The following is a 144,179-nucleotide window of genomic DNA, read 5'->3' on the forward strand; positions in this document are numbered from 1 at the left end:
GACATAAATTAGCAATCCATGTATGATATCTCGATCATCCGCAAATGCAGAGAAAAATGTGCATAAAACATCCTAATAGAAAAAGTATTGTGCTGTGAAGACAACCCCTGTCTATATATAACATCAAATTGCTGACACCACTAAAAAGACTTTACCTTGGCGTGCCTTACATAGCTTAAGGCCATGTTCAAACAATGTAAGTTCTGAATTAATCACGGCCGTTGTTGCCGACTCGCTACAACGGCCGAGATTAATTCAAAACTTACGTGCAATGCAGGCTGAGGGAATCCTGGCCAGAGTGTATACACTCTGGTCGGGTTCCCTTATGGCCGCATGAAAAACTGACATGTCAGTTTTGTGTAGCTGCTATTCATTGAACAGTGGACGCACAAGCCTGACAAGTCACACAATGGAGCGTGCGGCTCTGGCCACACGCTCCATTGTCTGCTATGGTGAATTGGCATGCAGGTGCTCACGGATGCACCTTAATTTACTTCTATTTAAAAATTTCAAGTCTTCCAGTACTTATCAGCTACTGTACGTCCTGCAGGAAGTGGTGTATTATTTCTTTCTGCTGCCACCTCCACCTCCACCACAGGAACTGTCCAGAGCAGTAAAAAAATCCGCATAGAAAACCTCTCCTGCTTGGGACAGTTCTTGACACAGAGAGAGTTGGCAGCAAAGAGCACTGTGTTAGACTGGAAAGAATACACCACTTCCTGCAGGGCATACAGAAGGTGGTAAGTACTGGAAGGCTTGAGATTTTTAAATACAAGTAATTTACAAATATATATAACTTTCTAACACTAGCTGTCTTGAAAGAAAACCCCTTTAATCTTAAAAAGTATAGCTAATAACATGAAATAGTATTTTGATTTAACATGTTAAGATGATATTTATAGTAAAAAAAAAAAAAAAATGACAAACATATTTACCACGCTGATGGTCTGGTGTTTCTGCTAATACAATTGTAGGTGATGCTGTTGTTTGATAAATAATGTTACTAAAAAAGATAACAATTGAACATTAGATAGATAGATAGATAGATAGATAGATAGATAGATAGATAGATAGATAGATAGATAGATAAATAGATAGATAGATAGATAGATAGATAGATAGATAGATAGATAGATAGATAGATAGATTAAAAGAGAAGTCCGGCCAAATGTTTTTAAAGCCAGAATGTGCAATGATCCCTGATAAAGATTTATGCAGCAACTGTAGAAATACTTGCACAGATATGGTCACATAATTCAAAGTATAGAGAAGTATACTAAGTACACCTGTAAAGGTTCGGTCGAACCAACTATCCCTAACTTTTTGTGAGTAGTAGACACGTACACATACACTCACATATATATCGGTAGTACCTTTCTATTCTTTACCTCAGGCAGCAAAGAGGCTTGCTTTACCCTTGCTTTTACAGATTGGTGGCTTATCACTGAACATCACTTTAACCCAGTCCTCCACATCATCATGACTCTGGTGTTTTCCTTGGTCTACCCAAATATGTTAATTATAGTTTTTTTTTAATACTACCACCAAATTTTGCACATAGGTGACTGGGAACAACCAACATCTTCTGCCACACTTCAAGATAGATTTCATATTTCCATCTTGAGCTTCATAATCCTCCTCCAATGTACAAAAAAGAGCTCACGTTCCAACCCACAGTTACAAAACAACCAACTTGGCAATGTAACACGTTGGTCTCTGGTTACATGATCAGAAATCGTTATGTAGCCCTATCCTTGATGTATAAGCTTCCAGACAGGGATAGGTGTGGTCATATTTGTTGATTCACATGGGAGACTGGACGGGAGATGGGAGAAAGGGTGGGAGTGAGGAGGTTTATTATGTGTTAAAAAGTGAAGTGTGGTGGTTGGTGGATAGGGAGTATGGGCCCTATTCCACCGGACGATTATCGTTCAGATTATCGTTAAATCGTTCGAATCTAAACGATAATCGTTTGGTTGAAATGCAGTTAACGATTAACGACCGAACAAGAAATTGTTGATCGCTTTATAAGACCTGGACCTATCTTTATCGTTGCTCGTTCGCAAAACGTTCGCAAATCATTCGCATAGAATAAGACGTTGTTTGGTCGTTCGCAGTAGAACGAACGCAATAGCAAAGAAATAGCAAAGAAGAAAAAAATCGCAAATACGATCATAAGTAACAATTATCGTTCCATGGAAATGAGTGAACGTTTTCAGGTCTTTCGCAATAGCGGTCGTTTGAGATCGTTAACCCTTAACGATTATTGCGAACGATAATCATTTGGTGGAATAGGGCCCTATAACTGGCTTGAGTGCTGTAAAATGAGGAGGTGTGGGTGTAGGTATTTGTGAGGCAATAGAAAAAAAAAAGAGAAACATAATGTGGTGGCGTAGAAAGAGGATGTATGCGCTTCAAAAGTGTTGGTTTAGGATGACAGTAGGGTATAAATAGGGTAACTTTCCAATATATACTTGTTATAGAGTGAAGAATTCATATTCCTTGCCATTGCTTCCAAAGTTCTAATCAAAATGGAGGATGTCACTAATGTTAGTTTTCATTCTGATTGGGAAGCAGCATATTCCTGTAATAGTATGCTAAACATATGGACTAATGTCTTTTGTTAAATTAAAGAGGGTAGGGGTGGCACTGCCGCAGTATTATTGTATGGCAGCATTTTACTTAAAGGCTATGTTCCCTCTCAGATTTTTATACAGGAAAGAATATGGAGATGCCTGCACGCTAGTAAACTAGTCTAATAGCCAGCAGGTACTGAAAGAACTAGAGGATGTTTTATAGGAAGTCCGGGACCCGGTCCAAAAGGTGATTGGACCAGCCCCCTGATCCAACCGATAGTCACCTGTGTTCCTATATGGACTGGCAGGGAACCAGGGAAGGTGCATGGAAAACCTGGGGGGACATTTATAAAAAACGGTGTACAGGGCATAAATTAGGCCCGCCCCTTTCCCACTGTCCAAATTTGCATGCCTCATAGTGAATCCGGCCGTCCATGTGCCCGGCGCAACAAATCTACACCTGCTTCCAGAAGGTGTAAATTTGAATCATAATTTGTGCCTGCCACACCTCCACTCTGCTTTGCCGCACCCGCCGAGCCCCCCCCCCTGCCTGTCCAGCGGGGTTACTGTGACCAGGGGATATGGCAGGCGTACACCAGGGAGAAGGGGTGAATATGTGCCTTCTCCCTAGCGTACGCCTCTGGCGCAACAATGATAAATCCCCACACCCTCTGCCTGTCAATCAAGCCTGTGAGCATGGTTACCAGAAGAGTGCCATGACTCACTCTATTTCTTGCCCTGATGCCTACATAATTGTACTATTTTACTATGAGAGTCCTAGATGTAAATAGGTAATAGACTGGAGGCTGTCACCTATGAAGTGGTGTGAGCAGTCTCATATACTCATTACTGTTTGTGCTGTTTGTAACCTATTAAAAATATAAATGCTTGTAAACATACTCTGTACAATTGTTTGCAATCATCAAACAGATCTTTGCAATATTTAAAGGACAACTCCGCCATTAGCAAAAAAAAAAAAAAAAACACTAAGACACAGACCCTATACTCACCATCCCTCCTAAGTCGACCGCCATTTGAAAATCCTGACGGCCCCGGTCCCCATCAACCCCGTCCGTGTCTTCATCTTTTTCCTCACTTCCGTGGTCCCACGGCATGAATGAGAGCGAAAAGGCTGCCGATTCATTGGCTGGATCGCATCACATGGTTTCCAGCTTGCTCAGCCAATCAGAGCTGAGCAAGCTGGAAGCCATGAGATGCATTTTACATGGCCAATGAAAAAGGCAGCAGGAGAAGAGGACGGGGTTGACATTAAATGCGTAAGTATGTGTTTTTTTTTTACTTCCGGGGGAGCGTTCGGGGGGGGGGGGGGGGGGGGGGGGGACGAGGCGGAACGGCTCTAGGCATTACACCCATTACAAAGTTATATAATTTTGTAATGTGTGTTACTTTAGAGAAAGAAAAAAAAATGTGGGAGTTGTCCTTTAAAGGGAACCTGTCACCCCGGTCCCGGGTGAAGGCCGTCTGACCTCCCCACTAGAGCCCCGGATACTTACCCCATCTCGCCAAGAGATATCCTTTTCGGAAGCCTGGCACGCACGCTGCATAGATGATTCCGATGCCCATAGAGAATGACGGCTCCAACAAGGATATCTCCATCCTGGAAACGGCTCCAGGAGCGGGACTTGGCGAGATGGGGTAAGTATCCGGAGCTCTAGTGGGGGGTCGGGCGGCCTTCACCCCGGCACGGGGGGTGACAGGTTCCATTTAAAGGACAACCAGCTTTGGGACCCGTGAAGAAGACTATCCTAAATCAGGAAAAATAACTCACTTTCTGGTAACTGCTACATTTTGGTTTGGTTTCTGTTTTTTCTCTTCTCTTGAAGTCCTTCGAGATTGCAATTTTTCACCTAAAAAAAAAAATTGTGTAAAACTGTAGATTCAAATCTTTGTGTAGTATTTTAAATGTTTTTTTTTATTACTTTATATAATTTAATAAAATGTAATATCATCATATATTATTTTTTTTTATTTTAAAGGCAGAAGGCATAGCTCTGGCAGAGTAGTCTAAAGGTATGCCAAATTTTCAGAATTTCTTTTATAAAGACCCAGATACACAACTGCATTCACTTTTGAGCAAACTCGTGTAATATCAGTTTGAAAGCAAATATTTAATCACAGAAATAGTTGAAAGGTCTATGGTTGTCCCCATCCCACCTCTTGGATCCAGACCCCGCCAGACTGTTTGTTGCAACTAGCTTGGAGGTTTAAACAATGATTACAAACCTGTGTTTAATTAGACAGCAGATATAGTCTGCTTGGTAAATTTAGACAGAAGTTAAATTAACACAGAAGATTTGAAGCCAAAGCCAGAAACAGACTATAAACAGAGATCAGGTCATAAAGGAAAGCCTGAGATTTCTCCTCTTTTCAAATCCATTCCTTGCTTTGGCTTCAAATCTTTGGCAGATAATCTGTCAGATAATCTATCTGTGTAAATGGACCCTAATGGTGTGTTTACACAGACAGATTTATCTGACAGATCTTTGAAGCCAAAGCCAGGAACAGACTATAATCCGGGATCAGGTCATAAAGGAAAGACTGGGATCTATCCTCTTTTCAAATCCATTCCTGGCTTTGGCTTGCAAAATCTGTCAGATAAATCTCTCTGTGTCAACTAACCATAGGGCTATGTTCACACTACGTAAGTTTCCGGACGTAGCGCGTTCCGTGAATAAGCGGCCGGAGATTTACGTAGTTTGCGTACAATGGAAAGTATACGTCTACAGCTGCACAGTTCACACTACATAAGAACTTACGCCCGGATCGTACGCGGCGCTGTAAAAAATGAACCAGACCATTGTTTGAGGACGAAAATGCTGTAACTTACGCCCGTAGCGTTACATGCGGTCCCGTACGTAGTGGCGATTTCTTCATTTTTGCACTTTTCTTTGCCGATCCAAAAGGTTCTGTGGGGTGTCCGGGGCTAGCCGAAGATTTCCAAGTAAAAGACCGCTGTCAGATCGCTGCGTACCCCGCTCGGGATGCGTAAGTAGACTACGGGCGTAAGTTCGCGGACCGTACATAGCCGGCCGCAATTTACGTAAATCCCCGGCCGGAGTTTAACGCGTATATGTCGGCCGCGAAAATATGCGGCCGGACATATACGTAGTGTGAACATAGCCTATTGGTGCGTTTACACAGGCAGATTTATCTGACAGATTTTTGAAGCCAAAACCAGGAACAGACTATAAACAGAGAACAGGTCATAAAGGAAAGACTGAGATTTCTCCTCTTTTCAAATCCATTCCTGGCTTTGGCTTCCAAAATCTGTCAGATAAATCTGCCTGTGTAAACGCACAATTAATCTAGTTGATGAATGTTCTGATTAGAGTTGAGTGAAGCTGGATTTGCAGTGAATGAAGCACACAGTAGAGGACACTAGAGGAGAGTGGGCAGCTTTGTAAAAATGTGTTAAAGGGGTTGTCCAGCGAAACATGTAACATCTTTTTCTTTCAAATCAACTGGTGTCAAAAAGTTATATAGATTTGTAATTTACTCCTATTAAAAAAATCTCAAGTCTTCCCATACTTATTAGCTGCTGTATGTCATGCAGGAAATGTTTTCTTTTCAGTCTTACACAGTGCTCTCTGCTGACATCTTCTTTGGAGAAGGAGAGGCTTTCTATGGGAATCCCCTTAGAAAACCTCTCCTTCGCTGGACAGTTCCTGTCTTGGTCAGAGATGTCAGCAGAGAGGACTGTGTCAGACTGAAAATAAACCAACATTTCCTGCAGGACATACAGCAGCTGATAAGTATGGGAAGACTTGAGAATTTTTAATAGAAGTAAATGACAAATCTATATAACTTTCTGACACCAGTTGGGTTGAAAGAAAAAGATTTTCGCTGGACAACCCCTTTAAGTTTGGTTCACAAAGTTTTTTGGTTCACAAATTTTTTGCGAATAAAATTTGTGAACATTGCGAACCGGATTTTTTATTTATTTGCTCATCTCTAGTTCTGTTACTTGGACTCTGCTTTAAGCCTTAGTCCTTATTCCCACATTCAATGCACATACGCAGCAAGACTGTGCCAGTACAATAACGCTCCTGGCTTTATAATCAGGGACGTAGCTACCACTGTAGCAGCCATAGTTATTCATTGGTTTCAGCTTTTCCCCATAGTATTAACTTACTTCTTGAGAGCAAAGTTTTACAGAAACAAACCATAACCAAAGTGACGATAGCTATGACAAGAGTAATGCCTCCAAAAACCAGGAGCCAGAAGTACTCCCTGTACCATGGCTGTTCCATTAGATTTCACACCTATTGGAGAAGGAAACCAGATAACTTAATGCAGACTATGCAACATACTATAGCATTTATTTCTAGCCTAGGCACATGATTTAGGGTCTGATTTAACAGTAGGATCTGTAAGTGATGTTTTTTTTTTTTAATCGGAGAAACTGCTTGAAACTTCTAAAGACGGGCAGGAACCCAGCAAAGAGTTGATGGCAGTCTTTCAGATGAATGGCCATCCTTGTTATATGATAACAACATAGGTCTAAGAGATCTGTGTTCTATGGTTTCTATATATCTTAGATCATAGACACATAGGCTGTATGACTGGCTAAGGATCAAATGTTCATGGCTAAATTAAGGTCTACTTTACACTTTTTTGGAGCCTGGAAGAAGAATCAGCTACTTATCCATTTTCCCTATTGGCCAGACAGCAGCTATCTAATTTATACGCCTGGGGTTAGAGATGAGCAAGTACTAAAATGTTTGAATGCTCAATACTCGAGTTGAGTATTTTCCGATGCTCGAGTGCTTGATTCGAGTAAAGAACCCTATTGAAGAGCATTTTTTCAGGGGCCTACTATATGGCAGATGGGAGGGTGTCTGGTGCACCTGAAAACATCAGAAAATGATGGAAACACCAGATGGTACAGCAGGGGGAGCATGCATGGATGCATTAATGACTCTCAGGTCTGTGTATTAAAAAGACTTTAGGATTAGACTTGATCGCCCAGCGGAAACAGCTAGGTTCGATCAAACTTAAACCTAGCCGGACCTTCCGCATTTGATTGCTGAAGCCTTCACGGTCCGTGCCGAAGGAGGAGACATCCCAGGGACCGCCTGGAATTTCGGGATACAGCCTATTACCTAGGCTGAATCCCGGAATTCAAGGCGGTCCCCAGGATGTCTCCTCCGGCTAGGTTCGAGTTTGATCGAACCTAGCTTTTTCCCCTGTGCGATCAAGCCTATTTAGGATGAGAGGGGCAACATGGTAGACCAGCTTGTGCTGCAGGACTACATAAGAGCTGTTCCCAGGACCAAACTGTTAGTGCCAGGTCAGGGGCCACAAAGCTACTCCTGCAACACCTTCTGGCCTTACTCCTGCAATACCTCCTGATATTCCTCCTGCAATACCTCCTGGCAATACTTCTGCAACACCTCCTGGTAATACTCATGCAACACTTCCTGGCAATACTCATGCAACACCTCCTGGCATTACTCTGGCAGCACCTCCTGGCATTACTCCTGCAACACCTCTTGATATTCCTACTGCAATACCTCCTGGCAATCCTCCTGCAACACCTCCTGATATTCCTACTGCAATACCTCCTGGCAATCCTCCTGCAACACCTCCTGATATTCCTACTGCAATACCTCCTGGCATTACTCCTGCAACACCTCCTGGAATTACTCCTACAACACCTCCTGGTATTACTCATGCAACACTTCCTGGCAATACTCATGCAACAACTCCTGGCATTACTCCTGCAACACATCCTGGCATTACCACTGCAACACCTCCTGGCATTACTCCTGCAACACATCCTGGCATTAACACTGCAACACCTCCTGGCATTACTCCTGCAACAGCTCCTGGCATTCCTCCAGCAATACCTCCTGGCATTACTCCAGCAACACCACCTGGCAAGGCTTTTGCTATACACTAAAGACATGGCACATATTTTATTTTGGAATATCTTTTTATGCTGATATATATCTGCTGTTGGTAAACCACTGTATTCCATAAATCGTAATAAAACTGGAGGGGCCCTGGTGGCCCTGATCTAGACCCTTAACTATTACCATGCAGTATTGGAGCCAAGTACAAGAGAGGCCTGAAATACTGACTATTACTAACTGTATACCAGTATCACTACTCCATATAATATTGGTATATTGTATGGAATATGTTTCTTTTTTCTCAGTCACATTGACAGACTACTAGTCCTGAAAAGCACTATTGGGTGTTTTTTTAAGCTAATTGCCAGTATCTAGGTTAATAATAATAATAATAATAATAATAATAGTGCAGCGTTAGCACACTAAGCCCTCCATTTGCTCTGTCCTTGCTCCAGCTACTCTCCCTGTCACCTAACAGACCACAAACAACAGCACCGCACAGTACTAGGTCGAGTATTGAGTACCCCGATATTTGAGCGAATAGTGAGCTCCTATGAGCATGTTCGCTTATCTCTGGCTGGCATTAAACATGGGTGACTAAGCAGCTGCAAAGTGAAAGCACTGTTTGAATAGATGAGTCAACACACAAGAGGAAATATTTACGGACAGCAGATTTATGGCAGAAACTTCTGAGAATTAATATAATTTCCATTCCAGTGAATGGAGATGTTTTGGTGTACATGGACTTCTGAATGCCCCGTTCATTGACATTTCTGCAACAAATAGGCCAAATAAAAATCTTCTGCTACAAAATTGCATGTTGGGTACTGACATGACTTCCTAAAGGAATATCAGACTGTCAAATATGTGGTGATGTATAAAGAAGCTGGGTCTTGGGTTCACATCCCAATATGGATAACATCGGCAAGGCGTTTGCATGTTCTCCCCGTGTTTGTGTGGGTTTCCTCTGGGTACTACGGTTTCCTCCAAAACATACAATTAGGTGAATTTGTCATTTAGGTTGTGAGCCCTAATATCGGAATAAGTTGACTCTATGTAAATAAAGGAATTATTATTATTATATAACATGAATCCTCATTCACAACAATATTTACACATATACACTACTTAATTCTCTATGACTGACATTGAAGCCATTTAGGGAGCAGATGGAAACTTGGGAGCAGAGAGTTGGAAAAGTACAGGGACTGTGAATGGCTATAACTTTGAGCAAATTATAAGTTTTCATTTCTACTGGATATTTCTATTTTCTTTCTTTAAAAGAGAGGTCCTACCAAATAAAAAAAAAGGCAGGCAGAGCGGTGCAGGAATAATAAAGAAGTAAGCTTCCCATCCCTGTGCCTCCATAGCGCCATTCCTGGGTCCCGTTGACAGCCGCCAGATCATAGAAACAGGGTATGTCACTTACTCGGCTCTTCCAGCTGCAACGTCCTGCAACGTCGGGGCCCCGCTGAGTGATTGCCAGATCAGCCAGTTAGCGACTAGGGCGGTGTCCCGCCCAAGTCATTGATTGGCTGAGCAGGGCAATCACTCAGCCAGGGACGTGACGTTACAGCTGGATAACCTGCTGCAGGACACCAGCTGCTGTCAACAGGAGCAGGAGCGACATTATGAGGCACAAGGACGGGTAAGTTTATTTTGTTTATTATTTGGGTGTTTTGCATCTGGCCCATGAATGTGTACTACCTTATACTGTACTGCACAGGAACAGGACTTCTGCCTTTCACTGGTACGTCTGTTCCTGTGTATCGGAACCCGGGACGTGAATGGAATACAGGGACACACAGATAGCGTTAGGCCCTCCAAAACTGTCCCTGTCTACTTGCCAGCCCAACCCTAGGCAGTTAGCAACAACTAGTAGGTCCCTAGATCCAAGTCCTGGTCCAGAGTGTGATTGGACCAGTCCTCTGACATCCAGGCTACAAACACTGATGGACCAATCATACCTGTCACTAGTTGTTGGTCACAGTTAACAGAACCAGGGCTTAAAGGCTTAAACAACCCTGCAGTTCCCAACACAAACATTTTATTATATATATAAATACACTGAAAATACACAGTCTGAGTTCTGAAAAGATCTATACTGAATAAGAGTAGGAAGCTGACCACAACTTCTTCCAATACATGAATTGCTATTACATTGTGGGGTAGTTCCTGTAAATAAAAATCCTCTTCTTGGAATGTGTAGCAAGAAACATTCAATAGAAAATCACGCATCAATATGACAGGAAAAAAAAACTTTTTGGCATGTAAGGATCCCTGAAAATAAGTTTTCGAGCAGAGAAAAATAAACTGCTAAGAAAATGGGCCAGACAGCCAGACTGCCTCTATCTATGGGCCCCATCCGCAGCTCATTGCCTCCCCCACGATTGTCCCCCTGCCGCTCTTACCCAATCGATGTTGGCAAGTGTAATAATGCCTACAGAGAGTGGGGAATGAGGAGCAAGTGAGCACTGACCTGACAGGTTGGTGCTTACTTGATCTTCAAGATCAGGCCGTGTAAAAGGGCTCTTACTGGTGTCTGTCTTAACCATATATCCAGGCCCGTATTAACAGCTGCTGCTGCCCTAGGCACTAAACCTGAAGACGCCCCATCTTGGGGAGTATGGGGGAGCGAGGTTTGGGCCACATGCATTTCTCTACATGTAGAAACATTGTCTAAATAACATTTTTCATGGTTTTTAACTGCTGAAAACATAAACTGTGACTGGTTAACACCGCCATACCCCCACCCCCTTGAAAAGACACCAGATTTACTGAACAGGAGGTGGGAGAGTAAAAAAAATTAAAAATAAAAAAGTTGTTTCCTTCCCTCTGCTCCCTGGTGCTGCCCCCCTGCAAGGTGCTGCCCTAGGCACTGGACCACGAGTGCCTAGTGCGAAATACGGCCCTGCCTATATCCTGTTGATAGTAAGTTATATGTTTAGAGCCTGCTCATCATTTTCAAAAGGCGTAAGCCAGCAGTATAATACCTAACTATATTCAACAGCAACCATCTATTTTCTATGTGGCTGTAGACATTCTAGACCTTATCTATACATTCCTACAAATGATGTCTAGCTTTGAGTATCACTGGATGATCTCCATATATTTTTAAACATTGATAAGTATACACTTAAAAAAATACATGCAGTAACTGAAAAACTGCTTTTGGTTCTATGAACCAATGGTGGAGGTGTACTTTATTAAAAAAAAAAATGTCTACTTGATTAGGCTATGTTCCCACTCTGTCAGAGAAGATCATCCCGGCCAGTACTGCAGTACCAGCCGGATTATCTTTATTGCTGCTGAATATGCACATGGATCCGCATGCAAATTCCCTGCTGCCCACAATGGAGCGTGTGGCCTGAGCCGCTCACACCATTGTGTGAACTGACAGGGTTTTCTGCGGCCGCTATTCAGTTAATAGCGGCCGCAGAAAACTGACACATCAGTTTCTTACAGCACCGCCAGAGATCCCGGCTGAAGTGTATACTATGTGTAGAAACTCCGGCCGGGATTTCCTCAGGTACAGCACTACGTAAGTACTGTAGTAATCATAGCCGTGATCACTACGGTACTTACATAGTGTGAACATAGCCTTATAGTATAAGGCTATACTCCCACAATGTCTTTTTTAGGTGAAAAAAACTGCAGTTTTTTGATAATGTCGGCTGTTAATAATGTTCATAATCATTAATGATGATTGTCATTATCAAAAAATTGCTGTTTTTTTACCGAAAAAAAGACATTGGGGGGACATAGCCTAGCACTGTATGAAAAAATGTATCTATCTATGTATCTACTCATCAGATGTAAACTAGCTCTCTCCATGTCCGCTATATTTTCTGATAAAATTACACTACTTAATTAGCTAAGTATGGTTAACGAATACAACACACGTACAGCAGTAATTCTTGAATACCAACCTTACTGTATGTCGTTGTAAGTCCACTCAGTTCTTTTGATGTTACTTCTTGTTTCATCCAGTAAAAAATACTCTATGTCTCAGAAAAGCAGACTCACTACAGCAGATTTTGACACACTCATTTCCACTTCCTTTTTATGCTATCCTTGTGATAAATGAAGTGAAGGTATCTAGAGATAGTGACAGCTTTGTGACTAACAGCTACTAACCAAAGTAAGGTGCAAAGACAAAAAACGTCCCAGTCCTCATCCTTGACTCTTTAGGTGGAGATCTGCACCATAATCCCCAGGTTGTGCCTGTTTTAGGTTGGACTGACTGCGACTTTGGAGTCACAGTTGTGGCTGCTTGGTGGTTGCAGCATGACCTCAATCACTTCCTGGTCATGTGACTAGCTTCAGCCTTCGGGTCCTTTAAGATGTACAGTTAAATTGCGAAAGTGCTCATCCCTTTTAAACGATAGTTGTTTAGACAAGAAGATAAATCTCTGCAAAAAGTTGTTAATACGATTATATGATCGTAATTGCGTCCGTATATATAGTGAATGATCGTAATTGGGTTTGTATCTATATACTGTGAATGATGAGTGCTTATACTGAAAGACTTACAAACAATTAACAATTGATTTTGAGGTCAGCTGAAAAGATGCGATCATCGACATACAAACAAATGTGATTGGTTGCCAAACGTAACAGGACAGGACAGGTTTTATTTTAGTCTGTTTTATATATCTACCCCTGTGTGTCTATACCGTGCTAAAAATAGCAGACTTCTGTTATACTGGTACAGTATGGTCGTACACTTTGGAAAATAGTCTCAATGGATAACTTAGTAGTCAGGAAATGGAAATGATAATGGAAAAAATTGATAATGGTTGGAGGTTGGACCAAAATTAACTAGAACACTCAGGTAAGGTTATGTTTACACTAAGGGATGTGTAAAACTTGATTAAATAATTTGAAGAAAAACCCTTACCATTTATTTGTAAAATCCTAAAAGTTCTCTTCAGTTTCTCACCAGAAACCTTATTCGTTTCTTGTCAATCCCTTGTCAAAACACATTTGGATCAGAATTTAAATTCAATTCTACGTAGAATCCTCATCAGAGTAGTTACATGTCAATTCTTAAAATGAAAATTAAAGGGGTTATCTGGCACTTTAAAACTTTTAATATAATGGTGCCCTTATTAAAAAAAAAAAAAACATAATAAGAAAACTATTCTTAGCTTTCCACCCTCCCCGTGTTCTGCTTCGGGGTCTCCGGCGTCCCCCACTGACTGCAACCGTCACTTCCGAGACAAACAATGGCCAGTGACAGCCCGCTCAGCCAATCACTGGCCATGTAGCTGTCCCATCTCAGTCAGTGGTTGGCTGAGTGGCCTGTCACTGCCAAGACAAGCTTTACTCCGAAGTAGCAGCAGTTGCGGTCAGCGAGGGACCCAGAGACACCACAGGAGGACTCTGGGAAGGCATGAAAAGGTGAGAATAATGTTTTTTTTATGTAAGGGCAGGATTATATTAAAAGTCTTAAAGTGCTGAATAACCCCTTTAAATCCTTGATTTTTTTATTTTTAACTTCGTGCTGTTCACCACACAGCCCAACATGTTTACTTTAATGTATTGGTTGATACAATGACAGTGACACCAAATATAGATAGATAGATAGATAGATATAAAACAGGAATCTCCACGGCACTCCAAATTCATCAAAATAAGTGTTTATTCCATGGTGGAAACAGCACAGCAAAGTGTCAAAAACAGCGACGTTTCGACGACCTCCGTCGTCTTTTTCAAGCGTGATAACACTACATACATCAGATCCTCTTATACAGGTGAGTGAAATTAGTCCACAACAGTGATTGGTGCACAAGTGCACGTGACATGTACTTGACAAAACAAAACATTTGTTACAGAAATTATGTTATTTGTGTTTAAGGTACAATATTTCTTGTACAAGTGCATAGTGAAGTGAAAAACAAAAAATAAATAAAAATGCTCGAGCCAGACGGCGAGTCATGTATCAAATCCAATGGTTATATTTAGAAAATACTGATTGTGGCGGTTGCGGCTCACACCCAAATGATCCAGGAACCTCGGCAGCAGGTAGTAAGAAAAGTTCATGTCCACACCCATCAGGTGTGGAAACAAAATTGCATGTTGAGAGTAGTAGTACAATGGAAGCAAGGTACTTCAGGCCGCTCTGTGTGAGATCGCATCACCCCAGTACACATATGTGTATGGTACCGCTGTCTCACTAATTGGAGCTGCCTATTCCCCTGTTATAGGATACAAAGAAACGTATAGTGTGTGAACATTCACCAACATGTTGAAAAATTGCATAATGAAAATAGTAGTATAATGGGAGCAGGGTACTTCAGGTTGCTCTATGTGAGGTCGCATCACCCCAATGCACATAAGTGCATGGTACTGCCATCTCACTTGTAAGGGCCACCTATTCCCCTGTTCCTAACTACAAAAAAAAACGCATGGTGTGTAAACAGTTACCAACATGTTTGGGAGAACATTACGGTGATTAAAGTAGTATAATGGGAGCAAGGTACTTCAGGTCGCTCTATGTGAGATCACATCATCCCAATACACAAAAAAAATGTGTATGGTACCGCTGTCTCACCTATTAGAGTCACCTATTCCCCTGTTCCTAACTACAAAAGCACATGTTATATGTGAACAGTCACCAACATGGTACTGAGACAGACAGAGAGTATGACCTCACCCCGGGTTTATGACATCTCCAGTACCGCCTCCTCTCTTTACTCTGTGACCTCTGCAGGTCTTTCTCATGTTTTTTCTTACAGATCGCGGCTAAAAAAACGCCGTTTCTGAATGGTGGCTGTAAAATTTGGAAAATTCCAATGTAAAGTGTTGACATGCATGCCTCGGTTCTTGTTAGAGATTCCATGGGTGATGAGTCAGCCCGCCGCAATCCATCATTCATATGTATTATTATTATCTGAAATAAAAAATTGATGTCAAGAAGATCAGAAGTTATTACACCACTTTACATCATACGACACCACAGAAAAATACAAGACACAATAGAAAGACATACTTGTTCCTATCTGTTCATATGTTTAAAGGTTTTATACTCGACATTTAGACCATTTGGGGTAAGTGCATCTGTTTTGAAAATCCACTGAAGTTCTCGTCTCCTTAATAATAATTGTCTGTCCCCTCCCCTCGCAGGCATCTCAACCCTGTCTACAATCATGAATTTAAGATCGCACTCCCGATGTCCCACTTCAGTGAAGTGTTTGGACACCGGGAGATCCATCTTTTTGCTCCTAATGCTATATCTATGTTGGGTGAATCTAACTCTAAATTCACCCGTTGTTTCTCCCACATAGATCATGTTGCACGGACACCATAAGATATAAATAACATAGTCTGATCTGCAAGAAAGATAGTGATTAATCTTATATTCCTTTTGTGTTTTAGGATGTGTGAAAATAGAGCCCTTTACCATGTATTTACAACTGACGCATCCCAGGCATGGAAAGCAGCCCAGTCTCCGTTGTGTAAGATAAGTCTGGGTATCTTTTTTCTTATCAGATATATCTGTTTTGACTAATTTGTCACGAAAGTTGGTACCTCTTCTGTAAGATAAAAGGGGCGGAGTTTGGAACTCTGGAATTTTAGGGAAACTACGTTTAACTATTGACCAATGTTTGTTAATAATTTGTCCAATTTTTGGTGATAGGTGAGTGTATGTGGATACAAAAGGAATACGTGGTGGTTTCTCAATTTTCTGTGTGCTGTTTAATAACGCATCTCTGTCCATTTCTTTTACACATGATTTACAGTCACCTATGAGTTGTCTGGGGTAACCCCTCTCACCAAACTGTCTACTCATATGATCCAGAGTTGATTCCAGCTCCTGTGGTCCGTCTATGATCCTTCTAGCTCTGATCATTTGACTCTTAGGTAATGATCTAATCATTTTCCCCGGATGACAACTCTTATACTGCAAAATGTTGTTACAGTCAGTGGGTTTAGAAAATAGTGTAGTCCTCAATCGGTTGCCATCAAGAGTCATTTGGATGTCCAAAAAATTCATCTTAGTCTCATGTTGTGTGCATGTAAACTTAATTGTTTCGTCAACCTCATTCAGCATGAGTGTGAAATCATCAAGTCCCTCTTTGTCACCTGTCCAGATGACAAATATGTCGTCTATGTAGCGCCACCAGACCAGCACATGCTGGAACTGGTGGGCCACATAGATTTTGTCATCCTCAAGGGCAGTCATCACAATATTAGCGAACGTGGGGGCTACATTTGCCCCCATCGCTACGCCACGCTTCTGTAGATAAATCCGTCCGTCAAAACAAAAATAGTTATTAGTCAAATTCAGTTTGAGTAATCTCATGACAAAATCCTGTTCTTTGGGTGTCAATGTTAGTTTAGTGATAGCTTTCTCTACCATGTTCATCCCCATATCTATTCTGATAGATGTGTACAAACTTACCACATCAAATGTGGCCAGAATTGCCCCTTCAGGTATGTGCAAGTTTTTTATGTAATTCAAAAATTCCGTGGAATCACGTATATAAGACTTTGCCCCCACCGCAAGGGGTCTCAGAATTCGATCCAAATAAATGGATATGTGGCTCAATATGGAGTCCCTCCCGGAGACAATCGGTCTCCCTGGAGGATTCTCCATATTCTTGTGTATTTTGGGCAAAAGATATAGCATAGGTGTTTTGGGATGAGAGACAATCAAAAAATCATATGTTTTGTCATCAATAATACCCTGTGTCAAAGCATCATGTAGAATAACTTCTATCGCTGCAGCTATTCTAAATTTAGGGTCACTAGACAGTTCACAGTATACATCTGCGTCTTGTAGCTGACGATATGCTTCACTGAGATAGCTGTCCCTGTCCATGATCACGATGGCACCGCCTTTGTCGGCTGGTTTAATAACCACATCGTGATCATGGGCAAGGGAACAAATAGCTGCCATGTTAGAACTTGTCATGTTTGGAATCACTACCTCCCCAGCAGCTGTACTGTCTTGTAACCTCCTGATGTCCTTTTTGATCAGGTCACAGAAGGTCACAATACTCGCCGGAGTATCAGGAGGGACAAAGTCACTTTCGGTACGTAAATTAAGTGTTTTAATACTCAGAGTCTTAGATGTACAAGTATGTGAAGTAGATAAAGGGTTATTCATAAACCATGTTTTTAACGATAATCTACGAATGAATTGTGTGATATCCAAATCTAATGAAAACCAGTCCACAGGCTGGCTAGGACAAAAATTAAGTCCTTTGTTAAGAGTCTCTAATTGTGTCATAGTAAGTTTATGTTTAGAAATATTTACCACGTTTACTTGTCCCGTGGTTTGTTTGTCGTCCTGGGTGTAATTGTCCGACTTCCCTTCCTTGTCCTTTTTCCAAGTTCTGTTTCTCCTCCTGCCTCCTCGTCTTGTTTTCTTCCAGGGGTAAAAGTTTTCTCTAAAAAAGCTCCATTCTCTGTGGCTTGTCTTTGTACTGGTGTAGACTTTGTGGAATCTTTCTTTTTGGCTTTCTTTATATTCGATCCGTTATCTTCTGTTGTATTCCATGTATATATCTTGCCATCCGTGTAGTCCTGCATATCTCGAAACCACTTATGCTTCTTTTGTTCTTGTAACTCTTTTTTATGTTTATCAAGGAACACAAGTTGTTTGGTGAGGAACCGTTCACACTCCTCACTTGTAAGGCAGTCCTTTAGAGTTTGTTCAGTGGTAAGTATTTTCTCTTGAATAATATTGAGTTGCTTTTGCATGCTCTTTATCTGTAGCAGGATGAGATCTAGGGCATACTTATTAGATAAAAGTTCATATGTTTGACGTGATTCAGGGTCCTCCAAGGGAATATTGGGTTTAAGGCGTGCACGCATCCCCCTCGGTATGCGCTGGGTCGTATGATATTTCCCCAGCGCCCCAATGTGTAATTGGAGATTGAGTCTTTTTTTAGTTAGGAATTCATAGTTTCTTTGCAGGTCTAGGGTGGCCGGTGTGTCCAGATAGGAAGTGTCCTCCTTAATGTCTCCTATGATCTGTACAGCGTCCCCGAGTGTAAAGATGGGAGCATATGCTGTATTACGGTCAAAGTCCATTGTGTTCTCTAGATTTGGTTCCATATAACAATATGCGGTGTGCCTGCTCACCGGTCCTCACGTAGATAAAATGAATCTTGGAGCGGCACCACCTTAGCAAGGTGTAGTGGGTGCCAGCGGACATATGTGTACTGGGGTGATGCGATCTCACACAGAGCGGCCTGAAGTACCTTGCTTCCATTGTACTACTACTCTCAACATGCAATTTTGTTTCCACACCTGATGGGTGTGGACATGAACTTTTCTTACTACCTGCTGCCGAGGTTCCTGGATCATTTGGGTGTGAGCCGCAACCGCTACAATCAGTATTTTCTAAATATAACCATTGGATTTGATACATGACTCGCCGTCTGGCTCGAGCATTTTTATTTATTTTTTGTTTTTCACTTCACTATGCACTTGTACAAGAAATATTGTACCTTAAACACAAATAACATAATTTCTGTAACAAATGTTTTGTTTTGTCAAGTACATGTCACGTGCACTTGTGCACCAATCACTGTTGTGGACTAATTTCACTCACCTGTATAAGAGGATCTGATGTATGTAGTGTTATCACGCTTGAAAAAGACGACGGAGGTCGTCGAAACGTCGCTGTTTTTGACACTTTGCTGTGCTGTTTCCACCATGGAATAAACACTTATTTTGATGAATTTGGAGTGCCGTGGAGATTCCTGTTTTATATCCAGCCTGGTCGTGGTCTCGACTGTCCGCTGGCACCCACTACACCTTGCTAAGGTGGTGCCGCTCCAAGATTCATTTTATCTAGATAGATAGATAGATAGATAGATAGATAGATAGACATGTTTTACAACAGGTATATATTTTCTTAACAGGGACCTATGGAAAATCAGTACCAATCAGTAATATAAATCATATTGGCCTGCGGAATTAAGGCACAAAATAGTTATTTTAAATAACATAGTATACACTAACGGCCGCAGAAAACCCTGTCAGTTCACACAATGGAGCGAGAGGCTCCAGCCGCAGGCCCCTTTGTGTGCTGTGGGGAGTTCCGATGCGGGCGTGCACAGATGCGCCCGCATGAAAACTCAGCGGCCATAATGATCGCCGGGATGATCTTTTCTGAGACCGGCTGTTCCGTGACCCGGCTGGGTCATCAAATGGACAGTCTCATGCTACGTGTGACCATAGCCTTAATGTGATAAAATAAAGGGTCATATTAACATTTCCCACAAAAAGCAAGCCCTTACACAGTTCTGCATATGGAAAGATAAAAGAGGATGAGGAGTCAAAAACAAAACTGATAACAGGCGTTGCATGCGAGTTACTCTTTAGTTTTCCACTCTTAGTTCCTCTTTCTTTTTGGAAATAGCCTATGCTGTCTAAAAATTATATTTTGCAACAAGATATCTGACCTCATATATAAAAATGACTTATTAGGAACGGATGTTTTGTTACCCGGAGTAACAAATATGACTTCCTGTGCTGCTCAGAGAATTCTGTAAAGTCTGGACAGCAAGGACAGTTTATACATGAGACAGATATCCATCTATTACATGGGGTATATTATTTAAAGGGATTTTGTTTTACTTTTTTTCTTAATGGATGACGTAAAATCTACAATACACCCACAACTGCAATGACAAGTAGTCTTCAAGAAAAGTGGTGCAGCCTGGTCTTCATAATGAGACTGTCTTCTTATAAAGGTGGTATTACAGGTTATATTACAGTGCTAAAAAAGTTAAAGGGGTTGGCCACTTTATCGTAAAATTGCTCAGTGTACAGTATTAGTAAGGGCAGGCTCAGACTGGCCCGCAGTTGAGCAAGGGAATCCCCTGATGTGCCCTACCCTTTGGTGGGCCCCTAAACAGGAGGCGGGCCTCCCTGCTTAGCAGCTCCAGGATGATATATAATCTCCAACACTGCTGCACATGCCTTTCATCTGTTGGCGCTTTACAAATAAATATTATTATTACTACTACTACTACTTACTGCCTCTATATAGTAACCTGGGGTTTCATCGTATTATATAGAGGCAGGGAGTGAAATATGTAATGTGCATTTGTTTAGATGGGTAGATGTGTGTATTGTGCGTGTGTGTGTACTATGTATGCCTGTAGGTGATTTCTTTATATCTGTGTGTGTATTGTGCATTTGTGTGTACTATGTATGAATATAGGTAATGTGCATTTCTTTATATCTGTGTATGTATTGGTCATATTTGTATATAATATGTATGTACACGTTCTGTGCAATCACTTGTAACTCCCTCTCAGACACATAAACCAGCTGAGGTCAGTTAAGCAGGAAGGGAGGAGAGAGGAGTCTTTCTAGCTTGTAGCTATTCAGGAGCTTGGAGAAGCCTCTTTGTACCAGAGAATAGAAACATTTTCTATGCTATGGAAGCACAGACAAATATATTTAAGGTACCATGTGTCTTCCTGACCTAACAGCATCTAACAGTGTCAGCAGTTTGGAACATGAATTACAGCTGACAGAGTCCCTTTAAGGGTGCCTTCACACACACCGCATCCGCAGCGGATTTTACGCTGTAAATTTGCAGCAAAATCCGCTGTGGATCCAGTGCCTGTTAATCCCTATGAGAATACATACATCCCGCTGCGAATGTGTAAGTAAACCCCCCACCAGCCAGAGCATAAATCACCGGTTCTCTGCTCCAGCTTGCTTCGGGGGTTCCCGGGATCTGCTCGTCCCGCTCAGCCAATCAACGTGCTGCCTCACCACAGCCACTGATTAGCTAAGCGGGATGTCCAGCTGAGAACCTCCGAAGCAAGCCGGAGTGGGGAACAGGTGATGTTTTTCCTCGGCCAATGGGGAGTTAACTTACATACTAAGTCATTTTCAGTGATTTTTTACCGGGTTCTGTGTATTTTAATGGCCCCAGCTCCTTTAGCTGCCATGTCACATACTCGGCTGATGGACTGCCTGCTCTGATTCAATGGCTGGACTGCCTGCTCAGCCAGTCAATGAATGCAGCAGTGCCCATCCCCAGTCTATAATTGGCTGAGCAGGTGATCCATCAGCCCAGTATGTGACGTTGCAGCTGAAGGAGCTGCAGGAGGCGGGTGGCTATTGGATATCATTAAGGAAGAGCTACACTATAGACAGGAGTGAAGCTGTTTCTGGGAGAAGGCTGTGTTCACACAATGTGGATATCTGTTGCATTTTGAACATGCATTTTGACTGGTGAACTTATTAAGAGACTTGGGAGTTCACCAACCAAATCACATCATAAATATCCAGGTAGGGATCCCCTCCTTCTCTCTTCATTTCAACAGCTTTATTATTAATACTCTTTGGCAGCCCTTTCCACATACAGTTACATCAGATTGTCAGCAGTCTCCTTTTTGTTAAAGGGGTTATCCAGCGCTACAAAAACATGGCCACTTCTCCCCCTACTGTTGTCTCCAGTTCAGGTGCGGTATGCAATTAAGCTCCATTTACTTCAATGGAACGAAGTTTCAAAACCCCACCCAAACTGGAGACAACAGTAGGGGGAAAGTGGCCATGTTTTTGTAGCGCTGGATAATTCCTTTAACAAATTCACCGTATATAATCATATACCAGGGGATTCTAAACTCAGTGACTGGAAATGCTGGGAATCTAAGTGCATAGAAAAGTCTGTGAACCACAAGTGTCCCTCCAAAAAGTTGGGAGGTAGAGAGGAAGGGGTGACTGCAAAGCATTATGGGGAAGCTTAATGTCATGTGTTTTTAGTCATCATCATCATAAGCTTTCCAGCAATAAAGCAGCTTTATCAATCTTCCAGAGAAAAAACACGGTCCGATCAACCAATCACAGCTCACCTTAACAAGGTCTTATAAAATAAAAGCTGAGCTTTGATTGGTTGCTATGGGCAAGTTAGACTGTCTAAGTTGCGCATGGCAACCAATCACAGTTCAGCTTTTATTTTACTAGAGTAATTTGAGAAACAAAAGCTGAGCTGTGATTGGTTGCTATGGGCCACATCAAACCATATTATTTAGTGTTCTTAGTGTGGCGCCAACCATGAGCTGTTTGCTTGATCACAAGTGTGTTTAGTGACCTCTGCAGTAAAGCGCATCGTTAGTCATTAATGGGTTAATGCTTCAGATGTATTTACCTGCAGTAACCATGGCAACCATGCACTGTGATGACAAGCACTTATGTCATAAAGAAGGTTCCATAAAGCAATGCACCGTGCCCTGATCAGTGCCATCTTGGATGCGCCAGAGGACCTTCAGCTTGATCACTTTACTGCCCCATACCCTTGATGTAATTTGGAGGTTCAAGCAGAGGAAAAGAGGTTATCTGCTTTAGACTACCCCTTCATCAAGTCTCCACCTTCTTGAGCAGTGGACCTGGATTTGTGAGGGAGAAGAGATACAGCTGCCTATCCATCAATAAGGTGACAGATATTGCAGCCAGAGCTCTCTCACATCCAGTTAATTATATTTATAGTATGGTATTACCCTCTAAGCCCAGGGGAGGGGCAACTCTCCAGCCATGGCTCCCTTGAGGTTTCCCCCACAGGGGGTTTTTCCTCGCCTGAGTTCTGGAGAGTGACTCTTTGTGAGTCGAGGGTCTGCCATTTTCAGTGTCATGTAATTTTAAATAAAATTGGGACAGTTTGACACCTCATTACAATGTCTTGTGTCTTTATTTTGCGTTCTTTGGTTTAACTTATTATGCTTGGCAGTTGGGGGTCCATTACATATTGCAGATTGATAAAGCTGGACATCTGCCTGCTACACAGATGTATCACCTGCACAATAAGCGCAAGTAGGATGGATCAGTGGATAGTAGAACTCCTGCATGTATGTGCGTATCCATAGATTAAAGGGGCACTCAAATTTTGAAGAAAAAACATGCATCGCAAGGTTTATACCAGGCCGCCTAAGCCATGAGGCAGAGTGAGCCTTCCGCCTCAGGCGGCAGCTCTTGTGTTCCTGCAGGGGGCGGCACAATCTTCTCTGCCACTGTTATTTTAGCGAAGTTTAACTTCACTAAAATTACAGCAGTCCCGGCCCCCTAACATAGGCCCCTGCAGCCCTCCCCAGGAACTGCCGTCTCTGTGATGTGTGACGTCACCGGGCAGTCTTCCTGAGGATTGGCTAAGAGCCTGCACAGCCGGCCACAGCGGCTCCACATGCTGATCCCTCCTCTTCTTGCTGCCTGATTTGCAGTCCAGGGTGGCCGCCCGGTCTGCATACTTCAATTACTGTATTAATATAATAACTAATAGTGCAGAGGCTGCCTGTTGCCACGCTGCTGAGGAGGGCCCCTGAGAGACACTGAGGGCAGCAGCCACTCACAGTGTCAGAGCAGTGACTGCACACATGGCTGGACGCTGTCGGCCCAGAGGAGGAGGAGATCATCTTTTGTACAGTACTGTGGTGTGTCTAGTGTGGTGTGTGTGCTGTTGTGTGTGTCCTGTCTAGGGCTGGACAGCTGCCCTCCTGTTGTGGTGCTGTCTCTGCTGTGTACCTGTGTGTGGTGCTGGGTCTGCCTGTACTTTCTGTCACTGTATATGTACTGCTCTGTGTGTCTGTCACTGTATGTGTGCTGCTGTCTGTGTCTGTCACTGTATATGTACTGCTCTGTGTGTCTGTCACTGTGACTATGTGTGGTGTTCTGTCTGTGTGTGGTAGATTACCTGAGAAACAATCCCTCCCATCATCTTCCTCCTCCTGGACCTTCTCCACTGGGCCTGCTGCTGGTGAGTTAACCCCTACAGCACCTTATGATATGTGTTTAGTAACTTTATTAACCCCTGCAGTTTAATAAAGTCACTGTGCCATGTGTACCCCCTCCCCCACTTGAATACATTTTGGAGGGTGCTGCACCCTTATGTATTCGGGGGGGGGGGGGGGGGGGGGGTCTGGGGGTCACATGGCACAGTTGCTTTATTAAGCCCCGCAATATCATATATGTACTGTATACTGTATATATAACCGTCCTCCCCTATATAGTGTACACATTGTCTGCTGTTTCATATGTGTGCTTTATATAGAACAACTTGCCCCTATATAGTGTATACTTTAACTGCTATATCATATATTTGCTGTATATATAATACTCCTCCCCTATACAGTGTATATATAGTCTGCTGTATCATATATGTGCTGTATACTGTATATATAACAGTCCTTCTCTCCTTGTTAACCCCTCCAGCACCCTTATGTATTCTGTGGGGTGGGGTGGGGAGTTTTAGGGATGCACATGGCACAGTGACTTTATTAACCCTGCAGTTTAATAAAGTCACTGTGCCATGTGCACCCCTCTCCCCCACTTGAATACATTAGGGTGCTGCAGTGAATGCATGTATGTATGTTATGATGTTCTGCAGCAGCTGAGGTGTATGATGATGTTCTGCAGCAGCTGAGGTGTAGTGTGATGTTCTGCAGCAGCTGAGGTGTATGATGATGTTCTGCAGCAGCTGAGGTGTATGATGATGTTCTGCAGCAGCTGAGGTGTAGTGTGATGTTCTGCAGCAGCTGAGGTGTATGATGAGGTTCTGCAGCAGCTGAGGTGTATGATGAGGTTCTGCAGCAGCTAAGGTGTATGATGAGATTCTGCAGAACATCATAATACATAATGAGAAAATATTAAGTTTACTAGTAGCTGAGGTATCTACGTGAAAATACATGAGAATAGTTCCTACACAATTGATTCTAGTATCGGTGAAAGGGGGCGCCATTTTAATTTTCACCTCAGGCAACAGAAAAGCTAGAATCGGCCCTGGTTTATACCTACATTTGCAAGGTTTGTCAAAAGGGTCATACAAATCATAGCATATCGTAGCACCATGGACACCACCATAAATATACCATATATCTATGTTGCAGGGAAATTATAAAATCAGGGATATCATCAAATCCTTAAGGATTTGATGTACATATCGTGCATATGTGTGTACTATGCAGGGCCGGGACACAGGGTAGGCAGGGGTAGGCAATGGCCTAGGCCGCCAAATGACAGTTGGCGCAATCTGGATGGGTAAGTAATTAATCTATTTACCCATCCATGCTGCCCCCTGCAGGGCCGACATCAGCAGACATGGGGGAGCATGTGACCATGCCCGCCCCCAGTGTCCACAACTGAACCAGTATATACCTATACAGGACACTGGAGGCTGGGCATTGTCACATACTCCTCCATGTCGGCCATCTTATGGACAAACTCCAAACAGAGCAGGGCAGCACAGCTTGGAGGAGGGGAGTCTGATTTTAGCTGTATGAGGTACACTGGGAGCTGCTGTCAGTAAGGACTATGAGTACACTTACTAATACTATATGCAAAAAAGGAGTCCGTGGAGCCTCGTTTACAAGTCTCAAAACATGGGAATAGCCAGATATCCCTAGCCTATTGCCACGGGGGGCCTCTAGATGGGGAGAGCACCACACCACCCTGATAGGTAGCCCCTTAAGTCCCACTCAGTTGCGAATGTTGCAACATAAATAGGAATACACCAGGGTGGCCCTTTTTGTGTCAAAGTCTAACTTGGTTGCAAGTATTGCAACATGACAAGGGCTTACCATGGCCAGATATATATCAACAGACAACTGTTTCGGGGTATTTGCCCTTTGTCAGTGTGGAGCAGGATTCTGGCTAGTAGAGGCAATGACAAATCAACCAACAAAACACAGTAATCACTGAACTCAAGGAGATCAGTGAAAAAATTCCAATGAAGTACTCAATCAAGAATCTCCCCCTAAAAATGTAAATATGCAAAAAAGGAGTCCATGGAGCCTGGTATACACCAGGTAATTTACATAGGGCGGGTAATTTACACACTTGCAGCAGTCTGAAAGATCCGATGCGAGTAAGTATTCACAAGGCACTGACAAACTCACAGTGAGATTTCCGCTGCAATCCACCCTGTGTGAAGCTGCCCTTAATCATAATATTTAACAGAATCAGAATATCTGCCATTTCCGTTCTGCATGCTGGATCCAAATGCATGTTCACATGGTTGATGCTAGAGCTCTTAATTGGTTAGTGGAACAGTTGCTCGTCTTCCCTTTTCACATATAGTGAAGCTAGCTTGTCAGTTCATTTTGTGAAAGAATAAACAATAACCTCCAATTACCACAGGGGGGAGCTCTTTACATCCAAATTTATAAATACTATTTAAAGGGAACCAATCACTGGAAAAACGCATATAGAGCTTTTGAAATGTGCTGTTAGAGCACACAGCACACTTGCCACACATGTTTCCATAGCCTCCGTGCCTTCCCTGTGTAAGCCGCAAAGTAACTTTATAAAACTGGCGCCCTGTATGCTAATTGCCTGAGGTAGTCACCTGGGCGGTGTTCGGCTAGCAGGTAGTCACGGTCCCCTGGGCGTTCTACCGCTGTAATCACGCCCCTCTGGGCGTGATTCAAATGGCCGAGTAGCTGTGACATTCTGATGCCGGACGCCGCCGCACATGCGCAGTGCAGCCGCTTTCATTCCGGCGGCACTGTGCAGAATAGCCTCGAAAAGCCTGTTAGCCGGAGTTCGAGGCTATTCTGCACAGGCGCAGTCCAACCGGAATGGAAGCGGCTGCACTGCGCATGTGCGGCGGCGGCCGGCATCAGTACGTAAGCGCGCCGACGTTGGGCACGGCGCGCTCCCGAGTGACGCCACAGCCACTCTGCCATTTGAATCACGCCCAGAGGGGCGTGATTACAGCGGAAGAACGCCCAGGGGACCGTGACTACCTGTTAGCCGAACACCGCCCAGGTGACTACCTCAGGTAATTAGCATACAGGGCGCCAGTTTTATAAAGTTAATTTGCGGCTTACACGGGGAAGGCACGGAGGCTATGGAAACACGTGTGGCAAGTGTGCTGTGTGCTCTAACAGCACATTTCAAAAGCTCTATATGCGTTTTTCCAGTGATTGGTTCCCTTTAAATAGTCACTGTGGTTTAGAAAAACATTTGGCAAGTCATAGGGATTTAAGAATAAAAAAGGAGTCTACTGTGGGTGTTTTAAACAGAGATTAGTTGAATCCTTTATGCCCAGTTTTGTAGACTTAAAGGGGTTATCCAGCGCTACAAAAACATGGCTCCTTTTCCCCCTACTGTTGTCTCCAGTTCAGGTGTAATTTACTTCAATGGAACTGAATTTCAAAACCCCACCCAAACTGGAGACAACAGTAGGGGGAAAGTGGTCATGTTTTTGTAGCGCTGGATAACCCCTTTAATGTATGAGAGAGGCCAATGTTTTGAACCATCTCAAATGGTTCGCTAAGAACCTCATTTAAAAAAAAAAATCTTTAGAGCACATTTTTATTCTGTATACAACGGAGGCAGTATATACAGTCTTGGCACTTGCATGTTGCTGCTGCATTTCTCTATATATGTCATAGAGACATGTCAAAACTTTTGATCTGTCTGAGTGTTCAGATCTGTACCGATTGTGAGAACAAGCCGCGAGAAAACCACGCTAAGCACAGTCCTTTCCCGACTCTGTGTCATGTGATGAGTTGGGCTCCTAATGCAAGTCTAGGGGGCCCGACTCTTGCACTGACACAGTGCAGGGAGCGGACTGAGCTTATTGCAATCCTCTCCCCGCTCGTTCTTACAATCAGTACAAGTGTGAACACTCAGACCTGGGCCAATCAAAACTTTTAACATTTCTCTATGACATTACAACAAGGGTCCTCAGAACCAGAAGGTCAGCAATCCTGGGAGCTGACACTTTCACATCAAATGCAGGCAATAGTCTGACAGCATCCAGTTTCCAGATACAGGGAGCGACGTTTCAACCAATGTGGTCTTTATGCTTTATAAAGACCACATCCGTTGAACTGTTACTCCCTGCATCTGCACATGTTAAAGGGGAAGTCCGGGCAAAATAATTTTAAGATATGTTATTACCCAACAAAAATTATGAAAATTACTAATAGACACTTATTATGGGAAATGCACCTATAGTGCATTTTCTCTGCACCTGCCGCAGTGGTGGGACAGACTGAGGCAGCAGGTGTCGGCAGTTTATGTGACGTGACATCACTAACTTTACAGAGACCTGAACACGCCATGCTGTAGTAAGTGCAGGGAAAATGCACTGTAGGTGCGTCTCCCATAATAAGTGCCTATTAGTAATTTTCATAACTTTTGTTGGGCAATAACATATGTTAACATTTTTTTGCCCGGACTTCCCCTTTAATAAAGCTTTGAAAGGTGAATCTGGATGCTGTCAGACCAGACTGCCTGCCATCATTGCAGGTGATATGCCTGTTCTGGTGGCAGTCAGAGACTGTTACACCTACAGAATATTAGGACATCCCCAAAGTTCCAGGAAAATAGGTTAGTATGGTGGTATGGTCATTGCAGATACAATATATACACATGCTGTAGTAATTCTTCTTCATGAGCCCTGGTGTGATAGAGACTGTGACACAAGGATAAGGACATGGCCTATGTAGTAGATACTGTATATTACATATTGATGAGCTGTTTAAAATTTCGCATATAGCATTGTGGTTATATAAGAATAATGTTATCAATGATTCTGGTTTATGTCTACACCCATAATATATGATCCTGTCTGGTACGGCACCCTCATTATATAACAGTGACTTTATCAAGCATGGCATCTTGATTATATAACAGTGACCTTCTCAGGAATGGCACCCTGATTTTATATTCAGAAGGGAAGAATTATCAGTACAAAGGATCAAGTAAAAATTGGGGACTAACATATTCACAAGCCAACGTTTCATCTTGTCCATGTAAGCAAGGTGAAGCTGCGCTAAGGATGAAATCACATGGTCAGGTTGTGATGCAGTTGCAATTACACATTTACATTGTGGTTTGTAACTGCATCACATCAGTTTCCAATACCAGACAGTCTGGTCCACAGGGGGTTAAAGTAATCCCCTGTGGGCCAGAATGTGCTCAATTGGAAGGGGGGGGGGGGGGGGTAAGGGGTGACAGTCTATAGGTAGTCTCTCCCATTAGCCAGGCCCCCTGTATGTATTTCTCCTGGACTTAGGTCCCCCCCATACATACCAGAAATTTCCCAGCTCCCTACCAATTCTCCTGTGTCATCTCTTCCTTCCCTGCTCTGGTGAAGGGTGCATGAGTGACATCACTGTGTGCGCCTCTGGCATAAGAAATTAAAAAATGTAAAAGGGGCGTTCCCAAGTTTTTGAAGTGCACAAAGCTGAATTGCCAGGTCATACAGGAAAGCCTGAGATTTCTCCTCTTTTCAAATCCAGTCCTGGCCTTGGCTTCAAATCTTTGGCTGATAATCTGTCAGATAATCTTTCTGTGTAAAAGGGCCCTTAGCCGCACAAAAGATCAAATCAGCCGACTATGGGGCATTTGCTTTCATGTCAGCAGATCTCTGGCACTTTTACATGGGCCGATCATCGGCTGAATAGACTTCCTAGGAGCACTTGTTACCAATTATTGGCCGGGTACCACAACCATTACTACCATATTGTTACTGACCAAATCTGGTATACTAAGACCAATGAACACCGCACCAGATTACAAGTAACAAATAATACCACCACATACTGACTAACACCGCCACATACTGACTAACACCACCACATACTGACTAACACCGTCACATACTGACTAACACCACCGCTGGTACTGAATAAAATCCTCTGAACACTGGCGGAACTACCGCCGTAGCAGCCGTAGCGGCTGCTACCGGGCCCCGCCGCATCAGGGGGCCCGTGATGCGGGCCCCTGGAGCTTACATATCCTGCAGCACCCGGCGGCTGAGCATGCCTCCCAGGTGCTGTAGCCGGGGGCCGGTCCCGTGCTCCTCCCGACCCGGAGACTCCTTTCCCCAACCATAGGAAAAAGGAGTCACTGGGCCAGGAGGAGCACGGGACCGGTCCAGAGCGCTCCTGTCACCCCGTCTGATGCGCGGCTGCCGTCTGATGCCGCGTCCTAGCCCCGGCAGCACGCGTATCATAGAGTTCTGTGTGGGCCGGGGTGACAGGAAAAAGGCTCGACGGGGGAGCGTGTTGTTAGGTGAGTTTTTTTCTTTCTTTTAAACTTGCTTTCCTCAGACGGGGGAGAAGGGGGCATCTATAAGGAAGGGGGGGAGAAGGGGGCATCTATAAGGAAGGGGGGGGAGAAGAGAAGGGGGCATCTATAAGGAAGGGGGGGAGAAGAGAAGGGGGCATCTATAAGGAAGGGGGGGGGGAGAGAAGGGGGCATCTATAAGGAAGGGGGGGAGAAGAGAAGGGGGCATCTATAAGGAAGGGGGGGGGAGAAGGGGGCATCTATAAGGAAGGGGGGAGAAGAGAAGGGGGCATCTATAAGGAAGGGGGGGAGAAGGGGGCATCTATAAGGAAGGGGGCATCTATAAGGAAGGGGGGGAGGAGAGAAGGGGGCATCTATAAGGAAGGGGGGGAGGAGAGGAGGGGGCATCTATAAGGAAGGGGGGAGAAGAGAAGGGGGCATCTATAAGGAAGGGGGGGGGGAGAGAAGGGGGCATCTATAAGGAAGGGGGGGGGAGAGAAGGGGGCATCTATAAGGAAGGGGGGGAAGAGAAGGGGGCATCTATAAGGAAGGGGGGGGAAGAGAAGGGGGCATCTATAAGGAAGGGGGGGGGGGAGAAGGGAGCATCTATAAGGAAGGGGGGGAGAAGAGGAGGGGGCATCTATAAGGAAGGGGGGGAGAAGAGGAGGGGGCATCTATAAGGAAGGGGGGAAGAGAAGGGCGCATCTATAAGGAAGAGGGGGAGAAGAGAAGGGGGCATCTATAAGGAAGGGGGGGGGGAAGGGGGCATCTATAAGGAATGGGGGGAGAAGAGAAGGGGGCATCTATAAGGAAGGGGGGGAAGAGAAGGGGGCATCTATAAGGAAGGGGGAGAGAAGAGAAGGGGGCATCTATAAGGAAGGGGGGAGAAGAGAAGGGGGCATCTATAAGGAAGGGGGGGAGAAGAGAAGGGGGCATCTATAAGGAAGGGGGGAGAAGGGGGCATCTATAAGGAAGGGGGGAGAAGAGAAGGGGGCATCTATAAGGAAGGGGGGGAGAAGGGGGCATCTATAAGGAAGGGGGGCATCTATAAGGAAGGGGGGGAGGAGAGAAGGGGGCATCTATAAGGAAGGGGGGGAGGAGAGGAGGGGGCATCTAAAAGGAAGGGGGGAGAAGAGAAGGGGGCATCTATAAGGAAGGGGGGGGAGAGAAGGGGGCATCTATAAGGAAGGGGGGGGGAAGAGAAGGGGGCATCTATAAGGAAGGGGGTGGAAGAGAAGGGGGCATCTATAAGGAAGGGGGGGGGAGAAGAGGAGGGGGCATCTATAAGGAAGGGGGGGAGAAGAGGAGGGGGCATCTATAAGGAAGGGGGGAGAAGATAAGGGGGCATCTATAAGGAAGGGGGGGAAGAGAAGGGGGCATCTATAAGGAAGGGGGGGAGAAGAGAAGGGGGCATCTATAAGGGAGGGGGGCATCTATAAGGAAGGGGGGGAGAAGGGGGCATCTATAAGGAAGGGGGGAGAAGAGAAGGGGGCATCTATAAGGAAGGGGGGAAGAGAAGGGGGCATCTATAAGGAAGGGGGGGAGAAGAGAAGGGGGCATCTATAAGGAAGGGGGGGAGAGAAGGGGGCATCTATAAGGAAGGGGGGGGGGGAAGAGAAGGGGGCATCTATAAGGAAGGGGGGGGGAGAGAAGGGGGCATCTATAAGGAAGGGGGGGAAGAGAAGGGGGCATCTATAAGGAAGGGGGGGAAGAGAAGGGGGCATCTATAAGGAAGGGGGGGAGAAGAGAAGGGGGCATCTATAAGGAATGGGGGGAGAAGAGAAGGGGGCATCTAGAAGAGAAGGGGGCATCTATAAGGAAGGGGGGGAGGGGGACATCTATAAGGAAGGGGGGGGAGAGGGGGGCATCTATAAGGAAGGGGGGGAGAGGGGGGCATCTATAAGGGAGGGGGGAGAGGGGGACCATCTATAAGGAAGGGGGGGAGGGGGACATCTATAAGGAAGGGGGGGCATCTATAAGGGGGGAGAGAGGGCCATCTATAAGGGGGGGACACCATAGGGGGAGAGCAGGCCATCTATAAGGGGAGAACATAGGGGGAGAGGGGGACAACATAGGGGGAGAGGGGGATATAAACGTACAACATTGGGGGAGAGGGGAACATCTATAAGGGGACAATAAAGGGGGAAAGGGGGCCATCTATAAGGGGACAATATAGGGGAAGAGGGGGCCATCTATAGGGGGGCAACATAGGGGACCATCTATAAGGGGACAACATGGGGGGGCATCTATAAGGGGGACAGCGGGGGGGGGGGCAACATAAGGAAGCTATCTATAAGGAGGGGCGACAGAGAGGAGGGCCATATACTAAAATGGGATCACATAGAGTCAGCCTGCCCACTAAATGTGGGTGTAAAGGGGCCAATACAGATGTGCAGTTGGTAGAGATGAGGATGGTAACAGAGTGTGGAGCCTAATATGTCTGTCTGGCAGATTCTGTGGATTCGTGGCCCGGAAAGGTTCTCATAACGGCCCAGGGCAGATGGAAAAGAAAATGAAAAGGGAAGAACTCCGATCAGAGAAGACGTCTCCTGTAAGTCACCTGATGTAACTGTACTGTAATTTATATGGTGTACAGAACCTGTGTAGAGCTGAGTGTGTTGATGGCATAGTGGTCGATCGAGAGGGGGTGGGGCGGGGGGCCCCAATCAAAAGTTTGCTATGGGGCCCAGCCATTTCTAGTTACGCCCCTGCCTCTGAACAAAGATCAATATCCCCTCATACAGTCATATAGAGGTAGCCCCAGCTCTACACCATATACATAACAGTGCACATAGATTTAGCGACTCACAGGGGACGTCTTCTCTGATCAGAGATCTTCCCTTTTCATCTTCTTTTCCATCTGTCCTGGGCCGTTATGAGAACTTCTCCGAGCCACGAATCCACGGAATCTGCCAGAGAAATATATTAGGCTCCTCACTCTGTCACCATCCTCATCTCTCTACACACTGCACATCTGTATTGGCCCCTTTACACCTTCTCTCAGTGGTTAGCCCTGAATATTTGTAGTGTGTGTGTGTGTGTGTGTATATATATATTTAATGTGTAGACACCTTGTAGATGGCCCCTTGTTCAGTCCTCCATAGAGATGGCCCTGTGTGCCTGTACTATAGTAGAGATCCCCCTCTGTGTAATCCCCTTACAGTAGATGACAACCTCTGTGCATTCCCTATATCAGGGGTAGGGAACCTCGGCTCTCCAGCTGTTGCAAAACGGCAACTTCCATCATGCCTGGACTGCCAAAGCTAAAGCTGTAGTTGTGCAACAGCTGGAGAGCCAAGGTTCCCGATTCCTGCCCTATAGTATATGGCCCCCTCTGTGTAGTCCCCTTATAGATGACCCCTCTGTGTAGTCCACTAAAGTAGATGCCCCCCTATGTGCATGCCCTATTGTATACACACCGCACCCAGTATAGTTACCCTTATAGATGCCCCCCATTGTTGTCCCCCTCTGTGTAGTGCCCTTTATAGATGCCTCCTCAGTGTTGTCCTCCTTATAAATTGCCCCCATCCAGTGTCCCTTATAGATGGCTCCCTGTGCTGTCCCTCTTATAACTGGCCCGTGTTATCCATCCCCCCATATAGATAGCCCCCTTATGTTGTCCATCCCTACCCCCCATATAGCTCCTTATGTTGTCTATTCCCCCATATAGCCCCCTTGTGTTGTCCATTTCCCCGTATAGCCCCCTTATGTTGTCCTTCCCCTGTATATAGCCCCTTATGTTGTCCTTCCCCTGTATATACCCCCTTATGTTGTCCTTCCCCTGTATATAGCCCCTTATGTTGTCCTTCCCCTGTATATAGCCCCAGGGGCGTAGCTAATGACTCCTGGGCCCTGGTGCGAGAGGTCAACTTGGGCCCCCCCCCCCTTCCTCGACCAAGTGATGCTATTGGTATATGTGTATATATATATATATATATATATATATATATATATATACACCAAGACAGATATTACGAATAACGATCTTAAGATAGGAAGAGAAAATATTATCACCACACATATTACCGCCATATTGTTACTGACCAAATCCTGTATACTAAGACCAATAAAACATAGTACCAGATAGCAAGTAACAAATAATTCCACCACATACTGACTAACACCACCACTGCTACCGACTAACACCACCACATACTGACTAACACCGCCACATACTGACTAACACCACCACATACTGACTAACACCAACGCTGCTACTAACACCACAACCTACTAACACCACCGCTGCAACTGAACAACATCCACTGTACACATATCACCGCATCCAGGCATATAGAGGTGGACGCAGCTCCACACAGGCTCTAGACACCATATACATTACAGTGCAGTTACATCAGGTGACTCACAGGGGACGTCTTCTCTGATCGGAGTTCTTCCCTCTTCATCTTCTTCTCCATCTGCTCTCGGCCATTATGAAAACTTCTCCGAGCCACGAATCCACAGAATCTGCCAGACAGACATATTAGACTCCTCACTCTGACACCATCGTAATCTCTCTACAAACTGCACATTTGTATTGGCCTCATTTAGTGGGTAACCCTGACACTATGTGACTTCCTTATAGTGTATGCCCTATATGTAGCCTCCTTATAGATGGTCCCCACTCTGTGTATCCCCCCTTATAGTATATGCCTCCTACTATGTAGCCTCCTTATAGATGCCCCCTCTGTGTATCCCCCCTTATAGTATATGCCTCCTACTATGTAGCCTCCTTATAGATGCCCCCTCTGTATATCCCCTCTTATAGAAAGCCCCCTCTCCCCCTATGTTGCCCCCCTTATAGATGCCCCCCCTTATAGATGGCCCCTTCCCCCCCTTATATATTGCCCCCTTATAGATAGCCCCCTCTCCCACCCTCCTATAGATGGCCCCCTCTCCTATAGATGGCCCCTTCCCCCCTTATAGATGGCCCCCTCTCCTATAGATGGCCCCTTCCCCCCCTTATAGATGGCCCACTCTCCCCTCTCCTTATATAGATGGTCCCCTCTCCCCCCCCTTATAGATGGTCCCCTCTCCCCCCCCTTATAGATGGTCCCCCTCTCCCCCCCTTATAGATGGCCCCCCTCTCCCCCCCCTTATAGATGATCCCCCTCTTTCCCCCCTTATATATGACCCCCCTCTTTCCCCCTTATAGATGGTTCCCTCTCCCCCCCCCTTATAGATGGTACCCCTCTTCCCCCCCCTTATAGATGGTCCCCTCCCCCCCTATAGATGGTCCCACTCTTCCCCCCCTTATAGATGGTCTCCCCCCCCCTATAGATGGTCCCCCTCTTCCCCCCCTTATAGATGGTCCCCCTCCCCCCCCTTTATAGATACCCCCCCTCTAGAAGGCCCCCCTCTCTTGCCCCCCTTTATAGATGGCCACCTCTCCCCCCCTCCTTTATAAATGGCCCCTTCCCTCCTATAGATAGCCCCCTCTTTCCATTATTAAAACAAATAAAAATAAATAAAAAAAAACACACACAACTCACCTAACAACGCGCTCCCCCGGCGATCCTCTTCTTCTTCAGCCTCCGTCTGCCCCGGATCATGCGCTGCTGCCGGGGGTGTCGCGTCCTATCCCCGGCAGCGCGCGCATCATAGAGTTCCCTGTGCTGGAGGTCCCAGCACAGGGAACTCTATGATGCGCGCGCTGCCGGGGATAGGACGCAACACCCCCGGCAGCAGCGCATGATCCGGGGCAGACGGAGGCGGCCTCTTGTGACCGCAAGCAACACAATGCTTGCGGTCACAAGAGTGATTGATGAGGGGGGGGCTTCAGGGGCCCCGCGGGCCCCCCCTTGTGGCGGGACGGGTCGCGGCCGCGACTGCTGCGACCCTGGTAGTTACGCCACTGTATAGCCCCCTTATGTTGTCCTTCCCCTGTATATAGCCCCCTTATGTTGTCCTTCCCGTATACAGCCCCCCTTATGTTGTCCTCCCCCTGTATATAGCCCCTTATGTTGTCCATCCCTGTATACAGCCCCTTATGTTGTCCTTCCCTGTATATATCCCCCTTATGTTGTCCTCCCCCTGTATACAGCCCCCTTATGTTGTCCTCCCCCTGTATACAGCCCCCTTATGTTGTCCTTCCCCTGTATACAGCCCCCTTATGTTGTCCTTCCCCTGTAAACAGCCCCCTTATGTTGTCCTCCCCCTGTATATAGCCCCCCTTATGTTGTCCTCCCCCTGTGTATAGCCCCCCTTATATTGTCCTTCCCCTGTATATAGCCCCCCTTATGTTGTCCCCCCCTGTATATAGCCCCCCTATGTTGTCCTCCCCCTGTATATAGCCCCCCTTATATTGTCCTCCCCCTGTATATAGCCCCCCTTATGTTGTCCTCCCCCTGTATATAGCCCCCCCTTATGTTTTCCTTCCCCTGTATACAGCCCCCCTTATGTTGTCCTCCCCCTGTATACAGCCCCCCTTGTTTTCCTTCCCCTGTATACAGCCCCCCTTATGTTGTCCTCCCCCTGTATATAGCCCCTTATGTCGTCCTCCCCCTGTATATACCCCCCTTATATTGTCCTCCCCCTGTATATAGCCCCCCTTATATTGTCCTCCCCCTGTATACAGCCCTTTATATTGTCCTCCCCCTGTATACAGCCCCCTTATGTTGTCCTCCCCCTGTATATAGCCCCCCTATGTTGTCCTCCCCCTGTATATAGCCCCCCTTATGTTGTCCTCCCCCTGTATATAGCCCCCCTTATGTTGTCCTCCCCCTGTATATAGCCCCCCTATGTTGTCCTCCCCCTGTATACAGCCCCCCTTATGTTGTCCTCCCCCTGTATACAGCCCCCCTTATGTTGTCCTCCCCCTGTATACAGCCCCTCTTATGTTGTCCTCCCCCTGTATATAGCCCCCCTTATGTTGTCCTCCCCCTGTATATAGGCCCCCCTTATGTTGTCCTTCCCCTGTATACAGCCCCCCTTATATTGTCCTCCCCCTGTATATAGCCCCCCCTATGTTGTCCCCCCTGTATATAGCCCCCCCTATGTTGTCCTCCCCCTGTATATAGCCCCCCTATGTTGTCCTCCCCCTGTATACAGCCCCCCCTTATGTTGTCCTCCCCCTGTATACAGCCCCCCTTATGTTGTCCTCCCCCTGTATATAGCCCCCCCCCCTATGTTGTCCTCCTCCTGTATATAGGCCCCCCTTATATTGTCCTCCCCCTCAGGGGCGGATTAACTTTACCATAGGCCCCGGGCTGTTCACCAAGCCTGGGCCCCCCCCACCCCACTGTAACTATGGCAGCACTAGCCTGACGTTCATAGTACAGGATAGATAATGTCATGATGTCCTGATTTGTACAAAATTGCCATAAAAAAACTGTGATTTTTTGCAAATCATGGCGGAAGTGTAGCCAGGAGACAGTACACCACTGAAAGTATAAGTCTTTTTGGGTGGTCATGGGCCCCCAGTAGCTCAGGGCCCCGGGCTGCCGCCCAAAACGCCCCTATTATAATCCACTACTGCTCCCCCTGTATATAGGCCCCCCTTATATTGTCCTCCCCCTGTATATAGCCCCCGTTATATTGTCCTCCTCCTGTATATAGGCCCCCCTTATATTGTCCTCCCCCTGTATATAGGCCCCCCTTATATTGTCCTCCCCCTGTATATAGCCCCCCTTATATTGTCCTCCCTCTGTATATAGGCCCCCCTTATATTGTCCTCCCCCTGTATATAGGCCCCCCTTATATTGTCCTCCCCCTGTATATAGCCCCCCCCTGATAAAAAGAAAAAAAAACACAAGTCAACTCACCTAACCACACGCTCCCCTGTCGGTCGCTGGCCACCTCTTCTCTCTTCTCCTGATAGATCTGCAGCTCCGTTGCGAAGTCCCGGCAGCGCCATCACTGACCTCAGTGTGCGCCGCGGTGGCTAGGACTTCCGGTATGCCCTCCATGAACCGGAAGTCCTAGCCGCCGCGGCGCACATGAGGTCAGTGATGGCGCTGGCGGGACTTCGCAATGGAGTTTGCGATACTCTTGTGATCGCAAGCAAATCTCTGTGGTCACAAGAGTGATTGACAGGGCGTGAAGCCTATGGCTTCCCGCCCTGTCAATCAGAACACTGCTTACATTTAACTGGAAGCGATCGTTGCGATCGCTTCCAGTTAAAAAGGGAGGTGCGGCCCCCGGCCCCCCTAGGAGCAGGGGGCCCACTCCAGCTCGGGGCCCACCGGGATTTCCCCGGCCCCCCGGTGGCCCAGTCTGAGCCTGGATACAGACTATTACCTAGGCTGTATCCCTGTTTTCCAGGCGGTACTCGGGTTGTCTCCACCTCCCCACGGAACGGTAAGGCAGCAGGAGTCAAATGCCGATGGTTTGGGTTTGTACGAACCTGAACCTCGGCCCTGTTTGATCATGTCTAGCAGGGATAGGGATGGGAGGGGGAGTGAGGAGGTGGTACATCCCTCAGCAATTCAGGAGCTTGGGAAAGCCTCTTTGACATTTTGCACTGGAATTATGAGGCACAGCTGGATATATGAAAGGCACCATGTACAGTGGTGCTTTGGATTACGAGCATAATTCGTTCCGGGACGGTGTTTGTAATCCAAATCCACTCTTAAACCAAAGCAAATTTTCCCATAAGAAATCATGTAAATGCAGACAATTGGTTCCACACCTCAAAATAATTATTTATTATTCTGAATAACATGTAAAACAGATGAAACAAACATTCAGAAACAGCAGAATATGTGGTATTATAAGTTACTGTACAGTATAGCGATTAGCAGGTGGAGTAAAATGTATAGTATGTGGATAAACCTAATAACACAGCAGCAGTTTGTAGATACAGGACGGAACTGCAGATCCCCATAATGCAGTAGTGTAGTACAACAGGCTAGAATAGAGAAGCAGGACTGCTGTCAGAGGTCTGTGTGGTCACATGACAGCAATGGAGAAGGGGGTGGGTTCAGCATGGACCAATCAGGACTGACAGAGACTGCAGGGAGCATGGAAGAATGAGTAGGACAGATGTGGGCACAGTATAGCAGCACTCTCTGTCCGGGGAGAGAGGGGTTACAGCTATGGAGAGATTACCTCCACAGTCCTGTCCCCTGATGTAAGCCCCAGCCTGAAGTGGATCTGCCATGATCTGGAAGGTGAGGGAGACTTCCTGGGTCGGAGTACAGGGCTGTAGACCCCGCTATGCAGATCATGTCCCTCCCCAACTCACACTCCCACCCAGTACAGGGAGCTCTTAAACCAAAGCAATGCTCTTAAACCAAGTCACAATTTTGAAAAACTGTGAGCTCTTAAACCAAAACGCTCTTAATCCAAGGTACCACTGTATCTCCTTACCCTAACAGCTATCTAACAGTGTCAGCAGTTTGGATTGTGAATTGCAGCTGACAGATTTCCTTTAACCCTTAGCCCACCGATGAGGTATTGGTACAGCATAGCATGGCTAAGGGGGTACAGAGAGGGCTCACAACCTGGGCACAGTGCTGGACCTATGTACCATTGGGGATATTTGGCCCATGGATTGGCCCGGCATGCAGTGTATTTCTGAAACAGGAGATATATCAGCCCTTTGAGGAAGAAAACTCCATGTTTATTAGAAAAAAAAATCAATCTGGACTCTATTGTAGTCCTTGCACTAATAGAAATGCCGTGCATCCTGGCAGCAGCTCCCTGCCCCTCACTACTGAACCGGCCAGACTGAAGCGGCAGGGAGGAGCAGGCGGGAACCGCTTCACTCTAGAACGAGCAGCCGCCGCTTCACTGGATCCGCTGCCAGGCAGAAAGATGGTCACCCGGGAGCGCTGAGTTCGGAGAACGTCACGTCCAGTGACGTCAGCGCGCCGGCTGTCGCGCTGTCAGGATGACGCCGTTCTGGAGGATGCCCAGGCCGAGCTCTGAACTAAACGTTTCCCGACACTGCGAGTGACCGGCTTAGTGGGTGGGATGGCGGAACCGGGGCGCGGTGTCCCCGCGGACGGTAAGTGCTTTCCTGTCCCTGTCACCTTATCCGTGCTGGTCAGGAGGCCAGGCTGCGGCCAAGTAGCTGTCCGGTGGGGGAGGCGGCTGGGAGCCCTGGACCGGCGGCTGCAGACACATGTCATAGAGTGCAGGCTGGCTGCTGGAGTGGCCAATGATAGTTATAGAGTATGCTGCTGCCTGGGCAATGACTGTGCCCTGTCACTGGTCACCAGCTACTGCCTGACTGCCATGCTGTGCCATGCCTGGCATCCTTACCCCACCCCACAAGCCTCCAGGTACTGCAGGCTGTAATGGTCCCTGTCATTGTCTGCTCAGGACCAGGTGGGTGTGAGGGTTGTCACGTCCTATGCACGGCCATCGTCTATTACTGTAGAGCTCCGCGCCAGGTGATATATATATATATATATATATATATATATATATATATATATATATATATACACATATATATATTATGATGTTATAGGTTGGCAGATACAAAAGCAAAAAAATAAATGGCAGCAATTCCTTGCAGCCACTTTGGGGAAGGACTACCAAGTGGTTTTACAGTGTAGAATGTTCCGGGTTGCCCAAAGCAGCCAGGTGGAGCTCATGAACGTATAAAATCTAAGCTGTGATTGGTTGCCATGATTAACACGGCCATATTACACGGCCCGATGCCTAGTGTAAGTGAGCGCCAATCTGCCAGATTAGCGCTTGCTGGCTGAGCCTATTACACGGCTCGATAATCATGCAGCAAGGGCTGTATGTGTATATATGTCATTGGCGATGTCCGTGCAGCCCTTGCCTCAATGGTAAAATAATAAACGTTATACATACCTGTCCACGCTCCCAGTGGTGTTCTAGCTTCTGCCCGCTCACCACAGCTGCCACCGGAACTTCGGAGCCGATCTCTTTAGTGACAGGCCGCTCAGCCAATCACTGGCCACGGCACTGTCCCATCTTGGCCAGTGATTGGTTGAGCGGCCTGTCACTGAAGAGACTAGCTCTAAGGCCCCGTTCCCACTGAGCAAAAGTAGCGAAATTCCGCGAATTGTCCGCCGCGGAATGCCATTAGCCTCCCGCTCATAATGGGAGTCTATGGGAGGCGCGCGCTCCTGCTCTGTACGCGCTGAAAAATGAACATGTACCGTATACCCAGATGTGTGGTGTGCTATACATACCTGTCACGTGCCGACCTCCGTCTCCGATCTTCAGTCAGTGACGTCTTCTTCGGGCGGCCGGCGAACAGCTCCGACTCTCCCGAATGCCGGCCGCGCTCTGCAGCGTCATCTGATGCTCAGCCGCGATTGGCTGAGCTTAACTGTGCTCAGCCGATCGCGGCTGAGCAGCTGATGACACGGCAGCGTCATCAGCCACTCAACCGCGAGTGGCTGAGCACATCGGCCGGCCGCCCGAAGATGACGTTGCGGCACAAGATGGCGGACGGGCGCGACACGGATCAGGTAATGTATAATGCACCACACTTCCGGGTACACGTGCAGGGGTGGGGGGACACAGGGAAGGGGGCGATTCACAGACATAACATACATTACAAAGTTGTATAACTTTGTAATGTGTGTTATTCTTTGAATAATTTCTTAGCGCCGCACTACCCCTTTAAATTGTTCTATTATCCAGTCCTTCCTTTAATCCCATTCTGCACAGCTTTGTAGTATAGCGTGTGTAAGGTGTAATTTCCACACCATGCCTTCTGCAACACCCTGCTGCTTCCCCCCCATTCAAGTAAGGAGGGTAATGCTGCGTTTACACGGAACGATTATCATGCAAATTTGCACAATAACAATTCATCGATTTAACCAATGTGTGAGATAGGCTTATGCGATCGCAAAACAATTTTTCTGTACGATATATAGTTCCGTCTAAACGCTGATCGTTATTAAAAAAAAAAAATGTTTCTTCAAAATCATTAATCGTACGATCGGGCAAATTATCGTTCCGTGTAAACGCAGCATTGTGGTGCATTATCTTACACCCCTGCCCCTAATACTACAGCAATTGCAAGTCCCCCTACTGATACACTTGTGTTCTCCCTACCATGTGGATATGGGACAACTTTTGATGTTGGGAATACAGCTTTTTTTTAAAGGAGTTGCCACAATTTTTTATGTTAGGCTGGCACATACATTTGTGGTGCGTTTAACCTCTTTGAGGACAGTTTTACCTATTTTTACACTTGTGTTACAGCTGTGTGTCCCTACACAGTTGTGGCTTTTATGATCTCAACTTGATGGTATCATAGACAATTGTGCCGTCAATACACTATTGTAATGCTGCGTTTACACAAAATTATAGTTGGCCCGATCGTACAATTAACGATGTCGTAGTAACGATTTTTTTTTTTCATAACGGTCAGCGTTTAGACGGTACGATATATCGTAGGGAAATTCGTTTTGCGATCGCTTAAGCCTATCTCACACATTGGTTAAATCGGCGAAAGACTGTTTACATGGAATGATCTGCAAATTTTTTGCAGCGTTTACACGGACGATTACGTTTGTTATATGGTGTCCTATATCCATTGATGAGCTGCCTTCTCATAGTCGGTTGACTTCTACCTAGCCTGTATGCTTTTGCCCTGCTTAGTAGCCTACACGTGTCATGTACAGGCAGAAGCTAATGATATGTCTTGTAAGATCATTGGTATTCTGTCTTCTGCTCACACGTGTGTATATTTCCATATCTGTAGCACATCTCATCTAATTGTAGATTGCACTGTCTGATATACTGTACATTTTGTCACCTATTAAGCTGTGACTGAATACTGTTGGCATTTTATGTCATAGCCCTGACAACTTGGTGTAGTTCCTGCCCTAGTTCTTTGCCAGGTTGCTTTTGATAAACCAGGTTTACCTGAGCACAGGATGAGAAGATAAAATAACAATAGATGATACAGTTGTCTCCACAGTAAGGGTGGGTTCACACTATGGAATCCACACGGTTAAATTCCGGCGGATTCCGTTGCTTGTACCTATACGCAGCGGCACGCATATCCGCCCATTCCATAGACACCATTCTATGGCCGGGCGGATTCCGCGCTCCGCCGAAAGAACTGACATGCCCATTCTTTTGGCGGAACGCATAATTGGCATAGGCAGACAGGTGCATTTCTGCGGAACGCAGAAAATGGCACAGGCGGACAGGTGCGCTGCCACAAACAGGTACAAGTGACGAAATACGCTGGAACTTACCCGCGCAGATGGTGGGTTTAGACTACGGAATCCGCCCGGAGAAGTTCCGGCGGATTCCGTAGCTCGTACCGGCTCATGGCGGCTTGCCTATCCGCGATAGACACCATTGTATGCACGGGCGGATTACGCATTCCGGCAAAAGAACTGACATGTTTATTCTTTCGGCGGACAGCGGAATCGGTCTGGCCATTGAATGGTGTCTGTGGAGCCGGAACTTCTCCGCGCAGATTCCGTAGTCTGAACCTACCTTAAGGGTATGTGCACACTGAGGAATAGGTGTAGAATTTGAAGTGGAATCCGCTCCTAATTTCTGGTTGAAATTCCTCCTGCAGAATATCAACAGAGCAATGTCCCGTTGTGTTAAATGGGTTTTCCCCTCTGTTGTTCACACGGCAGAATTTTCTGCCGTGGATTTGCTTTACGTCCAAAGAATTGACTTGTCACTTCTTTTAGCGCATTTTGCTAGTGGAGTCCTATAGAAGTCAATGTGCCTTTAATTCTGCTCAAATTCTGCTCCTATTCAGAACTGAATATTCAAGGAATTTCCGACAGAAAACTTTCCTCTTTAATTGCTCGCCTATTCAGGCATGTTCACACTGCGGAATACACGCAGATGCTTCAAGCGGTCATGTCAATTCTTTGGATGGACAGCGGAATTCGCTGGCAAATATCATTGAGTCTATGAGACAGGTAGAACTTTAAGCGGAGACCGCACGGCAGAATCCACTTGAGGTCTCTGCCTGTATCCCACAGTGTGATCATACCCTTCCTCAGTGTGCACACCTGTTGCGGATTCCACCGGTCGTACCTGCTCGCAGACTCTGGCGGCCGCACGCATCTCTGCAGCTTCCATAGACTCCATTCTATGGTTTGCCAGATTCCACCATCCGCACGAAGAATGAACCTGCTCCTTCTTCGTGCGGATGGTGGAATCTAGCAAACCATAGAATGAAGCCTATGGTAGCAGCGGAGATGCGGAATCCGCAACGGGTGTTCTGTTGGGATTCTGTAGTTTGAAAATTCCCTTTGGTGTGGTTTCCACACTTTGGATTATCGCAGGGCTTTTGTCTTTTCTCTTTTCTGTTTTAAAACAGAGCAATGGAACCTAGCAGATGGGTTTATCTTGTGCTCCATTTGCATCAGTTGGGCCCTATTTTCATCAAATCTGTTAGAGTCACTGTCGTATTTTTTTTTTTTTTTTTTTGCAGAAATCAATAGTCCAGGCGATTTTAAGAAACTTTGTAATTGGGTTTATTAGCCAAATCTGCCATTATCTGCATGTAAAAAGCCTTTTCCCAGGTCCCCCCCTCCTTCCTCTTTTTCATCCACTCTGAAAAATCTGAAAATTGTGACTTGTTGCAGGAGTCGTCCCCTGTCTGCTCTAGGGAGAGGGGAGGGGGGAGGAGGAAGGAGGGAGTTAGCCAGCAGCAGAAAGCAGATAACAGAGGATTACAGGCACGGAGCTGGGTGACAGCTGTAATCTGAGCTCAGACAGGTCACTGGTGATGGTCAGAACAGATAACGGGTGAGGGATTTGTAGATTAACTCTTTGTTGTCCTGTTTTGGTCTTTTCTTTAGCTCTCTCCATAGGAGAACAATGAAGACAGGGGGGAGAGCTTCAAACTGCTTTTTCATGATAAAAATGCATTTTTCGGATAATAAACCCAATTACAAAGTTTCTTAAAATCGCCTGGACTATTGATTTCTGCCAAAAAAAAAAAAAAAGTTTTTTGGGTGGATATAAAATTTTTCATGCACAAATTTTTTGTCCATCCAAAAAAACGAAGACGAATAAAAAGTGCACCTTAGTTTCTTTATTCATTATAGTCAATCTAAACGAAAGTCATTTCCTTTAATGTCCATCTACAAGTTATGTCATCAGCAGTTTTTCCCACTGAGCACGGGAGGAAATGTAAACTGACATGCAAACGGATGGACGTCAGTTTTTTAAAGCCAGAATGCAAACAGACATTTAAAAAAAAAAAAACAACTGATAATTTTCAATCAGTTTGTGCTAATTCTTTCATTTAATGTGGAGGAATCCGTTCATGAATGAGACAATTGCAGGAGTGGACCCACCCTTGGGGTATAGCGTTTAATTAGCATTAATTAGCGCTATTTTGCTGAAAATTTTGCAATTGCTTTCAATTATTATTATTAATTATTTTACAGCAAATTGTGCAATTTGCGGCAAAATAACGTTGGTTAAATAGCGCTGTAAGTGATCAGCCAGTTTTAAGCCTTAAAGGGATTGCTCTCTCAAACGTACCTTTTGATATGTTGCTGCCCATGGTGAGACTAACAATTCATTCCACACTTATTATTTATTCAGTCTCCTTTTCCCAGTTCTGAGCTGCTGCTCTCTCCTGAAGACACAAAAATCTGTGTATGAGTCTTTTTCTCCCTCTCCTCCCCCCACCCTTCTGAGACAGCAGGAATATCAAAAGTTATGTTTGAGTGGAATACCCCTTTAGGCCATTTTCACACATTATATGAACTTCTACCGTTGTTTGACCCGGTCCAGTGACACAACAGCTGATGTCTTAGATGTTCACCAGCATGAACATCACTTTATTTGAATTGGAATGAGGGCACATTAGGGTGTCCCCGCACTCAAATTAGCTATAGACCGCTGTGTGCACAGGCTATCTTGTACGGTCGCTGTTCACTAAATAGCGTATACAGTGTTTATAAACTACAGCCGTTGTTCAATACACTCTAATGTAATTGCACACTGTCAATAAACAGTGGCCGTTGTTTATTGTAAAAAATAGTGTGTGAACATGGCCTAATTAGCATTTGCTTACTGTTTTTCTTTTCTATCGTCTGCTTTCGAAAAGCAGATTTATTTTTCCCCAACGAAAAAGCCATATGAAGGCTTGAGTATTGTGGGACAAGTAACACTTTAAGGGTGCGTTCACATGTACAGGATCCGCAGCAGAAAAGCTGCTGTAATACGGTGTGTGTGAAGCTACCCTCAATGGCACCATTTTAGCATTAATACAACTTATTGATTACAGTTGACCTCTCATGGGATAGGGGATAACTGTCGGATCAGTTAGCATCTGAACACTGGGATCCTCTGCTGATCCCGAGAACACTGGGAAATTCTGCCTCTGAGTGGAGTGGGATGCACATGTAAAGACACCACAGAAGTCTGATGAAGAATAATATTGTTATTTCAGTATTTTTTCCGGCACAGTTAAAGGACAACTCCGGCGAAAAAATTTTTTGGCTTATTTAACACACATTACAAAGTTATATAACTTTGTAATGTGGTTAAATACCCGGTCTGGCCCCCTTCCCCCACTTTCCGACCCCCGACCCCCCACCCCGGAAGTTAAAGAATATATACATTACCTATTACGGTCGTCACGGTCCTCTTCTCTGGTGTCGGGTGATGTCAGAGCTGGGGGGGGTCCGGGTCTTCTTCCTCCTCGGCGTCTTCATTGAGAGTGAATGGGAGAGAAAAGGCTGCTGGTGCACATGCGCACCAGCAGCCTTTTCATTGGCTGGAGCGCATCACATGGCTTCCAGCTTGCTCAGCCCTGATTGGCTGAGCTTGCTGAAAGCCATGACATGCGCTCCAGCCAATGAAAAGGCTGCCGGTGCGCAAGCGCGCTGGCAGCCTTTTCTCTCTCATGGACCCGGAAGAAGGAGACATCGCTGGACGGCGGACGCAGGTGACGGTGAGGCGGACGGTGGGCGAATGGAGTGGCGATCGTCACCGGAGGGATGGTGAGTATGGTGTCTGTGTGTGTCTGTGGTTTTTTTTTTTGGGGGGGGTCCTGCCGGAGTTGTCCTTTAAGTGTCCCTTTGCCTCTGCTTTTTCAGCAGCACAGATTGAGTGTCTCTCTTTTTTCTGTCTTGCTGAACAACAGAATCCTGATGGATCAGTTTTTATACAATGAAAGTCTTTGGCAACAGGATGCTAGAGGAAAGGCATCCTGTTGCATTCTATTGCACTGTCTGTCTGACATTCTTGTTTTTTTTTTTTTTAAATTTGCAGTTTAAAGTGAACTTTTCAGTTCTGAGACAAACATTGAACAGAAGTGTTCCTGGGACCTCTCCTTTAACATTCTACTGCAGGGATGGGGCACATTGCAAAACTACAACTCCCATCATGCCTGGATATGCCAAAGCTTCGCCATCCAGGTATCATGGGAATTGTAGTTTAGCAACAGCTGGAGAGCCGAATGTTCCCCATCCCTGTTCTACTAGATGGTGACAGACCATTATATTATTATATATTATCTAAGAATTTATCATTTCAGAATTGCCCCCACTATTCAGGCACATTTGGTATATTTTGCCATGTCAGGCTGGGTTAGCACTGCGTTTTTGCAATCCGTTTTTTGCAAAAACGGATGCATTTGTGTGCATCCGTTTTGATCTGTTTTTCCATTGACTTCCATTGTAAAAAAAACGCATCAAAACGGATCCGTTTTTTTTGACGGACACAAAAACGTAGCTGACACTACTTTTGTGTCCGTTAAAAAAAAAACGGATCCATTTTGTTCTCTTTTTTTTTTTTTTTTACAATGGAAGCCAATGGAAATACGGATCAAAACGGATGCACACAAATACATCTGTTATTTGCAAAAAACGGATAAAAAAAAGGATTGCAAAAACGCAGTGTGAACCCAGCCTTACACTTGCCCGAAGATGCAGAGCCTCTTCATCCCTCATCAGCAGATCCAGAGAGGATAGTGATGGAAGGGTAAATGCTGCTGTGCTTACATGTGGAATAGTAACAGATGCTCTCTCTGGTCAGACTGCAGCCTGTAGGAGCCCAAAGGCTATGTTCACATAATGTTTTTCAGCTTTGTTTAAAATAACGTCCGTCATTTTGAGTCTAAAATAACGGACGTCATTTAGTAGCCTGGCCTCCCCTTGCAATGACGGCACATTATTTTAGTTTGGGATTACTAACTGCCCTTTGGGTGTGGCTTAATTAAAAGTCCATTGAATTTAATAGTAAAAACGGAGAAAGAACAATGACAAAAGTGAAACTGTTTGTGAACAACTAATAAAATAACGTCTGCTGTTTGCAAAAGATGCCCGAAAATGATCATGTTCATCATTTTGACACCCACGGTAAAAACGTCCGTTATTCAATGCATTGTGCGTATTGGATGTCAGTCTTCCCATTGACTTCAATACATTGCCATTTCAGTCAGTTAAATCACAGCATAAACTGACATTTTTTTAGATATCAAAATCGTGCGCCTTTTCCCAGTTTTTGACGTTGTGTGAACATAGCCAAACACAGATAACAGGCAGCTATTTTATATTGTATATAGTATGGGGCAGATGTTAGATAAAGCCGTGCATAGTAAAAGTAGACTACACAGGCAATACCTGTGCTTACACCGTATAATAAAATACATAATGATGCACACTGTTAATAGATATTTTTTCTTGATTGTCATACTTACGTCATATTATTATATTATATTGCATTGTCATACTGTACTTTACACCTATATATTAGAAATACTACAATGGCAAACACCATTAACATTTCTTAATTCTTCTTAGCCATGCTCCCTTATCTAGTAACAGTGTCTGAAACACAAAAGAAATTCGGCATGTGTCATTTATACTGTTTTTTCAGAATAAATGACCATTTATAATTTTAAAAAATGGTTAACAAGAAATATCGTCAGAATAAATGAGTAGTTAGATCAGCAAATCAGCGGTGCTGAGGAGGAACCTAAGAGACCTATCTTCCTCTTCTGCGCCCTGGCGCAATAGGGACATATCGGCAGATCTATCGATCATGTGTGTAGGCAGTCAACTGTCAATCATCAGCTGGAGGGCGCGGGAGGGGTGTGGCAAGATTCCTATTCTCCTGCATATTAGGAGAACAGCTGAACAGAATGATGTAAGTAATACACCGATCTGTTCAGCATTTTTGTCACTGGTTTATGCTGCCCTCATTTAGAGTGCATTCACACGTACAGGATCTGCAGCAGATTTGAAGTTGCAGATGCAAAGCAAATCTGAAGCTTCAAATCTGCTGCAGATTCTGTTCCTATAGACCTGCTGCCCTGGCTCCCCATGCGAAAAAGACCCACTATTTTGTGCCCACTCCTTTGTTCGAATTTGGCCCTATGGGACCGTGTTAGCTGTTCTCTTGGATTGACCTCGGAGCATACTCCAGCTGCTCCTTTGCTCGCTAATCCCGACTTTGAGCCGGGACGGCGTCCTGCGGCCTTTAAATGGTGGTCTGACAAAGGCCTATATAGAATCGGTCATTTTTTTTATAGACAGGGTATCCGCCCTAGAGAATTCTTTGTCTCCCTTCATAAAATGCGTGATTCTGAACACTTTAGATATTATCAGATTTTACACTTTCTCACCGCCCTGAAGGGCAGGTCAACGGATGTAACTACGTCAACTTTCTTTGAAAACATGTGTATTAACTCGCCTCTTGGGAAACACACACTCTCCTTATTGTATGCCCATTTAATTTCGCCTCCTTCCAAATTAAGTTATATGCCGGCTTGGATAGCCAAAATGGTCCCTGACTATTCTCCCCTATGTTTTCGCCACTGTGGTGAAGAGGGTTCTATGTACCACGTATGGTGGGCATGCCCAAAGGTTAAACGCTTTTGGAGGAGGATATTTAATATGTTATACTCCCTGACGTAATGTAATGTACGAATGTCTCCATCTCATGCTCTTCTAAATGTGAAACTTCCAGGGACGCCGAAAACCACCCAACAGTTTGCTTCCTTTCTTTTCTTAGCAGCAAAAATCGCGATTGCCACTTCTTGGAAGAAAGCGGTTATTCCGCTTGAACTAGTAAAGGTGAAACTTAATTGGATTATGGTCAATGACCGTTAACACGCCATCCTAAATGACAAGGAGGAGAAATTTCATAAGGTTTGGCGTTCCTGGATCTCATATTTATCTGATAACCCTTAGGGGTGGTATAGGCGGTGTGTGATTGTATGTTTTGCGGGGCATTCTGTGAGGAGTAGTAGGGGGTAAAGTGAGTCTCCCCTTCTCCACTCCCCTCCCTTCCTTCCCCCCCTCTTTTCTCCCTCTCTTCTTCCTCTCTCTCTTTCCTTCCTCTTGGGCTGGCTCTCTTCCCTCAGCCCTCCTTTCATTTTCTCCCCCTTTTTTTTGTTTTTCTCTCCTTTTTTTCCTCTCCACTTTTGTCTTTCCTCCCCTGGTTCCACGAAAGTGATGGTACCAGGAAGAGGTTTGTTTGGCCTAAGTTTGGGCGAGAGTTCTAAGAATAGTTATGATAGGTCTCTGTTGATACCCCAGTTGGGTATCGCGGGGGGTTATACGTATTGTTTTGTTATGAAGACTGTCAGGCGCTTATTTATGTCAATTTATCTGACCAAAGTTATACTGCTGCGCAGTTTATCTGGGCTATTGTTGCCTGCCCACCTTGTGTGCCTATTTGCTGTTCGTTCTATTCCAAGAAAAACTTATTAAAATTTTATGGAAACCAAATCTGCTGCAGATCCTGTATGTGTAAACGCACCCTTAAGGTGGCATAAACCTAGTGACGGATTTCCTGTAAACGTAGCTGTTGTAGGTCTGAGGGGATATTCTTGCGCCCGCATTTTGTCTGTGCATGGACGGTGTTCTGCGGACTGCACCTTTAAAAGTTTGCGCTAGTGTACTGACACAGCCACGCTGCTGACAGAATTCTGTGGACGTGTGAATGTCCCCTAATACTTACCTCTGTGCAGTCAGCTTGGTAATCAAGCAGATTCTTATCAGAGTTAACACTGATCAATGCTATGCATTGGTATACCATTGACCAGTGTATGCAGTCTAATGATTGCATGTAATAGTCCCCTAAGTAACCCTTTTTTTTATGACAGCCCCTCTCCTGATAAAAGGTAAAAGTACCCCCCTTTCCCAATTTACAAATAAAACATGTAAAAATAAACATATTATGTATCGTAGCGTGCACAAGTGTCTGATCTGATAGGGTATAACAATTCCCGTAGGGTGAACTGTTTAAATAAGAAGAGGAAAAAAGCGCCAGCATTGTGGACATTTTGTCACATTATCTAAAAAAAAAATCTTAAATTGAAAAATATGTAAAAAAAAACCCACAAAACAAATATGATACTAATTAGGGCTGTGGAATTGGATCTAGTTTTGGTTGGAATAATGTACCGACACAGACTTAAGCTATTAAAAACAAAATCTTTCAACATGCTATAATTGAGTTTTTATTTGAATTTTATAAGTGTTCCTCCTCAATATATTTTATGTTTCTATCAATCTAAGGAGATTATTATGATTTTTTTTTTTTATATATTTTTCTGGTTTTAATAAATAAAGAAGTCATATTTACTCGTGCCCACACTGTGCAGTGTCACAGCTCAATGTTCCCTTGCCAGGCTCCTGATCCTGTGATGTCACTCATAAATTCCCACTCACCCAATCTGTGAGTGAGGTGGGACACAGCTGCAGTCACTGACTGGCTGAGCGTGTTGCTACTGTGGACGCTGACAGAGAGCTGATAAATGTGGGCCTATGGCTGACCCCTCTATATCACTGTGTGTGACCTGTCTCTATATCACTGTGTGTGACCTGTCTCTATATCACTGTGTGTGACCTGTCTCTATATCACTGTGTGTGACCCGTCTCTATATCACTATGGCTGACATCTATATCACAGGGATCTGAAATTGTTAGCTGTGTTTCTTTGTGTATGGTGCATATCGTGGTAAATACTTGTGATCAAAGTATTTTAGGAGTGATACCTTTATAGTTAGAAACATAGAAGATTTTCAACAGAAAAAGACCACCTGGTCCATCTGGTCTAGTTCTAAGTTGTTCAGGACATGGTGGCTGGAGACTAAATGCATCCCCTACACACACAGGAGAATCTGCTTTATATCTTTGCCTTATTCACTCAGAAGTTGCCCCAGGATCATGTAGAACATTAGGGATTATTGTGATAAATTACTCCCCTGGAGTAAAATGTCAAATTATCTTGCTAAAATATTTTGGCACTGCAAGGCCTCTGTGACATGGTATAATGGCTTAAAAAAAAAATGAAATAATAAAAGGCGCCAAAATTCATCAGGTCTCTGTCATGTCTGAGGTCTGTGGTTGAGTCAGGTGACGCACTGCGGCCACATATGGGGGATTTCTAGAAACATTGGAATAAGCTAAATAAATAGTGAGTTCTATTTCTCAGTTAGAATTTGCTCTGTTAGAGGAAAAAATGGATTAAAATGGAATATCTGCCAAAAAAAATTGAAAATTTTAAATTTCCCCTCCAACTTGCTTAAAGGGGGAATGTGGCGCTCAGAAATTATTCACAGATTAACACACATTACAAAGTTATACAACTTTGTAATGTATGTTATGTCTGTGAATCGCCCCGTTCCCCGTGTCCCACCACCCCCACCCATGTACCCGGAAGTGTGGTGCATTATACATTACCAATCGCGGCTGAGCATCGGATGACGCTGCAGAGGGCGGCCGGCATTTGGAACAGTCGGAGCTGTTCGCCGTCCACCCGAAGAAGACGTCGCTGAATGAAGATTGAAGACTGGTGTCGGCACGTGACAGGGGAGTATAGCGCACCACACTTCCGGGTACACGGGTGGGGGTGGTGGGACACGGGGAAGGGGGCCATTCACAGACATAACATACATTACAAAGTTATATAACTTTGTAATGTGTGTTAGTCTGTGAATAATTTTTTACCGCCGCACTACCCCTTTAAATTTCTGCGAAACACCTGAAGGGTAAATGAACTGAAATGTTACTTTGAATACTTTTAGGGGTGCAGTTTTTACAGTGGAGGGATTTATGAGGGTAACTAATATTTCAGGCCCAACAAATCCACTTCAGAACTGAACTGGTCCCTAATAAAATCAGAATTTGAAATTTTCCTGAAAATTGGAAATCTCACTGCAAAATTTTGAAGCCCTTTAACATCCTAAAAGGACGTTCACCAAATTATGTCACCATTAAGTAGACAGAATAACCGTGATAATGAATAGCACTGCAGAGTTATCACTACATAAAGAGAAACAGATCACTGATCTCAGCCAAAAGATAACACTGCCGGCTGCTGGTGAAAGGGCTCAATGCAGTGTAATCCTAGGTGCATTGCTCCCTGGGAAACTTGAATATGCAAAAGAAGAGCCTGTGGAGCCTCGTTTAAGAGTCTTGAAACACAGGACTAGTAAGATATCCCTCCGGGAAGGACCCAGCCAACTACATAAAGAGAGACAGGTCAGATTTGAAAAATAGGCCCCGGGCATTAAGGCCAAAACAGGCTGCATAGGCAAGGGGTAAAAAAGGTCTGAAAATTTTTTGGGAGAAGTAACAGTTTAACAGAAAAATGTGGTAAGAGCTTCGCCTAAGGGTATGGCAGAGAAAGGTCTGCTTTTAAGGCAGAAGTTGTGGTGTTTTCTGTGTCAAAACCAGCACATAATCACATAGGAGAACCCTGCTGCCATTGACTTAAGTGGGAGCTAGGGAAATGTGCTAACAAGAAGTGGCATTCACTGCTTTTCAGCACGGTTCATCACTAAAGCCTGCTTTGAAGTCCTGTGAAATGCTGGCCTTTAGTATAAGACTCAGGGTCAGGGCTGTATTTACCACTAGGCACCCGTGGCCCGGTGCCTAGGGCAGCACCTTGCAGGGGGGCAGCACCAGGGAGCAGGGGGGCCGAAAAAACTAATTTTTTTGTTTTTATTTTTTTTAGTTTCCCTCCTCCCGTTCAAACTTGCCAGTAAATCTGGTGTCTTTTCCAGGGGGGTGGGGGGTATGGTGGTATTGGTCAGGTCTGGTATCGCCAATAGGTGCGTGAAGATGGGGCGTCTTCAGGTTTAGTGCCTCGGGCAGCAGCAGCTGTTAATACAGACCTGCTCAGGGTGACTTCCTTGTTTGTAGAGTTTTTTTTTGCTGTTCAGCTTTTCGATGTATGAAGCCAAATGCCAGTCTAAAAAACACCTTAAGGGTATAAACCCACACACCGTATACGCAGCGTATTTACTGCTGCGATACGCAGCAAATACGCAGCAGATTAGATCTAAATAACTGAACACAGCATCAAATCTGTACCAACAAATTTGCTGCGTATTTGTTGCATATCTGCTGAGTATACGGTGTGTGGGTTTGTACCCTAAAAGACTGCATTACATGTTCCTATGTGTTTTGGGAACAATTCACAGATAATACAAGGCACTGTTTACATTGTGTTTTTGTTTCTGTTTAATGTAAATGTTGAAAAGGATAAACACATTATGTCATACTGCTTCATGACATGCCGTGTTGCCCATTACTGCTGCCAGCCAACAGAAGTGGCTATGTCAATAAAAAAAAACATACGTTTATTATTATAATAAATTATATAACTTTATTAAAGAAATGTATTACCAAAAATATATATATATATATGTATATATATTTTTTTTTTACCTTTTTAAGGCCCTTTTACATAAGCCGTTCAATAAGATTATATCGACAAACACAGTGTAAAAAGTTACTTTTCCCTACATACGATACAATACTTAGACTGGGTTCACATTAATGATGTAATGAAACCAGAAATTTTTGTTTTCATTTCGTCCTACGGCAGCACAGTGAACAATAGGGTTAACTTCAATATCTCCTACTGCCAGGCAGAAGAAACAAACATAATTAGTTAATTAGAGTAATCAGACCAATTAAGCCAGCTCTATAATAGGACTCCAGAGACCACAAGACAATGTGTTTTTGTTTCTTCTGCAGGCAGAAGTACGTAGGAGCTCTGGCTCCTCTAAAAAGAAAGAATTCCTTATGAATCACTGTGATTCCCGCGGCTTGTTGGATTCTCAGAGTTCTGACAATCCACACTTGGCCCCTATGCTCCAGTCTCCTTAGCTGTCGAGCCCACTGTTATGTTTTACATGCAGTTTATGGCACAGGTTGGCTCTGTGCCGGGCTGTCGCAGTTCCCCCCGTTACCTGGCAAAGATGACTTCTCCGCAGCAGGAATGAGGGGTACTCCCTGTCACAACTCGGGGTAAGTGCCGCAATTCCCGGGTAATCCGGGAGTAATGTTGCTCACCGCACGCCATGCTGCTGGTGGGGATGCGGGACGCCATGCGGAAGGCGGGACTTCCGGTTTCTTCCCCGCGTCTGCCCTGAGATGGTTCCGGCCTCGGTGTGGGCGGAAGTGACGCGACGCAGCAGGATGACGTCTTCCGGTTGCGCGTCTGGCAGGGTAATCTGCGCATGCGCCAGGTAACGCTTCCGGGATGCGGCACCACGGGCATCCAAAGGGTAAGTTTTTAATGGCTGTCCGAGCAGATGTGTGTTAGCACTCTGCCGGGCAGCACATACTGTTGGATGCAAAGGTATGGTCTTTATTCTAATGACGGTTTCTTCCTGGCGATCATACTCTGGTCAGAATAGTCCCTATATTGTGCTGCTCTCCTCAGTACCTCTTTTACAGATGGCTAGCCACCATACAGGAAGAAAGAGGAGGAGCAAGACTAGACACAGGATATGTAGAAGATGTGATCAGCCTCTTCCAGATGATGCACAGGGGGATATTTGTGGAAACTGCAACTCGCTTATCCCTTCGAGTGAGACTGGTCATCGCTCTGAGATGAATGAATTCTTAGGATGGTTTAAGTCCAAGATGTCTCAGGTGTTTGATCAGGCGGCCATGGGCAGTCCGTCAAAGAAACGCAGAAAGGAGCAACCGGCCCTTTCCTGTTCCCCATCTCAGGAAGAGATGACGTCTCGCTCTGAAGGTGAATGTACCGCCTCCTCGGACTCGGATACGGGGTCTCCGGAGGACTATTATATGTTTAAAAAGGATCAGGCTCACTCATTTATTAAGACTGTCAAGAAAACTATTGAGATGGAACCATCTACTAGTAATCCTACTAGAAGGGATTCCCTCTTTTATTTTCCAAAAACTGAACATACTGTATTGCCTCATCATAAGAATCTGGAGCAATTCATGCAAATAGACTGGGCTAAGCCAGAGAAAAAAACGGATCCTAGTTCACGCTTTAGGGCGGTGTATAGATTGGACCCAAAGACTTATGAATTATAAGAGCATCCTCCTAAGGTAGATCAAGCGGTTGCTAGACTCTCCAAAAAAGCGATATACCCTGATGAGGAATCAGCACTGTTGAAAGACCCTCTCGATAGAAGGGTGGATTCATCCCTCAAACGTTTATATTCTACTGCATCTCTTAATGCTAAGGCAGCCACAGCTACAGTACCAGTTGCTAAATGCCTCCGGCTTTGGCTGAGCCAACTGACTAAAGATATTTCTGAAGGAGTCAGCAGAGAAAAACTACTTAAAGACATTCCAGACATCAAGAAGGCAGCAGATTTCCTTGCTGACTTCTCATTGGATTCCTTGCGTTTAAATTCTAAGGTTATGGCGATGTCTACCACAGCCAGACGAGCATTATGGATCAAGGAATGGGCAGGGGATCAAAGCTCCAAGATTCATTTTTGTTCACTGCCTTTTCAAGCAGAATCCCTATTCGGGCCACAGTTGGAGCCGATTCTACAATCTCTTAGTAAGGATAAAGGCGTGGCTTTTCCGCTGGAATCAAAACCAAAGAAGCCCTTTCGGCCCTTTCGTAAGCAGGGGCGCAGATCCCCAGTGGGTAGGCGCCCCAGACACCAATATACACAAAGAACCTATAAACCCAGGAGCCAGAACAATCCTTCCTCCTACAAGAAGGAAGACAAAGATCAAAAAGCATGACGCCAGGCCTTCAGCTCTAGCAGTGGGAGCCAGATTGAGACATTTTGCTCCCGCTTGGATGAGCACCTCGTCAGATGCCTGGGTGAGGTCCGTCATTTCAAAAGGCTACATGTTGGAGTTCTCAAGCCCTCCTCCAAGTATTTTTTTCAGGAACCAAGAAAGGCCCCTCCTCTCAAGACTGCTGCAAGAGTTCGTGCAAAAGGGAGCCTTGGAAGAAGTCCCTCTTCATCAACGAGGTATGGGTGTTTATTCCAGAATTTTTGCCGTACCCAAAAAGGAGGGAGAATGGCGTCTTGTCATTGACCTTTCCTTTTTGAACAAGTATATTACCTGTAAGCATTTCAAGATGGAGACTATAAGATCAGTGGTCTCTATCCTCCAGAAAGATGACTACTCTGCCACATTGGATTTGAAGGACAGGTGCCAGGTGTCATCGGAAGTTCCTGAGAGTCGCTATGATTCAAGGGAAGAATACCATTCATTTTCAATTTACTTGTCTTCCATTTGGTCTCTCCACAGCTCCGAGAGTTTTTACAAAGACCATCATGGTTCTAGCAGCAGTTCTGAGGACATGGAGTGTTCGTCGTTCCATACCTCGACGACTGGTTCATCAAGGCATCATCGAGAGTAGAACTACTTCTTCATCTGAGATTGACAATAGACACACTGGAGAAACACGGTTTCATAATCAATCTACAGAAATCCAACATGGTGCCATCCAAGTCTTGCAAGTTTCTGGGTTTCACGGTGGACTCAACAGCCATGAGGCTTTATCTAACAGAGGACAGAGTGGTCAAGCTGACATCGGAGATCGAAGACCTCTTACGCAGTGGCCAGGTGTCGGTGAGGAAAGCGATGAGAGTCTTGGGGTTGATGACCGCATCTCTGGAGGCTGTCCCTTGGGCGCGGGCACATCTTCGGCCACTCCAGAACAACATTCTCTTGCAGTGGAACCGCCTCCAGAAGGGTCTGGACGACCCTTTGCATCTGCTGAGCTCCACAAGAAAAAGTCTGACATGGTGGTTGGATCCGGACAAGGTTCGGTGCGGGAGAGATCTATCCAGTGCTCCCCAGTTAATTCTAACCACATATGCATCCAAGTCGGGCTGGGGTGCACATGTGGAGGATCAGTGGGTTCAAGGCAGATGGTCGGCGCAGGAGGGTCAGAGTTCGTCGAATCTGCGGGAGATGAGAGCGGTTCGTCTAGCCCTAGGGCACTTTGGTCACCTTGTTCAGAATCGCAGAGTACTCATTCAATCCGACAACCTGGCCACAGTTTACTATGCAAACAAGCAGGGAGGCACGAGATTTTGCCCAGATTTTGCTCCATATGCAGATGGGCCAATCCGGAGAAGATAGACGGCCTATCCCTTCCCTGGACGAAATTTCTACCATACATTTTTCCTCCCTTACCTCTGATCCCACTGGTACTCAGGAAGATCCAGGAAGAGCAAGCCACAGCAATCGTAGTGATACCATATTGGCCGCGAAGGGCTTGGTTCCCTCTCGTATTAAAACTTTCGAGGGGATGTTACGAACAGATTCCACTACGACCAGATTTGCTGAATCAGAAGGGTTTGCTCCATCCCTGTCCGGAGATTTTTCATCTTACCGCTTGGAAACTAACAAGCAGGGCGTGAGAGAGGCAGGCCTCTCGGAAGAAGTGGTAGATATTCTAGAGGCCTCCCGAAGACCATCTACTACTAAGGTCTACAACAGAATTGTTTGTATTTTCGGCTCCTGGTGCTCCAGTCACGATATCCACCTACCATCACTCTCTGATGTGTTACAATTCCTGCAGGAAGGATTTGCAAAAGGTTTGAAGCTGAATACGCTCAAGGTTCATTTCTCAGCTATAAACTATGCCTTCGAGGGTAAATTCTCTAACCAGCCTTTGATTAAAAGATTTTTCAAAGCAATAAAAAAATCTTCGCCCTCCAATGAAAACTCCAGTGGCTTCTTGGGACTTGCCTTTAGTGCTTGAGGCATTATCATCTTCACCCTTCGAACCACTAAAAGAATCCTCTGTCCGTTTTTTATCCTGGAAAACGTTGTTCCTAGTGGCCATTGTATCGGCCAAGAGAGTGGGGGAACTACAAGTTCTTTCCTGTAAAGAGCCCTATCTGTCTTACAATCAAGAGGGTCTGGTGCTAAGAATGGGCCCAGGTTTTCTACCCAAAGTTGCCTCTTCAGATAACTTGAATCAGGAGATTATATTACCCACACTATGTGAACATCCTCAGGGAGAAGAGGAAGAGAAGTTGCATTCTCTGGATGTTAAACGGGCAGTTCTGGCATATATCGAACAAACTAAATCCTTCAGGTTATCGGATTCATTGTTTATCCAATTTCAAGGACCAAATCAGGGCAAGGCAGCCTCTAAGGCAGGGGTGGGGAACCTCCGGCCCGCGGGCCGCATCCGGCCCCTGAGACCTCCCGATGCGGCCCGCAGCTCCCCTGTGATGCTCGCCGCTCTGCTGGGGAAGAAGCCGGCATACACCGCATCCTCCGGTGTCTGTGACAGCTGCCGGACACAAGAGGATGCTGTCTGTGCCGGCTTCTTCCCCAGCAGAGCGGCGCGTGTCTTTAGTCTCTTGCGGGCCGCGCGCGATGACGTCATTTCATCGCGCGCCGCCTGCAGGAGAAAGACCGGCACAGAGGACCTGGGAGAGAAGAGGACCTGGACTGCGTGGGAGCGGAGGTAAGGTGAGTGGGATGTTTATTTTTTTATTTGGGGGGTTAACTAGGATCCCAGGGACATGACTGATGGGGGGGACAACTAGGCTACCAGGGACATGACTGATGGGGGGGGCAACTAGGCTACCAGGGACATGACTGATGGGGGGGGGACAACTAGGCTACCAGGGACATGACTGATGGGGGGGACAACTAGGCTACCAGGGACATGACTGATGGGGGGGGGACAACTAGGCTACCAGGGACATGACTGATGGGGGGGACAACTAGGCTACCAGGGACATGCCTGATGGGGGGGGGGGGGACAACTAGGCCACCAGGGACATGACTGATGGGGGGGACAACTAGGCTACCAGGGACATGACTGATGGGGGGGACAACTAGGCTACCAGAGACATGACTGATGGGGGGGGGGGCAACTAGGCTACCAGGGACATGACTGATGGGGGGGGGACAACTAGGCTACCAGGGACATGACTGATGGGGGGGGACAACTAGGCTACCAGGGACATGCCTGATGGGGGTTAACTAGGCTACCAGGGACATGCCTGATGGGGGGGGGGGGGGGAATAACTAGGCTACCAGGGACATGCCTGATGGGGGGGGGGGACAACTAGGCCACCAGGGACATGACTGATGGGGGGGACAACTAGGCTACCAGGGACATGACTGATGGGGGGGACAACTAGGCTACCAGAGACATGACTGATGGGGGGGGGCAACTAGGCTACCAGGGACATGACTGATGGGGGGGGACAACTAGGCTACCAGGGACATGACTGATGGGGGGATAACTAGGCCACCAGGGACATGACTGATGGGGGGGGGGGGGCAACTAGGCTACCAGGGACATGACTGATGGGGGGAATAACTAGGCTACCAGGGACATGACTGATGGGGGGGGAATAACTAGGCTACCAGGGACATGACTGATGGGGGTTAACTAGGCTACCAGGGACATGACTTGGGGGTTAACTAGACTACAAGGGGCATCACTGGGGGTTAACTACAATAGCAGGGGCACTAGGGGAACAATACTTTGCCTTGTCCTGGGTGCTGCAAACCCCCGCTACTAACTGCCGCGCACGGTATGCGGCCCTCGAATGATTTTATTAATGCCCGACCGGCCCTCGACATGGAAAAGGTTCCCCACCCCTGCTCTAAGGCATCATTAGCAAGATGGATTAAGGACACTATTGCAGAGTGTTATCGGCTACAACACTGTACTCCTCCAACAGGAATCAGGGCACACTCCACTCGATCTACGGCTACTTCATGGGCTGAATTAGCTCAAGTCTCAATGGACCAAATATGCAGAGCTGCAATATGGTCGTCACCGTCTACATTTCTGAAACATTACAAGTTGGACGTCATCTCCAACAGTAGGGTGGCTTTTGGCAGACGAGTGCTTGAAGTGGCGTCCTCCAGATGATTTATCCCTCCCTATATGTTTTTTTGCTTTGCTCTCCCTATTGTTCACTGTGCTGCCGTAGGACGAAATGAAAAGTTAAAATTTACTCACCGAAATTTGTTCTTTTCTTGAGTCCGTAGGCAGTACAGCATCCCTCCCTAATTAAAGTTTTGCTGCATACTAAAGGCCCTATTCCACGGAACGATTATCGTTCGTTTTCGGACGATATCGAAGGCTACGGACGATAATCGTTCCGTGGAATAGAGTGCAACGATCAGCCGACATCTGAGATGGAAGGAGAGCTTGCTCTGTCCTCTTCAGGCATTGACCTGGTATTGCAGTGCTTCCAGGTTCAGTGCAAAAAAAAAAAAAAAAAAAAAAGTATAAGGGGCTCCACCGGGGGGTCGGGCGTGCTTCACCCCGGCAGCCGGGGTGACAGGTCCCCTTTAACAGAAAGTATGGAATACTAGGGAATCCCATTGTTAGTAGTATTCATATTTTGGTGCACCGTGCACACTAGGTCTCCTTTATTTGGGTTATACCTGTCCCCTGCTGGAGGTGTTGGGGAGGATGTGGATCATTCATTCTAAATGTTTCAACAAGTAACTTGTCTGAAGTTTGTAGGAAAAATGTGTTTTACAAATATTTTTTATACTTATATAGTGAAATTAATTTTAATCTGTCTTGTTTATCAGCTGCACTGCAGAAACGGGTGGAGGAACTGGAGAGGATGAATGCAGAAAACCTTCAGATCAAGGCCCAACTAGAGCAAGAATTTAATCAGAAAAGGGCAAAATTTAAAGAGCTCTATCTGGCTAAAGAGGGTAAGCTCCACCTGTCTAAAAATATCATGTCTGGATCTGTCTTTTTCACTTTTTGCTGTGGAGATTAAAGAATACTCCCCCATTTATAGATACTTTCAATCTCTTTATGAACCAAATTATGATGAGTGTAGGTTTGCTTATACTACTATGGGAGCAGAGGTTATACAATTCCTTTGTGAATACTTTGCTTTATTTATGTTGTACTGATGTGAAAAGTAATTTTTCCTTTCCAATTGATGTCCAATGAAAAAATCAGAATTCTGCTAAATTCTGTATTTCTAGAGAATGGTAAATTTTGGAAGATATGCTAGAAGTTTTCTTTGGATGCAACATTCATCTAAGGCTGGGGCTGGACTGTGATTTTTATTTTTCTTTTGGCTACAACAGGAGTCATGCTACCAAAAATCATCAAACCATTGTATAGAGTGCGTAAAGGGGGTCAAACAGTGACCCAGTATTCGCTAAAGATACAATGGAGATGAATTTACTATGTTAGTCACATGACACAGAAACATAGAGGATTGTTAGCAGAAAAAGACCACTGGGTCCATCTAGTCAACCCTTTTAATAATTACTTTCTTGTTATCTTAGGATAGATATATGCTTACCCCAGGCATGTTTACATTCTGTTATTGTAGATTTACCTGCCACATCTGCTGGAAGTTTTTACCAAGCATCTACTACTCTTTCAGTGAAGTAATATTTTCTCACGATGCTTCTGATCTTTCCCCTGTTAATTCTTATGATAGCAATGTTTGCATTTTTACTAAACCTGGTGTAATATTGTTACTAATACATTTATTGTTTGCCGAGTACAATTTACTATATAAACAATTTTTGCAATGAATGTTGCTTGTTAATATGGCATAGTTATTGGTATATATGGTTTTCAGAAACTAAAAATATTAATGTTGAGTTGTTGTGGTTGACATTGTCTGTACTTGGATAGTTCCTCATTGGGGTGGGGAGGTTGAAGAAGAGGAACTGGTTGGTTTGTTGGCAGTGCCTGAAAGTATTTTAAAGATATGTATAAAGTTTATTGAATTAAAAAAAAAAAGGACCCTTTCAGCTTGTTGTAATGTGTATGGTTTCTTTATGTATTTAACACATACATGTGCTTTACAAAGACTTTGCTGCATAAATACCAGAGACGAGTCAATATACAGTATCAGCGCTTCATTATCTCGGCAGTCTGTATATCAGCCGGCTGCCTTTGACCTTTGTACCATACTTCCCCAGGTGCTTGGAATAGCTGGATCCATTCTTGGGAAACCTCTCCCAGTTTCCCAGGAATGCTCAGGAATGGATCCGGGTGCTTTTCCCTGCACCTGGAGCAGCACAAAGTTTAAAGGCAGATGGCTGCTGAGCTAACGGAGCGCTTCACTTTGTTAATACTGTAAGTACACTCATCTCTAAAAAAAGCCTCTGATTTATGTTGCTTTACTTGTCGTAGAGTTGCTATTAGAGATGAGCGAATTTACAGTAATAATAAAGTGAAGCGCTTCGTTATCTCTGCAGTCTGCATATCGGACAGCTGCCTTTTACCTCACTGCCCTTTTGGGTGCCTGGAAAAGCTGGATCCAGTTCTGGAAAACTGTAAAAAGTTTTCCAGGACTGGATCCAGCTTTTCCCAGCACCCGGGGAGGAGCATCTGTGAATGATGAGCAGATTATGAAGCAATATAAAAGATAAAGTCTTAGTAGCTAAAATGCTTACATGTTCCAAGGCACCAGCAATTTTTTTCTTCTTCTTTTTTTACTTTCACAAATTGCTCTAAATTGATGCAAAATAAGTAAAGTATTGGGCACTAAAAGTACCAGAGATAAATGTGAGCGAAGACTTTATGTATGAGGAAATTTGCTAATGCCGCAATCCCCTTATAATAGAATGTAACCTTTTTGTTCACTGTAAGTTGTAACTGTGTTGCTTTCCTTCTGCGCAGAGGACTTAAAGCGACAGCATGCTATTATTCAAACGTCACAAGACGAGATAGCCCAGTTGAAACTCCAGCTATCCCAAGCACAAGGAGAGATGGAGAACATCAAAGCTATAGCTACAGTGTCTGAGAACACTAAGCAAGAAGCCATTGATGAAGTGAAGAAACAATGGCAGGAAGAGGTGGCATCTCTCCAGGCTATTATGAAAGGTATGGTATAAGTTGGGGGTTCTTAGTAGAGATAAGCGAACCGGCCGAGGTTCGGGTTCGTATGAACCTGAACTCTCGGCTTCTGATTCCCGCTGTCTGCCCGCTCCGTGGAGAGGGTGGATACAGCCTGAGGACTGCCTGGAAAACTGGGATACAGCCATAGCCATAGGCTATGGATCACAGTCATGTAGCGGACACTTGGCACTGTAGCTAGCAACGGAACTTTGCACTAACACAGTACCTTATTTATTACTGGCACTTGTTGCTTCTAATACTATTTGTTCATTATTTGAGCTTATTAGTAAATTATTATTGATTATAATCATTATTTGATTTAAGTTACACTGCTCTTCAGATTAATAAGATCAGGAACACGTCTTTAGATAGATTCTCCTAATGGTGGTTTTTAAATCTTCCCGCCCCTAGAACTCATTCCCCATAATCCTCTGCCATTCCTGCTAGTAAGCCTTCCTGCAGTTGCAGTTTTCCTTCTGCCGTTATGCCTGAGCTACAAACTGCAGTAATTGCAGCAACCCCTTCATTCCCTTAATGACTGGCTATATGTTTCCATTGCTGACTCTCTATGTTTGAGAAGCCATTTATTATTTAGTTCTTATTCAGTTAACATTTAAAGGGGTACTCCAGAGACAATCTTTTTTTCTTTTTTCTTTTTTTCCCCTTTTTTTTGCTTATACATTGCTGTAAAGGAAACCTGTCACCAAGACAATGCTATCTAGTCTATCATGTTATAGAGTAGGAGGAGCAGAACAGATTGATATACTGATTTTTTTTTCCCCCACAAAGATATATAACGTGTAAGATGTTGATTAAAATCCCTGCTTATTCTGTGATAAGGAGTCCTGTGGGCAGTGCCACTCAATGATAGGATCTCTTACTGGACTCCTTAGCATTGCAACATCAGAGATTTCAATCAATAAATTAAAAGTTATACTAAATCTCTTCCTATAAAGATATATATTAATCTACTCACCTGCTTCTGTTCTATAACATGATGCTTGTAACCTTTTCATGGTGACAGGTTCCCTTTAATAAAGTTATATAACTTTGTAATATAACTTCTAGAGATAAGCGAACCTGGAGCATGCTCGAGTCGATCTGAACCCGAACTTTCGGCATTTGATTAGAGGTGGCTGCTGAAGTTGGATAAAGCCCTATGGCTATGTGGAAAACATGGACATAGTCATTGGCTGTATCCATGTTTTCCAGACAACCTTACAGCTTTATCCAAGTTCAGCAGCCCCAGCTAATCAAATACCAAACGTTCGGGTTCGGATCGCCTCGAACCCGAACCCGATTCGCTCATCTCTAATAACTTCATTAAAATATATGTATAGTTTTTATAGTTTTTTACGTAGCCACTTCCTTTGAGTGGCAGAAAAAAAGGGCGACATGGCCTCTCTTCTGTCTACAATGTTTGTGTTGGGAATTTCAGGGCTGTATAAGCCCCCCTGTTTCCGATCCCCTGCTCTGATCAAGTGCTATACAGTTGGGTGCTGTTCCCTCTGTATACTCCTATAAATAGTACCTGGGGGGAGGCTGCCCATTGCTATAGTAGAGAGGCAGCCTCTCCACAGTGAGCTGTGATCGCTGTCTTTTATCTCTGTTGTATCTCGTTTTATTCTATATTTGTCCTGTTTCTCTTAGACACCCTGCGAGAATATGAACTTCAGTTTCATCGGAGATTGGAGCAGGAGCGAGGGCAGTGGGGGCAGTACAGGGAGTCTGTTGAACGGGAGATTGCAGAGCTCAGGAGGCGTCTTTCTGAAGGTCAGCAAGAGGAAAACCTAGAAAATGATATGAAAAAGGTATGCTGATTTTTCTGTTTTCTTCATTTCAGTGCTTTTCTTAAACAGTAAACGTATTAAAATCCGATTTATCTTAAAATCTTTTAATCTTACTGTACTTGTGGTAATTGGATTTTACAGCACATGAACACAAAATGAACACAGAATACATTGTCCCACAGCCTAAAATGGCTTCTGCTCGCTTTAATATTCACCCACTGTTTTTACTGTCTTGCATACTGTAAGGTTATAAAACTTTTGATGTATTTGCTTTTATATACCTTTTGGCAGTCCTTCCTTTGGGCTGGTGCATCCGACATTGTGATGCTGTGCTATAGCACTGGATCACGTGACCATCAGGGAGGAGACGTCTGTATGCTGGCAACCTCTATGAGCAAGCAAACACAAAATGCTCATTGGAGGGGTCACAGCATGCAGTCACTAGATCAGGTACTATCATTACAATTACAGTGGTACCTTGGTTTAAGAGTAACTTGGATTGAGAGTGCTTTGCAAGAACAGCTCACAATTTTTCAAAATTGTAACTTCATTTAAGAGCATTGCTTTGGTTTAAGAGCTCCCTGTACTGGGTGAGAGGATGAGTGGGGGAGGGGCATGGTCTGCATAGCATGGTCTACAGCACTGTACTTTGACCCAGGAAGTCTCCCTCACCTTCCAAATCATAGCAGATCCACTTCAGGCTGGGGCTCACATCAGGGGACAGGACTGTGCAGGTAATCATTTCATAGCTGTAATTCCTCTCTCCCCGGACAGTGTGTGATCGGACATATGCCCTGCTCATTCCTCCCTGAAGTCTCTGTCAGCCCTTGTTTTTCCCATCCTCTCCATTCCTGCTATAATGTGCCTGAACTTACACTCAGCTGTACACACTGCTGCTACAATGTGCCTGTACTCACACTCATTGCTGTTCACACTGCTGTGTAGAAAAGTATTTGTCACTGTCCTTCTGCACAGCTCTGTCATTCTCACATCCTGATTGGTCTGTGCTGAACACCCCCCCCCCTTCCCCACTGCTGTCATGTGACCACACAGCCCTCTGACAGCAGCCCTGCTTCTCAATTCTTTTTCAATTACTTCTTATGGGAAAATTTGCTTTGGTTTAAGAGTGGATTTGGATTACAAGCACGGTCCCGGAATGAATTATGCTCATAATCCAAGGCACCACTTTATTGGTGTGTTTATTTCCTTGCATGTCTCTGGATTATACTAATCTGGGTGTATGCTATGTTTTTTAAAGAGGAGATTCAAGCCTGGGGGCCATTTAATAGCACCAGAATCATTGCTGGTATTCATTAGATCTACATTGGGGAAGCAAAGGTATCATATATTCATCTAGTTGGGTGTTACTAACACTTCTAAGTTCAGTACTTTGAGGGCCACTGCAACTTTGTGAGGATTAACCATTGTGATCCTGAGTATATCTTTGCTGCGTTTGTCCTGATTCCCTAAACACAACTGCATATAGCAATGTTTTTAAATTTCTTCTGACGGTACATCCTCTGTGATCTTTTATCTTCATTTTGTGGTATTATTTTTAACCTTTTATCTCTATTGAAAGTAATAAAGTACTGTATACTGTTTTGGATTTTTGTAGTCTTATGTGTAGGATAGTTGCTCTGTTTGGCCTAGGGTAGGCTGTGTGGTATACTTTTTTTTTTTTTTTTTTTTTTTTTTTTATACTTGTCTGCATTCTGGCTGCATAACTGTTTTGACCCTGAACATTTTTCACATAAACCGGTCTGATGCTGGCCTTACAGCGTCTCGTGACCCATAACAGTTTTGTCAGTGTACATTGTGGAAACCAGCCGAATCAAGTTTTTAAATCACCCAACAAAAATGTGAAAGACTGCATGAAAACATGTCAATTCCCAAAGTTTCTATGTATCACATTGAGGGCATTGGATATAAGCTTACAATGCTGCGTTCTCACCGATTACAGTGTTAATTTCTTACCAAGTGACTACTAAATTTGAAAGTATTGGACGCTGAGACTGTAACTGTGCGAGCTTTCGGTCCACTTTCCAGTTTCCATCAAAATAGAAATAAATGAAGGTCATAACCCAAGCTACTATAAAAGTACATAATAGATATGTAGTAACATTGGCTATGTATGAAATCTAACACTGCTTTACTTCAGATTGTGTTTTATTGCGCCATTATAAATGAGATGTCATTTCTTTTAAACAGGCTCAAGAGGATGCTGAAAAGCTGAGATCTGTAGTGATGCCCATGGAAAAGGAAATTGGTGCATTAAAAGAGAAACTTTCTGAGGCTGAAGAAAAGATAAAGGAGCTTGAGGCATCTAAGGTATCACAGCTACCTATTGTTACCTATTGTATTGGATCATATGGTATGCATTAGCATAGAAGTGCTTGTGAGAATGTGTGAGGGAAAAGGTAACAGTCCAAGCGAAAGCCAAAAATATGGCTATAGGTGCCCAAGTCATAGGGGCATCCCCCTCTGTATCTAGTCGTCGCTCTTTGCCTGTCAGCATGCTTTACTGGTCTCTCTGCCTGTCATTCATCCCTCCGAGCGCGCTGACAGGCAGAGCGCGGTGACTAGATACGGACGGATGACTACTTTCCTGCCACTGCCTGTCATGCGCCCGGGGGATTTAAAGAAATATTTAAAACAAACAAACAAAAAAAAAGTCCTTTTTTTCAGGTGTACAGCTCCTGCTGCAGCCGCGGCTGGTACATGACACGGCTGCTGCAGGAGCTGTATACAGCGGTTCCCTTTAAAATCATAAGAGAGTATACTTATCTCTGTCACGCTCTCGCTACCCCTGCTGTCACATTTAAGTTCCCGGATGCTGTCCCAAGCACAGAGCTGAGAGGGTAGTAGGTGCAACATCATCGAAAACTGCCAGAGTAAGAACGCAACCAGGACCAGACAATGTGACAGTGGGAGCAGCAAAGGCGTGAGGTAGGCAAGGATAAACTTTTCTGTTTGCCTGGAAAACACCTTTCAGTTTATTTAATGCATTTTTTTTATTTTTTTTTGCTACACTTTCTACAAAGACTTTTTGTTAAAGGCTTAATCATAACTTAATACGTAATCGCTAAACCCTACGTGGTTATATGAAAATCAATGATGACGGTTTAAAAAAAATGTGTGTGTGTGTATATATATATATGTGTGTATATGTATGTAATATATATATGTGTGTGTGTGTGTGTATATATAGTATTATATATAATTTTTTTTCACTAGATGAAAGAACTGAATCATTACCTTGAAGCTGAAAAATCTTGCCGCACAGACTTAGAAATGTATGTAGCTGTTCTAAACACTCAGAAGTCTGTCCTACAGGAGGATGCTGAGAAGTTGCGGAAAGAGTTACATGAAGGTACTCACTATAAATGTTATTCTGTCACATTTGGTTCTTGTGGCGTACAGAAAGTTTCTTATGCTTCAAGAATCTAGTGGTTTTATTTTGCACTTCCTAGTCTAGTGTTTTCTGCCCTGATATTATATGCTGTATAGCAGAGTATCTCAAACGTTTTCTACTTGAGCCTCACCAGCCAATCCATGTTGATGCTTGGGCCTCACACTCACATTTGTGGTTTGAAAAATGTTCCCCAAACAGTTTTGTAGACAGAAAAGGGAAAAGTTAAAGGAGAAGTCCGGTAAAAATGTTTATTAAATTATTGTATTGCCCCCCCAAAAGTTATACAAATCACCAATATACACTTATTACAGGAAATGCTTATAAAGTACTTTTTTTTTTTCCCTGCACTTACTACTGAACCAAGGCTTCACTTCTTGGATAACATGGTGATGTCAGGACCCAACTCCCAGAGCTGTGCGGGCTGTGGCTGCTGGAGAGGATGATGGCAGGGGGATGCTCAGTGTTCCTTTCAGTGCCCTGTGTCCCTCAGTGTCCCCCTGCCATCATCCTCTCCAGCAGCCACAGCCCGCACAGCTCTGGGAGTCGGGTCGTGACATCACTATTTTATCCAGGAAGTGAAGCCTTGATGCAGTAGTAAGTGCAGAGAAAGAAACACTTTATAAGCATTTCCCGTAATAAGTGTATATTAGTGATTTGTATAACTTTTGGGGGGCAATACAATACTTTAATAAAAATTTTCAACAGACTTCTCATTTAATAGATTACATATGGCAATTAAATTATTATTATTATTTTTTTAACAAAGTTTAATTTCTTTTACATGGCTTTTGGCCAAATATTTGCCATAAAGTTAGCATAAATAAAAGCATCTATTTTACGACTGGGCACAAACAACCAAATAAAACAATGAAATCATGTAAGTATTGTGTTTCAGATAATCTTTTTGATCCAGTTTGCTTTGTGCATTCTATCTTGAATGGCCTCTCTCTTTTTCTATGTGAACAGTGTGTCATCTCCTGGAGCAGGAGAGGCAGCAGCACAATCAGCTAAAGCACACATGGCAAAAAGCAAATGATCAGTTTCTAGAGTCCCAGCGGTTGATGATGCAAGACATGAAACGTATGGAAGCCGTACTGACAACAGAGCAACTTCGACAGGTTGAAGAAAGAAAAAAGAAAGACCAGGTTGGTGCTTCTACTTACAGAGGCATATCACAAATTTAAAACATAACTTTTAATATAAGGCTTAAAAAGTTAAAAACTGGCACATACATAAATATCTTAGCGTGCCTACAGGTTTAGGGTGCTAAGTTTGTCTTGTGAACTAAACCACCAGGACCACAAACAAACTAATGAATATAATGTGGTATAAACACCAAAAACCAATGCATTTCCCCATGAATATCAAACACTGTTCATCAGAGGTTTATATGGTTAAACTAGAATCAACAAATATTACTTATAGTCACCAAGGAAGCAGATATATACAGATAAAGAAAGAAGAATGTCCCAGTCAAGCCTCTTACTACGTCCCCTCAAAGCTTGGTGTATGGTCATGATAAGACTGGCATGATGTTCCACCGGTATGATTAATACCTGCCCAGGTATAAGGCACACTCACTCACATTTAGATGTATAGTTTAAGAATACCCCAAATTCAATACAATGGCTTAGGCTGTATTTAAAGTTATTTATTAGAGTGTCTAGTATTAGTTTAGACCAACTTTAGTTGGCTTTAACTGTGCCAGAATTTTGTTAAATTGTTGGTGCATGATGCCACAAATCCCCTTTTAATGCACACCACAGTGAGACAAGTAAATGTTAAAGGGGATCTGTCAGGCCCAGATCTGAGCCATACTATGCACACCTCCTCCCCCACCTCTCAGTCAAGACAGGGAGGGTATGGAAGGTAAGTGGTGTACATGCTGTGGTGCTTCAGCTTCGAAGGAAAAATGCAATTTCATAACTCTGCATGCCCGTCTGTAAAAGATTAAGGCTTTATTTGTTTTATCTCTATCATGGGTCTGCAGCTCTGTACCTGCTACAGACCTGACAGATTCCCTTTATGTCACAAGATTCATTATTTATGTGTGCTAATATGAAGTACACTTCTGCTGGCTGAATAATTAGGTTGTCTTTTATTATCAGGAGGAAGACGAGCAAAGAAATCGTAACCGAAAAGAAGGAACGCAAAAGGACGAGGAGGATACACAAGTGACTCACAATGAAATTCTTCCAAACCTCCATAGAGAAGAGGTTATTTTTATCTTTCTTAAATACAGTTTTTTTTAAAAATTGATTTACAATAATTAAAGTACAATAGGTAGCTTGGTACAGGAGCTTAAGTAAAGTCTATAGTCTCTTCTACTCTAGATATACACTTCATATATAATCCATCACACTGGGGCACATTTATTAAAAGGCGAAGATGGGCCTGATCGGCGGAAAAATATTTGCCGACGTAGGTTTCTAATTGTTCGCACGGATAGGCTCCTTGCGCACGGGATTTATGTAGAGACAGTGCGCCTCTACATAAATCCTCTGAGCTCCGGAGCTGTGGGGACATTTGTAAGCCCGTCGTAAAAAGCGCTGGACTTTATAAATGTCCCCCATTGTGTTTATATCACTGACACAAACCCCCAAAGAAAGCCTCATATTGTTTAATAAATAACTGCGCTAGCTTCATCTTATTGAGGCTGATATCTTCCCTTCATGTGTGCAAGGCCTTACTCACGTCCTGTGAAATTGTCCGTGGTCCATTCAATCTGTGCCATGAAAATATAGGACACGTCCTAGTGCGGGGGAGAATCGAGGCACAGATCCCCCAATAGAAGTTTATGGGATGAAAAAAGAGGGATCCCAGCAGCCCCCGTCTCCTGGCAGCAGAGATGGCAACTACTCGCCTACCTCCCAGTGGGTTGGGGGCTTAGGGAAGCTCTGCCAGCACTGTCTAGGAAGGGGGGGGGTCGGGGGAATTTGGGGTTGTGGATGAGCTGCCATCTCATAATGGGTTTTGTCAGGCTTTTTGTTGGGTTGTATCACACTGCACTCCTTTATTAAATATTTTATACAAACAAACACTGGGCTTAGTTCATAAAAAAAGTATATGATTTTTATTATTATTATATTTTTTATGAACTAAGCCCTGTGTTCGTTTGTATAAAATATAGTGTGGGTTGTTTTATTGATAAGGTGACATCTGGTGGTGCAGGGTGGTACTGCAGCTTAAGTTGTCAGATTACCCCGTTCCCTTATCCCAAACCTGTGTGTGAAATCCTTTATTAAACATGTTGGGTCACTAAACCGACCAGGAAAATGGACAAAAACCTGTACGTTAGTAAATCAGCCCCATTATATTCACAGTTTGTTTCTGTTTTGTATTTTAGGGTCTCTTGAATAGTTCTCATGGCTCAATCCATTCCTTAGATGCTGATTTGGCACTGCATGAAGAAGAAGGTTTTAGCAAACAAGAGGACTTATTTAAAGATGGACTTCGCCGAGCACAGTCTACAGACAGTCTTGGCACTTCTGGGCCACTGCAGGCAAAAACTCTGGGCTATAATAACAAAGCCAAATCAGCTGGGAATCTTGATGAATCCGATTTTGGCCCCCTAGTTGGAGCTGATTCTACATCTGAGAATTTTGACACTTCTTCCCTTGGATCTTTGCACATGCCAAGTGGATTCATGTTAACCAAAGATCAGGAGAAAGCAATCAAAGCCATGACTCCAGAGCAGGAGGAGACTGCTTCACTTCTTTCAAGTGTCACTCAGATCATGGAGAGTGCATATGTGCCGCCTTCAGGTTATCGTCTAGTTAGTGAGTCAGAGTGGAACTTACTGCAGAAAGAGGTAAAATTATTCTTACTGTATATTACATGTACTTATTGCGCATTGTAACAATTTTACAAACTGAAAAAGTAGTGCCAGTGTCCTATATGTATTACATCACTAAACAATGTTTTATTACAGGCATTGACATACTGGTAGAATGAGAGGTAGAAATGGGATATTTAAAGCAGCAGTTCAGTATTTAGTTATTCTTTACCTGGTCGTATAAATGTTGCATATATCTGGAAATGAATATGTGATCCTACATCCCATGTATTGGCATATAAGCATTTTGGCTAACTTATCTTTCCAGGTTAACCTCAGGCAGGGAGATTGATCTCAAATGAATGTGTAATTTATGTGTAGTGTATTTAGCCATGATGTATTGCATTTCAGGAGCAATGGGATGTAAGCTTTGCGCTTTTTTCGTATTTACACTAACAGTTCGGTATGAAAACATTTTTCTATTTTTTACAAGTTAACAGTCTTCTGTAATGTGTTCCAGGTGCAGACGGCAGGTAATAAGCTGGGAAGACGCTGTGATATGTGTTCGAACTATGAAAAGCAGCTACAAGGGATCCAGACGCAGGAGGCAGAAACTAGAGATCAAGTGAGTTTGTGTGCACCTCTAGCCTTAATTTCAGTTTGCCTGAACATTACATCCTTTTGGCTGTTGTCAGTAGTGTAGCATTTTTACTTGTTTTTATTGAAAAATGTTTAGGCATATAAAGAGTAATGCAAACACTGAAGTATATGTGATCTAAATCAGAACATTAGGTATAGGACATAGAAGAAAAACAAACATACAATATTCTAAGACCTCACGCTTACATCCATAGCCACAAACAGGTGTGCATCCATAACTGTCCACATTTGCACGGACCCCCTCATTCACAAAAGGGGGTCTGTGCCGCCAACAAGATGTGTGTTTTTGTGGGTCCATAGGTCATAAGTAATATTTGACTCGAATTCCGGGTTACTTTTTTTTTTTTATCTTCAGCATATGGCGGAGATTTCACAAAGGGGCGTCCTGGAGAAAGAAAAAATCAAATCAATTAGTGCCAAAAACAATAAATTTAAAGATTTGTAAATTATCTGAACTATCTAAGTCTTTAGTGTTTATCAGCTGTTGTATGCCCTGGAGAAAATCACTTTTTTTTTTCAGTCTGACACAAGGGGTCAATTTTTTTTCTATACATTAATTTATTATTCTGTAAAAGTTAGGTTTTTTTTTAACTATATTACTATTACGGCAAATGCTGCTGATTTTTTAGTAGTCAAACCCATAATGTCTGCACCGCCCAGCTGACCATGTAAGATTAATTCATGGAAATGTTTTTAGGTCCCCAAATTGTCATTTGGAGTGTGAGTGGTATAATGAATGCACTTTCCCTTTAAGCATGGTCACAGACTGCACAGTGGAATCTGACAGATCCATTTGTTACATGATTAACCTGTGGCTGCAATTTTTGTCAGGTAAAAAAGCTCCAAATGATGCTCCGACAAGCAAATGACCAGTTTGAAAAAACTTTGAAGGAAAAGCAAGAACTTGAGGACTATATGAAACAAAATACAGAGGAAACAACTATTCAAGTGAGTGTGAGAAAAAGAGACCTAGAGATTAGATATATATTTCTACAGCTAACAGAAGTTATAGGGAACATGCCATTACTTTAATGCTGCCCAAATCACAGGTCATTGAGGTGGTCCCCGACGGCTTCTCCCTGCCTCACCACTCTTGATCAGTGGCTCTCTATTCGGATATAGGGAGAGATGTACCAATCAATGCTGGTGGGCAGAAGCCGCTGGTGGGCAGAAGCCACTGGGGACTGCTTCAAGTGTTTATGGTTTAGGCAGCAGGAAAACATGTTCACCTTAGAAGGCAATGTTCTGTCAGAAACTTACATATTGTTTAAGGGTGTCTTCACATGTACTGTATTGCTACAGATTTAATGCTGCGAGTCCTGCATCAAATCTGCTGCGATACTGTGTACTGCTCTGGCCTATGGGCTCTACATTCTCACATTGGATTTTCATTCCACTGCAAGAATGTAGCCACTGGAGCAGACTGGAGCGCGGGCAGGTAATGTATAAGCTTGTTAGCCCGGCAGATGCCGAGTTAAGTAGGCCATGGCTAACAGTACACAGCATCGCAACAAGTGGAACATGCAGCGTGAAATCTGATGCCATACAGTATGTGTGAAAGCACCCTAAAGCATATATTTAGGTTACACATATTTGAAAAAATTTTTTAGTTTTTCATTTAAATATCTCATTGTCTATCTGTATTACAAAAAAGTCCTGACATTTTAGTCTTTTACACTGAATCTCACCTCACTGACATCTGAGTCTTGTTCATTAGAGATTACTTCTCAGCAGTGACCTTTTACTGTAATCCTGCATGTTATGATAAGGAAATAAAACTCTTAATATACGGCTGAAACAGGTAACACACAGGCTGCTTTGATGACGATAGGTAAAGGTCACACCTCTTCTGCTCCCCTTCCCTTACACAGTAACCTCTGCATTGGTCCCAGAGCATGCCCATAACATTCTTTTCCCTTTCAAAAATGATGGTGTATTGCTAGGATACCATTTATGCATCTCTCTATCCCAAGTCAGTGTCCACCCTCTGGGACCCACACTAATCCCGAGGCTAAGAGGGGGGACACAGATCTAGTTTAGCGACAACGCCTCTAACCTATGAATTTACTAGTGTAGAGTGCAGAGCGTCCTATTCCAAACCATTTTACCTTTCTTACCCCTTTTAGGTTATAAAACTCACTATAATAGTTATGCATATATTTTGGGTGACATGTAAGAAAAACTTTGACTTTAAAGGGGACCTGTCACCCCCGTGCCGGGGTGACAGGCTCCCGAAACCCCGTTACAGCCCCCTATACTAACCTGATCCCGCCGGGTCCCGCTTCCTGATCCGGTCGGGTCACTGAGATATCGGCGCCCGAAGCCCGGCGCGCGCGCTGACAGGAGAGTACGATGCCCATAGAGAATGACGAAGCCTCGGACTCCCCATTCATTCTGTAACGGGGGGTCAGGAGCCTGTCACCCCGGCACGGGGGGTGACAGGTCCTCTTTAAAGATCATGTCATTTTTGCAACTTGATCAGTCAAACAAAATTACCTATGTTTTCTTTAGATATCAACCCTTACACAGAGAGCTCAGGATTCCGAAATTTTGCTAACAGACTTGCAACAAGCTTTCTCCTTGGCAAAAAGAAGTGTCCAGGAGCAAATGGTAAGTCCATGAAATGAGGTGGAACTTGATAAAATGCAATATTACAGTAAATTAGCGATCTTAAATGGCCACTATCAGTTCAAACAACTTACCTAAATGAAAAAAAAATAGCCCTACAGTCTTGGCCATTAGTTGGTGTCTCAATTCCCTGTAAACTGCTGTCCACTGTCTGTTGTTATGAGAATTCCGTCTCTAGCAGTAGAGACATAAAGATGGAACACAGGAATTAAGGGTGGGGCTATACAGGGAGGGAAGCATCCTGAGCCTGTCTGCCCCCTCCAGAGGGTCCATGCTGCACCTGAAAGATAAAATCAAGGCTAGCTTCTTAACTCTTACCACCTATAAATTCAGAATAGCTGTCCCTTGTGTAAATACTTGTGTTCTGACTGTACACAGTACTGCTTCTCCTGAATGTCATTTCCTTCTCTTCCTCCATTTAGTCATCATCATTACCAGCAGTTCACTACATAGATCAGGGTTGCTTTTATGATATAACCCCTTCCTTGCTATGATCGAGTCTGTAACTATTGGTCTCCTCCCAGCTCTTATAGCACCTTGCAAACAAAGTACATTAATAACCCCCTTCTAACACCTACATTTCCCCTATAGTACTGCACAGTAAACCCTCACAGCGTAAGCTGTTTAGTCTAAGCAGTACATCTTATGCAGTTGGCTTACAAAGTAGGTGCCCTCCTGTGATTGGTCAGAGAAGTAAAGAAAGGACAGTCCAAGTGTTTAGAGTACTGCTGGCAAACAGCCTGGCTCTGATCCCTGACAATGACAAATAGCTGTGCACCATCAGTGAGAGCACGACAACCACCTAGTAACCACTTAGGGATTACTGTAACAAAACCATGTAGGTTTTTAATTTAAAACAATGAGAGTGCTTTTAAAGATTATATGTGTTATATTGAAATGGATCAGCATATCCAATAAATCGTAAAGGCTTACAACTTTCTTTTTCAGGCCGTTCTCATGCAGTCACGGGAGCAGGTCTCTGAAGAATTGACTAGGTTACAGAAGGACAATGAGAGCCTTCAAGGAAAGCATGGGCTGCATGTGTCACTGCAGCAAGCTGAAAATTTCATACTTCCAGATACCATTGAGGTATGCTGAGTTTCATTTTTGAAGAGTTGTCTCATGAAGGTCTTTGGTAGTTTTGCATGAATCTTCCACCTTTTTAGAGTAAAATTCCTGTGACCTTTTGTCTGCCTTCAAACACTACACAGTTGATATATTGATGTATATCATACTGTTATTTGTACATTGCATGTATAAAAGTAAAAAAAAAATCAATCAATCATAAACATAGTTTTTCCACTTACCATCCCTCCTCAGTCTGTCTCCGTTTGAATTTCCCGCTGTTTGCAAGTCCATGAAGCTCTAGTTGGTGGCTTCATTTTTTCTTTACTTCCTGGTTTGAGCTTTCACTTGATGCACTTTCTCATGTGATGTCTAACTGACTGTGTAGAACTGTTAGATGGCTTACAGCTTGTTCAGCCAATCAGAGCTGAGCAACCTGAATCATCTGACAAAGGGAGGCTGGTCTAACAGGGTTAGACCCGCCTCCCTCTTGATGTTATTGTCACAAAATAGCTTCCACAGAAAAGCCTGGGGTCAACTGTCATTAGGTAAGAAGGTAGTGAGTTTACTTCACTTCCTGGTGGGAGGTTCAGGGGGGAAAAGACAGGGAAGGGGGCAGATAGGTGATTGAAGCATATTACAAAGTTATATAACTTTGTAATGTGTTTCAATTACTAGGAAAAAGCTTTTCTCTGTAGTACCCCTTTAAATAAAGTGTACCAGAGCTGGATGCCTTTAATATACAAAAGAAAGTAATATTTGTATCATCTTTCTCTTGTTTCAGTAATAAGATCTTGTTTAAAGGGAAATTCCCACATTCCCTAGATTCAGATTGGCACTGCTGTGTCCCCTCTTTTTTACCTGGTTTGGCGCGGGGGGCCAGGACAGACACAGTGGTGCTGAGCCGATCAGCTTTGCATCTCTTTTTCTTACTGAAATCCCAGATGGCAGTCCCAGGGGCAGTCCACAAATCTAAGCAATTTTGCTGATAAAAAACATTTGCCGTATTGCTTAGTTTTGCATTATCCATGATATATTAAATGTTTAATTAAGACAGGTTTTTTTTCTGTTTTAGGAGTTACATGAGTTAGTTTTGAAATACCGTGAAGATATTATTAGTGTCCGTACAGCATCAGAGCACCTTGAAGAAAAGCTGAAAGCAGAAATTCTTTTCTTAAAAGAGCAAATCCAAGCTGAACAATGTCAGAAAGAAAACATAGAAGAAACACTTCAAATTGAAATAGAGAACTGTAAAGAGGAAATAGGTAACGATCTCAGTGTTTCAGAACTTCACTATAATGTATGATTTACTAGCATGTTGTTTTTTCATGGAAAATATAATTTTTAGGATAATATGCAGCCATTTTTAAAGCGTAACTGTCATGTTTTTTTTATTGCAGAAATCAGTAGTATAAGCGATTTTAAGAAACTCTGTAATAGGTTTCATCAGCCAAAAAAGCCTCTTTCTGTACTCAAGAAGCAATCTCCCAGCCTCCCCCCCTGACTTCTTATCTGTGCATTATCAGGCAAACACGTCTTCATTACAGAGAAGCCAGTGAAGACGGGCTCTGCTCTCTCCATTGTAAGCCAATGAAGGGGGGAGGGGCTGAGGGAGATGAGGGAGCAGGAAGAGGTGACATGAAGGTCAGCTGTTAGTAGACTGTCTGGGCACCTAAAACGCTAAATTCAGGTGTCAGAAAGGTCAGTGCTTATCTATGAACTTACTGAGAGAAGATTGCAGGGTGTTGTACTGTGCAGGACTGCTCTGTGCTCAGTCACTCCTAACAGCCCCTCCCCTCTCCATAGCCACATAATGGAGACAGAAATCCTGCTTCATTTGATGTGAGGGGGGAGGCTGGGAGATTGCTTTTTCAGTACAGAAGGAAACTCTTTTAGTACATAAAACCTATTACAGAGTTTCTTAAAATCGCTTGAACTGTTGATATTTAATGTTTTCAGAAAAATGGCCCTGAAATGACAGTTACATTTAAAGCTTCAGTGTATTTTTTTTTTAAACTACCATTTTCTTTTGTTCTGTTTGATCTTTTATGTTCTTTCTTTCCTTTCCTCCTTTACCTATCTCTGGTCTTGTTAAAGACATCTTAGAAGGTATGCATTGTTTCTTTCCTAGTTGTTTTTGTAAGAGAATAGGCTCACAGAAGTCTAAGGGCCCTATTCCACCGGACGATTATCGCTCGCATAATCGTTAACGATTAATGATCTCAAACGACCGCTATTGCGAAAGACCTGTAAACGTTCATTCATTTCCATGGAACGATAATCATTACTTATTATCGTAATTGTGATCGTTTTTCTTCGCTATTTATTCGCTATTGCGTTCGTATCTATTGCGAACGACCGAACAATGTCTTATTCAATGCGAACGTTTTGCAAACGAGCAACGATAAAAATAGGTCCAGGTCTTATACAGCAATCAACGATTTCTCGTTTGGTTGTTAATCGTTAACTGCATTTCAACTGAACGATTATCGTTTAGATTCTAACGATTTAACGATAATCTGAACGATATTCGTCCCGTGGAATAGGGCCCTTAGAGACAAAGGCATGTGCTTTACTGTGTATCCCACTTTCTTCATTTCCATTGTCTACATATCATCTGGTCTTTGGAACAGTGTATTTGTGTGGTGTGGTGATGGGTAAAAAAGGTGGATGTTGGCAGTGTGTGTTAGGTTATACGGGTGGATCAGTATGTATTGGGGCCGTGTGGTTTTGGGTTGTACAGGTGGAGCAGTATTTAGTGCAATGTGGTGTTGTGTTATACACATGGTGTGGTGTTGAGTTATAAAGGTGGAACAGTGTGGTGCTGGGTTATACATGTGAAGCAGTGTGTATTAGTGCAGTGTAATGTTGGGTTATACAGGTGGAGAAGTATTTATTGGTGTAGTGTGATAGGTTATACAGGTGGAGTAATCTTGTTGCTGTACTGTGATTTTGGTTTGTCAATGGAAGAGAAGTATTTATTACTGTACTGCAGTGTTGGAGTACTACAGGTGGAGCAGTATGTATTGCTGTACTGCAGTATTATTTTTCTAAAAGTTGTACAACATCTGTTGCCACACTGTGGCCTTTACTATGGGTGGAGCAGTATTTACATCTGCACTATGGTGTTGGTTAGCTACAGGTGGAACAGTATACATTACTGCAATGTGGTGTTGGGTTATTACGTGATTTTTTTTCTTTTTGCTGCACTGTGGTTTTGGTTTGTCACTGTTTAGAGAATTATTTATTGCTGCACCTCATTGCTGGTTTACTAAAGGTGGAGTGTACTTGCTGCTGCACTGTGGTGCTGATTTGGTCCTGCCCTGGTATATTACATGCACTACATGGCGGTATCTGGTGCTGCAAAGTAGTATGTGTTTGTTGGTGATGCCCCAAAATCAACATGGATCGCCTGGTGAGACCCAAGAACCAAACGTTTGAGAAGCCCTGTGTTAGATGGTGGTAATTCTTTGGGTTACACTAGCCATTCTCAATAAGCTGTAAAGTTGCAAAATCTCAATAGATATACTGGCATTTTTACCAATTTTGAGATCCAACTTATTTTAATCAGTATTTGTGTCCATCATGTTTCCTTGGTTTAGTTCTGTGCCATCATTTTATATTGTGTATATGTTCTTGTGAACTATTTTGGTCAGTCATATTTTTCTGTAATGGCTTGATGGTCTGCTTTTCTTTTTACAGCATCAATATCAAGTTTAAAAGTTGAACTGGACAGGATAAAAGTAGAAAAAGAGCAGGTATATGTCTTATTGGATTGTTTGTGCTATGTATTGCTTAAGGACAATTTTCATATCTGGCCTTTCTGATTATTTAGCTTTTATTAATGGATATGTTTATCTTTAACACTCTTTATAAATCCTTTTTTTTTTTTATTTTACCTTGCCCTGATCTAAAGTACATTTCAGATAGGTGTTGGCAGAATAGGCTATTTCTCTTGCTCCCCACATACACATGCACACTTGGCTTAAAGTGATATTGTCACCCCTCTCAGCACCATTCTTAAGCTTATATTCTGGACATTTCATATCTTATATAAAGGATTTCTTGGTGGCCTCTACCCTTAAAAATGCATGTTATTGTAGGTGGACAGTGTCTTAGGGGTGGGGCTTAATGACTATGGTGCCTCCCATATCTCCGCCCACATTTAGCACTGTAGGCTTCACCCCCTCTGACATTATCTATGCCTAAGCCCCTCCCCGCCCCCTCTGCAGTGATTGGAATGGGCCAGCCTAGAGAGGGTGGGGCCTCGGCGCAGATGATGTCATGGAAGGGCCTAAGGCACAGATGTAGGCAAAGATATTGGGCACCACAGCCGTTAAGCACCCGCCCCTTTTACACTGTCCACCAACAATGACATGCATTTTTGAGGGGAGAGACCACCAAAAAAATCCTCTTATATGGTAAGATATGAAATATCTAGAATATAAGCTTAAGAATGGTGCTGAGAACTTCTTATATGGAAGGGTGGTGACAATATTACTTTAACCCCTTTGTCTACAGAGCAAGAAAAATAGTATTTATCCTCTGTCTTGACAGGTCCAAATGGCAACAGAAATGGAGCACTGGGAAGTGAGGATAAATAATCTTTCCTTCTCCCTGGACAACCCAGTGTGCATGTATTTGGAATGAGAAGACTGTGTAGCTTAGTGCATACAATGAGCCATCAGGGAATGCTGGGAGATTTCATCTCTGAATCTAGCATCTTTAGGCCAGTTTGACACATAAAGGAATTGCAGCGGATTTCAAGCTGCGTGTTTGCTGCAAAATCCACTGCAATTCCCAACGCTGTTGTTTCAGTAAGTTAACATACTCGCAGCAGAATTGTCCCTCCGCAGCCACTGATTGGCTGAGCAGGACGTTAGGATGCTGAGAGCCCCAGAAGCAAGCCGGAGCGCAGACCAGTAAATTATGCACTGGGCCGCAGCGGGTTAAGGGGGACGGCCTTTAAATACCTGTAGCGGCATGACAATTCCGCTATGAGTATGTAATCCTATTCAAACTGACACTAAAGGAATCACAGCGTATTTTGCTGCGAGCTCACAGGGTAAAATCTGCTGCTATTCCGTTATGTGTTAAACTGGCCTTAAAGTGATACTGTCACCCACCTTACTTTGCTTCATTTCATCAGTTTACACCTGGGCGGGGCTTCATGGCAGTCGGGCCCCCTCTCCCTGCTGGGAAGAGAGCCCAACTACTGTGAAGCCCTGATAAGGTCACACCGGCCGTTGGTGAAATGGAGCGATTTTAGAACAGACACAAACACCTTTTATACAAGTATTTATCTAATGTGCAGCATCTAAGCTTGTGGGTGGTGCGTAAAACTGCACATAGAGTTAGGGGGGGTGACGATATGACTTCATATTCTAATAGCATTACACATTAATAAGTTGGAATTCCGTGTGTCCTACAGCTGGAGTCCACTTTGCAGCAAAAAACTAAAGAACTTCAGGATATTCAAGAACTGAAAATCTCTTTAGAAGAGCAGCTTAGAAAAGAGACCACAAGCAAGGTAAATGTTAAATTGTGTCTAGAATCCAGAATTTAAGAGTTTAAAGTGTACCTGTCACTAACTTTCAAAATCTAAATCAACAGATGTTTGTAATTTACATTCATTTTTTTCCTTGTTTTTATAGAAAATACTGCACTTCCTGTGTTTAGACCCCAAGAGTCTAAACGCAGGAAGTCCCATGTTTCCCAGGTCAGTTACGCGATCACACAGAAGGCAGTCATGTGATTGATGGACTGATTGAGCCGTGAAGCTCTGTACTGGCTAGGACTTCATGTGTTTAGTCCCTTTTTTTTTTTTTTTTTTTTTTTTGAAACTAGCACAAGACTTTAAAGTGACTCTGTACCCACTGTTCCTCCCCCACCCCACCCCCAACTACTTATATCTGTTTGTAGCTCATGTGAAGTCCATTCTTCTGGTATGTTTCGCAATGCTGGTAGAGTTTTCGTTCGGCTGAAAAGTAAACTTTAGTTAAGGAGATGCAGTGTCTAAGAGGCGGGGCCGAGAGCGTTCGTGCCCAGGGGAAGTGCCACCTGTGTGGTCCTGGTCTGCGTCTCCCCCTCCTCTGGTTCCTCCCTCTGTCCGCCCTCACAGGCCAAGTTGTTCTTGCACCTTGTCTTAGCGACGCGCTTCTGCCTGGCTCGCTTCCCATGTCAGTGTGAGCCGCCTCCCGTTGTCCCAGTCTCGCCTCCCTTGTTCGTCTGCGGCCAACACGCCCCCCCCTTTACGCTCTTTGCGTCCGTCCTCTCCTGGGCTTTGCATCACATGCGCCGTTGAGCAGCGTAGCGCACGTGTCCCGCGCAGGTGCAGTGACGCTTTACACTGGCCGGAGAAGACCGTTCGTGTCACTGCGCCTGCGTGGGATACATGCGCTACGGTGCTCAACGGCACATGTGCTGCGAAGCCGAAGAGAGGACGGACGCAAAGAGTGTAAGCGAGGGGCGTGTTGGCCGCAGACAAAGGGGGGGGGGGGACTGGGACAGCGGGAGGCGGCTCACACAGACATGGGAGGCGGGCCAGGCAGAAGCGCGTCGCTAAGACAACGTGGACAATTAGCACGGCGCAGGCGCAAGAACAACTTGGCCTGTTAGGGTGAACAGAGGGAGGAACCAGAGGAGGGGGAGACGCAGACCAGGACCACACAGGCGGCGCTTCACCTGGGCACGAACGCTCTCGGCCCCACCTCTTAGACACTGCATCTCCTCAACTAAAGTTTATTTTTCAGCCGAACGAAACCTCTACCAGCTTTCCGAAACATATCAGAAGAATGGACTTCACATGAGCTACAAACAGGTATAAGTAGTTGGGGAGGAGGAACAGTGGGTACAGAGTCGCTTTAAAAATCTGCCTTCAGGAGACTGGACCTGAATTTTACATAAGTATAGCTTAGTTTTACAGCATCATAACAAAAATAAAAGTTAAGAAGCGTTGTGTGTTTGATTTTAAAATATTGTTCCCACATATACTCTTCAATGAAGATCTGTGTCCTGCAGCGTGGCTTCATTCTCATCCTACGACGCCACGCGCATCCTGCTGGCGGTGACATCACCGATCTTCTGACCCTCTTTCTACAGGTCTATTGAAGGCCAGAAGTCAGGGTCTCCAATGCATCTCTCAGAGAGATACATTGGAGACCTTGACTTCCGACCTCCTGAGCTTTAGCGGTCACATGGGCGCCAGCGAGATCAAAGTGGCGCCGTAGGACCGTATCGAGGCCTCACCATGGGGCACCGATCATCATTGTTAAGTATATGTAGCAGCCTGCAGCTGGGGGAACAAAAAAAAAAAAACCTGAATGCTGCTTTAATATAAATTGCAGACATGCTTTAGATCACATAAGATAGAAGTGGCGGTTAGCTAATGCTTGCTAGCTGTCATCTGTCTCCTCAATGTCCCCATAAATAAAGCATTCTTGGTGCTTATCTACTGGCAAACATCTTAGGGTTAGGGTTCACTTAGACGAAACAACTTTAAATTTTTTCAGATTGAGGATAAACAATCGCAAATAAGTGCTTTTGCAAGTGACTTGATATTATTCACCATAATACACAGAACGATAGTCATTACTTATGATCATAACTACTAGAAATACGAATAATCATAATAACAAACAATGTGTACATACACCGAAAGACAATATTATAGTCTGCTCAAAAGATGTGATCAACCACACACAAAATAATTTAGTCGTTTGATTGGAACAATATAATTTTTCACACAATATTCTTTCTGTGTAATAGAGCCCTTAGTATGGATTTGCTAAAGCAAAGTGGCTGATCAACATGTATATGCTTGGTTTCCATTCACTCCACTACTTTGTTGAAGTTTTAAGGGGACTATATTAAGTATTAATGTATAATTAAGACCGGCGTGTCACATATATGTAAGAACCAGACCAATGGTCATCTGCTTTTCTTTTGAAGATCCTAACCTCTTTAAATACTTGGTACCATTTTATTTAGGGATTGTCAAGCTGCTTGTAATTTCTTAGACGTTTGTTTCTGCTGAAGTATAATAAACCTTACTACTTGTATTTTTAGACTAGTTTAGAACAGTTGCTGTTTGAAGAAAAGAACAAAGCACAGAGGCTGCAAACAGAGCTGGATGTTAGTGAGCAAGTGCAAAGAGACTTTGTAAAGTTGTCACAAACTCTGCAGGTAAGAGTGCATGGGCATTATAGGCTGCTGTGTAACAGATTTGTTTTTTTAAACGTCACTTGCAGCTAATTCAATTCTTAGCACTTTTTTTAAACATGTTTTATTGGAAATTAATATTGGACCTTGACTTTTAGTTCCCGCAAAATAAAATGAAACATTCAGAAATGGACCAAACGTAGTCACTAATATACTATGTGCAGACCATAAGGTACATCGCTTTTTTAATTAATTAATTTATTTTTTTACATTACATGATGATCGCCGGTATCCCAGTGACGCCATCCTGTTTTCAAAATGAAGCCCAGTTCCCGCACCCGGGTCTGTTCTTTTCACTGGCCCAGCTCTATGTACTGGAGACGGGTCCTACGCCCCCCCCCCCCCCCCCCCCCCCCCCCCCCCCCCCCAGAGTGACAAACCCTCCATGTCGTGTCTCCATTAATTAAGGTGCATCACAGAGGGGATATCCTCACACTGAGCGGCGCTAGGCCTGTCTCCAGTGTATAAAGCCAGGCTGGTGCATGGGGGGAAAAAAATTGGTGTCCAGCACTGGAACCGGGCAGCCTTTTGACAAAAGGACTGCGCCAGCACTGGTCAGGTAATGTTAAAAAAAGAAAGAAAAAAAGGGTGTACCTGATGATACATTCTCTTTAAACTCAATGGGTCTCACATAGGTACACAGTAGAGATGAGCGAACCCGATCGTTCGGCATTTGATTAGCGGTGGCTGCTGAAGTTGCATAAGGCCCTAAGGCTATGTGGAAAACATGGATATAGTCATTGGCTGTATCCATGTTTTCCAGACAACCTTGGAGTTTTATCCAACTTCAGCAGCCACCGCTAATCAAATGCCGAACGATCGGGTCCCGATGGACTCGATCATGCTCGAGGTTCGCTCATCTCTAGTGCACAGCAGTATACATCTGCAACATACTTTTCTGCCATCAAGCACATGTATACCCCAAACAATAATGTGAACCCCAGCCTAATACTGATAGCATAAAAGATTGTATTGTATGCATGTCTAAAGCTTTCTTGTCAGGTGGCCTAGGTGTTCAGACCCCCTGAGAATGAGCATAGAGAAGCCATTTTCTCCCATCTCTCTCCTCTGTAGACTTACTATAAAATCCGTCTTCTGCAGCAGGCGCTCAGCCAAGTACTTTGTCCAGCTTGTTTGGTGGGAGTCTCAACACTCCCTGACCATTCAAAACTCTTGACATGTCTCGCTTTTTATTGCAAATTATTTTTTTTCCCTCTCAGGTGCAGTTGGAACGTATTCGGCAGACCGAGTCAATAGAGGCAATCCGAGCTATCCTAAACGATACTAAACTGACTGACATTAACCAGCTTCCTGAGACATGACATTGCTTGGTTACACAGACCTTTTGGTTGCAACTGAGTTTTTTTTAAAACTCAATCTTTCTAGTAACAATTAATTATTATTTAACTCTTATCCCAGATCAGAGGATGTGGCTGTATGTGAATAAGAGCACTGTATAAGGGAATAAATCATAGTGCAGGTAGGCGTGTTAAAAACTAAGAGCAAAATCTTTCCATGAGGAACACTAATGAAACTTGTTGCTTTCTCTGACTAAACAGTGCTGTTTCTTCAATAATAAAATTATGTGTATTTTGTCGATCATTTTATTTTTGGGTAAAAGAAGGAATGTAAGAATCCTTAGGTCAGGATATGGAGGACTGTGACAGAGTTTACATACACCATTCTGCTTTACCCGTCCAGTTGTCATGGGTATAGAGGCAGCGCCCCGAGCCCCACTGGGTTTCATCAGCGGGTTTATTGTGCACATAATCCGGTCCCTGTAATTTGAACACTTTTTAGGTGTGAATGCACCTCTGTAATGGAATATTTTACTTTTGAGATTACAACTTCATGGCAGTTTTGGAATCTACCTACTGAATACAAATGTATGGTAGATATCACTAAGATATCCAAGAGTTAACATGGACGAAGAGGTTCTAGAGCAGAAAGAGCTTGACCTGATTTTTCATCTATATACAGAAATTCTGTGTAGATATAATGGTATACTAGCACTCATTCCTCTTTGGTTGGAAGTCAGGATTATGCTGTTATCATACTAAGCATTCACATATGAAGAACATTAGCAATACCGTTGCAATATGCTGATTTCACAGCAAAATGAGAAGTGGTGTCTGTTAATAATTCTGTTGTGCAGTAAATAGACATGAAACACATTTTATTCTGTATATTGCAGCATGCACTGCCGGTTTAATGTGTACAGCAGTAACAATTATTCTGTCCGTTGCATGTCATGTTTTGTACAACATATATAGTAAATGCCCATGTCATACTTGCATTTGTCTGTATAAAGGGTACATTTCAGTTCACTCATCATAGATGGATACTGTACTGCTTCTTTCAAATCCATACTGCAGCCATAAGTTCCAACCTGTATTCCTATAATGTTGCTTTAGCAAGAGAATCTGTCACCAGTAAAGATTAGATGAGCGAATCTTGAGCATGCTCGAGTCCATCTGATCCCGATCGTTCAGCATTTGATTAGCAGTGGCTGCTGAACTTGGATAAAGCCCTAAGGCTATGTGGAAAACATGGATATAGTCATTGGCTGTACCCATGTTTTCCAGACAACCTTAGGGCTTTATCCAACTTCAGCAGCCACTGCTAATCAAATGCCAAACGATCAGGTTCGGATGGACTCGAGCATGCTCAAGGTTCGCTCATCTCTAGTAAAGAACCTTTAAATAAGGGTTGTTCTAGTTACACAAAGCTCCACCATCTGATCATATGCTTTTTGTCACATTGACTAACCAAGAAGGGGGTCTTTTTTTTTTTTTTTTTTAACAGAACACAGATTACATACGGAGCATGTTTTTATTAGTGACTCTAGTTGATACTCTAACTTGGCATTCTTTGTGGTGACGGATCTTCTATTGTTGCTTTTCACACCTACGTCATACTATTTTGGTAGCTGCATTCCATAGTCTCACATTATATTGTTTGACATGATTGTACAGCAGTCATTAAAATAAGTAACTTCTATATTTTTCTGTGAACAATAGTTTTAACGTTCAGTAACAGTTTACAAATCTATATTTATAAGTGATCAATGGTTTAGTACATTCCTGACATTGCTACTACTCAAGCAATGGACAAAATGGCAAAGCAGGTTCTGGTGAATAAGGAACCTAAGCAGGAGATGGAGGCTCTCTTCATATTAGGAATTTTCTATCACACAGGTGTCAAACTCAGGCCCTCCAGCTGTTGCAAAACTACAATTCCCATCATGCCTGGACAGCTAAAGCTGTGGCTGTCCAGGCTTGATAGAAATTCTAGTTTTATAACACCTGGAGGGCCTGTATTTTATCACTAGTATAATCAGTGCAATGTTGCCCAGTGAACTGCTCCCTGTACTCCTAATGGGAGGAGGGAAGAGCTTGGACACAAAGCAGCACATCTGTTTCCAAATGGCTGCAAGGGATCAATAAAATGGCTTACAAGCTGTACAGAAATCTTAGTCCGGTTTTTGTACTTGATGCACTTTCTGCCATTTCCCATTTGGAATTTGAAAGGCTTTTCACTGAGTTCTACTGGCCCCATTCACTTTAAGAGGCTATCTAAACAAGACTCCTCTTTCTGAGACTGTTCTATAGCATATAAGTACCACTTACCTGATGATCTTTCACACTGGTGATTTTAATTCCTTGTAGTTAAACATTGTCATTGCTATAACTAAATTGGCTCCACGTTGACTGACCATGTGGTGGGCATGGGATTATACATAGTAGAATCTTCACTAGTGCAAAGGGCAGGCTGAGCCTATTATAAGATGTCATAGATTCCAGGCTACATCAGGACCCAACAGATTATATATTATAACAAAACTATTAAATGCATGGTGAGGGCATAGAATTTTTCTTTTCTTATTATCTAGAAACTTTAATAGGCCTTTAAACACAACTTTAAAAAAATGCCCATAAAAACACTGATACAAAAAGACATATATCGAATAGAGAAAATGCCACTAGAAACCCACAGATGCTTGCGTAGGTTTTTACAATGCAAAAAATAAATCCCAAACAAAGCCACCAACACTGGAAAATAAACTACAACTACCTATCCATATATATGACTGGAATTATCCAGGCTATTAAAATGAAGGGCCTATCCTGAAATGGCCTTAGTGCTCCAGCCGCTACTTTGCTTACATTAAGTCTTATGGTGTGTTTACACAGAGATTTATCTGACAGAGCCAGGAACAGACTGTAAACAGGGAACAGATCATAAAGGAAAGACAGATTTCTCTCCTTAAATCCATTCCTGGCTTTGGCTTCAAAAATCTGTCAGATAAATCTGTGTGTAAAGACACCATTACACAGTAGCTTGTAACATCATACTTTTTTGGGAACTGTGTTACATATGGCAGCTGTGTCCAGTTCATCAGAATGGGACAAAGCTGCCATACCTATCACAGCTGCTATGAACAGTACAGTATATACTAAAAAAAAATAATAATAATTAACAATTCACCATTATGGCACAGTATGAAAAGACAACCAAATATTATACATCTATGGGGCAGTGTTGTTCACAAAGAGTAGGGAGAGAGGCGGACTTATGCTACTATTTGGTCAGGTTCAGACACTGACTGACAAAAACCTTTGACAAGTCTCTATGATCAGAAGTTTTTATTTGTGTCAGGTAACCGTTTAACTTTTAAGATCACACCCGCACTTTTATTTTGCAGTACAGGTGATTTATTAGTGAACTAAAAAAAAAAAACCCTGCAAAGGGATGACAAAAGTTTGCCACTAAGTGCTTATACACGTGTCCTTAACTGTGATGTGTCCTTTTTTTATGTTTATGCCAAAAACAGATTGAGGCTAGCAGACAGATGTGAGAAAAAACCCTCTTAAAAGGGGATATCCAGCGATACAAAACATGGCGACTCTCTTCTAGACAGCACAGTTTGACTCCATTGACTTTAATGAGGTTTGATGTGTTTCCGGATATTTAGCATAATTTTACTGAAGTTTAACTGGACACAAATAATGGTACTTAAGAAAAATAATTATCTGGTTATTTAAATGAAATCTGTGATGGAGGCCCCAAACTGAACTAGATATAAAGCCTTAGAAAGGAGACGATAAAGTTCTCCAAACTTTTTGATGGAAGAAGGACTTTATACACACTACAGCTGTCAGTCCATGTGTTTCAACTTTTTTTCTTCCCATTTCTGATATCTTGCCCTTGTGAACATTCCCGATGCATACTGGTAATAAAATACACTTATTGCTATAGGCACAGGATCTAAGTACCTAGCGTTAAGATATTCATTTATTCCCACCCCCTTCCTACCAATGAGTGAAAATATAACAATGTAACTAAATAACAAACCATGAACCCATGCCTAAAAGTAATATTTTCAAAAAAATTTGACATGTCACATAGAGACCTCCTCTAGAGCTTAGAGAAGTGTGCAGAGACAAGTTAAAAGTTTATTTAAATACCAGTAATGTTTTAATGCTGTCGCCTGATTCTACAAAATGAAGCTTCTGACAAAGGTTTCTTTACTTGAAGATTATTTATCTTTCCGGTATACTACAACTCACCACTCTTAGAATGCATGGTTCTTGTAATCTAGATGTCAGGTGCCATTTTAAGGATTGGCACATGATTTTCTATTTAATTTATTCGATGCAAATGTAATATCACTGAACAGTTACCAGAACATTTCATGTAAAATACTACTTTACTGATCAGGGTGTACTATATGCAGTTATGTGTAACAGGTTGTTAAGCACTGTAGTCTGAGCTCTTGCCTGAAGTCTTCAATGTCTCCTGCGGAGTTCTGTTGTTAACAGGATTCTTTTCTATAACCCTGTGTAACATATGCTACAGATGTATTCTGTATTGAAAAGTGTTGACAATTAAAAAGCTGCTGAAGAGTCTCTTAATGTTTCTTCTGTTTATTTGCTATTTTGAACCCTTATCCCTAAAGGGAATCGAAGGAGGCAGGATGCAACCATACCTTTATTTGTGCCGTGAAATTGAAGGGAGGGGGGAAAAAAAAAAAAAAACTTCATTTCAGGGGGTTCCATGTTTATGCTGTTTGTCCTGTGGTAAAACAGGCGTTGTCTATGCTGAAGTTAAATTACAACAATAGGCAACTTCTATAACTTTTTTTTTTTTTGCATATTTTAAAAAATTAAAACCACCTTAGAAAACTAAGGGGGAGATTATCAAGCAGTTTCTGTGAGAAATAAAAAGTGGAATCTGGTTGCTAGGGACAACTGAGCCAGTTCTACTTTACACCAGTTTGATAAATGTCCCCCTAAATGTTCTTAAAATTGCTCTCTTACCATCCTTAGAACATATTTATTTTTTTAGCGGATAAGGCGATCAGACCGCGTCAGCTTATAGCAGCCAGAAGCGCAGCAGTCCACAGCGGGGTCTCTGCATGACCCCTCTCTCAATCTCCCTAAGGGCACAATGATGCACGGGTACGTCATAGGTCCTTAAGAGGTTAAGAAAAAAAGATTAATCATTAATGGCAGGGTTGACCACCCAAGTAAAAAAAAATTGATGCAGAATCAGTACCCTGTCCTATTGAAATCCATCAGCAGGTTAGATCCGTCTAACTTGTTGACAGATTGCCTTTGCGTTTTTCCTTGAATAGTAAAAAAAAACGGGTACAGAAAGCCCGCAATAAGAAGAAAACTGACAAGAAGTCTGTCAGTCAGGACAGTATAAAGAAGATGGCGTAAGCAAATAAGGTTATCTGCAGTAGGTTTGCGTACAAGAGACAAATAAGCTACCACACATATTACCACCTTCTAAAGACTTGACGGACTCTATACAAAGTACAACTGTCAGGAACTTACCTGTCTGCAGTCCACTGCCCCTTCGCTACAGAGATGGAGTGAGAGTTCTGGATCTGCCTGCCCTGCTGATGTTGCAAACAGCAGCAGGGGTGTCACCTTTTGGCTGGTCCCAGTGATGCTGGGGCCAGTTAGCCAATCGTGCAGACTGGTGCTTCTGCAGAGAATTTGGAGGGATATTTAAACAGGCATCTACATACAGTGATCGTTTTGGTTGCCCTTTCTACATCAGTGTTATTCCCCAAGTAATATCAGTGTTCCTGACCTTTTGCTTTTATTTCCTGACCTCAGCTTTTATCTCCATTTTGTAATGCGCTCCTGTCTGTATTTCCGACCTCAGCTTCTGTTTACGGTTTCTCTTTGGCTTGTTTTCTGACCTTTCTGGTTTTGTGGTGTATCCATACCCGGTTGGTTCTAAACAGACTGCTGACTATACTTCCCTGGTAGCCCCAGCACTTAGCAGCATAGGAACCAGCGCTCGGTTGGGGTCTGCTGTCTGGGGCAGCACGTCAAGTAGGTAAGGACAGATGGCTAAGTTCAAATGTAGGGCTAACTGTACCTCCTCTGAAATGACACCAACATTACCCTCATCTAATGTTTACAGTGCAGTTACATCTAGTGACTCACAGGTAATGTCTTCTCTGATATGGATATTTTGTAGCAGAGAATAAAAGCTTTTTTTCTACATCCTGGAAGCACAGCTGGATATATGAAAGGTATCATGTGTCTCTTTGACCTAACTGCTATCTGTTAGTTTGGAATGTGAATTACAGCTGACAGATTCACTTTAAAGCATCCACCATCGAGGTAAAAACTTTTACTTTTACTAGTCAGCTGAGTTACAAGATAGGCTTTTGGATACAGTTATTTGACCACTCAGAATATTAAGGACCTTGTCACCACAGGTTCCCATTTTAAAGAAAACAAGGCATCCCATCTTAATCAATGCTGTCAGAAAAAAAAAATCTTTTGGCAAAGGGTGGTATTCAGTGAGGTCCCCCCACATAAAATCATCAAAAAGGTTCCACCCACATCTAATACACCCAATAATTAAAAAAAGCAGTGGCAGAATGCATCATGACGTCCCTGGACGTCATGCCTTTTCTGCCTCCCCCCACTGTCCCTGGCTGAGATCGGGCAGCAGGAGGAGGCTGTGTCACACAGCCTCCTCCTGCTGCCACTGCCCGGAGGGGAGCCGTGCTCCCCCCCCGGGCAGTTAACCCCATAAACACCGCGGTCAGTGTGACCGCAGTGTCTATGGGGAGATTCTGTGCAGCAGGTTGATGGGAAGGCAGGAGGAGGCTACAGCACGTTGCCCCCTCCTGTCACCACTGCTGTAATGCTCTCCCCAGGTCCCCCTTCCTTCAACCTGTAATGTCCGGGCTCCCCCCGCCCCGATCCAGCTCCCCCCGTTCTACTCTTCCCCAGTTCTCCTCTCCCTTCCTCTACTTGTCCCTCTCCCCTCCGGATTCTGCTCCCTCCCCGTGCTCGTCCTCCCCGCCCCCGTGCTCATGTGCTGTAATGCATTAAATATATATACCTGTAAAAGTAAAAAAAAAAAACCCACCCCCACACACACAAATATATAAATAAATAATTAAAACAAATAAATTAAATAAATACATACATACATACATAAATAATTAAAACAAATAAATATACACATTCCCCATCCTCCCTTTATAAATGATCCCCTATAAATAAGATACACATATTTGGTATCGCTGCGTCTGTAATGACCCCGCCTATTTACCTGTTACATTAATTATACTGCCAGATTAACACCGCTCAAAAAATAAATAAAAAAACTAACCAAAATGACAATTTTTTGTTAATCCCACCCCCTAAAAAATATAGAGAACAGCTATCAAAACGTCACATGTACCCAAAAGGTGTACTGCTAAAAACGTCATCTTATGCCGCAAAAAAAAAAGCCCTCACAAATCTCCATTGGCGAAAAAATTTAAAAATTACTGCCCTTACAATATGCAAGACACAAACAGTATTTATAGTATAAATGCTATAAACTATAACAAAAGTTATATAAAATGGACATCACTGTAATCGTACCAACCTGACAAATAACAACAACATGTCATAGGTGATGTATAGTAAACGGCGTACAAAAAAAAATGGTGAAAAACAGCTGCTAAATTGTGTTTATTCGTACCACCTCATAAAAAATTAAATAAATATTGATCAGGGTGTCAAATGTCCCCCAGAATGGTACTGAAGGAAACGTCAACTTGTCTTACACAAATATTTTGTCACCTGAACTGAACTGAAATAAAAAAAAAGGCCCCAAAATTCACCAGGTCTCTGTCATGTCTGCGGCCTGTGGTTAAGTCAGGTGACGCACTGCGGCCACATATGGGGAATTTCTAGTAACACTGGAATAAGGGGAATAAATAGTGAGTGGTATTTCTCAGTTAATATTTGCTGTGTTAGAGGGAAAAAATAGATTAACATAGAATGTCTGCCAAAAAAATAAAAAAAAATTAATTTCTCCTCCAACATGCTTAAATTTCTGCAAAACACCCAAAGGGTTAATACACTTATGAAATGTTACTTTGAATACTTTGAGGGGTGCAGTTTTTACAGTGGAGGGATTTATGGGGATAACTAACATACAGGCCCCACAAATCCACTTCAGAACTGGACTGGTCCCTAATAAAAAAAAAAAAAAATCAGAATTTGACATTTTCCTATTTGAAAAATCGCTGCAAAATTTTGAAGTCCTCTAAAATCCTAACAAGTAAAAGGACGTTCACCAAATGACGTCACCATAAAGCAGACATGTTGTAGATATTGCAGTAATAATTAGTTCATGTGGCATGACTATCTTTCTTAGGAAAAGAGAATTTTGAATATAAAGGATTGTAAATTTTGCTAATTTTTGGGCAAATGTGTTTTTTACAAAAAAATACTTAGGGTATCAACCAAAGTATACCACAAACATACAGAGGACTATGTCACGAAAAAACAATCTCAGAATAACCACGATAGTTAAGCGCATCGCAGAGTTATCACTACATAAAGAGACATAGGTCAGATTTGCAAAATAGGCCCCGGGCATTAAGGCCAAAACAGGCTGCGGAGGCAAGGGGTTAAACTAAAGTCATCGGTAAGTAGGATTAAGAATGCAGATTCCAAACCTGTAATTTGTACACACTGTCCATGTTGATGCATAGAGAGGACCACCGAACTGAAGAATATAATAGAGAGGACTACTTAACTTAAAGGGGCCGCCATCTTGTGTCGACGACGTAATCTTCAGGAGGTGGGCCGAACCGCGGCGACATGAGGGACGGCTGGAGCAGTTCAGCCAGCCTCCTGAAGATAACGTCGACACAAAATGGCAGCCGGGGTCGACAGCGAACGCGTAAGTATAATGCACCAACACTTCCGGGGTGGGGTGGGGGGGGGGGAACACGGGGAAGGGGGCCATTCACTTAAATAACACACATTACAAAGTTGTATAACTTTGTAATGTGTGTTATTTGGTTAATAAAAGGTTAAACGCCACACTACCCCTTTAAGTTTAGCGGGTGTTTTGGAGGTGGCAGAGTCCTTTTAAGGTAAATGTTTAACAGTACAGCAGCTAGAAGAGCAGGATCTTCGTAGAAAATAAAGACCAACCACTTGTTCACTTTAGCCAATAATTGTTTTAAGTTCTGTATTAGAAAAGCTTGAAAAAAATACATTCCAACTTTTTTTTGTTTGTTTGGTTTTTTTTTACAAAGTCCTGTCACCAGAAATAGATGTGATAAAATGAAGATATTTCAATAAATTTAAGCATAGTATGTACAATAATGAAATCCACAAACTTGTAGTCCATATATTATTCTACTGCCACTTTCCGAATAAAAGGTTTAAATATTGTTTATGGAAATCCGTTGGTGTTAAAAGCTCACATGATTTCTGATGTCATTTATTTGTTTCACCATTTTTTGTATATGTTCAGACCTATGAAGAAAAAAAACAAACAAATACAGTAAGTACATCTATGAACCCACATCGGCTCATTTTTGAAATCATAGGTCTAAACACCCAGGCCCTGACACATCAAAACCTTAGACATGCCTTGAGGAAGTGGCCCATATAAGGCTATATTGGGACACAGAAGATTTGTTACAGAAATTTCTGAAACTACCCCTTAGGGAATGAGCTTGGTAAAAATCCATGCACATCAAAAACAATGGTATGTAGATGTAAGACACAGATTTACAGTCACAAAAGAGGCAGCAAAAGCTTGTGAATTTATACAAATGCCGGCATTACTGCAGGGTGAGTAATGTAATGCATGTACAAAATTACTCATAGGGGTTGTGCCATCTGATGAATCATGTGAAATTAAATTGTCACTGTCGTATTTATTTATTTTTTGCAGAAATCAATAGTACAGGCAGTTTTAAGAAACTTTGTAATTGGGTTTATTAGGCAAATATGCCATTATCTGCATTCAAAAAGACTTTCCCCAGGTCCCCCCTCCCTCCTCTCTCTCATTCACTGCTCATTATAAGGAAATCTCAGGACTCGACTACATCAGTTGAGCCCTGTGTAACCTATGGAGAGAGGAGGAGGAAGGATGGATATTAAGTCAGTAGCAGAGAACAAAGGATTACACAGCAGAACCTGTGTGAAAGCCAGTATTCAGAGTTCAGTGCTGACTTCAGAGGAGATAGCCCGGTGATGTAGCTGTAAATTAACTCTTTGTTGTCCTGTTTTGGTGCCTCATCTCCCTCCACCCCTCCCCTCTCCATAAAAGAACCAGGAAGACAGGGGGAGAGCTTCAAACTGCTTTTTCATAATAAAAATGCATTTTTCAGCTAATAAACCCAATTACAAAGTTTCTTAAAATTGCCTGTACTATTGATTTGAAAAAAAAAAGTAAACGACAGTGACACTTTAAATGTCCTGTTTGAGAGATATAGACTTGCTCATCATCCTGCCTCTGCATTTTTTTTGATAACCTGTAACCCTTGGTTATGACCTACTAAGTTGAGATAGGTGTGCTCATTGCAACTGCAATCTAGCAGCTGGTCTCAGAGTCTTCAAACAAGGAGGACTATAGGCAATGGTGGCAACTGCTGCAACAGCATGGTCACAGATTGGATAGGAAAACAGGAACTGATTAGCAGAAAAGTGATTGGATTGGGGAGTGGGAACAGTACAGCGATGGAAGTCACTTAACTTAAAAAAAATAAAATAAAAAGGTCATTGAGAGCATAGATCAGACATGTCAAACTCTGGCCCGCGATGCCATTATTTTTGGCCCACCACACTATTTTACTCTTTTTATTAATTCTGGCCCGCAGATATCACAGATTATAATATGGGAGATCCGAACGGCCGCTCAGACCTCCCATATTATAATCTTGTAGGCCGCAGTATGTAAGAAGCGTCTGGTGCCGGAAACACGATGGCGCCGTTATGCGCGTCTAGCACCGAAAACTTGATGACGTAGTCGCGTGCGTCCAGTGCCTCCCACACCGGCTGGGGTCGCAGAAAGGGTGAGTCTGTGGGGGAGGGCTGGCTGCTCCATAAGAGGCTATGGGGGAGGGCTGGCTACTATAAACGAGACTTGGGGAGGGCTGGCTACTTCATAAGAGACTATGGTGGAGGGCTGACTACTATATGAGACTATGGGGGAGGGCTGGCTACTATATAAGAGACTATGGGGGAGGGCTGGCTACTATATAAGACTATGAGGGAGGGCTGGCTACTATATAACAGGCTATTGGAGAGTACTGGCTTCTATATAAGACTATTCGGGAGAGCTGGCCTCTATAAAAGACACTATTGGGGAGGGCTGGCTTCTATATAAGAGACTATTGAGGGCTGGCTACTATATGGGGCACTACTGGGAGGGCTGGCTAATATATGAGACATTGGGGGGGGGGGTGACTATTATATGGGTCACCATTGGGAGGGCTGGCTACTATGTGGGGCATCAATAGTAGGGCTAACTACTATGTGGGGCAATATTGGGAGGGCTGGTTACTATGTGAGACACTATTGGAGGGGTTGGCTACTGCATAGGGCAGAGTTATGGGATTACCTACTGCTTGGGGGAAATAATAGGTAACCATTGGGGTTTTAACCATATCATAGCAATTTATCATAGTGCACAGTGCTGGGGGATGCACACCTCTGACAGTGCCAGGAGCGCCGCATGCCCTCTTCAATAAATATCAAGGTCGGCCCGCGACTTTGTCTAATTTTTTTTAATTTTGGCCCATCGTGTATTTGAGTTTGACACCCCTGGCATAGATGATAATTACTCATAGTGTTTGCGGAGCCTATTGCTCCCCCTCATCCAGTACTTACTGTTCTTTTAACACAGCTTGGATATTCTTCCGCTGGTGGTCACTTAGAGTTAAACTGGACTTTCTTGGGCTTTTTGCTTTTTCCATCTTACGCTCTTGATAGTCCATTTTCAGTTTGACCTGTGACCAATGAAAAGAAATTTAAACTATTGAAACAAGTTGTAACTTGTAGAGATGAGCGAATATACAGTAATAACAAAGCAAATTTCTTCGTTAGCTCTGCAGTCAACTTATTAGCAGTCTGCCTTTTAACTCAGTGCCGTTTCTCTCCAGGTGCCGGGAAAAGCTGGATCCAGTCTTTGGAAACTTCTCCCAGTTTCCCAGGACTGGATCCAGTTTTTCTCGGCACCCGGACAGGAGCGGTACAAAGTTTAAAGGCGGACAGCAGAGCTAACAAAGCGATTCACTTCATTATTACTGTATATTTGCTCACCTCTAGTTACTCTTGCTGCTTAGAGCTATGATCACATAGCATTAGCATACATGTATTTTGGCTTAGAACACCGAGAAACTAAGGAGATTATTAGGAGCCTATTCACCATGGACTGAATCAGTGTGACAGATGCGAGTTATTAGGCAAAGATGATTTATTTTTGAGAGGAGATCACCTTTATTCTTCAAGGTACCATATTTTCCGGCGTATAAGACGACTTTTTAACCCTGAAAAATCTTGTCAGAAGTCGGGGGTCGTCTTATACGCCGGGTATGGTTGCCGCATACGGTGGGGGGGGCTCAAAAATGGCCACTGTATGGGACGACCATTTAAAAAAAATAAACTGTTAACTCACCTGGGCCCGTTCCCGGCCTCCGCGCGTATTCTCCTCCGCTACCGTTGCCGGCACAGCCAGTGTGACGTACACTGACTGCGCCGGGGGTGCCCGAAGCTCTGCCGAGGAGCAGAGCGTCTAATTGGAGACGCTCGGCTGCTCGGGAGAGACGCATATCTCAGAAGAATGATAGAGGCTTCGGGAGGCTCCGGAAGTACCCGAAGCCTCTGTCATTCTTCCGAAGCTCTCCCGAGCTGCTCCGCTTAGACGCTCGGCTGCTGGGGAGAGTTTCGGGCATCCCCGGCGCAGTCAGTGTACGTCACACTGGCTGCGCCAGCAACGGAGGATAAGACGCGCGGAGGCCGGGAACGGGCCCGGGTGAGTTAATGGTTTGTTTTTTTTCATTAGTTTAGCTGCAGTTAACCCCTGACCGCAGGGCTGCGGTCAGGCGAGATTAACATTTTCCAGCGTATAAGGCGAATCCCTAACAATCTGATTAAAAGTCAGGGGTCGTCTTATATGCCCAGTCACCTTATCGGCCGGAAAATACGGCACTCTACACTGAGGGGCAATTCATCGACATACCCTTAGTATTAGTATTAGGCTTATGGCCCAGCCTAGATAACTCTAAAAAGAGACTCATCCCACTGGCTTTATGGTTCACTACCAGTACCAAAAAGGGCGACTATTTTACAACAAATCTCCATACAAATCAAAGCAACCGAGCTCTGGCCAACGGCCATCTTGAAAGGTACTCTGCAGATAAAGAATATATTTGTTATATTAATTTTTGCTCCCAAATATGCGCTAGGTCTTATTTTCAGATAATTACACACACTGGTTTGTGATAGATGTGAAATAAAATGATCTAAAAATATGGGTTGTAGTACCAACCTACACCACCAGATGTCACTATCATTTGAAACTACCCAAACTAAGATTGAATACAATAAAAGGAAAAAATGGGCTTAGTTCATGAAAATACAAGTCATTTTTATTATATATAATAGGTACAAATACATAAAACTTTTTCAGTATTAAATGAAGTTAAAAAGTATGACCACAGTAAAATTAAATATAAAACGGGTGTCTGCAGTGAAGTATATTAACCACAACAGTTTTTCTATATGGGAATATATAAATATATAAGGTGCTTTGAATCTCCTAATGCTCTAATACTGCCTCAGTTCCAATAAACACATAGGCTGCCCAGACCAAATGGCCATTATAACATTTTTAGAACATATTGCACCTACCAATAATGTCAGACACCGCACGAGCCGTTCATTTAATACTGAAAAAGTCTTATGTATTGGTACCTATTATATATAATAATGACTTATTTTCAGATAATGTCTATTTTTTCCATGAAGATTTCACATGTCACATGCTAAGCACAGAGCGTACAGCATGGCGGCTTCCAGACACCAGGTTGAGCTCACCATAGCACACTCGTACAGCACAGCAGGGACAGAGTACGGTATGGCGGCAGGCAACAGGATAACGGCCTACTGTGTGCACGTCTACATCTGGCGGTAGGGGGCGGGCCTCTTGATGCCTTGCCTGCACATTTACAAGTGACGGCCACGGAAGGGAACATTGGGGTTGGGGGCAAGTGACTGTCTTCATGCTCTGCGACAGACAGTGAAGGTAGGGGATAACGACAGCAGGTTCAAAAGAATCACAGCTGCATGCCCTGGTGTTCTGTTTGGCGGGCATGCTTCCAAACAAAAACTTTGCTAGGTCTTACTTTTGGGAGAGGCCTTATATTTATCAATTCAGCAAAACCTCTACTAGGTCTTATTTACAGGGAAACGAGGTATGTATCTAGTAAAGTCACAATTTTAACTCAAGACCTTGACTCCCTGTTGTCCGCTTTACTCTGCACATGACCAAGATCAAGGACGTCTCAACCATCATCTCAACAGAGAAGCCCCGGGGGAAACCTCAAGGTTCACCATCACCAACCATTAACACCTAGGGGCAGTCCCTCTCTTTAAAAAGACACTCTCTCAGTAGGATTATGGTGTCCTATCTCAGGGTAGGATAAACTAGTGACACAGAAGCTGAACAGAATGATGGATCACTTACATTATTCTGTGCAGCCGAATCAGAGATCTCCTCCTGAATAACATGGACAATAAGTAGTCCTCTCCATTATGTGTATGAGCCCAGTAGTCCTCGTTATTCATGAGAAGCAGAAAACCCCACCCACCAGCTGTTGATTGGCAGTTATCTATCCATACCATGTATTGGTAGTCAACTGTCAATCAGCAGGTCGAGATATAATTTATATTTCCTGTGCATTCCAGAAATCAGCATAATGTTTTACCTGTTTGATAGCATTATCCAGATGATGTAGTTGTTCATGTGTTCCAAGTAACTCTTTCTTCATATCTCTTTCACTGTCTGTCAGAACTGGGTGTCGAGTGTTGAAGCTGTGCAGCACAGCCTTCAGCCTTCACAAAAAATTACCATGAGATGACTGCTTGCATGAGATGATCAGAAAATGACTAAACAATATCTTCAGCTACAACGAACATTAATCCACAGTGGGCTCTCAGTGTACTGTTAAAAGACCTTTCACACAATTATTAGCACACTAACCTGCCCATGAGATCATCTTGTTTTTCTTTGGCCTCCTCATATTTCTCAGCAAGACGTTCAGCCATTTCGTGGAGACTTTTTCTGTAAGACAACCCACCACCACAAACTTTAATAACAATCTGCAAATAAAACAAATTATTCTCATTGTTTGGTTCCTTTATCCATTCAGTGCCCACTAATGGGTGATAAGTATGTGATCCCCTGGGGTGTGACCAGAGAAACCTGTAGCGATCAAATACTGAGGTCCCTGAGTGCCTCATGAATGGAGTGGTAATACACTTGTATGGCCAATGTGTCATTACCTTCTATAGGACTGACACCAATGGCATGTGTGGTGACCCTTGCACTGCAGTCACTTGGGCAGTAACCATGAGCAGTGCTCCATTACATTAACGTACTCTAGTAATTAGCCAAATCGGACATCGGTAAGTTTTTAATAGAAGAGCGCTGTGGACACTAGATACACCCTACTGTATCTAGCAAGAGCATATATATGTTCTCTTGTTCATTGCTACAACTTAGATCAGTGCTACAGAATAGCACATGTGCTTTCCTAACAGGCCAAGCAAGCACAGTGCTTGAATGATGTCTGTCAGAGATAGAAGCATCCCTGTAGGTGTTGGGGATGCCAAATTATTATTACAGACTATAGTCTGGTATCCCCCCTTTGTGTGCAGAGACATGTCCAGTGCTGACAAGTAGCTTCTTCTGCAGACCCAGCCGTATCTCATACATGACAAAGATAGCAGTAACCTGGACATTGTTGTGTGCAGAGATATGGCCAGTGATACAGGAGAGAACCGGATATGGATGTAGATTTTGTAAGAAACATAATAAATGCACAGAAAGAGGGTGCACTTAGGGCACTATTACACAGGACGATTAGCGTGCAGAAAATTGCTATATTGTATGAATGTGTCGTTGATCGTTCATTTAACTCTGACCCTAAAATCATTGTTAATCATTCACTAATCGTTTAGTGCAATTCCAAGATTTTCCTTCTTTTGCTGGGAACAGATGGAGTAAACGATCATAGAAACAATCGTAGTAACAATTGTTGTAACCATGGTCACTATAATATAGTGAACGATTTCAGGTTAACAATAAACAATCTTGTTTGCGAATTTTTATAGTTAAAAATCACTTCCTCTAATAGCACCCTTAGGCACAATATTTTTACTAGGAAAGCAGATAGGCATTAGGAGCGCAGTGCTGGACCACCTACTCTAGTCTCAATAGGTTGAGAATGTAACAGGGCCATAGAGGTGCCGATTTTAGAAGAAAAGGCAGGTGGGAAAAACACAATTACCAAGCACATAGAAGGGGACTAAAGGGATTATCCAGGTTTAGAAAAACATGGTATCTTTCTTCCAGAAAGATTATTACTCTTGTCCACAGTTTGAGTGCAGTTTTGCAATTCCATTGAAGTGAATGGAGGTGAATTACAATACCACACACCACCTGGGGATAGGTGTGGTGCTATTTTTACAAGAAAGCAACTGTAATTTTCCTATTCCATGGTTCCATGGAGCTTGGGAAAAAATAAAAATAAAATAAACGTATAAACTGGAAAACCCTCTAAGAGAAGCTTTAGCCACAGTGCTTTGCCTTTGGAGGATTTAAAGACAACAAACACATTCTCTCATTTTTCACCGGAACAGATTTCCATAAATTTGCTCACCTTTCTTCATTACGGTACCGCAAATCTTTTAGCTGCTTTTCTTTTTGAGCAATCAGCAATTTTACCCTACGGAAAGAAAGACCAGTCAAAGCCAGAACATCTAAGTGATATTAAAATACCACAGGATACCACATAACACATTACCTTCTTTGAATCTCCTCTCTAGCCATATCCTGTTTCAGAATATACTCTTCACGGAAAACTTGGGTTGCTCGACTTAACAGCTGAAGACATTCCTCGGGTGGTGGGGAAGACTTATTACTAGATGAACTAGGGGTAAAAATAAATTTATATTACAGACAACTGTAGATATATAGTGATATATGCCCTGTGATCAACGTCCACCATGCTTAGTAATTTTAAATGTAAGTATTTTAAAAAGTGTGGATGGCATCATGTTGTAAGATAAAAGTACATACAAATGACCAAAACTCAATTTAGGCAGCTGATAGCATAGCGGACCATTAAAAAAAAAAAAAAAAAAAAAAAAAAAAAAAAAAAAAACAGAAGACAGGCTGACATTTTTCCCTATCTGCAGTTTGTTCTATCAATGAGAAGACTGAACCCCATATTTGCTCACTTCAGCAGCAATGGATTTGCAGAGGTCCGAATAAGAATGTTTCTGATGTGACTTTCAAATGGGCCTTTCACGTCTTCCAGGACATGTGGGATGGACTCTGTGATGTGGCTTTCAACCTGGGAGCAGAGAAGTGGTGGCGATGGTGGCCGGATAGTTGTTCTGAACATTGAATGAGAAAAAAAAATGAAAAATACATAAATATACAAATGCCACCGCAGGCATCTGGGAGACAGATGTTAAAACAAATGTAAAGGATTGTGCATACATACAGTAATGGTCTTGTGATGCATTCATAACCACTGGTAAGGCATATCATAGTTGTCCCAAGTGAGAGGTCTGAAATAATCCAAAATCCTTGAATGGGTGCGGGAAGCCTAGGACAAGAAAAACAATGAATTGTTTATAAAAAGTCACTAGCTTATGAAAATAACAACACTAATAAGGGTACGACACCCATGACATGCTCTTTAGGGGGTTTCAAACTTGAAATTTTACAACAGCATTTTTAAGAGCCATTATCCAAGTATTTATTTTCTTTAAAACAAATATAAAAGGAATAAAAGGTATGAAAAAAGAAAAAGAGTTTTTAGTGAAGGCGGCCTTAAAGGGATTATCCACTTTTTCCAGAGACAGCACCACTAGTCTCCAGTTCAGGGGTGGTCTGAAATTAAGCTCCATTTACTTCAATGAAAGAGTAGCAAAACCTCACCCAAACTGGAGACAAGAGTGGAGCTCTTTATGAAAAAAAGTGGCCATGTTTTTGTAGCGCTGGATAATACCCTTTAAATATTAAATATATGAACAGAGACCAGTAGAGATGGAGTGGCAATATGTTAGGTGAGTACAAGCTCTTTTACACTAAATTACGGCATCTGTAAAACTACATCCACAAAACATGACGGCAAAACACTCACCTGCACGGCAGTGGCTTAGTACATAGAATATGCTCCACAAGGCATTTCTGCTCTGCAGCCAGTTCCTGCAGACTGTCTTTATCCTCTTCACCTTCAAACACAATTAGAACACTTTTAACACAATCACAATGTGCGCTTTTAAAGAAGCACACCCACTTTTTTTTATATATCAGCTGCCCAGGAGTATAGTGGCACACTCACCCGACCCAAACGCTTCCTATACACATAGGGTAAAGAAACCCCCAGAACCGATACCAAACATGCAACTAACGCTATAGTTTGACTTTGTAAATGTCCTGTGCGTATGTAAATTACCCTTAGCTGGCATCTAGGTGGTCCCCAGCCTCAAACTAGTCACGGATGGCGCACTTGAGTTGGCTGTATCACGCTTTCTCTGGGATAGCCACGCTCAGGGAAAGCCCCTACGTGACAAGCAGCAGTCCTTGAGCACTACTACCAGAGAGGCGCGCCATCCGTGACTAGCTCGGCCGCATGTCTAGCTAAAGGTAATGTACATACGATGCAGGATATTTACAAAGTAAATTTTTGGGAGGTATGTGGAAGGCTGATAGGTGTAAGTTACATGTTTAGAAACAGTGTTTGGGGCTTCATTACACTTCTTAGGCGTGTTGGCGGTGATTGGTTCCCTGTAAGCCATGCCCCTTTACCAAGGCCACAACACGATTTTTTTGGATGCATCAGAAGAATGCCTAAAAACTCATACTAAATAATGGCCAAAGTCATGCAAGGCGCTTTTTCAGTACAAACTGCAAAAGAAGTAAAACTGGGCCAGTGGAGAAGGTTTGAGGACGTTGTATGGCCACATGCTCTTCCTTATGAGGCCATGTTATGGACAGAAGAGCCAGGCGAGCGGAACAGAAGGACAGGCGATGAAGGAGTAGTAAGAGCTTCATCAGAAAGCAGGACTCAAGTATGTGTACATAAAAGAAGAATAAGTCATAGATCATCATCATTGCATATTTCATTAAAACAAAAAAAAATAAAAATAATAATGGCCAACCCCTCTAATCTGTCACATAAAAATAAATATACCTGCACTGAGAAACTTTTCCAGCCTGCTAAACCACGTCAGACCTACACTGTGAATGCCGGCCACATGGGTGCAATGGTATCTTGATGGACACACTGCGTCTAGGATTGAGAAAGGGAAAAAAAAGTAGTGTAACAGTGTTAGAATGCATATCAGAATCTCCCTGCGAATATATCCTAACATGCTTTTCACGTGAAAATGGTAAATTGGAAGTCTGCAATTTTTGTGTGTGTACAATGTGTCAAAAAAAAAAAAAAAAAAACACACCTCTGAATTTCACCTGGTAACTCATGGTTTTCAGATGTGGATTTTGTTCCCAAAATGGTCTAAAATTTTAAATTTTCAAAAAACTCAATGTGAACATACCCATAGTACAGAGTGACTTCAGAGATCTGAACACTATGAAGAATTATTAGTAAAACAGAGCTGCAGAGTGTGGCAGCACTAGATAAGAGCTGTGTAGCCCCTTACTACTGTCAGTCAAAAGAAGTGTATACGTAAATAAAACATTATACATTTTAATAAAAAGTCATATCAGGGTATGTTCACACTGAGTAATATAGGCTATAAAGTAAATGTGAACAAATTCTAAGTATCATTCCCCTCAGACCAGTAGCCTTTTACTTGAAGGGACTGTTCAAGGTCCCAGACCCCTAAAACTGTATATATAATTTACAATAGCAAATTACCTCTGTGTAGCTTAATTGGACATGAAAAGTCTGTCTCAATGGATTCTTCCTCTTCCTCTGCAGACAGTTTTAGAGCTAGTTCAAGCTCAACACATTCAAAAACATAGAGGGACGGGATCAGGTCAGAGCTGGGGTTCCAAGACTTGTCAGACTACAGAAATAAAATATAAACACTGAGTGTAGAGGGGGGGGGGGGGGGTCACAGAACAATATAGTGCAAAAGCCCCGATACCATGTCCCTTAGAGGCGTACTCCGGGCAAGGTACATGTAACATATGCCTGGAGATGGGTTGTTTTGAAATAATAAGTCCCCTTACCTCCCTGGCTCCAGCACCACTGCCACTGGGTCCTGGGGCTGTGACGTTGCAGGCCCGCCTACCCTATCAGCGGCTGCAGCGATGTCCTCACTGTCATATGATAACTTTTGGTTGGGGACTCCCTTAGATCATTAGAAATAAAGCATATGGCAGCACGCTCTTCTCCTCAGCCTATCTCCTGTAATTGGTCACTGACCAATACAGGAATGCTCAGCAGCTGTACATCCAAGGAAAAATACACAATGGCTCCAGCATCCTTAAACACATGCAGAATATGGCAAATGCTTGGATTCATATAGTGACAGGGTCTATAATACGGGTCAAAATACTGCTGTATTTCAAATAAAAGAGAACCATGCTTACAAATGCTGAAGCCATTGTGTGTTTTCCCTGATCATTTGTTATCTTTTCATACAACCATAGAGATGATGAAATTCTGTAGTCGCCATAAGGAAGAGCCCACGTAGAGTGTCATATCAAAGGAGAGCTCATGTATATGGAGAGTAAAGATTTTTAGCTGTTGATCAAATCCACGCCTTAAAGGGAATCAATCAGCCCAATCGGGCTGATATAGTTCCCTAAACCGCTGTATACAGCTACTGCGGCACATACCAGCCGTGGCTGCGGCAGACGCTGTATACCCGAAAAAAAGTAGTTTAATCACCCGGGCGCGTGACAGTCACAGGCGGGGAGGTAGTCATGTGGGCTGCTCCCCGCCTGTGTCTAGTCACCGCGCTCGGAGTGATAATTGACAGGCAGAGAGGTCAGTAACGAACCTCTCTGCCTTTCCATCATCCCCTCGGAGTGCGCTGACAGGCAGAGCCTGGTGACTAGACACGGCCGAGGAGCCACCCAGATGACTACCTCCCCACCTCTGTCTGTCACGCGGGTGATTAAACTGCTTTTCTTCAGGTATACAGCAACTGCTGCAGCAGCAACTGGTACATGCTGCGGGCTGCTCAGAAGCTGTATACAGCGGTTTAGGGAACCATATCAGCCCGAAGACAACACTTTTATAGGTAATGTTTTTTTTTTTTCCTATAAATATGAAATAAACTAAGCAAATAATACAGCACAGATCATCACAAAACAGATGTATTACTTACAGTCTGTTCATCGTCATCTTCTCCTTCCAATACCACACAGTGATATAGGAGTCCAGATTCAGTCGCAATCACGAGAATGTTTGGGACACAGGACAAACAAAGCACTGAGCAAGCATCATATCCATAGTTATCCTCTGCAGCAGGGTGCATAGGGAGAGGGCCGAGCAGCCTGCCAACATTACTGTTACTGCAAATACAAAAACAGGCTGTCAGGATCAGACAAGACAACTACTTTCCTCATACTCTCTTGTACCTCTAATAGGAATACACACTATGGTTCAAATCAGAGCAATGCATCTCACCTTCCCTGTAAATCAATGTATATAAGGAAGGTCTCTCCATTCTCATAAAGTATGTACAGGGGGTATGCAGTGTTTTCTTTACTGTAAAGACCAACACCCTTGGATACAGCAGTTAATGGGCCAAAATCAAACGCAACAGCAATCTCACCCAGAGAAGCTTTGTAGGAGCGCCTGTAAGAAGAGGTGACAGATGTTAGTCAACCACCAATATAGATATGTTGTTCATGTATACATGTAAACAAGGCAAAGGTGTACACATACCTATTCTGTGGAACTGATGTCTCCTCATCTGCATTGGAAAGTGGTATAACTTTTTCTGGAGATAAATGATCATGAAGTTTGTATATTCTGAAAAAAAGATGACATGAGAAAGAAATTAAAAATCATAACAAGTCCAAGATGCTAATCAAAAGAACGAAAAATCCGACGCATTATTTTACCTTATGGTATTATCAGATGTAAGTAAGATTAGACGAGGTTCTTGAGTCTCACTGGGGTACCATGCCGCCTGCTTCAGAACCAGGGAGGTGGAGCTCGTGAAAATTCTCTCAGCAATCGGGATAGTTCTACATGGGAAAGAAGCAACGCAACATGAAACATAATGTATAAATGCATATAATAAATTTATCATACAATAGATTGATATCAGTCAATTATTAAAAGGTGCTAAATTATGTTAGATTATATAAAATAGATGCACAAACAGCAATGCTACATGACTAACATCTAAAAAGCATAACACTGACTAATGTCATTTAAAGCAAATGTACCATCAGTACATTCGCTTTAAGTTTCGCACATGGATAGAACGGTGCCAGTACATTCGCTTTAAGTTTCGCACATGGATAGAACGGTGCCAGTACGGGAAAGCCGATGCCGTGCTCCTTTTTTTTTTTTTTTTTAACCACGGCCCAGTCCCCATGTACGGTGCAGTTCTATTTCCGAGCACCGGCCGGGGGTGAAGCACTGGAGGCAGGCTGGGCAGTCCGCAGCGGGAGGAAACCCCCTCCCCTCTATGACGTGGCTCCATTAGAATCAATTAAGCCGCACAATAAAAGTTTAGATCAGTCAGGTTCTCAGTGCAGAGACCCTTTCTCATTAGATATAGCTGGGACAACATGCAATTGTATGCCTTTCTTTTCAGCTTGGAACTCAATCTGGGACTGCAGGAGACGGGATCCAATGTAAGTCTATTGAGCCCAACTCCTGCAAGCAGTCAGACTGAGGACAAAGCCAGGAAGTGAAGCAAGAGACTGACTAAGGATGGTCCGAAACTGCCGAGGTTTGGGTTCGTATGAACCCGAACGCTCGGCATCAGATTCCCGCTGTCTGCCCGCTCCGTGGAGCGGGTGGATACAGCGGGAGGACCGCCTGGAAAACTGGGATACAGCCTATGGCTATATCCCAGCTTTCCAGGCGGTCCTCCCACTGTATCCATCCTCTCCACGGAGCGGGCAGACCGCGGGAATCTGATGCCGAGCGTTTGGGTTCATACCAACCCGAACCGAACTCCGTTCGAACCATCCCCACCTCTAACCAATCTAAAGTTTTCACACGTTGGTATGACACAGCAAAAGGTTGTTGAAAGCAAACTATGGGGGGGGGGGGAATTGCCACCTTTTTGTTCTTGTGCACCAACCCGCCGTTTGCACTGAAGGTAGGCCTAATGCCCCCAGTGTGACGATATCCCTTCGCCTTGGCAACGCGCCTCCATTACAGGCAAGCAGGGAACCTAATCGAGGGGATATTGTCACACTGGGGGGTGCTGGGCCCTCCTCCAGTGCCTAGAGCCTAGCCGGGGGCCATTAAAACAAATGAATGGAAAATAAATTCCAGGACATCAAATAGTTCTATAAGAATATTCGGAAATACCTGCAATTCACAGTCTTTTCACCTCCTTCAAACTCAGAGTTTTTGCCCCAGCGCTTGGGGACATCCAGGACCATCAGACCTTTGCTTCCAATCAAAGCGATATGTTGCTGAGTAGGATTCAGCAGAACTTCAGTCACATCAAACAGTGGGGCGTTGATACAAAGCAGCTTCTGAGAAACAAATGGAGAATATGTCACTGAATCTGCACCTCCTCTGTGATGGTTTTTCAACAGCAGAAGAGTACATAACTGTTAAAGGGAACCAATGAGTTCAATTGGGCTGATATGTTTCCCTGGAGCGCTGTATAAAGCTCCCGTACCGGCTGCTGCAGCAGAAGCTGTATAACGGAGAAAATTAAGTTTTAATCCCCAGGCAGGTAGTCATCTGTGCGGCTCCCTGCCCATGTGTAGTCACCACTCTCTGCCTGTCAGTCCGCTGGGCGGGATGAGTGAAACGCAGAGAGGACTCTGATATGTTTGGGCTGGAGCACTGTATGAAGCCCCTGTGCAGTCATAGAAGTCTTTACAAATCTATATAACTTTCTGGACCAGTTGATTTAAAAACAATTTTTGCTCAGAAGTTTTATGATCTACTTGTGACGTTAGTCAGTCCTAATCGTGCAAAGGTGACGCATGTGCACAGGACATTAGTTATCGGGCCATGCAGTGCAAGTGTCCTGGATCTTTGGTGCAGATTCCTCATTAAAAATAGAACAATGTATGTGCCTGGGGCATTTAAAGTACCACTTACTGGTTGCAGATATTAAGATCAGCAGTACGCCTATAGCATAGTGGTGGCCGTGCAGTACGCCTATAGCATAGTGGTGGCCGTGCAGTACGCCTATAGCATAGTGGTGGCCGTGCAGTACGCCTATAGCATAGTGGTGGCCGTGCAGTACGCCTATAGCATAGTGGTGGCCGTGCAGTACGCCTATAGCATAGTGGTGGCCGTGCAGTACGCCTATAGCATAGTGGTGGCCGTGCAGTACGCCTATAGCATAGTGGTGGCCGTGCAGTACGCCTATAGCATAGTGGTGGCCGTGCAGTACGCCTATAGTATAGTGGTATATGTGCAGTACGCCTATAGCATAGTGGTGGCCGTGCAGTACGCCTATAGTATAGTGGTGGCCGTGCAGTACGCCTATAGTATAGTGGTGGCCGTGCAGTACGCCTATAGTATAGTGGTGGCCGTGCAGTACGCCTATAGTATAGTGGTGGCCGTGCAGTACGCCTATAGTATAGTGGTATATGTGCAGTACGCCTATAGTATAGTGGTGGCCGTGCAGTACGCCTATAGTATAGTGGTGGCCGTGCAGTACACCTATAGTATAGTGGTGGCTGTGCAGTACGCCTATAGTATAGTGGTGGCCGTGCAGTACGCCTATAGTATAGTGGTGGCCGTGCAGTACGCCTATAGTATAGTGGTATATGTGCTGTATGCCTATAGTATAGTGGTATATGTGCTGTATGCCTATAGTATAGTGGTATATGTGCTGTATGCCTATAGTATAGTGGTATATGTGCTGTATGCCTATAGTATAGTGGTAGATGCCTATAGTATAGTGGTATATGTGCAGTATACCTATAGTATAATGGTATATGTGCAGTATGCCTATAGTATAGTGGTATATGTACAGTACACCTATAGTATAGTGGTATATGTGCAGTACGCCTATAGTATAAGGGCAGATCTGCCAGGGGTGTGCAGAGGAGACCCCCGCATCGGGTGAAGTAAGGGGGGGCCTCCAGAGCCAGGATCCGCACAGGATGTACACACTGTCTGGGCCCTGGCCCATCCACCAGGATGCCTCCTGCCCCGCCTCTGCTAGGACTATGCGGTGTGGTGGTGGTGGTCGCCTCCATAGCCGCCCATGCTGGGGTGACAGGACCCTCACCTGCACACAGTCCGGGCTGCGGAGTCGGATGGTGTGGAAGGCGCAGTCATCCTGGTTCCAGACCAGTAGGTCACCGTCCACACAGCACAGCAGATTCTTCAGCTGAGCCGCGTTCTTACTCCCAGCCTGTTCCCTCAACTGCGGAAAGAGCGCGTGTTCACTCAGCGCGGTTGGCCAGGCGTCTCCGCTTCTCCCCGCCGCCATGTTTACCCGGCATCGGCTCGCTCGCCCGCCCACAGCTGTGACGTCACTTCTCAAGGATGGCGCCCTGTGATTGGAGGAGATGGTGAGGGGTCAGGTGACCCCGGGCTTCTCATTCCCGCACATGGCGGCGTCTGCGTTATATTCGCCATACATCACTAACAAGTTACTGTATCATCTCCTAATACGGAGGAAATACGTCTGTATTAATGTACTGTGTATTATTATACTATAGTAATAGACAGTGTATTATTATACTATAGTGATATACAGTGTATTATTATATAGTAATATACAGTGTATTATTATTATATAGTAATATACAGTGCATTATTATGCTATAGTGATATACAGTGTATTATAATATAGTAATATACAGTGTATTATTATAATATGGTAATATACAGTGTCTTATTATTATACTATAGTAATATACAGTCCATTATTATAATATGGTAATATACAGTGTATTATTATTATATAGTAATATACAGTGCATTATTATGCTATAGTGATATACAGTGTATTATAATATAGTAATATACAGTGTATTATTATTATATAGTAATATACAGTGCATTATTATGCTATAGTGATATACAGTGTATTATAATATAGTTATATACAGTGTCTTATTATTATATAGTAATATACAGTGTATTATTATACTATAGTAATATACAGTCCATTATTATAATATGGTAATATACAGTGTATTATAATATAGTAATATACAGTCCATTATTATTATATAGTAATATACAGTGTATTATTATACTATAGTAATATACAGTCCATTATTATTATATAGTAATATACAGTGTATTATTATACTATAGTAATATACAGTCCATTATTATAATATGGTAATATACAGTGTATTATAATATAGTAATATACAGTGTATTATTATTATATAGTAATATACAGTGCATTATTATGCTATAGTGATATACAGTGTATTATAATATAGTAATATACAGTGTATTATTATTATATACTAATATACAGTCCATTATTATACTATAGTAATAGACAGTGTATTATTATATAGTAATATACAGTGTATTATTATACTATAGTAATATACAGTCCATTATTATAATATGGTAATATACAGTGTATTATTATTATATAGTAATATACAGTGCATTATTATGCTATAGTGATATACAGTGTATTATAATATAGTAATATACAGTGTATTATTATTATATAGTAATATACAGTGCATTATTATTCTATAGTGATATACAGTGTATTATAATATAGTAATATACAGTGTATTATTATTATATAGCAATATACAGTGCATTATTATTCTATAGTGATATACAGTGTATTATAAAATAGTAATATACAGAGACGGCGGTCTCCTCAGAGCTCACTGTACCGAATGCCACTTATTCCTATTACCGACTGCTAACACATTGTACACCGGTATTCTTTAACCCTGCATCCTTGCCTGTCCAGGATGGAGTTTAATCTGAGGTCTGGGTCCCTCCTTAAAGGGACTCTGTCACTTCCAACCTTCCCTCCGCCAACCTTAAAGGGGTGCTCCAGCAAAATAAAATTTATTTAAAGTGTCACTGTCATCAAAGAAAACTTTTCACATATAGAAACATAACAAAAGTTTTGATTGGTCCGGGTCTGAGTTTTCATACCTGTAGCAATCGTCAGGATGAGTGGGGAGAGGATGCCGCTGCCACAGTCCTCTTTTTGACCCACCGCCCAGTTTCCGCACACGGCACCAGTTTATTTCCAAGCACCAGCCCGGCATGAAGCACTCGGAGTGGGCCCACTGGCCTCCAGTGTGACGAAACCCTCTCCCCTCTGTGACATAGCTGCATTAGAGTCAATAGATCGGCATGGATGGGAGATGGTCACACTGGGGAGTAGTGGGCCACCTCCAGTGATTCATGCCGGGCCGATGCTTGGAAATAGACCGGTGGAGTGGGCGGGAACCGGGCAGTGGGTCAAAAAGAGGACTGTGGCAGCGGCATCCCCGCACCAGCCCCGCTCTGTGCATTTAAAAAAACACAGTGATGTAGCTAGTGGTCCATTCGCTTTAAATTATGAGCCAAACTGATCATATGACAGAGCCGGGAGAAGACTGTGATCGGTGCAGGTCTGAACACTCAGCCCCCGACTGAGCCAAACTTTGAAATATCATAGAGACGCGTCAAAAGTTTTCTATGATGACAGCGACACTTTAAAATCAACTGGTGTCAGAAAGTTATATAGATTTGTCATTTCTTTCTATTTAGGGTGCGTGCAGACTACGGAATTGCAGCGTATAACCCACAGCGTATTCCGTCTCTCGTACCCGCACGCGACGGCGCGCATATACCCGGCAATTCCGTAGTGTGCACGCACCGGCAAAATGTTGTCTGCCAGTACTTATCAGCTGCTGTATGTCCTGCAGGAAATGGTGTGTTCTTTCCAGTCTGACACAGTGCTCTCTGCTGCCATCTCTGTCCGGGACAGGAACAGTCCAGAGTAGCAGCAAATCCCCACAGAAAACCTTTCCTGCTCTGGACAGTTCATGAGATGCACAGAGGTGGCAGCAGAGAGCACTGTGTCAGACTGGAAAGAATACACCACTCTCTACAGGATATACAGCAGCTGATAAGTACTGGAAGGCTTGAGATTTTTAAATAGAAGTCAATTACAAATCTATATAGCTTTCCGAAACCAGTTGAGGTGTACTTGCCAGAGTACCCCCTTTAAAAAAAAATACAATACTGATGTTTCAGATATAAAAGCTGAGCTGTCATTGGTTACTGTGGACAAAATGAAACAGTTGTGGTTTCAGGCGGAATGATAAATCTAGGCCATTGTGTACATTGTGCGCAGGATTCTGCAGCCAGTCACTGGACTTAGTGGTCTCTTCCTGCCTGTACCCTATGAGCCAACTGGGGCCAGTGATTCACTTTAATGGGAGCCTAGCAGTAGAGGCCATTATGGGCCATACACAATACATGGAGCCGCCTTCATCCAGATGTGCTCATTGTGCAGGGTGGGTGCTGGACCTCTGGGTAACAGCTGATCAGTAGGGGTGCAGGGGGCAGCAGCTGATCAGTAGGGGTGCAGGGGGCAGCAGCTGATCAGTAGGGGTGCAGGGGGCAGCAGCTGATCAGTAGGGGTGCAGGGGGCAGCAGCTGATCAGTAGGGGTGCAGGGGCAGCAGCTGATCAGTGGGGGTGCAGGGGGCAGCAGCTGATCAGTAGGGGTGCAGGGGCAGCAGCTGATCAGTGGGGGTGCAGGGGGCAGCAGCTGATCAGTGTGGGTGCAGGGGGCAGCAGCTGATCAGTAGGGGTGCAGGGGCATCAGCTGAACAGTAGGGGTGCAGGGGGCAGCAGCTGATCAGTAGGGGTGCAGGGGGCAGCAGCTGATCAGTAGGGGTGCAGGGGGCAGCAGCTGATCAGTAGGGGTGCAGGGTGCAGCAGCTGATCAGTAGGGGTGCAGGGGCAGCAGCTGATCAGTGGGGGTGCAGGGGGCAGCAGCTGATCAGTGGGGGTGCAGGGGCAGCAGCTGATCAGTGGGGGTGCAGGGGGCAGCAGCTGATCAGTGTGGGTGCAGGGGGCAGCAGCTGATCAGTAGGGGTGCAGGGGCATCAGCTGAACAGTAGGGGTGCAGGGGGCAGCAGCTGATCAGTAGGGGTGCAGGGGGCAGCAGCTGATCAGTAGGGGTGCAGGGGCAGCAGCTGATCAGTAGGGGTGCAGGGGCAGCAGCTGATCAGTGTGGGGGCAGGGGGCAGCAGCTGATCAGTAGGGGTGCAGGGGGCAGCAGCTGATCAGTAGGGGTGCAGGGGGCAGCAGCTGATCAGTGTGGGTGCAGGGGGCAGCAGCTGATCAGTAGGGGTGCAGGGGCAGCAGCTGATCAGTGTGGGTGCAGGGGGCAGCAGCTGATCAGTAGGGGTGCAGGGGGCAGCAGCTGATCAGTAGGGGTGCAGGGGGCAGGGTCTCTGTGGATCAGGTGTTGGTGGTCACCTGTATGAGGCAGTCACATTGTAGGACTGTAAATAACACTATCATATAACACCTTACAATGCATTACCATCATGTAACAGTACGATGCTATCACACCTGTAAATCGAACGTTTCAGCCACATGTGATCACGTGGTACTGTCCGGAACTACAAGTCCCGCCGTGCATTGCGGGCTGGCCGCTGCTGTCATCACATGGGGCGGGTATTTAAATACAGCTCATAAGGGCGACACTGAGCGGGTGTTATTACGGGGAAGTGAGAAGATGGAGGCGGCTATGAGGCATCGTATCCTGTACAAGGGAACTACCCCTCCGTGGAAGGAGACCTACAGGAAGGTAAGTACCCGATCAGCTGCCCGGCTGTGCTGTGTGGCCGGGCTAATAACCAGCCGACTTGTACTCGTAGAGATGTGTGGAGAGGCTGAAGAGTAACCGCTCCAGGCTGCTGGATAAGTTTCGCCAGGTTGGAGAGCGGATCAATGTGGCTGTTGGCGGATCTTTCCTCGTGCAGGAGGTCATGGAGGAGGAATGGAAAGCCCTGCAGGTGCACAGCGGCGGGAGTCTGCCATCACTGTCACAGGTACAGGGGGAGTCTGCCATCACTGTCACAGGTACGGGGGGAGTCTGCCATCGCTGTCACAGGTGCAGGGGGAGTCTGCCATCACTGTCACAGGTACGGGGGGAGTCTGCCATCACTGTCACAGGTACGGGGGGAGTCTGCCATCACTGTCACAGGTACGGGGGGAGTCTGCCATCACTGTCACAGGTACGGGGGGAGTCTGCCATCACTGTCACAGGTACAGGGGGAGTCTGCCATCACTGTCACAGGTACAGGGGGAGTCTGCCATCACTGTCACAGGTACAGGGGGAGTCTGCCATCACTGTCACAGGTACAGGGGGAGTCTGCCATCACTGTCACAGGTACAGGGGGAGTCTGCCATCGCTGTCACAGGTGCGGGGGGAGTCTGCCATCGCTGTCACAGGTGGAGGGGGGGAGTCTGCCATCGCTGTCACAGGTACAGGGGGAGTCTGCCATCACTGTCACAGGTACAGGCGGGAGTCTGCCATCACTGTCACAGGTACGGGGGGAGTCTGCCATCGCTGTCACAGGTGGAGGGGGGGAGTCTGCCATCGCTGTCACAGGTACAGGGGGAGTCTGCCATCACTGTCACAGGTACAGGGGGAGTCTGCCATCACTGTCACAGGTACAGGGGGAGTCTGCCATCACTGTCACAGGTACAGGGGGAGTCTGCCATCACTGTCACAGGTACAGGGGGAGTCTGCCATCACTGTCACAGGTACAGGGGGAGTCTGCCATCACTGTCACAGGTACAGGGGGAGTCTGCCATCACTGTCACAGGTACGGGGGGAGTCTGCCATCACTGTCACAGGTACGGGGGGAGTCTGCCATCACTGTCACAGGTACGGGGGGAGTCTGCCATCACTGTCACAGGTACGGGGGGAGTCTGCCATCACTGTCACAGGTACGGGGGGAGTCTGCCATCACTGTCACAGGTACGGGGGGAGTCTGCCATCACTGTCACAGGTACGGGGGGAGTCTGCCATCACTGTCACAGGTACGGGGGGAGTCTGCCATCACTGTCACAGGTACGGGGGGAGTCTGCCATCACTGTCACAGGTACGGGGGGAGGGGGAGTCTGCCATCACTGTTACAGGTACGGGGGGAGTCTGCCATCACTGTCACAGGTACAGGGGGAGGGGGAGTCTGCCATCACTGTCACAGGTACGGGGGGAGTCTGCCATCGCTGTCACAGGTAGAGGGGGAGTCTGCCATCACTGTCACAGGTAGAGGGGGAGGGGGAGTCTGCCATCACTGTCACAGGTACGGGGGGAGTCTGCCATCACTGTCACAGGTACGGGGGGAGTCTGCCATCACTGTCACAGGTACGGGGGGAGTCTGCCATCACTGTCACAGGTACGGGGGGAGTCTGCCATCGCTGTCACAGGTACAGGGGGAGTCTGCCATCGCTGTCACAGGTACAGGGGGAGTCTGCCATTGCTGTCACAGGTACAGGGGGAGTCTGCCATTGCTGTCACAGGTACAGGGGGAGTCTGCCATTGCTGTCACAGGTACAGGGGGAGTCTGCCATCACTGTCACAGGTACAGGGGGAGGGGGAGTCTGCCATCGCTGTCACAGGTACGGGGGGAGTCTGCCATCGCTGTCACAGGTAGAGGGGGAGTCTGCCATCGCTGTCACAGGTAGAGGGGGAGTCTGCCATCGCTGTCACAGGTAGAGGGGGAGTCTGCCATCACTGTCACAGGTAGAGGGGGAGGGGGAGTCTGCCATCACTGTCACAGGTACGGGGGGAGTCTGCCATCACTGTCACAGGTAGAGGGGGAGTCTGCCATCACTGTCACAGGTAGAGGGGGAGTCTGCCATCACTGTCACAGGTAGAGGGGGAGTCTGCCATCACTGTCACAGGTGCGGGGGGGGGAGTCTGCCATCGCTGTCACAGGTGCGGGGGGGGGGAGTCTGCCATCGCTGTCACAGGTGCGGGGGGGGGAGTCTGCCATCACTGTCACAGGTACAGGGGGGGGGGGGGGGGAGTCTGCCATCACTGTCACAGGTACAGGGGGGGGGGGGGGAGTCTGCCATCACTGTCACAGGTACAGGGGGGGGGGGAGTCTGCCATCACTGTCACAGGTGCAAGGGGGAGTCTGCCATCACTGTCACAGGTGCAGGGGAGGGGGGCTGGGGCTGCAGTGGGAGCTCTCATAGGCTTGCAGGCTTGGCATCTTTCCTTTTGACTGTCTTGCTTTGTTTTTGTTTTGTTTTTAAAGGGCTTTGGTGGGAGGATTGTTTTTAAAGGGCTTTGGTGGGAGGAATGTTTATTTTTCATTTTACTTTGGCAAGGTCTGAAACACTAGCGGCAATAATAGTTTTACAGCATTAAGCCATATTGTCAACAAAATATTTTTCACTGAATGTTTACACGTAGCTTAGGGTTGTAAAAAAAAAATGCATTAGTGTTCCACAATCAGAACTACTATATTGTATACAAGTTGGGTTGTTGTACATCTTTATGCAGGTATTGCATCATAATCTATTGTTGCTTTCAGGCTTTTGGCATATTGCAGGACCCCGATGAGCTGGTTACTCTAGAGGAAATTAAACAAGAACTTCTCCTGGAGGGTATGTGATAAATCCTCGCTATGGTTAATCTCTGGATTTGCTCTGGCTCTAGAGACTATAGTGTATAAACCCCATTGGCTTTACCTACTGTAACTTTTTGTTGTGTCAAGTTACTGGTTGCACCAGGTCTTACTTCTGAGATTACCCTGGGGGAGTGTATGGCAGCACATATCTCCCTGGTGGTTAGTCAGATAAGACTTTCACTTTATTACAATAGACTAGAGCAAAAGAGTTGTATGTTCTGTCTGCCATGGAATGGAGCACACTGGCAAAACAACTGGTAGAGGGCAGATCCTGGGAGTGAGATCTGGTGTGAGCAGTCGTTTGACATGCCTAATGTTTTGAAGGTGAAATATCAGCAGGTTAGATGAATCTAACCTGCTGATGGCCTCTTATAGTGGCCGGGATGCTGCGGAGGAAGGTAGGTAAGTCAGAGTAGTCTTTGCTCTGGTGCACTGTTAGGCGCACTGCAGGGTCATCGGCCTGCTCCTTCTAATGGTGATCAGTGGAGGGGGTGGGGTGGGATGAAGCGGCAGTGCTCCTAACAGCACACCATAGCGCAGGTTATGTCCGCACTACAGAATCCCGATGGATCACCTGCCGTGGATTCCACTGGTCCCATAAGCTCCTTTCTATGGTTTGGCAGAGACCACCTGAATGAACCTGCTCGTTCTTCGGGCAAACGGCGGAATCTGACAGACCATAGAATGAATCATCGGAGCTGCGTGATCCACCAGGATTCCGTAGTGTGGTCATACCCTAAGAATGTGAGACAATTTACTCCAAATGAGGGTTATGCTTTATTTCTGTTTCACACTAAACCGCTTTGCTTAGGGCCCTATTCCACAGGATGATTATCGTTCGGATAATCGTTAAATCGTTCGGAACAAAGCAATAATCGTTCAGTTGAATAGCAGTTGACAATTAAACGACAAACGAGAAATTGTTGATCGCTTAATGAGACCTGGACCTATTTTTATCATTGCTAGTTCATGCATCGTTCTCAAGTCATTCGGTGTAATAAAACGGTCGTTAGTGGGTGCGTTCAACAGCTTAATGGTGCAAATCTTATTTCCTAAACACATTGACCGGGACCATACTTCCATTTAAAACGTTTTTACATTTTCTATTCATTCTACTAATTCAATTATTTGTATTCATTAATTAGGATAGTTGTGGGTTAAAGGACACCCCTAAATAGCTTTTATTATAAAATATAAAGTCTTTTTGCAAACACCCTGTCCATCTGGCGCAGTCGCAAAGGCCCTTTCCTCCGTAGGTAATGTCTTGAGCGAACACTAGGTCCAGCCTAGGGTAGGAAAAAAAACGTGGAATCACTCTGGAGCGAACAATCTACAAGGTCGGGACAACCACAAGAACGACTAGAATTAAAGACCATCGTTCTGTTGGATTATATGAACAATCTCAAGAAGCTCACAAAGCGATCGTTGATTAACGATTATTCGAACATTAGTCATCCCGTGGAATAGGGCCCTTATGGTGTGTTTACACAGATCTGATTTTTGAAGCCAAAGCCAGGAATGGATTTGAAAAGGAGAAATCTCAGTCTTTCCTTTTTTGACCTGTTCCCTGCTTAGATCTTTGAAGCCAAAGCCAGGAACAGGCTATAAGCATGGACCAGGTCATAAAGGAAAGACAGATTTCTCCTTTTCAAATCCATTCCTAGCTTTGGCTTCAAAAATCTGTCAGGTAAATCTGTGTAATGCACAATTAGTGTTTTCTTGCTGAGTGTATCTTGATTACAAAATTCCAGAGAAAAGGTGCCAGTCCACCTTAGAGATCAGTTGACCTCTGACCTAGCTGAGATTCCAACTGCTGGAATTTAAAACTTACCTGTCACTTCAACCAGTTGGTGCGCAGGTGTTGGGGACTTGGTAAGAGGAGCAGGCAGCGGCTGTTTCTGTGAACTGAAGGCTACTGCCCTGGCCTCATGTCTTCAGCACCATATGCCCAATGTCGTCTATTAGGGAATCCTAACCTGCTGATAAATTCCTCTTCAGAAGTTGGGCATTCTTACTGGCTTCTGTGTAATGATGCTTCGGACATGGACTACACACAACTGGTCACACATTATATTTCCGTCCACCCTATACTCAACCTTTTTTTTTTTTTTTTTTTTTTTTTTTTTTTTTGCAGAGCAAGCAATGATTGAAGAAATTGAAAGCATCGTTCAGTTTGAGAATGACTGTCTGGACTCTGTAGTTGGATTGCATAATGGGAATCAAGTTGTGTGCCCTGTCTGTAATAGGTAGGGCTCTATACTTGAAGGGAAAGACCATTATCTGTTCACCTGGTCTCTTCATGGTATAACTTTCTCTTGCAGGAATAATCTCACAGTAACAAGTTGCTTTGTCTTGTGTCAGTGCGGCGTGTATATCAACTGTAAAGTAAGTCTCTCATTCCTTATTTTAATCAGTAAAATAGATATGTCAGATGACATTAGGGGGAGGTTATTTTGTCTATGTGCTCCTAGCTAACCTTCATTGTCCAGAGCCTGGGGCTTTGGACAAAGTCTTGAGAAAATCAGACTCACTGGTGACATCTTCTATATAGTCTTTTGTATGTCATCTGGCCCATACTGCCACTACTTTGTTCCAAAGTGAAACTTCAGCTTGTCACACACCCGCTCTTTTAGGGTGCCTTCACACGTACTGTATCGCTGCGTATTTAATGCTTGAGTTTTTGCCGCTGCAAGTTTGGTGCGATTTTTTTACATGTGAGTTTTGATTTTCACATGAAAATCAAGTCTCATGTAAAAATCACACCAAAAACGCAGAGATACGGTACACGTGAAGCTACCCTTATAAAATCTGACAGATTGTGATTTGCAAAAAGCAATTTTGTAGGCAGCAGGACTGCAGCATGTGCACACAAATGGCTTCTCTACAAGGACACTGCATATAAGCCGCTTACTACATGTATGGCTCAAACAGGATGATAGCATCATGTAGGGGTTGTTTAGGCAGTATATGCTAATCTTATTTGGACTTCATAGTGTATAGACTGCTGCGCTACACAGTCCCATTAAAATGGCATATACCATAGAAAGCCGCTTTAACTGGAAGACTAGGGGGACTTTCTGACCAATGAAATGACTGACTGCTGTAGCAGACTAAAAAATGTGACTGCTCTTGAGACATAACTGTATTGGGGGAGTGTATATTTTTGTGTAATAAAAAGCCGCTCACTGTGAAGGCCTTAAAATGACAACTTTCTTGATGTTTTGTAATTCTGACCTCAGTCTCAGGGTATGAGCACCGAGAAGTTACAAGTGCTGCTGGAAGCAAGTCTCTCAGGACATGGCGGCTACTGCAATGAGCAACCAGTGTTTTCAGTTGGCCTTGGAGCAGAAGGAACATCCAGTATGTTCATGAGTTGTTCTGTAAGTAACTTGGAGCATGTAAAAATCCAACTAAAAGGACCAAACCTTCTCACATGTATCTTTTTAAAGTGACCAGGACACATTAACTACAAGACCCATATTCGCTAAAACTAGAACTCTATAATGGAAATGGTCTCCTGGCTTGATCTATATGTAAATATGTAGGTTTATATTTTCCTATTGCAGCAACAAGGAGGTGACACTGCTCCTGTGTAGCACCAATGGCTGTGTATGGAACTGCAGGCCTAGACATGCCTTGGTCCTGAGTCTGCCCTGATGTCTATTCTAATGCATGTTGGCATTACTATGGGGAAAGCTGGCTGTTAGTATCGCTCTAGGTGTGGCAGCCTGTAACTGAGTGAGCAGTCATTGATGATATCCCAGCTTACTCCGCTACTGTGCAATAGCTGCAGTGCTACTGACTACTTCTAAGTATAGCCCCTTACTGACGTGTAAAGGAACTATCAGCAGGTTAGATGCCCCCTCCATTTCTTATCATTAGAAGGGGTGGGCCAGATAACACAACAGTGGTCACTTAATAAAGTAACTTTTTTTTTTTTCTCCCTTGTAGGTATGTGATGTCGTGGCAATAATAATTTGAGACCTCTTCAGTGATATGCACATAAAATTGCACCTTTTTTATATCTTTGTGTTGTATGTGTTATTTGTAAATAAAACTTTTTTTTTACTCTGAATTTCTACATAAAGGTGGCAGAGTGTTATGTATAGTAGCTTAACACTTGGATTCCATTTATAACCATATAAAAAAGCTTGATGCAAGTGTTCACATGGCAGATCTGAAGCATACTGATGTAATGCTGCCGGTGAAACTAGGACCCTCGCCTGTTTTCTGGAAACTCAATGCTCATATTCTGTATCTTCATGTAGATGTCCATTTCAGTACAGACTGCATACTCATTCATGCTGCTAAGAATCTTCTGTTTGTAAACATTACTTACAGGGGCCTTTAAAAACAAAGGAATTTTTGTAAAGTTCCATTGTTTTTAAAATAAACTTAATTGGCACTGGTGCAATCGTGTGGGCAATAGCAGTGTCTACAGTCTAGTCTTGTATAGCTGACATGATGGTAAATAGATTACTCTTCAGTTGGGAGTAGAGATGAGTGAACCTGCCGAGGTTCTGGTTCGTATGAACCGGAACTCTCGGCTTCTGACTGCCGCTGTCTGCCCGCTCCGTGGAGAGGGTGGATACAGCCTACGGCTGTATCCCAGTTTTCCAGGCGGTTCTTCGGCTGTACCCACCCTCCATGGAGCGGGCAGACAGCGGCAGTTAGAAGCTGAGAGTTCAGGTTCATACAAACCCGAACCTCGGCAGGTTTGCTCATCTCTAGTTGGGAGCACGGTCTTGCCACTATAGCACAGAGCCGGCCACTCCATTGATTATCGGTGTTTGGCAGTGTTCTGGAACGAGGAGTAAGCTAACGGCACATGAAGGGTGCTGAGAAGGAAGGTAAGAGACCTACCTCAGCGCCCTTTGAGCAGGTTAGGATTTTTCTAACCTTCTGATAGTTTCCCTTTAAAGTGCCTTCACATGTACCAGATCCGCTGCAAAATCAGCTGAGGATCCCCCAAAGCAAGCCTGAGCAGGAACAGTATGCATTTACATACTGCCGTGGTATGCGAATTCTGCTGCGAGTATGTAATCTCATTCAAAATAACTGACAAGGGATCCACAGTGGAATTTACAGCATAAAATCCGCTCTGGAACGTGTGAAAGCACCCTTAAACAGTTTCAGAGCTACTGGCATCACAATGATGTGTTGTGTTCCACTGGGACTGAGGTCTACTTCACGACTTATGTCAGCATATGTTGTATGCACAAGACTAGAGATGAGCGACTCTACAGTAGGAACAGTTAAAGGTGTACTCTGGGCAAAATGTATTTTTTTAATGTTATTACATAAGGAAAGTTAGACAAATCCCTAATATACATTAATTATGGGAAATGCACATATAGGGCAATTCCCCTCAATTTAGTAGATCAGGTAGGCTCACTTCCTCAAAAAAAAGTGACGTCACATCTCAAGTGTATGTACCAGCAGGGGGCGCATGTAGAAGTATAGAATTAGAATGGACATAGATGAATCAGTGCCTTTACCTCCCTCACTTTCTGTGCTTGCAATGTTCCTCTGTCTCCCTCTGTGTTGCCTGGTCCTGATACACCCTGTCCCATGCAGTGGGGTGAGCTCTCCTCATCTGCCACTCACCCTGTCCCAGCGGGGTGAATGCTCCTACAGCTGCCCATGTCTCTGAGCTGCCCTCACCCCAACGCCCAGTCCCATGCAGCAGCGCTAGCTCCGTCCCGGCTGGGTGAGCATTCCTGCCCGGTCCCATCCCGCACTGCTCACACCTTCCTGGTGCTAGTGGGGTGAGCATTCCTGCAGTTCTTCCCTAGCAGCTTCCCGTGCCTTTATAGCCGCCCGTCCTTTAAGGGCCCTATTCCACCGGACGATTATCGTTCAGATTATCGTTAAATCGTTCGAATCTAAACAATAATCGTTCGGTTGAAATGCAGTAACGATTAACGACCGAACGAGAAATCGTTGATCGCTTTATAAGACCTGGACCTATTTTTATCGTTGCTCGTTCGCAAATCGTTTGCATTGAATAAGACATCGTTCGGTCGTTCGCAATAGATACGAACGCAATAGCGAATAAATACGGAAGAAGAAACGATCGCAATTACGATCATAAGTAACGATTATCGTTCCATGGAAATGAGTGAACGTTTTCAGGTCTTTCGCAATTTCTTTTTATCTTTGCACTTACCGACGGGCCCCCACTCAGGGAGCATCCCGTAGCACCACTCTAAACTAGCCTGCAGCCTCTCACCTCTCCGCAAGGACGACAAGAAAACAACAGAAATACGTCTATACCCCAATCCAGGGGTGATATGCATCAAGCCCAAGGGGCTGAAAGGTGAGCCTTGAATCTACCGCTTATCACCCTATACCAGACACCACCTCTTGCCTTTGTTTTTTCTCCTTTATTATACAGGGCGGCTATAAAGGCAAGAGAATCTGCTAGGGAAGAACTGGAGGAGCGCTAACCCCGCCGGGAACGGGACTGGGTTAGCGCTGCTGCATGGGACCAGGTGCCTACGAGACATGAGCAGCCGGAGGAGGTGCAGGAGCTCTCACCCTGCCGGGACGGGGTCAGTGCTGCTGCATGGGTGAGCGGCAGATGAGGAGCGCTCACCCTGCTGCATGGGACAGGGTGTATCAGGACCGGGCAGCACAGAGGGAGACAGAGGAACATTGCAAGCACAGGAAGGGAGGGAAAGGCACTGATTCATCTATGTCTATTCTAATTCTATACTTCTACATGCACCCCCTGCTGGTACATGCACTTGAGACGTGACGTCACGTTTTTTTTTTTTTTTTAGGAAGTAAGCCTGCCTGATCTACAAAATTGAGGTAAATTGCCCTATATGTGCATTTCCCATAATTAATGTATATTAGGGATTTGTCTAACTTTCCTTATGTAATAACATATTAAAAAATACATTTTGCCCAGAGTACCCCTTTAAGAACCTTTAGGTGATCCAAGCCAGACATGCTTATTTGCATACTAAACTTTAGATACCTATTTCACAAATCAGATTTTGTCAAAGTGCTTGTGTAGAGATAAGCGTAGCTACAGTAGGAATAAAAGGGGAGATTTATCAAACATGGTGAAAAATAAAACTGGCTCAGTTGCCCCTAGCAACCAATCAGATTCCACCTTTCATTTTCCAAACAATCTGTGAGGAAAGAAAAGTAGAATCTGATTGGTTGCTAGGGGCAACTGAGCCAGCTTCACTTTACACCATGTTTGATAGATAGCCCCCAAAGTGAATTGCTTTGTTCCCATGTGCATTCTCCTCATCAGACTGCAGGCTTTGAAGTATGATCTGATCCTCCCTGGGTGCTGGGAAAAGATGGATCCAGTCCTTGGAAACTGGGAGAAGTTGTTGCTACGCTTATCTCTACACAAGCCCTTTGACAAAATCAGATTTGTGAAATAGGTATCTAAAGTTTAGTATGCAAATAAAAGCATATGTCTTGCTTGGATCACCTAAAGGTTTCTAACTTTTCACCTGGATACTGGTGGAGATAGGAGTTCTTGGTAAAAGCTGTTGCCAGAGCAGAGTGGCTGCAACTTACCCCTTCCCATGGGGAACACAGGAACTTTTGTCTAATTTCATGTTTGTGGACGACAATCCTCCAGTTTATCAAGTGTGTGTCATTAGGGAATGGCTGATGGAGATTGGGGTACCACAAAATAAAGTGGTCTGCACTTTCTCCAGACCTGAATCCCATTAAAAAAACTTATTGGATCAGCTGAGCTTGTAGCTGTAACCCAGCAATTCCAACATTGCATTTTTTTTTTTTTGCCCATAGCAACGTACACTCACCGGCCACTTTATTAGGTACACCTGTCCAACTGCACGTTACCACTTAATTTCTAATCAGCCAATCACATGGCGGCAACTCAGTGCATTTAGGCATGTAGACATGGTCAAGACAATCTCCTGCAGTTCAAACCGAGCATCAGTATGGGGAAGAAAGGTGATTTGAGTGCCTTTGAACGTGGCATGGTTGTTGGTGCCAGAAGGGCTAGTCTGAGTATTTCAGAAACTGCTGATCTACTGGGATTTTCACGCACAACCATCTCTAGGGTTTACAGAAAATGATCTGAAAAAGAAAAAACATCCAGTGAGCGGCAGTTCTGTGGGCAGAAATGCCTTGTTGATGCCAGAGGTCAGAGGAGAATGGGCAGACTGGTTGGAGCTGATAGAAAGGCAACAGTGACTCAAATAGCCAACCGTTACAACCAAGGTAGGCAGAAGAGCATCTCTGAACGCACAGTACGTCCAACTTTGAGGCAGATGGGCTACAGCAGCAGAAGACCACATCGGGTGCCACTCCGCTCAGCTAAGAACAGGAAACTGAGGCTACAATTTGCACAAGCTCATCGAAATTGGACAGTAGAAGATTGGAAAAACGTTGCCTGGTCTGAGTCTCGATTTCTGCTGCGACATTCGGATGGTAGGGTCAGAATTTGGCGTCAACAACATGAAAGCATGGATCCATCCTGCCTTGTATCAGCGGTTCAGGCTGGTGGTGGTGGTGTCATGGTGTGGGGAATATTTTCTTGGCACTCTTTGGGCCCCTTGGTACCAATTGAGCATCGTTGCAACGCCACAGCCTACCTGAGTATTGTTGCTGACCATGTCCATCCCTTTATGACCACAATGTACCCAACATCTGATGGCTACTTTCAGCAGGATAATGCGCCATGTCATAAAGCTAGAATCATCTCAGACTGCTTTCTTGAACATGACAATGAGTTCACTGTACTCCAATGGCCTCCACAGTCACCAGATCTCAATCCAATAGAGCATCTTTGGGATGTGGTGGAACGGGAGATTCGCATCATGGATGTGCAGCCGACAAATCTGCGGCAACTGTGTGATGCCATCATGTCAATATGGACCAAAATCTCTGAGGAATGCTTCCAGCACCTTGTTGTATCTATGCCACCAAGAATTGAGGCAGTTCTGAAGGCAAAAGGGGGTCCAACCCGTTACTAGCATGGTGTACCTAATAAAGTGGCCGCTGAGTGTATATCTCAAGTTACAAATATTTTTGCGAAAAACAGATGGAAATAACAGATGCATGTGTGTGCATCCGTTTCTTCATTGGATCAGTTTTATAATGGAATTCGTTTAACGTACAAAAAAAAAAAAAAAAGGAGATTGACAATGTTTTTGTGTACATTTAAAAAAAAAAAAAACAGATCCATTTTTTTAATGGAATTCAATGGAAAAACCGTGCATCCATTTTTCATCCTTTTTTTCCCCGCAAAAATGTAGTGTGAACCCAGCCTAACAGATTGCTCTCCAAAACTAGATTCTATTAAAAAAAAAAAAACAGTCCTAAGCAACTACTGAAACGGTAAGATGCCTAGACAAACAAATGGATGTCTCAGAACTGAAACTGTTTACCTGATATCAGAATACCCATTTAAAGCAGCTCTGTACCACAATCTGAACCCCCCTCCAAAGCGCTTGTACCATCAGCTGCTTTCAATCCAAGATCGCAGCAAGATTGCGACACCCCTCCGTCCCTCCTCCCCGCCCTCTTTATCATTCGGAATGCCCTAAGAACAATTTCTCCTATTCATCCTGTATGAACACTGCACATGTGCACCGTTCAGACAGGTGATGAATAGGAAAAATCCTGCATTTCTAATGAAGGCATTTGGGGCATTTCTAATGAAGATGATGAGGGCAGTGAGGAGTGTCGCAATCCTAGGGCGCACACACTCTAGGCCATGACAATTTGACACACGGCTGCAAGTTTAAAAGTTGTTTAGGACAATAACTGCATCACCTGCCGAATGGACCCCAGGACAAATCTTGGATTAAAAGCAGCTATCCGAAAGTACAAGAATTTTATTTTATTTTTTTATTTTTTTTTGGGGGGGGGGCAGATTGTGGGTACAAATTAGCTTTAAAGTGACACTGTCACCCCCTTTTTGCATTCTGACTTCTCTACACAGGTATAATGGGTAAATTTAGCAGTTTTCATACCTCATTTTATATCATACGTCATGGTGCTTGTTTAACGTAAAAAGTGATGTTTTATCCAGGGCTGTGGAGTCAGTCTTGAAATTAGAGTCGGAGCCTGTTTTGGCTGGAGTCGAAGTCGGAGCTAGCTTTCGCTGGAGTCGGAAAAAAAAAAAATGTACCAACTCCGACTCGAGCTTTAAAAAAAATGTAGAATTGAATTTTAATATGAACTTTACAAGTTTTGCTCATGAATATATATTATGAGCAACATTCTAATAGGACACTGGCCCTATTACATAAGGGGGTCATGGAAAAGTTGTCAGTCACTATTTGGCAGTTTATTTCTGAGCTAGAAGAGTCCATTGTGTGGGGGGGAGATCTGTGCTGTTCTCTTCCTGGAAGCCTGTATATGAGTAGCAGTGTAATATGAAGATATCCTGTGTAGAGGAGGAGGAGAAGACATAAGTAGTGTAGCTGTAACCTCTGTCCTCAGTGTGGTGTTTTCTCTCTGGGAGAAGATTGTGTTTTTCTTCAGTGTTCTACGGCTGCAGGTGTGTGTGTGTGTGTGTGTGTGTGTGTGTGCGTGCATGCTATGGCTGCAGTAGGCTGTGTGTATGTGTGTGTGCGCGCTATGGCTGCAGCAGGCTGTGTGTATGTGTGCTACGGCTGCAGCAAGCTGTGTGTGTGTGCACACTATGGCTGCAGCAAGCTGTGTGTGTGGTATTGTTGCAGCAGGCTGTGTGTGTGTGTATGCTATGGCTGCAGCAGGCTGTGTGTGTGTGTGTGTGTGTGTGTGCCCCCACAGTGACCTTCTATATTACGGTGTGACCCCTCTCTATATCATTATGGCTGACCTCTATATTACAGGGATCTGGCATTGTTAGCAGTGTTTCTGTGTGTATGGTGAATATTTAGTTAGAAACATAGAAGACTGTCAGCAGGAAAAGACCACCTGCTCCATCTAGTCTTGTTGTGAGTAGTTCAGGACATGGAGGCTGGAGACTGGCTGCATCCACTGCACACACAGGAGAATCTGCTTTATATACAGTATTCCTTTAATCCCTCAGAAGTCACCCCAGGATCATGGAGGACATTAGGGAGAAGCTGCTGAGCCAGTGTGATAAATAACTCCCCTGGTATATGACTGGCCATTTATGAAGGAACAGGAGTCAGAGGTCGGAGTCGGTTCTGCGGCTTACCGACTCCACAGCCCTGGTTTTATCACCTGCAGATTGTGCTAAGTGGGCGTGGCTTCACAGCAACAGCACCACTGTTGGCCTTGCCTCTCCATGACATCATCGGCACATAGGCCCCACCCCTCACTGACCATTAGAACGGGCAGGCCTAAAAGTCTGGGCCCCACCCCCTCCAGGTCAGCCCATACCAGGGGCGGATTAACTTTTCCATAGGCCCTGCGCTGTTCACCAAGCCTGGGCCCCCCAACCTACAAATTATGGCAGCACTAGCGTAGTGTTCATAATACAGGATAGATACGGTCATGATGCCCTGATATTAGCAAAATTGCTTTTAAAAAAAAAAAAAAAAAAAAAAAAAATAATAAAAAAAAAAAGCGATTTTTTTTTTTTTTTACAAATCATGGCAGAACTGTATCCAGGAGACATTACACCACTAAAAGTATGTCTTTTTGGGTGGCCATGGGCTGCCCCAAGAGCTTAGGGCCCCGGGTTACCGCCCAAAACGGACCTGTTATAATCCGCTACTGGCACGTACCAATGGGCATCGATGAGGCGAGGCCTATTTGCCAATGACGTCATGGAGTGGCCAGGCCAACGGTGGCGCAGGTATGAAAACTGCTAAATTTACCCATTGCACCTGTGTAGAGAAGTCAGAATGTGAAAAAGGGGTGACAGTGTCACTTTAAGCCTTATGCAGGCTGACCTATTGCAAGGTCTATAATATGGCACTACCCATAGCTTGTTATAAGCCTATATACTGTGCCACTGCCAACAAGATTTATAGGGAAATTATAACTTCCACACTAAATGTAAAGAATTACAGGACTAGACAGTTCATAAAGGAATTTACACTTTCACAGCTTAATTTCATCTACCACCTTTACCAAGTGTTAAAATAATGTTACCAATACGTAAAAGATATCCAATTTACTGAAAAATTAAACTTGAAGAAAAAAAAAATACAATAGTTTTTTTTTGTTATTTTAATGATGTTTGTAGAAAACAAAGTACAGAGTTGAAAGGAGGGTGGTCCAAAACAATTGTTACTGATATATTCTGCATGGGAGTAGTATTACGGATCTTCCCTACTGCCTAAGTTAGGATGATCAGGCCTGTCCAACTGACAAAATGTATAGAAGTTTAGTCCAGAGTCCACTTACAAAATTAAATAATGTTAACAGAGTAATCTGAAGTGTCCTTGCATCCCTCAGATGAATGGAAATATAGCCATATGTAAGCCAGTAACATTGGAGTTCTTTAACACATCCCCACAAGATGAAGTGCCATTACATGGCTGGCATAGAAGCTATACAATTTGGCGTTTGTAATAAAAATGGAGATAAGCCTATTACACTATTCCTAACATTTAACAAATTTATTGAGATTTTCAAGAAAATGGATATATTCTTGATGTTCCAATGCAGTGCTGAGTTCTACGAGCTCATCAGCAAAAGTGTTGTCTATTCCACGGTCAGACAGGAAATCCATCAGATGATCATACAAAGCCTTGAAAGAAATCATGGAAAACAGATTAGTGCATGAATGTTACTTTGAGATTTGAACGTGTAGGAAAAAAAAAAAAAAAAAAAAATTTAATTGTTCTTTTTGTATGGTTGTGTAATAGTGGATTCTGCTGTTCATAATTTGATTCATTCAACCTATTATCTAACGGAGCCATAGCCATGAATATATGCATAAAGTATGCTTAAAGGGGTTGGCCACTTTATAGTGAAATTGCTCAGTGTACAATATTAGTAAGTGTACTCACTGAACATACTGACAGCAGCTTCCTGTGTGCCTCAGAGCTAAACTCAGACTCCACTCCTCCAGGCTGTGCTGTCCTGCTCTGTGGTGAGGCTGTCCATAAGATGTCCGACATGAAGGAGCATGTGACCCGCCCCCCAGTGTCCTCTATAGGCATATACAGGCTCAGTGGTGGACAATGGGGGAGGGGCATGGTCACATGCTCCTCCATGTCAGCCATCTTATGGACAGACTCACCACAAAGCAGGACAGCACAGCCTGAAAGAGGGGAGTCTGATATTAGCTCTATGAGGCACACAGGGAGCTGCTGTCAGTATATACAGTGATTACACTTACTAATACTGTACACTGAGCAATTTTACTGTAAAGTGGCCAACCCATTTAAAGTCAGTCCTACAAAAATGAAATTGGAACATGTTCCACTTATTGATGTGATTTAACCCATAGCTGCACCAGGACGTTATTGAACGTCCTCGTGCCGCTATGGGAGTTCAGAGGGGGGTCGCGCGGCGACCACCCTCTGAACTGCCGCGATCCCGGGTGCCGCGTGTAGCCCGGGCTCGCGGCTATTAGCGGGCACGGTCCGATCGCCGTGCCCGCTAATTAAGTACTTAGAAGCAGCTGTCAAAGTTGACAGCTGCTTCTAAATACTTGCTTTTATTCATACCTGGTGGTCTAGTGGGGGGATCGCCCCCCTGCGGCGCGATTGGGGGGGGGGCGATCCCTGCATCCATCCCGGGCCGGGGTCTGCTCCGTAATGGCGCTGATCCCGGCTCGGCATTCTATTGCTTTTGGCTGCAGCAGCCAAAAGTAATAGAACACCGATCTCATGGATTCATGCAGTATAACTATACTGCATGGATCTCTATGAGAGATCAGAGTACATATACTAGAAGTCCCCCAGGGGGGCTTCTAGTATATGTGTAAAGTAAAAGACAAATGTATTTTTAATAACACAAAACCCCCTCCCCTAATAAAAGTCTGAATCACCCCCCTTTCCCCATTTTATAAATAAAAATAAATTAATTAATTAATAAACAAACATGTTTGCTATCGCCGCGTACGTAATCGCCCAAACTATTAATTAATCACATTCCTGATCTCACACGGTAAACGGCGTCAGCGCAAAAAAATCCCAAAGTGCAAAATTGCGCAATTTCTGTCGCATCAAATCCAGAATAACTGTAATAAAAAGCGATCAAAAAGTCATATATGCGCAATCAAGGTACCGATAGAAAGATCACATCATGGCGCAAAAAATGACACCTCACACAGACCCATAGACCAAAGGATAAAAGCGCTATAAGCCTGGGAATGGAGCCATTTTAAGTGACGTATATTTGTTAACGGTTTGAATTTTTTACAGGCCATCAGATACAATATAAGTTATACATGTTACATATCGTTTTAATCGTAACAACTTGAGGAACATGCATAACAAGTCAGTTTTACCCCAGGGTGAATGGCGTAAAAACACATTTCCCCCAAATAAAAGAAATGCGTTTTTTTTTTCAATTTCACCACACTTTGAATTTTTTTCTGGTTTCCCGGCACATTTTAGGCAAAAATTACATCTGCCATAGCAAAGTACAATTAGTTGCGCAAAAAATAAGGGCTCACTTGGGTCTCTAGGTGGAAAAATGCAGGCGCTATGGCCTTATATACACGAGGAGGGAAAAACGAAAACGCAAAAATGAAAACTGGCTGTGTCCCCTAAGGGTTAAGCTATAAAGTTATACCAACCCAGTCAAGAGAGTCTGTGCTTAGTGTGTAGCTGTTCTCCTTCCAATCTGAATCTCCAGTGGGCTGGAAGCTGACTTCTCGAATGGTGAAGATGTCACTTTCTTCCTCCTCTTCACCATGTCCAACCTTCATTATGGCATATTAAGAAATACAGGAAATTAGACAAAAAAAAAAGCTAAAAAGACCACAACAAAAATATCCTAAGGGTAGCTTCACACGTACCGTATTTTCTGCTGGGGATCCGCAGCAGATCCTCAGCAGACTTTACTAAATAAATAAACACAGCATTAAATCCAGCATTAAATCCGCACTGTAAAATTTGCTGCGGATCTGCTGCGGATTTAATGCTGTGTTCATTCATTTAGCAAATTCAGCTGCGATACGGTACGTGTAAAGCTACCCTAAAAATATATAACAGTGTATATACTAGGTAACAACTAGGACAGTACAGTGATCCTCCAGGAACCTTCAGGATTAATTTTTGACAGCTATTGCATTTTACATACATGTGGCAGTCCTTTCACTTTTTCTTAAAAGGGTCATTTCAAACTGAGACATTTATGGCAGAGGGTATGCCATACATTTCTAATAGACCCACAGGGATGAGGAACCTTCGGCCCTCCAGCTGTTGCAAAACCACAATTCCCATCATGCCTGGACCGCCAAAGCTTTGCTTTGGCGGTCCAGGCATGATGGGAATTGTAATTTTCCATCCCTGGTGTAGAGCCAAGCTTTTGCCGTAACTCAGAATCCTGCGGATATGCCATGCATGGCCAGATAGGAATACCCCTTTACACTTAGTTAGCAATGCAGTTCTGCAGAGAGCCAAAATATATAAGAAAGAGCTATGTTATTACTCCCAAGTTATTACAATGATAACAAATAGAGGAAATATTCTGCTGCTGGGAGCCTTATATTCTAAAACTACATCTTACCTCATCTTCAGGATAGTGACAATCCAGCACCAAGGTCTGATTGCCTTCTAGTTTTGTGACTTCTACAACAAAGTTTGGAGTGGAGACAAGTTCAGGCTGCAGAAGAGGAAAATGTTACATTAATATACAGGCCTTTAACAGAAATATACACAGACATAACAGACCTATATGTAACGTAATGGTATGGTAAGAAGCAACCACTTCTACTTAAAGAGACTCGGGTCAGTAGGTTTCTGCTGTCCTATCTCAGGGTAGCATAAACTAGAGACAGAAGCTGAACAGAATCATGTATCACTTACATTGTTCTGTGCAGCTGATTCAGAGGTATCCTCCTGAATAACATGGACAACAAGTAATCCTCTCTATTATGTGCATGAGCCCAGTAGTCCTGGATATTCATGAGAAGCAGAAAGCTCCGTCCACCAGCTGCTGATTGGCAGTTATCCATCTATACCAAGTATTGGCAGTCAAAGGTCAATCGGTAGCTGGAGGGCAGGGGAAGGGGTGTGGCAAGAATCCTATTCTCCTGCATACCAGGAGAACAGCAGAACAAAATGATGTAAGTAACTAATTTATACTGCGCTCATTTAAGGCAGCATAAACCTAGTGACAGATTCCCTTTAACCCCTTAAGGTCAAAGCCAATTTTCATTTTTGCGCTTTTGCTTTTTCCATTTTATGTTTAAAAGTCCATAGCGCTTGCATTTTTTCACCTAGACACTTATATGAGCGCTTATTTTTTGCGAAGACAATTCTACTTTGCAATGACCGGCATTATTTTTCCATAAAATATGCTGCGAAACCGGAAAAAAAAATCATTTGCGCTGCAAATTGAAAAAGAAAAACGAATTTGTTTTGATTTCGGGGAGTTTTGCATTTACGCCGTTCGCCCGGGTGTAAAACCGACTTGTAATGCATGTTCCTCAAGTTGTTACGATTACAACGATATGTAACATGTATAACTTTTATATTATGTGATGGGTTTTAAAAAAATTCAAACCATTGTTAACAAATATATGTTCCTTAAAATTTCCAGGCTTATAGCTCTTTTATCCTTTGGTCTATGGGTCTGTGTGAGGTGTTATTTTTGCGCTATGATGTGTTCTTTCTATCGGTACCTTGTTTGCGCATATGCGACTTTTTGATCACTTATTACATTTTTTCTGGATTTGATGCGACCAAAAAAGCGCAATTTTGCACTTTGGAATTTTTGCGCTGACGCCGTTTACCGTGCGAGGTCAGTAATGTGATTAATTGTTTGGGCGATTACGTGCGCGGCGATACCAAATATGTTTGTTTATTTATATTTATAAAATGGGAAAAAGGGGGTGATTTGGACTTATTAGGGGAGGGGATTTTTTATTAATAAAAACACTTTACTTTTTTTTTTTTTTTTTTTTACATAAACTAGAAGTCCCCCTGGGGGACTTGTATATACACAGCCCTGATCTCTCAGAGATCAATGCTGTGTATATACACAGCAGAGATCGATTACATCGGTCATAGATTGCTTTGGCCTGCTGCAGGCCACAGCAATCTATTGCAGAGCCGGGATCAGCGTCATTGCAACGCTGAGGCCTGGCACGGGCAGAGGAGCGGATCTTCCCCCCGCGATAGCATCGCGGGGGGGGGGGGGGGGGCTCGATCCGTCCCACTAGGCACCAGGGACGTGAGGTCTGAAGCACTTCAATGCAGCTGTCAGGTTTGAAAGCTGCATTGAAGTGCTTAATTAGCCGGCGTGTCAACTAAGGCCATGTTCACACAATGTATAACAAGGGCCATTGTTTGACACAGTCTTTGGCAGTGTCAGACAAGAAACATTGTTTTACATGTTCACCTGGCCGATATTGTATTATCAGTCAAATGATAAGTCCACATTATTTTAAAGTCATTGAAATCCGGCTGCTGTACGGGTTTGCCGGGAAATCAATGGTTAATTACACTATGGTCGACATGACAGCCACAAAATGTTTGAACTGTCAATTATTTGCTCAATTGTTCAATGCTGCTCATTATTTTATTTGCTAACAACGGCCGTTCTTGTCATAAAAAAAAAATTGTTTGAACCATAGCCCCTGAATAATATGGCTTCATTAAAATAGAAACTGCGAGTTGTTTCACGCTGCCCAAACTACAGGCAGTATTACACAGGGACAGATTCTTTTAATTTTTTTTTACGCAAAACTATGATTTACAACAATTATAACTGGCTGGCTAAGCTAGGCAAGTCACCAGGGTGGTCCTAGCTAGCTTCACTGCCAGGCATGATTGTTAGATCCCTACCTATGAAGGAAGAGACATGTCAATCAAGACCAGAAGGGCTCCAAAAGCACATCTTCCCACATCCCATGAAGCAGATGTATCTCATCCCCCCCACCACACATTGAACAGTTAAGAATAATTTCACAATACAATCTTTTGTAGTCTATGGGGAGTTTTATATACTCTACTAGAAAATGTACCCGGCGCTGCCCGGGTATAAAGTGTCAGTGTGTTAATTAGATTTGTTCTAAGGTGCCCAGGAGGCCAAGCTAAAGGTATTGTTTCATCTAAGTTAATCAATGGAATTGGTGTATACCTGTAGTGCATAGTTGGAGGGGTTCGGTATACCCACAATGTATAGTTTTTAGGGGTCTCGCATATCTGTAGTGCATAGTTGGGGGGGCTGTATACCTGTAGTGTATAGTTGAGGGAGGTCCTGTATGCCTGCAGTGTACAGTTGGTGAAGGTCCTGTATCCCTTTACTGTATAGTTCGGGGGTCCTGTATACCTGTAGTATATAGTTGGTGCTGTATACCTGTAATGTATAGTTGTTGGAGGTCTTGTATACCTGTAGTTTATAGTTTAAGGGTCCTGGATACCTGTAGTGTATAATTAGTGGAGGTCTTGTATACCTGTAGTATATAGTTCGGGGGTCCTGTATACCTGTAGTGCATAGTTTGAGGGTTCTGTATAACTGTAGTATAGAGTTGGTGGAGGTCCTGTATACCTGTAGTGTATAGTTTGGGGTCCTATATACCTGTAGTATATAGTTGGTGGAGTTCATGTATACCTGTAGTATATAGCTTTGGGGTCCTGTATACCTGTAGTGTATAGTTTGGGGTCCTGTATACCTGTAGTATATAGTTGGTGGAGTTCTTGTATACCTGTAGTATATAGCTTTGGGGTCCTGTATACCTGTAGTAAAAGAGTTGGCGAAGGTGCTGTATACCTGTAGTATAGAGTTGGTGTAGGTCCTGTATACCTGTAGTGTATAGTTTTGAGGTCCTGTATACCTGTAGTATATAGTTGGTGAAGGTTCTGTATACCTGTAGTGTATAGTTTTGGGGTCCTGTATACCTGTAGTATATAGTTGGTGTAGGTCCTGTATACCTGTAGTGTATAGTTTTGAGGTCCTGTATACCTGTAGTATATAGTTGGTGAAGGTTCTGTATACCTGTAGTGTATAGTTTTGGGGTCCTGTATACCTGTAGTAAAGAGTTGGCGAAGGTGCTGTATACCTGTAGTATAGAGTTGGTGTAGGTCCTGTATACCTGTAGTGTAGTTTTGAGGTCCTGTATACCTGTAGTATATAGTTGGTGGAGGTCCTGTGCACTTGTAGTGTATAGTTTTGGGGTCCTGTATACCTGCAGGGTCGTATTTACCATTAGGCACCCATGGTCTGGTGCGTAGGGTAGCACCTTGCAGAGGGGCAGTACCCTCCCGTTCAGACTTGCCAGAAAATCTTTGGTCAGGTCTTGTATAGCGGTGTTATCCAGTCACAGTATGGCGGTATTGGTCATGTCTGCTATGGCAGTGTTATTCAGTCACAGTATGGCGGTATTGGTCAGGTCTGGTATAGCGGTGTTATCCAGTCACAGCATGGCAGTATTGGTCAGGTGTGGTATGGCAGTGTTATCCAGTCACAGTATGGCGGTATTGGTCAGGTCTGGTATGGCAGTGTTATCCAGTCACAGTATGGCAGTATTGGTCAGGTGTGGTATAGCAGTTTTTTCCAGTCATAGTATGGTGGTATTGGTCAGGTGTGTTATGACAGTGTTATCCAGTCACAGTATGGTGGTATTGGTCAGGTCTGGTATAGCGGTGTTATCCAGTCACAGTATGGCGGTATTGGTTAGGTCTGGTGTGGCAGTGTTACCCAGTCACAGTTTGCTATACCTGTAGTGCCCTGTATATACATGTACTGTATAGATGGAGTAGGGGGTCCTGTATACATGTACTGTATAGATGGAATAGGGGGTCCTGTATATACATGTACTGTATAGATGGAGTAGGGGGCCCTGTATATACATGTACTGTATAGATGGAGTAGGGGGCCCTGTATATACATGTACTGTATAGATGGAGTAGGGGGCCCTGTATACATGTACTGTATAGATGGAGTAGGGGGCCCTGTATATACATGTACTGTATAGATGGAGTAGGGGGTCCTGTATATACATGTACTGTATAGATGGAGTAGGGGGCCCTGTATATATGTACTGTATAGATGGAGTAGGGGGTCCTGTATACATGTACTGTATAGATGGAGTAGGGGGCCCTGTATATACATGTACTGTATAGATGGAGTAGGGGGCCCTGTATATACATGTACTGTATAGATGGAGTAGGGGGTCCTGTATATACATGTACTGTATAGATGGAGTAGGGGGTCCTGTATATACATGTACTGTATAGATGGAGTAGGGGGTCCTGTATATACATGTACTGTATAGATGGAGTAGGGGGTCCTGTATATACATGTACTGTATAGATGGAGTAGGGGGTCCTGTATATACATGTACTGTATAGATGGAGTAGGGGGTCCTGTATATACATGTACTGTATAGATGGAGTAGGGGGTCCTGTATATACATTTACTGTATAGATGGAGTAGGGGGTCCTGTATATACATGTACTGTATAGATGGAGTAGGGGGGTCTACCAGTTATTTCTGTGGATGTTGTGAGGCAGCTGCCCTAGCAACCATTGCTCCCTGTGAAAATGAAATCAGTAATCCTATTGGTTGCTAAGGCTCCAACTGCCATGTCTGCTGCAGCTAATTATATCACCTGTGTGTGCAGTGAGGAGATTTTCCCTTTCATTTCTATGGGGCGCCTCTCTTTCCCCTCCCCCTCCCCTCCTGTACATCTGGCGGGGACAGGACCTTCGCAATAACCTTCCCGGGCACCCAATGTATCTGTGGGCCAAATTTGGGGTCAAATGGTTCAGGCGTTTGGAAGTCTATTTGGGACAGACAGAGACAAAATAATATACAAGAGAGTTGTGACAATCTTTGGCCTTCACATACGTATAATTGTAGTGTTGTTTCCAGTATCCCTGTGTACAGGTATGCAGAGAGCAGCGGCTGCGGAGGAGCGCACACTCTCCCATTGAGATAATATGACACAGTAAGGCAGGAGTAATTACGTCTATTTTACTCAGTGTGAACATACCCTACCACAGAGCTAAAATCAGGCTCCCCTCCTCCAGGCTGTACTGTTCTGCTCTGTGGTGAGCCTGTTCATAAGATGGCCGACATAGAGGAGCATGTGACCATGCCTCGCCCCTGTTCTCCATAGTTATATACAGGTTCAGTGGTGGACACTCAGGGCATGGTCACATGCTCCTCCATGTCAGCCATCTTATGGACACACTCCCCTCCTCCAGGCTTTGCTGCCCTGCTCTGTGAGGAGTCTGTCCATAAGATGGCAGACATTGAGGAGCATGTGACCATGCCCTGCCCCTCAGTGTCCACCACTGAGCCTGTATATTTCTATGGAAGACACTGGGGGGAAGGGCATGGTCACATTTTAGCTCTATGAGGTGTCAGTAAGTACACTTATATTATGGACCGTTGGGCAAAATGACAGGTTTTAAAAAGAAACAAACAAACCTAGGTCTGCCGGTGGCAAATATAGAATGTGCTTACATTTTTTACTTTTTCCATTAGCAGCCTCCACATGCATCTGTCTATACACACATTGGGAGAGATTTATCAAACATGGTGTAAAGTGAAACTGTCTCAGTTGCCCCTAGCAACCAATCAGATTCCACCTTTCATTCCTCAGACTCTTTGGAAAATGAAAGGTGGAATCTGATTGGTTGCTAGGGACAACCAAGTCAGTTTAACTTTACACCATGTTTGATAAATCTCCCCCATAGATAGATACATACAAGCTGGCACCCTTCTTACTACATTTAACCACCAAGTGCTGCAGACCTCCCTAATGTATACACAGACACACAGGAGACGTCATTAACATTTTCGCAGAGTGGCGAGTACTGCCATCTGTTCAATGTATTATACCTCCTCTTCACCCCCTTTCTGTCCCTCTTGGGGTTCCTCATCATAGGATGGTGGAATGCTGTTGTTTGTATTAAATGTTACGGTGATCCTAAAGAAAAAAAAAAAAAAGGGGGGGGGGGGGGGGGGAAGGGTCTCAGAGTTATTCAAGAAAGAAGCCACACAACCCACAAAAGGTCTATTCACAATACAAATCGGTTTACATTTTAGTTTTTATTTGTCTTCCAACTACAGGAGCCTTCTGTCACTAAGCCCAATAGTCCTGTTCTGTAAGGAAAACTTTAGTTGCGTCCTTCTAGTCCCCACAGGCAGGATTACAGCTAAACTGTTACCCCTATATACTGATAAGATGTGATCAAGCCATTCACAATATCCCCCTTCCTGCACAATGACCTCTGCAAAGGTCACAAAGCATGCCTAGAAAACTCTCCAACAGAAGTGAATAGGGCCTGCTCTAGTTTACTGCCCCTATATCCATAAGGCTTGCTGTAAAGCAAATCTCTAGAGGCTTTTAAAAGCAGGTCATAGAATATAGTGACCCCCATAATGTACGTGGCTGTTATCAGGTGATCCATTCCGCCATATTTCAGCTTTACAGGACACAACATGGTGTAAAGTGAAACTGTCTCAGTTGCCCCTAGCAACCAGATTTCACCTTTCATTCCTCACAGGCTCTTTGGAAAATGAAAGGTGGAATCTGATTGGTTGCTAGGGGCAACTGAGCCAATTTCTCTTTACACCATGTTTGATAAATCTCCCCCACGGCTTCTTTCATATATCCAGCTGTGCTTCCATTGTAGAATACTAATATCTTCCAGTGCAAGCCGTAGGAGCAAAAACTGGTCTCATTTGCCTAAAGCAACCTATCACAGCTCGCTTTCATTTTACAGCGCTCATAAAGCTGAGCTGTGATTGGTCGCTGACTGGTCACAGCAGTTTTTGTCCCTGACAGATCGATTTGACTTTACTTCTTCACTCAGACTAATTTATTACATAACACTAAAAATCTATAGTAGTTCTACCGCCACTCACTTCTCTCCAGAAACTTTTCGGGTCAGTTTAGCCTCTGTGCCGTTCACTTCTAACTCCCACCCACCGGACATCTTGGGAAGGCTCTTGTGCTTCTGGATTTTCTTCTCCTCTTTGATTTCATCATTCAGAAACTCTGCAAATGCTTTGTCACCTGGAAGTGAATGTACATAGTTACCACGGGCACACGTCACTTTTAATAGGGAACCCATCACATAAGCCACTCTGGTCACCCCCTGCCTGTTATTGCTCAGCAGTCACAACCAACAGGACTGCATACATTTCAGAAGTCCTAGGGTACTATTACACGGCTGATTATCGTTCTGTGTAATAAAGACAACAATCAACCGCACACTGTCACGTGTAATAGCGGTGCGCGGCCGGCGACTGACGAAATACATTACCTGTCCAGGTTGCAGGGCTCCTCTTCCTCTGTGCTTCTCCCCAGGTCCCGCACGCTCAAACTTCAGAGTGGCCTGTCAGCTGACAGGCCGCTCAGCCAATCACTGGCCGGGACCGCCGCGGCCAGTGATTGGCTGAGTGGCCTGTCAGCTGACACAGGCCACTCTGAAGCTGGAGCGCAAGGACCTGGGGAGAAGCACAGAGGAAGAGGAGCCCTGCAACCTGGACAGGTAATCTATAACCTTTAAACAAGGGCTGCAATAGGGGCGTGGTTTGCCTATGGAAGTGTGAGCAGCTCGGCTCTTGAGCTCCCGGCACCTCACCGCTCTCCCGCCGCTCTAACTATAGATACCGGGCACTCACCCACCGGACTTCATGAGGGGACGTTCAGGCAAGTCAGTGGCCCCCCTTGATCCCGAAACTCCGGGGATAAAGCAATTTTTCACAGCCTCACAGCAAGGTAAAGGCACCAGGCGGGGATCCAAAATGGCGACGCGGACCTTGCGAGCAGCCTCACCGCATGCAGCAGAGAGCCAGCGTTCTGCATCCCCGGCTCTGAGCCGGGACGCAGACAGCAGAGAAGCTTTTCATGATTCGGAGGAGG

General features: G+C 44.0%; 4 protein-coding genes across 5 annotated transcripts in view; 2 read left to right on the top strand and 2 right to left on the bottom strand.

Moving 5' to 3' along the window:
* The first annotated feature begins 40,261 nt into the window (after positions 1-40,261).
* On the top strand, positions 40,262-88,458 carry RABEP1 (rabaptin, RAB GTPase binding effector protein 1). The gene is made up of 18 exons (XM_069971127.1): positions 40,262-40,391; positions 62,110-62,238; positions 64,181-64,384; positions 66,050-66,210; positions 68,398-68,517; positions 69,424-69,559; positions 70,568-70,746; positions 71,710-71,817; positions 72,948-73,412; positions 73,897-74,001; positions 74,868-74,984; positions 76,548-76,646; positions 77,613-77,753; positions 78,805-78,994; positions 81,432-81,487; positions 83,161-83,259; positions 85,797-85,913; positions 87,170-88,458. Exons 1-18 carry the CDS (start codon positions 40,358-40,360, stop codon positions 87,269-87,271), a joined length of 2,562 nt encoding a protein of 853 aa, XP_069827228.1. The 5' UTR covers positions 40,262-40,357; the 3' UTR covers positions 87,272-88,458.
* A 7,989-nt stretch (positions 88,459-96,447) lies between these two features.
* Positions 96,448-117,587, bottom strand: NUP88 (nucleoporin 88). Of its 2 annotated transcripts, none has more exons than XM_069971130.1 (18): positions 117,432-117,587; positions 112,898-113,165; positions 111,004-111,173; positions 109,572-109,697; positions 109,393-109,479; positions 109,132-109,302; positions 108,830-109,016; positions 107,407-107,557; positions 106,720-106,818; positions 105,667-105,757; positions 105,022-105,126; positions 104,753-104,911; positions 104,317-104,442; positions 104,173-104,238; positions 102,492-102,572; positions 102,217-102,343; positions 99,119-99,237; positions 96,448-96,754 (listed from the first exon to the last, which is right to left on the bottom strand). In XM_069971130.1, the coding sequence occupies exons 2-18, from the start codon at positions 113,099-113,101 to the stop codon at positions 96,691-96,693; spliced, it is 2,133 nt and encodes a 710-aa protein (XP_069827231.1). In that variant the 5' UTR covers positions 113,102-113,165; positions 117,432-117,587; the 3' UTR covers positions 96,448-96,690. The 2 variants fall into 2 exon arrangements, with proteins under 2 accessions (XP_069827231.1, XP_069827229.1); XM_069971128.1 differs by having other exon boundaries at positions 117,418-117,587.
* RPAIN (RPA interacting protein) lies at positions 117,224-124,340 on the top strand. The gene is made up of 7 exons (XM_069971131.1): positions 117,224-117,423; positions 117,494-117,667; positions 120,170-120,242; positions 122,400-122,511; positions 122,587-122,650; positions 123,505-123,645; positions 124,217-124,340. Exons 1-7 carry the CDS (start codon positions 117,352-117,354, stop codon positions 124,244-124,246), a joined length of 666 nt encoding a protein of 221 aa, XP_069827232.1. The 5' UTR covers positions 117,224-117,351; the 3' UTR covers positions 124,247-124,340.
* Positions 124,341-132,765: 8,425 nt separating this feature from the next.
* Positions 132,766-144,179, bottom strand: part of C1QBP (complement C1q binding protein) — a 14,870-nt gene continuing 3,456 nt past the window's right edge. The window contains exons 2-6 of the mRNA XM_069972465.1: positions 143,177-143,327; positions 142,148-142,235; positions 135,860-135,955; positions 134,925-135,050; positions 132,766-132,923 (exon numbers count right to left, since the gene is read on the bottom strand). Coding sequence (XP_069828566.1) covers positions 132,777-132,923; positions 134,925-135,050; positions 135,860-135,955; positions 142,148-142,235; positions 143,177-143,327 — 608 coding nt within the window. The 3' untranslated portion in view covers positions 132,766-132,776. The remainder of the gene's footprint in view (positions 132,924-134,924; positions 135,051-135,859; positions 135,956-142,147; positions 142,236-143,176; positions 143,328-144,179) is intronic.

This window comes from Dendropsophus ebraccatus, chromosome 5 (assembly GCF_027789765.1).
Source record: "Dendropsophus ebraccatus isolate aDenEbr1 chromosome 5, aDenEbr1.pat, whole genome shotgun sequence".
NCBI lineage: Eukaryota > Metazoa > Chordata > Amphibia > Anura > Hylidae > Dendropsophus > Dendropsophus ebraccatus.

Coding starts and splice junctions, on each gene's coding strand:
- RABEP1 (XM_069971127.1), top strand. CDS start 40,358: ATGGCGGAACCGGGGCGCGGTGTCCCCGCGGACG. Junction 69,560..70,567: donor GCGGAAAGAGTTACATGAAG/GTACTCACTATA, acceptor CTATGTGAACAG/TGTGTCATCTCCTGGAGCAG. Junction 78,995..81,431: donor GAACTGTAAAGAGGAAATAG/GTAACGATCTCA, acceptor TTCTTTTTACAG/CATCAATATCAAGTTTAAAA.
- NUP88 (XM_069971130.1), bottom strand. CDS start 113,101: ATGGCGGCGGGGAGAAGCGGAGACGCCTGGCCAACCGCGCTGAGTGAA. Junction 109,303..109,392: donor ACATCAGTTCCACAGAATAG/GTATGTGTACAC, acceptor CTCTTCTTACAG/GCGCTCCTACAAAGCTTCTC. Junction 105,127..105,666: donor ACTAAGCCACTGCCGTGCAG/GTGAGTGTTTTG, acceptor TTCTTGTCCTAG/GCTTCCCGCACCCATTCAAG.
- RPAIN (XM_069971131.1), top strand. CDS start 117,352: ATGGAGGCGGCTATGAGGCATCGTATCCTGTACAAGGGAACTACCCCT. Junction 117,424..117,493: donor GGAAGGAGACCTACAGGAAG/GTAAGTACCCGA, acceptor TTGTACTCGTAG/AGATGTGTGGAGAGGCTGAA. Junction 123,646..124,216: donor GTATGTTCATGAGTTGTTCT/GTAAGTAACTTG, acceptor TCTCCCTTGTAG/GTATGTGATGTCGTGGCAAT.